The sequence below is a fragment of the Rattus norvegicus genome, chromosome 19 (genome assembly GCF_021556685.1).
Source record: "Rattus norvegicus strain SHRSP/BbbUtx chromosome 19, alternate assembly SHRSP_T2T, whole genome shotgun sequence".
NCBI lineage: Eukaryota > Metazoa > Chordata > Mammalia > Rodentia > Muridae > Rattus > Rattus norvegicus.
The window spans coordinates 39,514,299-39,652,236 of NC_141552.1; the positions used below are offsets into that span (position 1 = coordinate 39,514,299).

The 137,938-nt window shown below is 49.6% G+C and overlaps 7 protein-coding genes, 1 long non-coding RNA gene, 1 other non-coding gene and 3 pseudogenes across 26 annotated transcripts in view; 4 read left to right on the top strand and 8 right to left on the bottom strand.

Moving 5' to 3' along the window:
• Positions 1–4,977: 4,977 nt before the first annotated feature.
• Positions 4,978–7,965, bottom strand: LOC134483332 (uncharacterized). The gene is made up of 3 exons (XR_015644046.1): positions 7,879–7,965; positions 7,153–7,221; positions 4,978–6,710 (listed from the first exon to the last, which is right to left on the bottom strand). It is a non-coding gene; the product is annotated as an uncharacterized LOC134483332 (long non-coding RNA).
• Adgre5 (adhesion G protein-coupled receptor E5) lies at positions 6,997–32,433 on the top strand. 5 transcript variants are annotated; one of them, XM_087594811.1, is made up of 20 exons: positions 6,997–7,067; positions 14,740–14,790; positions 14,982–15,104; positions 15,507–15,659; positions 17,406–19,074; positions 19,191–19,337; positions 19,965–20,105; positions 20,184–20,230; positions 20,327–20,404; positions 21,151–21,316; positions 21,387–21,503; positions 21,618–21,841; positions 23,789–23,956; positions 24,692–24,883; positions 25,067–25,293; positions 25,374–25,443; positions 25,532–25,623; positions 25,732–25,900; positions 26,008–26,106; positions 26,184–32,433. In XM_087594811.1, the coding sequence occupies exons 5-20, from the start codon at positions 19,059–19,061 to the stop codon at positions 26,211–26,213; spliced, it is 1,983 nt and encodes a 660-aa protein (XP_087450937.1). In that variant the 5' UTR covers positions 6,997–7,067; positions 14,740–14,790; positions 14,982–15,104; positions 15,507–15,659; positions 17,406–19,058; the 3' UTR covers positions 26,214–32,433. The 5 variants fall into 5 exon arrangements, with proteins under 5 accessions (XP_087450937.1, XP_087450934.1, XP_087450935.1 ...); XM_087594808.1 differs by having other exon boundaries at positions 17,406–17,540; NM_001012164.1 differs by having other exon boundaries at positions 7,011–7,067; positions 17,388–17,540; positions 26,184–26,728.
• Ddx39a (DExD-box helicase 39A) lies at positions 26,825–35,113 on the bottom strand. Of its 10 annotated transcripts, none has more exons than XM_087595322.1 (13): positions 34,978–35,113; positions 32,111–32,177; positions 30,515–30,726; positions 30,155–30,282; positions 29,420–29,512; positions 28,968–29,151; positions 28,561–28,621; positions 28,233–28,351; positions 27,725–27,856; positions 27,531–27,640; positions 27,303–27,447; positions 27,061–27,208; positions 26,825–26,971 (listed from the first exon to the last, which is right to left on the bottom strand). In XM_087595322.1, the coding sequence occupies exons 6-13, from the start codon at positions 28,995–28,997 to the stop codon at positions 26,955–26,957; spliced, it is 762 nt and encodes a 253-aa protein (XP_087451448.1). In that variant the 5' UTR covers positions 28,998–29,151; positions 29,420–29,512; positions 30,155–30,282; positions 30,515–30,726; positions 32,111–32,177; positions 34,978–35,113; the 3' UTR covers positions 26,825–26,954. The 10 variants fall into 10 exon arrangements, with proteins under 10 accessions (XP_087451448.1, XP_087451446.1, XP_087451449.1 ...); XM_087595320.1 differs by having other exon boundaries at positions 32,111–32,357; XM_087595323.1 differs by lacking the exons at positions 32,111–32,177; positions 34,978–35,113 and adding exons at positions 34,475–34,608; positions 34,735–34,795.
• A 1,454-nt stretch (positions 35,114–36,567) lies between these two features.
• LOC120098747 (U6 spliceosomal RNA) lies at positions 36,568–36,674 on the bottom strand. The gene has a single exon (XR_015644498.1). It is a non-coding gene; the product is annotated as a U6 spliceosomal RNA (small nuclear RNA).
• A 13,549-nt stretch (positions 36,675–50,223) lies between these two features.
• Pkn1 (protein kinase N1) lies at positions 50,224–78,222 on the top strand. Of its 2 annotated transcripts, none has more exons than NM_017175.2 (22): positions 50,224–50,418; positions 56,846–57,146; positions 59,150–59,301; positions 60,240–60,384; positions 62,863–63,008; positions 63,390–63,603; positions 64,644–64,838; positions 67,322–67,431; positions 67,517–67,660; positions 70,566–70,641; positions 70,725–70,866; positions 70,956–71,049; positions 74,710–74,789; positions 74,862–74,937; positions 75,027–75,118; positions 76,074–76,250; positions 76,370–76,432; positions 76,546–76,622; positions 76,899–77,041; positions 77,299–77,406; positions 77,504–77,584; positions 77,947–78,222. In NM_017175.2, the coding sequence occupies exons 1-22, from the start codon at positions 50,398–50,400 to the stop codon at positions 78,148–78,150; spliced, it is 2,841 nt and encodes a 946-aa protein (NP_058871.2). In that variant the 5' UTR covers positions 50,224–50,397; the 3' UTR covers positions 78,151–78,222. The 2 variants fall into 2 exon arrangements, with proteins under 2 accessions (NP_058871.2, XP_087450457.1); XM_087594331.1 differs by lacking the exon at positions 50,224–50,418 and adding an exon at positions 55,642–55,706 and having other exon boundaries at positions 77,947–78,221.
• Positions 78,223–78,372: 150 nt separating this feature from the next.
• Ptger1 (prostaglandin E receptor 1) lies at positions 78,373–81,674 on the bottom strand. The gene is made up of 3 exons (NM_001278475.1): positions 81,400–81,674; positions 79,479–80,446; positions 78,373–79,053 (listed from the first exon to the last, which is right to left on the bottom strand). Exons 2-3 carry the CDS (start codon positions 80,427–80,429, stop codon positions 78,787–78,789), a joined length of 1,218 nt encoding a protein of 405 aa, NP_001265404.1. The 5' UTR covers positions 80,430–80,446; positions 81,400–81,674; the 3' UTR covers positions 78,373–78,786.
• Positions 81,675–83,514: 1,840 nt separating this feature from the next.
• Gipc1 (GIPC PDZ domain containing family, member 1) lies at positions 83,515–95,117 on the bottom strand. 3 transcript variants are annotated; one of them, XM_087595274.1, is made up of 8 exons: positions 95,066–95,117; positions 88,332–88,449; positions 87,005–87,325; positions 86,128–86,313; positions 85,853–86,033; positions 85,105–85,217; positions 84,291–84,372; positions 83,521–84,189 (listed from the first exon to the last, which is right to left on the bottom strand). In XM_087595274.1, the coding sequence occupies exons 3-8, from the start codon at positions 87,290–87,292 to the stop codon at positions 84,038–84,040; spliced, it is 1,002 nt and encodes a 333-aa protein (XP_087451400.1). In that variant the 5' UTR covers positions 87,293–87,325; positions 88,332–88,449; positions 95,066–95,117; the 3' UTR covers positions 83,521–84,037. The 3 variants fall into 3 exon arrangements, with proteins under 3 accessions (NP_445793.1, XP_087451400.1, XP_087451399.1); XM_087595273.1 differs by lacking the exon at positions 88,332–88,449; NM_053341.3 differs by lacking the exons at positions 88,332–88,449; positions 95,066–95,117 and having other exon boundaries at positions 83,515–84,189; positions 87,005–87,330.
• On the bottom strand, positions 91,497–91,641 carry LOC147999400 (U2 spliceosomal RNA; annotated as a pseudogene).
• Positions 95,118–107,398: 12,281 nt separating the features above from the next.
• On the bottom strand, positions 107,399–107,831 carry LOC134483331 (cytochrome c-like; annotated as a pseudogene).
• A 1,703-nt stretch (positions 107,832–109,534) lies between these two features.
• LOC147999401 (small ribosomal subunit protein eS10 pseudogene) lies at positions 109,535–110,004 on the top strand (annotated as a pseudogene).
• Positions 110,005–131,038: 21,034 nt separating this feature from the next.
• On the bottom strand, positions 131,039–134,727 carry Dnajb1 (DnaJ heat shock protein family (Hsp40) member B1). 2 transcript variants are annotated; one of them, NM_001395149.1, is made up of 3 exons: positions 134,417–134,727; positions 132,561–133,141; positions 131,039–132,337 (listed from the first exon to the last, which is right to left on the bottom strand). In NM_001395149.1, exons 1-3 carry the CDS (start codon positions 134,625–134,627, stop codon positions 132,107–132,109), a joined length of 1,023 nt encoding a protein of 340 aa, NP_001382078.1. In that variant the 5' UTR covers positions 134,628–134,727; the 3' UTR covers positions 131,039–132,106. The 2 variants fall into 2 exon arrangements, with proteins under 2 accessions (NP_001382078.1, XP_087450938.1); XM_087594812.1 differs by having other exon boundaries at positions 134,245–134,686.
• A 280-nt stretch (positions 134,728–135,007) lies between these two features.
• The window catches only part of Tecr (trans-2,3-enoyl-CoA reductase), a 41,466-nt gene continuing 38,535 nt past the window's right edge, over positions 135,008–137,938 (top strand). Inside the window, exon 1 of the mRNA NM_001398682.1 lies at positions 135,008–135,171. The gene's annotated coding sequence lies outside the window, so the exon portion shown is untranslated. The remainder of the gene's footprint in view (positions 135,172–137,938) is intronic.

Consider the following 137,938-nt stretch of genomic DNA (forward strand, 5'->3'; position numbering starts at 1 on the left):
TTTGTGCCGGGCACAAATTTTAGTCCCAGCAACACATGGGAGGCAGAGAAAAATGGAGCTCTGTGAATTCAAGAGCCAGTCTGGTCTACAGAGAGAGTTCCAGGACAGTCAGGACTACACAATAAGGACTATCTCAAGAAAAAAAAGTGTGTGTGTATCTATTCACCTGTATGCACAAATGTGTGGGTGCTAGAGCTCTACGTCTACTCCAGAGTCACGTGTGTGCATGAATGTATGCAAGTGTCAGTCATTTGCTACTCTGATTATCTTGTTGGAGCTGAAGACCAACCCCAAACTCAGTAACCTGAGTTTTTGAGACAGTCACTCTCTGAGAACCTGGAGCCTGTCCGAGGGCCCCCTGTCTCCCCCGAGCTGGGATTACGGGCATGCGTCACTACACAAGTGTTCTGGGGGATCGAACCTGGGTCCTCAGGATTGTGTGATTGGCAGAGCCATGTCCCCACCCCTTTGCTTCTTCTGCTTCTTCCTAAAGCTTTCATTTATTTATAGTTCTTGTTTCTGTAATTTTGAGGCGAGTTTTCACCACGTAGCCCAGGCTGACCTCAAGTTCTTAATCCTTCTGCCCTAAGATTCCCCCACATTGGGGATTTTCGGTGCACTTCCTCCTGGCTCCTTATGTGTCTGTGGTGCTGTGGATACAACCACAACCTCTTGAATTCGCCCCTCAGCTTCTAAAGTAAATAAAAGGAATGCATCATGGAGACCCAGCCATCTTGCTGGCTCCCCTTTTTCACAACTGTATAACATTCCAAAGTACTTTACACAGTACTGCTGAGGAAGGGTTAAAGTCGCAATCACAACCCCGCTCACGATGATCAACAGTCGCTCACAGTCCAAGGCTGTGGCTCTGGGTGCTACCTACACTTAGCCACTTAGCCCAAGGGAGACTCTGGGTTCCATGGGGGGGGGGGGCAGAACAGAAGGAAGAGGAGGAGGTGGGGAAATTCCACAATTTTCCTGTTAAGAACCTCAGGCTTGAGTTCTCCCACTCTGCCCCAAGTCTTGGTGATGGATGCTTTCTGGATGGGGTGCAGCTGGCTGTGAAGAGCCTTGCGTGCAGGGCTTCCTGTGGAACTGTGTGGCAGCAGCTCTTTTTATCTGATCTATTTATAACCCCAACCCCCACTGCTGCCCGGCCCCCAGCTGTTGCCACCAGTGAGCTAAGAGGCCATGGGAAAGGGGAAGTGTGTTGCTAGGTGCTAGGCTTGTTGGGGTTCGGGGTTGCCCCTGCAGTTTCCTGAAACCTTCATTTCTTAGAAGCTGAGAACATTCAGCGTCATGCCCCTTTCCCATGTTGACAGGGAGAAGGGGAGGTGGGTATGAGACCTAAAGCCCTAAAGGGGTGCACTGCCCTCCAAACTAGTTTGTCTCTCCCAGGGGCCATCACCCCTAGGGCCTTTCCACACATGTGGAAGTGACTTTGACTGCTGCTTGCCCCTCTCCTGCCCCTCCCCTTCTTTCCTCCCTCCTCTGCCCCCACCCCCCAGACTTTCCCTACATAGCCTGGCTATCCTCGAACTCAGGATCTTCCTGCCTCAGTCTCGCAAGTTCTGAGTAGGAGACAGGCTGCTGTTGCACTTCTCCCACCAACCTTTCCCAGTTTTCCAGGGTTGAGAATCCCCACAGCTCCAGCCCCAGGGGACTGTCAGGCTGGGTGATCTTAGGGGCAGTGACAACTCAGGTGGCAGGTGCGCTTCCCTTCACTCTACTTGAGGCCCGGGGCTCCAAATAGCCTAACTTCTATATTTAGGCGCTGTCGCAGCACTGTCAATGACTATAAATACAGACACTGCGTTGAGTGCCGACTCCAGGCAGACTGGGATTCATTAGACAGGGTGAGGAGGAGACCGCTGCGGCCAGGAGGAGTCTACAGCTGTGAGGCGCCAGACTTGGGGGAACCCGGGTGCTGGGGACTGTAGGAGGAAGAGCACGCTTCCCTCCCTTTTCCCTCTCCCGTGGGGCTTCCTGGCTCGGTGACAGCTGTCCCGGCTCACAATTGTGCGCCCGCCCTGCTGGAGCCCAGGGCTCGCTCATCCGCGCAGAGCTGCCCGGCCCCTTCCTCTGCCATTGTCTCCAGTCGGTGGCATCCTGTTATGGCCCCTCCGCCCGGGATCCTATTCGACCCCTGCCCTGCCTAGGTTTGTGCATGTGCTGTTGGACCTGTGCTGGTGGGGCATCGAGGTCCCCGCCTGCTCGCCACACCCCAAAGGCAGCTGCTGGTCTTTGCGTCGCTGTGATGCTCCGATGCTCTGTGCAACTGGGCTGGGTCACTCCCTCGGGATCCTAATGAGCTCTTGATGTCCCTAATGGGGACACTAAGGCCCAAAGAAATATCACTTCCCCAAAAAGGGCAGAACTTTGCCTAGACCCTCAGATATCGGGTAGATTGGAGTGCTTTGTGCCACCAAGCGAGTCATTATGCTCTTGGGTGCCTCCGTTAGTGGAAACCATACTGCCTGCTTCCAGGAGCTATTGGTAGGATGAATGTGTTCCGGGGTTGAATCGCTGGAAAGGCTACAAAGAAATCGCAATGGCTGTCGGTCTAGTCAGTAAAGACGCTGGATTCTAGGCTCCATCTCAACACTTCAGGAAAAAGCAGGATGCACAGTAGCGCGGGGTAACTATTGCAGCTGTAATAAGGATGATTATGATATGGAAAGGAGACCATACGGCTCAGGGCTGGCTGCTCCTAGGCTGCTAGGGTACGTGGTGACTTGAATCCTAGCACTCAGGAGGCAGAAGTGGCACATCTCTGAATCTGAGGCCAGTAAGGTCTACAGAGCAGGTTCTAGGACAGCCAGTGTTACCCAGAACCCTGTTTCCAAAAACAAAACAAACTATAGTTCTGGTTGCTCTTGCAGAGGACGTGAGTTCAAACCGTAGTACCCACCAGGGATTCAGTACTCTTCTCTGGTCCCCTTGGGCGCCTGCATAAACATGTACATGCTCACACAGAGACATACCAGTAAACAAAAAAATTAATTAATTAAAATAAAATTGTACTAAGAATAAAAAAAAAAAAAGATAGGAACCTGAAGCCTTTCTCCTGTTACTCTGTCCCCTCCGCACTCTGTCCCTCAAAATACTGGAGTTTGTAGCTCAACTTTGCTCTTTTGGGGGTTCCTCTTTTCCCACCCTTTATTCCCTCCAACCCTGTCTCACCTCCGATCACTAGATAGGAGAGAAAGAATAGAGGGAGGGAAGGAGGGGGGAAGGGAAGGGGAGAGAGAGGGGGGCGAGAATCCTTCAGTCTACTTTCTTGTTTCAGCTTTGAGCGTGGCTACTAACAAACCTCAACCAACCCCCACCCCCACCCCCACCCCCACCAAACGTCAACATCTATCTGGTTGTGAGCATTTATATACCCTCTGACAAGTTCCCAGAATTCCGAATGTCACACAATCACAGAAGCTATCTGTAGCTGGAAAAACCTCCTTCTAGCTAGAGCACCAGGCAAATCCTGGTCAGCAGCTGCCAGCAGCTGTGGACAGTCGGAAGCAGTCCCACATCCCATACCTGGAATCAGAACGAAAGCATATGCTTATAATATTCCTGTGTTTTTAAAGAAGCCCAAATTCCAGAATTCTCACTACGGGAATCAGATTTTTATTCCTGTTGATTTGTTTTTATTTCATGTATATGCATGTTGGCCTGCATGTGTGTTTGTGTACCACATGCATGTCTGATACCTAGGGAGAGCAGAAGGAGTTACAGATGGTTGTGAGCCACTATGTGGCCTGGGAAGCAAACCCAGGTCCTCTGGAAGAACAGCCAGTGCTCTCAACCACAGAGCCATCTCTCCAGCTTTTTTTGTTTGAGACCCACTCCATCCATGCCCTGGTTGGTCTGGAATTCCCAGCAATCCTCTTTCCTTTGCTCCTGAGTGCTGGGATGACTCTGGTGGGCCACCACACTGGGCTTTTTTTTTTTTTTAATCTAGTTTTTGTTTTTGAGACAGTATCTCTTGTAGCCCTGGCTAGCCTTGATATGTGAAATGGTCAGGGTTCTCTAGCACAGCAAAGCAGATAGCATGGGTATTTTGGGGGCTTTATTAGAGTGACTTGCAGCTGGTGGTTCAGGTAATCCAACAATGGCTGTCTTCCTGACAGTCCAAGAATCTAATAGTTGTTCAGTCCATGAAGCCAGAGGCCTCAGCTGGTCTTCAGTATACATCAAAATCCCAAAGAAGTAGGTGCTAATGTCAATGAAGGCACAAACTTGCCAGTGGCTTTGAGGTTACTACGAGGAGGTGTGGCAGATTGAAGGTGGGTCTTCCCAGTTCAGATGATCTAATCAACTATAAATATCTCTCACAGGTATGTCATAGTCTTAAGCTTTTCATTTATTTCAGAGGTAGTCAAGGTGACAGCCAAGGACACCCACCACATCATGTGAACTAGTTAGTCCTCTCTTGTCTTGAGCTCATAATCAATCCCCCTGTCTCTACCCTCCTAGCACTGGGATGACAGACATGAACCACCATACTTGGTTTAATCTCCATTCAAAAGACAGAAAAATCAAGTCCCAGGGAGGCTCTGCCTGCCAGTCTGCGGGACATTGTGCCCCAAGGTTACTCCATTTTTGGAGAAAATAAGACCCAAATTCCACTTAAGCCTCGGAATGGCCCTTTCCCCTCCTACCTTCCTCTCTGCTGGCTCTTGTGCAAACCCCACGGGATTAAACCCTGAACTGAGGCTCTGCTCTCTCATAGCAACTCACTCCTAATGTGGCCACTGGTCATTTTTTAATGTCGCCTATGAATTACTATGTACCACACATGTTCTTTTCCTTTTTTAAGATCCACACACCAAGGTTTAAAGAGAAACTTCTATCATGCTTAGAGTTCTTGGCCCTAGTCTTCACTCCACAAACCTAAGGTTCATGGACTTTTCACTACTTGAAATATGGGTGGGGAAGTGGTTTAGTGTAAGGATGGGAAGGAAGATACACCAGAATGGAATTGTCAATATTTTTTAACCCTTCGAAATAGATGAAGAAAGATACTTATATATGACAGTCAATGAATCGTACCTAACACATTTAAATTACCATTATAATTCACAAGGTAAAAATAAAGATTTAAACTTATTTAAAATGTAAGACCTATGTAAGAAGCTGACTTTTTCCAAATAAAACATTTATCTTATTTTTATGAAATGTTTCCTCTTCTATGTGTTTATTTGACAGGAATTCTGTCTTTTATTATTCTTTTAAAGATTTATTTACTTAGGTAGGTATATGAGTAAGTTGTCCTCAGACACACCAGAAGAGGGTATTGGACCCCACTACAGATGGTTGTGAGCCACCATGGTGGTTGCTGGGAATTGAACTCAGGACCTCTGGAAGAGCAGCCAGTGCTCTTAACCACTGTGCCGTCTCTCCAGCCCAGAACTTGGATTTTAAAAAGTTCTTATTCTTTGGTTATTTTTTTTCGAGACAGGGTTTCTCTGTGTGACAGCCCTGGCTGCCCCAACTCACTCTATAGACCAGGCTGGCTTCCAACTCACAGATCCACCTGCCTCTGCCTCCCAAGTGCTGGGAGGTGTGCACCACTGTCACCCGACTTGAATCCAGAATTTATTAAGGTGAAAAGGAGGCCTGACACTCCTGGTGGTTTATGCCGGTGATTCCAATATACTCAAGCTTCAGAGGCAGGAAATCAGGAGTTCAATGTCATCCTAGGCTACATAGAGCTGAAATCCAGTCTGGGCTATTTGAGACCAGGCTTCAGGGAAAAAAGAAAAAGAAAATTCATAATATTTTGAAAAATCAGTAGATGTGCCTGGAAGTGTAGTTCACTTGGTGGAGTGCTTGCCTAGTATGCACAAAGCCACGGGTTTGGCATCCTTCCCACCCCCAACACACACACATAAAAAGAAACCATGGTTATACAAGTAACTCAAACAGGAAGCCAGTGTACATCACATGATTCTCCATAGATTGTGGCCAGGCCAACGCGTGTAACCAAAGCCCTGCAGTGGTTAGCGGTGTCCAATGGTCAAAGCTCTCTCTTCCTCTATTTTAAGTTTGCATTACATTTTATTTATTGACTTGTTTCTTTAGTGTTTGGGTATGTGTACCTGTGAAGGTCAGAGGGCAACTTTCAGGAGTTGGTTCTCTCCTTCCATCCAGGAGGTCCTGGATATCAGAAATCAGGTCGCTAGGTTCTGGGGTAAGTGCCTTTACCCACTGACCCATCTTGGTAGTACTCCCCCACCCCCTTTATTATTTATTATTTTTTATTTTTGAGATAGGCTCTTGCTTCCTACGCCTGGCTGGCCTGGAACTCCTAAGTAGCCAAGAATGGTCTCGGGTTTAGCCTCTGCTTTCCAGATTGCAGACTGCAGGTATTAGTAAAGGCCAGCGCAACCATGACATTCTCACTTTTTCTTTGTGGGACAAGGTCTCTTGTAGCACCGGCAGGCTTCAAAAGCGACAAAAGGGAGGATGAGTTGAACCTCGGATTAGTGCTGGGACTACAGGACAGCGGTCCTCCTCAGGTTTACGTGGCTTTAAGGCCTGGAGCATGTTAAGCAAACACTGCACGCACTGAGCCACATCTTCAGACCTTGACATTTCTTGTTCCGGGACTGTCATCCCGGCAGGATCCTCAGTCCTCCCCTGGTTCTTATTTGGCCTCTGGCTTCTCTGAGCTTCAGTTTCCCTCCTGGAAAAGAAGCCAGCGAGTCCTGCTGGTGGGAATAGGGGTTCGCTTAGGAGTCCGGGACATCGCTCCGAGGGGAGCTCCACTCAGCTCTCTCCCATGTGCTTTGGTCCCTGTCCCAGCTCCCGGGGGGACCGGGTGTCGGGGCCGCGCGCCCAGTCGGGAGTAGCGTTTGTTCCAGGCGCGGGCGCGCGCCGCGCCCTGGGTCTGTTTCCCCGGCACTTTCCTGTTACTTTCCAGCGGGGAGGACAGTTCCGGGGAGGGCCCTGCCCACGCCCGCTGCATAAAGGCCCAGCCCAGCCGCCCGCCACAGCTCTCTGTCAACCCAGACGCTGTCCGTTCCGCGCCACCATGAGGGGCGTCAGCTGTCACCTCCTGCTCGGTGAGACCTCGGGGCTACGCGGGGCGGGGAGGGAGCTCGCGGAACGTGGCCAGGAGGGGCAGGGACAGGCAAAGCCCGCGCGCACCTGTGAGCTCCAGAAGGCTGTCAGGGGGATGCCAGGTCCTAATGGGCTTGAATGTTGCCAACTTGGAGGCTAAGAGGAGGAAAGTGAGGCATGGGAGACACTTAAAGGGGGTGGCAAAGCGGGCATGGTGTCACAGGGCATTAGGGAGGCTGAGGCAGGAGGGTCACCAATTTCAGGTCAGCCTGAGTTACACAGCAAGACCCTGCCTCAAAAGACCAAAAGAAAAAGAAATGCAGGCTAGGGCTGGGGTGGTGCCGAGGTTAAGAGCATTAAGAGAGGACCTGGTTGGGTCCCAGCACCTATGTGGTGGCTCACAAGCGTCTGTAACTCCAGTTCCAGGGGATCCACACTTTGTTCTGCTTTCTCAGGCACCAGGCATGTAGTGTACAGACACACATGCAGTACATAAACATACATGCAGTGTACAAAGGCACATGCAGACAAAACACATAACAGTAGTAAAGTAGTAAAACACAAAAATAAGTGCAGGTTAAAGTACGCTTTGCAAACTGTTTGCCATACAGACGCTCTTAATGTGAGGTAAAACCCTTGTGAGGGTTTCCATTTTTTTTTTTTTTGAGGGTAGGAACTCTCCCCCACCCACCATGACACACACACACACACACACACACACACACACACACACACACACACACACACACCGTCCCCTGCTGTCGCTGTCTCAGGACCTGCCTGGGACTGAGCTGTTTGCTGAAGGGATCTTACCAGGCTGTGTTTTGAACTTGGCTTTCATTGTGATTCTCCTGGTCTCCTTTCCCACCCCACCCTGGGTGCCTCAACCGTTGTCTGACTGCTGAGTTACCTAAGTAACGTGACAACAAACAGAAAAAAACTGGAACTTGGGGCACAAGCTGGAGTTACCCCAGGATATGGAACTTGGGTCACACACCGGGGTTGCCCTAACCACAATGACTGGCCTGTGTGGTAGTGGCTGGTGGCAGGTGGCAGGCAGCTCAGTGGTTTGGCTCTGGAGCCAGGAAATAAGAGTCCCAGCGTGTCACAGTTGGTGGCAAACAGCTGCAGAGGCCTGCCTGGCTGTCACTAGGCTGGGTCACAGTGACCTTGGGTTGCACTTTCCTCCTCTGGGAAATGGAACAAGAGCAGCTGCATTTTACCGTAGTGTTTCAAGGGCCAGGAGTTTGTATACAAACGTTCTGGTTTACAGTTTGAATTAACTGAACGTGTGGGTGTGTGGTGTCTATGTCTGCTATCGTGGTACCCAGGTAGTTTGGCAGGAGGCTCAGAAGTTCAAGGTCATCGTTCTCTGCTGCATGCTGAGTTTCAAGCCACATGGCACCTTGTCTTGCAAACCAACCAACCAGCCTAGCTAGCTGGTGTCTAAGGTTTGAATCCCAGCACCAAAGAGGCTGAGGCAGGAGGCTTCTGTAACCCTGGGAGTTGGAGGTCAACCTGGTCTACATAGTAAGTTCCAGGCCAGCCAGAACTACACAATGAGATACTGTCTCAAAACACGCCACACACACACACACACACACACACACACGCCTAAGTAGACACTTTTATCACTGTGATTATTCTTTCTGGGTGAGATGCAGGGATGTCCCTGGCAGGCAGCACAAAGGCTGCCTACCCCCCACTTCTGGATTCCCTAAGAAGGAGTCCCTTGGCTCCAATCTGAGCTTGGGAATTTGAACCAGATGTGTCTGGGAGCAGAATGGAACGGCTCTGCTCCCGTTTGATTACTTTCCAAGTCTCCACATGTAGGCGGTCTGGCCAATGGCTTTAGGATGGTGGGGCAGAGCCCAGCCCAGCCCAAGGGATGAAGAACCCATCCAGGCTTGGGTAGCTCTGTTACTCCAGTCTATTGTCCCTGCTCTGGCCTGGTTGGACCATTCATCTTTTTTCTCGCTTCAAGCCTCAGTTTCTCCTTGTGTATATCGGACATAACCCCGGCTACCTCCTGACCCTCCTGACCCTCCTGACTCTCCTGATGGATGTTGCTCTGAGTCCTGTTTGTTTGGTTATTTGTTTCTTGTTTTGTTCTTGTAAACAAGGTTTCAGGGTGGCTAAGAGGACCTCTGGTCCTCTGGCCTCCACCTCCGACTGCTGAAATTACAGATTTGTGCAATAAGGTCTGGCTTCATTTTGAGTCTGTTTCGGTTTTTGTTTTGAGACAGGGTTTGGCGCTGTAGCTATGTAGCCGTGACTGATTTTGTACTATCCCCCTACTTCTGTCATGTTGCTAAGATAGGGTCTTCCTGTAAAACTTTGGCTCCCTATGTAGACCCGGCTGGCCTCCAGCAGAGTTCTCCCACAGTGCTTCTCCAGTGTTGGCACTGAGAATGTGCATCACCACACCTGGCCATGGTTCTGAGACTTAAATCCCTTAAAGGGCTGGAGAGATGGCTCAGTGGTTAGGAGCACTTGCTGCCCCTGAAGAGGTCAGAGAGTTCCCAGGAACCACACAGTAGCTCACAACCATTTGTAACTCCAGTCCTAGGGCATCTAATGCCCTCTTCCTACCTGCCTATGCCCCAGGCAATATACATGCAGACAGAACATCCAGGCACCTAAAAATAAATCAATATTATTTTTTCAAAAGTGACTTGAGGGGGTTGGGGATTTAGCTCAGTGGTAGAGCGCTTACCTAGGAAGCGCAAGGCCCTGGGTTCGGTCGCCAGCTCCGAAAAAAAGAACCAAAAAAAAAAAAAAAAAAAAAGTGACTTGAGGGCTGGAGGGAGGGCTCGGTCAGTAAATGATTTGTGTGAAGGCAGCTGGATGTGATGACACACTTGTGATCACAGTGCTTTATCCCTGGGGCTTGCTGGCTACCTAGCCAAGCCTGCTTGATGAGCCGAGGTTCAAGGTAGAAGGCACCAGGGCCGTTCACACACAGACACACATACTGGTACTGGACTTTAAGAACTGAATTGCCCTTGGGGCCCAGCATGAAGGGAAGGACATTTTGTGGTCTGTCCCCCAAAGAGGAACTGGGTTCTGATGGATGTGGGAGAAGAAATTCAGCTCAATGGCCCGAGAGGAGGAAGAGGAATTGAATTCTGAGTTGAGGGGAAACTGACTGGCTAGAGTGCCCCTCCTCAGGACACCAGCTTTGAGGGGGTGAGTTTCACTCAAAGCCTCTCTATGGCCTGAGGGAACCCAGTCAGACAAACACGGAGCTTTCAAGGGACCCTCTGAGTTCACTGGCCCTGCTCTACCAATCCTATTCATAATGTATGACCCCAGGAGTCCCCTGGGAACCTGGCATGCAGCCAGCCCAGTGGTGGGTGAATCATCAAGGAAGTGACTCACCCATCCCCCACACCAGCCCTTCTCCCAAGGGCTCCCTCTGGGATTCCTGTTCCTGGGATTATTTTCTTGCTGCTGTCTTCCCCACATTGGGATCAACCTGTCCCCTAACTGCTCCCCAGGTCTCCTGCTCCTAGGACACTTTTCCTCCCAGCTTTCTGTCTGTACCCCTGCCCCGATGCCCACTCTTTTCTTCTGTACTGAGAGGGAAACCAGGGATTCACGGCTGCCAGGGTCGCACCTTCACACAGCCGCCACTCCAGTTTTTTCTTGGCTTTTATTCAGAGACAAGCTCTTGCAACTACACCTGTAGCCCAGGTTGGGGACTTCCAGTCCTCTTTTGTCAGCACATCAAGTAGTTGGCATTGCATGGCAGCCCTGCTGCCTGCTGGCTTCCCATTTCTCTCTCTCTCTCTCTCCCTCCCTCCTTCCCCCTCCCTCCCTCCCTCTCTCCCTCCTTCCCTCTCCCTCCCTCCCCCGCAATGTATTTGGTTTGTGTTTTTGAGAGCTTTGCTTACATACATGTGTATGCACCACATGCATGCCTGTGCCCTTGGAGTCCAGAGGACAGCACCTAAGTCCCTGGAACTGGAGTTACAGGCTCTTAGGAACCACAGTGTGGGTGCTGGAAATCAAACCCTGAGTCCACCAGAAGAGCAGCCAGGGCTCTTTTTTTTTTTTTAAAGATTTATTTATTTTATGTATATGAGTACACTGTTGCTGTCTTCCTACACACCGGGTAGTTGTGAGCCACCATGTGGTTGCTGGGATTTGAACTCAGGACCTCTGGAAGGGCAGTCAGCAATCTTAACCACTGAGCCATCTCTCCAGCCCCACAGCCAGGGCTCTTAACCTAGGAGCCATCTCTCCAGCTGCCAGTTTTTGTTTTGTGTGTGTGTGTGTGTGTGTGTGTGTGTGTGTGTGTGTGTGTATGTGTGTGTGTGTACACTCACATGCAATGACACCATGTTGAGGTCGGTGCTCTTTTTCCGTCATGTGGACCCCCACTCCATTTCATGGTTTGATCCTGGGGATGGAACCCAGGGCCTTGTTTCAGTCAGGTTCCTGCTAAGCTACCCAGGCTGCCCTTGGGTTTTGTGTTGCTTTTAACTGAGGAGCCTCCTGCCTCAGCCCCAAGCCACCGGTTGCCTTCATGACCTGCTTCTCATCTCCCTCCGAGCCATTTCCTTTCTTCCCACCTCTGCTTTCCCGGGTGCTGTTTCCCAGGCTTGCCTGGGTGGGATGCCTGCCAACAACAGGGAGGCATGGGGTGTGTTCAGCAGTCACCCACCCTCCACCGAAGCCACTTCCTGTGTGTGAGGACATGTGGCCACCAGGTCATGGGGTTGACAGTGGGTACACATGTGGTATTGCAGTGTCAGAGCTTGGATGGGACCTAGAAGACCAAGCTTTCATTCTTCCCTTTAGATGGCAGGGGACAATCCTGGTGGCATAGACCTGCACCAGCATCTCAGAACACGGAAGCAGGAGGATTTCAGGTCAAAGCCCAGCCTGAACCTGGGAATGAAGTAAAAAGAGGGCTTGGGAGTGAGGCTCAATGGTGGAGCACTTGCCTAACATGTGAGTGCTGGGTTCTTTCCCAGCATTTCGGGACAAAAAAACGATAGAAAACAAACTAAAGCAGGGAGGAAGTATAAACAAAGTATTCCACTGGGGCATGGTGACGCACACCTTTAATCCCAGCACTGGGGAGGCAGAGGCATCCGGATCTCTGGGGGTTCCAGGGCAGCCAGAGTTATATATCGAAACTCTGTTTCAAAGCAGATGGGGATGCGGGAAGACAATTTTTTTTAAAAGATTTACTTATTTCATGTATATATGAGTACACTGTCGCTCACTTCGGACACACCAGGAGAGGGCATCAGATCCCATTTCAGATGGTTGTGAGCCACCATGTGGTTGCTGGGAATTGAACTCAGGACCTCGGGAAAAGCAGTCAGGGCTCTTAACCACTGAGCTATCTCTCCAGCCTGGGTATGTGTATGGGTGGAGACAATGTTAATTGTAGGGGATTGGTCTGGTGCTGCTGTATATTAAAATGCTGCATACTGGCCCCAGAGATCCTCATGTACACCAGGCTTGTTGTGTACCCCTTGATCACCCTTCCTAAGTTAGCCCTCATTGGTTAATACAGATGCCCACAGCCTGGGCTGGGCAGAAGAGACAGGGGAGAGCTTCTCAGGCAGGGAGCACCAGGAGAATGAGGGAGAAGAAAGAAATGACCATGGGATGAGTAGATGGATCGTGAACACATGGCCATGAAGGTTGACCTCATGGAGTAGGAGTGGCCTAGGCAGAACATGTGAGGAGACATCTCGGGGTTATGACAGGGACATAGACAAAAGAGCACAGAAGGTTGATATCTGCCCAACCTTGGCGCTTTTAAGCTTATTATAAATCTAAAGGCTTTTGTGTCTTTGATTTGGGAACTGTCTGGTCTAGATAGATAATACATAGATAAAATCAAAAAGGGGTGTAGCAAACCCCCATAATAATGACTACAACAAACTGGCCCCTGAAATAATATTTATTAAACTTATCCCTGTCCAGTTTTAAATGACTGATACTCAAGCTATGATATTTACTTATGTATTAGGCTCTGCATAGTTACTGGAGGATTACCCTAATCTAAATATCAACTATAGTCTGGCTACTACCTCAACTGTGCTCCACAAATAATTGTTTGAAATTCTCCGGGTTATTTCTGCTCCAGCAGCCTGGTGTCCTGGGGAGGTACCCACTCTGGTCCATCACGACTTACAGAGACCACCTTCTCCTCCTCTGAGATCCTTCTCTTTCTCTCTTCTCTCCTCTGTGCTCCCTGCCTGTGATCTCCAGGCCTGAAACTCAAACCTCACCTCCGCAGTAGTTGGGGAGCAAGGTTTACATAAGAAATGCTGGTATCTGTGAGGATCTTGGAGCAACCGGGTGTTGGGGTTCAGAATTTAGCATTGAGTGCAAGCGGCACCAGACCAACCCCTTCGGTTAGTTGCTTAGCCACATACGGTTTGTCCCCACAAAGCCAGGCCATCCATCGTCTTCTCCATCCCCACAGAGAGGGAAACTGAGGGAGAGACTGAGGAAGCTATATCCAATATCCAACTGTAACAAGGGGGTTCCTCTGTCCACCCCATAGGCCTGGAGAGCCAAGCCTAGCTTCCTGTATCCGGACCCCTCCGGTCTCCAGGTCCTGGGCTGCCCCACAGGTCACCATGTGTACTGATCCTCTGGTTGTGGGTGTCAACACCTGAGTTGTGTATCTTTTCCCTCTGTTTTATTTTTGAGACAGAACCTCACTGTATAACTTAGGCTAGTCTCAAACTCATATCTAGCTTTTTGTTTGTATTATTGATTGATTGATTGATTGATTGATTGATAGGATTCATGTAGCCTAGTTTGGACTTAACCTCAATGTGTAGCCAAGGATGATTTTAAACTTCTGATCTTCCTGAACCCCCTCCCATATATTGGGGTTTCAATCATAAACCCCATTCTTAACTGTGCAGTTTGTCATCACCACCACCACCACCACCACCACCACCACCATCATCATCATCATTTGCTTGTTGAGTTTTTTAAAAAGATCTATTTATGCATAAATATGGGTGTTTTTCTGCATGTTTGTCTGTTCACCGGGAGAAGGCATCAGATCCCATTACAGATGGTTGTGAGCTGCCATGCTGGTACTGGGAATTGAACTCATGACCTCTGGAAGAGCAGCCAGTGCTCTTTTTTTTCTTTTCTTTTTTTTTCTTTCTTTTCTTTTTTTCGGAGCTGGGGACCGAACCCAGGGCCTTGCGCTTCCTAGGCAAGCGCTCTACCACCGAGCTAAATCCCCAACCCCCCTTTTTTTTCTTTTCATCTTTTTTTTCTTTTCTTTATTTTTTTTCCAGAGTTGGGGACCAAACCCAGGGCCTTGCGCTTGCTAGGTAAGCGCTCTACCACTGAGCTAAATCCCCAACCCTGCAGCCAGTGTTCTTAACTACTGAATTATCTCTCCAGCACTAGCTGGTTGTTTGTTTATTTGTTTGTTTTGTTTTTGTTTTTGTTTTTGAGACAGGGTCTCAGTATGTAGCCCAGGGTCAGCTTTGAACTCCTAATCCTCCTGCCTCAGCACCCCGAGTGATTGAATTATAAGCAAGTGTCATTAGGTACATCCCCTGGTTCTGTCTTCTTGTTTGAGCTGGGCAGGGTCATCGCCTGATGCCCACAGATGCACAACTTGGGCCTCCTGTCCCTGCTCTGGCTTCCAGCTGACCTTTTACTTTCTTACAGTGTTATGCTTTGTACCGAATCTCTCAGGAGTTGGAACCCAAAAGGCATCGGGTAAGTCACAGGACTGCACAGCCAGAGCTGGGGAGGGAATCCTGCCGCCAACCACAGAGCCCTGGGAAGACATGAAACACTGCTGGGGACCGTTAGGGCCCTCCTCACACCTTTGTAATATTCTGTTCTTGGTGGCACTTGCCCTCTACTGGGCCTCCTTCACTTTCTTACCAGAGTGTCTGTCCCCACAGGCTGTGCCAGGTGGTGCCCTCCCAACTCAGAATGTGAGAGTAACAGAAGCTGTAAGTGCAAGCCAGGCTTCAACTCCTCCTCGCCCGACGGTTTGATCACTAACCCTGCACAGAGCTGTGAAGGTACAAAGGCTGGGGGATGGGCACAGGAAGAGATGACAAGGTGCGGTCTGGGGCCAGGGGGGTTTATCCTTCATCAAAGACAGAGAAAGAAAGCAAGGTGGGAGGCAAGAGGTGAAAAGAGGGGCTTCCTGAGAGGTGTTCCAGGAGTCTGTGCCTGAACTTGGCTTTAGGAACTGGAAAGAGAAGGCTGACTTTCCATTCCATCCCCACACTGGTATTGCTCAAACCCTGGGTTCCATCCAGACGATGGAGAGGAGCAGAACAGACCAATGAGCTTCAGGAGTAGCTTGCTGGACCTAGAGCTCAGCCTTATGAGTACTAACACATCAGCAGGTCCCAGGTAGTCAGGTAGGGGTGGGAGTCTCATCCTTGGGAGAGCTTTCAACTCCAACTTTGTCGTAGACATCAACGAGTGTATACAAACCGATAATCTCTGTGGACCGTATGCCATGTGTATGAACTCAGAGGGGAGCTACTACTGCGTCTGCAACCTGGGATACAAGCTCCTTTCTGGGGCGGAATCTTTTACTAATAAGAGTGAGAACACGTGTCAAGGTAAGAGTCCCCCTGTGCCTCACCTCATCAATGTCAGCTTCAAGGTCACCAGCATGTGTCCTGTAGCAGCCACAGGCTTAGAACTGCAGGGAGGAGAGGAGATTCAGGACACCCTCCCAAGGCCTCATCCTGTACCCATGCGTGTGTGACTCAGAAAGCCCTGGTTAGTCGGCACATGTCTGTGAGCCAACACTTTGGGGTTTTGAGAGTAGAACGTGAGCCAAGTAATGCATGGGTAGCAAGTTCCAGGACAGCCAGAGCTGTGGAGAAAGACTCAAAAAACCAAAAATAGCCTGGTGGAGACAGCACACACCTTTCATCACAGGGCCTGGGGCTAGAGGCAGGAGGATGGCTGTGAGTTTGAGGCCAGCTTGCTCTATAGTGTGAGTTCCAGGACAGCCAGGGCTACACAGAGAAACCCAGTCTTGAAAAACAAAATCAATCAATCCAACAAACAAAGACTTCTCCACACTCCTCTCCCAGGCTCTTCTGTCTGTCTCTAACAAAGAGGTTTGTTCTGTATTTATTAAACAGCACAGAAGCACACAGCATGGTAAAGGAACTAGGGGTCCTCTACAGAAGTCTAACGGATTTTTACAGGGGAAAAAATAACTTACTCAGAACAGCAAACGACGGCAGACAGACATCGCCCTATATCCACATGCTATTTCTAGCATCTGTGGGGGAGATTTGTTGTATAACATTGTTCTCAACCTATTGTTGTTTTCAGGAAATGATTACCACAACACACACCCGCACACACAGAGTCACACATACATCGGGTCGGGAGCATGGAAAAATACACAACTTAATGCATTTAGCTTAGGTTGTAAAAGTTGATTAAATGGGAAATCTAAGGCACAGTAAGGTTGGTCACATTGTCCTCTTTTTTTTTTTTTGGTTCTTTTTTTCGGAGCTGGGGACCGAACCCAGGGCCTTGCGCTTCCTAGGTAAGCGCTCTACCACTGAGCTAAATCCCCAGCCCCCACATTGTCCTCTTAAAGGCTGGTTAAACTTTAACAGGCCGAGCACACAGTAGGGCAGTATTTTAACAGGCTGGGCACACAATAGGGCAATAGGTTAAGTACGTAGTCTTAAGTGATCTCAAGGCAGATAATTAACTTGATGGCAAGATCTAAGAAAAAGTTTGTTCTCTTTCAATGCAAAAGACATTTCAAAGCCAGGCATGAGGCACACTCCTTTAAACTCAACACAGTAGAGGCTGGCAGATCTCTGTGGGTTCGAAGCCAACCTGGTCTATATAGTGAGTTTCAGGACCTGACCGAGCTTCATAGTGAGACTCTGTCCCAAAGAGAGATAGAGAGAAAGGTTGATTTTCAGAAAAATGTTATCACTACATGAGGTGACACGGGAGTCTCCACGGACCCCAAGGAAGGTGGCAGAAAGCATCTGGCTTAGAGCAGAACGCATTCAATGCCTAAGGCGCTCCATCCTGCATCGCTTGGAAGACATGGCCATCTGGATCATACTCAAAAGATGTCAGGATTCCTTGGGCCATAGCCTCTTCTTCATCTCTACTACCTTGTTATGGAAGTTCAGAACTCCTTGTGTCCATCTGCATCTCATTTGCATAAGCCACCATCCTTCTGTCATCTCATCTCATTTGCATAAGCCACCATCCCTCTGCCCATCTGCATCTCATTTGCATAAGCCAAAGGAATGGCTTTCAGAATGCTCTGCATCTACCACAAGCACGTCCCACTGCAGTCTCTGTCCTCTTCCCAGCATCCGTGGACACTGGGATGATACCTGTGCCCTCCAGCATCCACACAGTTCCTACTGCCAGAAAGCTCCCGGAGCAGCCAACTACAGTGCACCCACGGACACAGCTGGGAGACTCAGGGGAAAGGACCCCCAAGGGTAGGCCACATTCTCTGCCATTACTTCTACTGGAAGACAATACTTGGTACCCCGACTCCCTTTTTGATCGGCTGTGTCCATTGCTCTGCCCAATCAGCGTTCTAACTATTCCCGGCAATTCTGGTTCCCTGAATTCAGCATTGAATGGTATGGCCAGATTGGGCAGGGTGCCATCAACCTCCATCCCCCAACACATACCCAAGAGAGTTGAAGGCTAGCGCAATGCAAGGTGTCATGGAGGATTGTTGCTTCACAACCTACCCTTACCTGACAATGTCAGCCACCCACGACTGCCAGGCCAGACAATTCAGCACATCCCCAGGTCTGTGGCCATGACAGGAAAAGAGAGGACAGAAGTATCCCTCACTCCCGCCCCCGTCAGTACATCTCCACCTCCGGGCACTGTGGTCTTGAAGGGCTAGCCTCGGTGGAAGAGATATTCTTTCCCTCTATAACTTCAGGAAGTGGTGGCTGTCTGCCCAGCAGCTCGCCAGCCCTCAGCCAGCTCCCACTGTGTGGCACCACGGTCTGTCTAGTCTTATCCCTCTTGCCCTGCCTCTCCTCTTGAGTTTCTTTCTAGAGGGAGTATGGCTTGTGGGGGGACACTCAGTCCTTCTCCATTGACAGAACAGAGGTCTGGGGACCTAGTGTGACTGAGGCTAGCATAGTCTTGAAGGTTCCTGGAAGTCTATGTAGGACTCTGCAAGGAAACAGTACCCTGTAAGAGTGGAGACAGAGACTCCCATGGGGAATACAGAGTCCCCCCCATCCCTGCACTGGCTCCTAGGGTCATATGTGGTCTTCACTCCAGATCTTCAGACTGGGACACTCATAGCAGCCCCACTCCTATTGCTGGCAGTCAAGGAACTCTTGACTGCTTCCCTGTATCCAGACAATAGAGTCCGAGCTACCATGGACCCTATTTGATGCCTTTATATGAATTAGAAAGAGGTCTTCCCACAAGGAGGAGATTGAAATGTTCCAGATGCTTCTGTGTCACGAAACGTGTTCAACCTTGAGCCTGAGGTTTTAACTTGAAGCACATGATCACCTCTGCTGCTTCTCGTGAGCAGAAGAAGGTCTGAACCCTAGACTCTGTAGGAGCCCAGCATTTGCACCAACCCAGGGCAGCTCACTCACAGGCGTGTACCCTGAAGGGATACACAGGTGGAAGTCCACCCAGAAGAAGCCTAAAACTGGACAGGAGCTGCGAGGAGACAAGGTCTGTTAGCCTGAAGAGGGAGGTCTGCAGGGTGGCAGGAGCTCCAAGAATTATGAAGACTTCCCTGAGGACTCAGCTCCCAGCAACATGTCACTCCAGGGTAGGAGGCCCAAGGAACTCCATGGAGCTCCCAGACCTCAGCTCTTCCTCATCTCTGAGAGCAGCATTACGTCCTGTGTTGACCATGGACTTACTTGGTCAAGAAGTCCAGTGCTGTACCTCAGTCTCCGTCCTAGCTTTACGGCCTCTAAATTGTGACCCCTGATTTTGGCTGAGCCTGTCTTGCAGAAACCACCATGAGGTGCTCTGCAGGTAAAATGGAAGTTCTCCAGGTGGTAACTAAATTTGCAGCGGTGAGAAGATGGGAAAGTGTTACGGTGCATGGAGGAGTGAGGGGGGCAGGGATGACCCTTTGGTTTTGTTCCCAGATGTGAATGAATGCACCTCTGGGCAAAACCAGTGCCACCAGTCCACGCACTGCATCAACAAGATGGGCGGCTATTCCTGCATCTGTCGCCGAGGCTGGAAACCTGCTCCTGGATCCCCCAATGGCCCAGTCAACACAGTGTGTGAAGGTCCGAGTGCAACCTTTCTAAGGACTCCCAATCACCATAACTAATCTCACGTTCAAGATTTGTTTATTTTAGCCAAGAGTGCTGACAAGCGCCTTTAATCCCACCACTTGGAGGGCAGCGGAGGCAGGCAGATAGATCTCTGTGGGTTTCATTTCATATGTATGCACCGTGTGGCACACATGCCCAAGGAAGCCAGAGGAGGCTGTCAGATCCTCTAGGACTGAATCCACAGGTTACCAGTGATTGTGAGCCATTCGATGGGTGTGCTGGGAACTGAACCGACAGGTTCAGCCATCCCTTCAGTTCCTCTGTTTTATCAAAAGAGTGAAAGAAGGCTCTGTTAGGCCAGGGCTTAATCTCCTGAGGCTAAATTTGAAACGCTGTGGGGTCCAGGAAAGGAGCTAGAATACCAAGGGGAAACCCCAGGGGACCCCAGATGCCTTCAATTACTGAAAGTCCATAGTTCGTATTTTCTCATGCACATCTCCACGAGTTCGGCCTGTGCACATTCCCTCCCCGATGTGTGCTACTGAGTGAGGCCACCAGGGGTCAGTACCTCAGCTAGAGACTGGAGCAGCACTACTGGGAACGACAGAAAAGGCTGTAACCCCTTCCTTGTGTCCCCAGATGTGGATGAGTGCAGTTCTGGCCAACATCAATGCCACAGTTCCGCCATCTGCAAAAATATCCCTGGCTCCTACAAGTGCCGCTGCCCTCCAGGTTGGATAGCAATTCCTCGTGATAAGCCAAATAACACCGTATGCCAAGGTACCTTACCCAGCCACCCAGACTCCATGCCCTGCAAGTGCACTCTGAGGTTACTGAACTATAGTCCTGTCTCCACAGAACCACATTTCCCTACCTGGACGCTGCTGCCCACAGCCCACAGCCAGGTGAGTTGAGACCAGGAGATTGGATCTTTCACACAGCCTGTCCATCCCCATCAGCCGTGCTGTTGCCCACCCATGACCCACCATTTCCCTTCCCAGGCTCTGTTGAGTTTCTCTGTTGAAGTCCAGAATCTGCTCAGAGACTTCAATCCAGCCACGGTCAACTACACCATCCAGGTAAGGGGGACTCTGGGGATTCCGGTGCATCGGGGAGCAAGCCACAGGATTCAAGGGCAGACTGACAGCATTCCATCCGTTCGAGCAGTACTTTTGGTTTGGGACACATGGGTCTGACATGTGCAGCTGTGCGTGTGACTATTACACTAGGGTTATAATGGCAATGACTGGGTCAGTTAAGACTGGAGTTAAGCAGAGCATGGTGGCCCATACTGCTTGGAGCCTAAAGAAGGACTCAAGGTCAGCATTGAGACCCTGAAAACAAACAAACAAACAAACAAACAAACAACAGGGCTGGGATGACACAGTTGGTAGAATGCTTGCCCAACATGCAAAACACCCTAGGATTGCCCCCCAGCAGTGAGTAAACAAGCTATGGTTGATATAACTTGCCTGTAACTACAGCAGGTAGAGACAGGAAGATCAGAAGCCCAAGCCAATTTCAAAATTTTAGGGCTGGGGGTACGGCTCAATGGTGGAGCACCAGCCTAGAATCCCCAGTTAGGGGCTGGGGGAGTGGCTCAGCAGAACCTCGGCATTCACTGTGCCTTCTGTGACACACAGGTGCACAGGGCCATAAATTTCATCTCCTTGTTTTCTGGCTACTGTGTAAGTCTTAATGTATCCCACCAGCTGGTTCCCCAGGGAACCCACGTGGCTTTCCAGCTGGTGGGAAGAGTGATCAGGGTCCTTCATTTACTTCCTGTTGTTCCATACCTCAACATCTCTGTCACTCATCATCCCAGAAACTCATCGAGGCTGTGGACAAACTGCTGGAAATGCCCATGGATATAGGGACTCAAACCCAACAAGTTGCCACCCAGTTGCTCTCGAACCTGGAGCAAAGCCTTCGGACCTTGGCCCAGTTCTTACCCAAAGGCCCTTTCACCTACAAGTCCCCTTCAAACACTGGTAAGCCTTCTTCCTGCCCCACCTCCAGGCACCATCCTTGGTTTCCCCAATCATGTCCCTGTCTTTTCAGAACTGGCCCTGATGGTCAAGGAGCAAGACAACAAAGATGTTACCACAGTGCACCACAGCCAAGCTTGGATGCAGCTGGACTGGGCTGTGACAGCTGGAGCCAAAAGCTCAGAAAATGGTAGGGGCCAGGGAGGGCACCTGCCAGGGAAACCAGGGTGAGGTCTGGAGTGTAGGACAGGTAGACACCAGCCCATTGGGAGGACAGGAATCAAGCCTGCATGTCTGCCCCCAGGCTACTCAGTGGCGGGCATCCTGTCCAGTCCAAACATACAAAAGCTGCTGGCCAACACCTCCTTGAACCTGGAGCAGAAGAGGGACACCTTGGAAGACCTCTATGGAAGCCCGGTTCAGAGCGTCACACTTACGTTCCTCTCGAACATCAACGCCATCTTTCTGACCAACACAGACACTGAGAAGCTCGCCTCAGATGTCACGTTCAAGTTCAACCTAACTTCTGTGAGTCCTCGAACGGGGGGGGGGGGGGGAGGGAAAGGGAGAGGATGCTCTGTGGCTCACCCCCTAGCCAAAGTCAGTGTCTCTGTGAGTTTGAGGCCAGTATGGTCTACAGAGAATTTCAGGATAGAGCTCTATAGAGACCCTATCCCAAAAAATAGCAAAAAACAAAACTAAAATAGATAAATAAATAAATAAAATGGGAGCTGGGTCTTGTGGCGTAGGCAACCGCTGGAAGGCAGGAGACACAGTGTTAAAATCTCGCCTGAACTAGAGTGAAGGGAAGGCAACCTGGGCAACTTGGCCAGACCCTATCATCAGAATCAGTGCTGTAGTTGATTGGCATCCAGAAAGTCCCTGGGTTCAGCCCTTAGCAGTGCTGAATTCAATGAACGAATGGATGAATGAACGAACGAACGGACGAATGAATGAATGAATGAATGGATGGATGAACGAACGGACGAACAAACGAACGAACGAACGAACGAACGAACGAATGAATGAATGAATGAATGAATGAATGGATGAACGAACAGATAAGTTACTGGCATGCAAGGCCAGTAGATGATTCAATGATAGAATGCTTACCTGTTAGGGTAAGGTTACAGGGTTTGGTCCTCAGTATCATAAAACGTTTAAAAACATCTGGAGAGATGGCTCACAGTTAAGAGCGCTGACTGCTCTTCCAGAGGTCCTGAGTTCAAATCCCAGCAACAACATGGTGGCTCACAACCATCTGTAATGGGATCCAATGCCCTCCTCTGGTTGTTCTGAAGACAACTAGAGTGTATTCACATAAATAAAACAAGTAAATCTTTTTTAAAAATGTATTCCTGGTCTGACAAGATGACTCAGTGGACAAAGGTGTTTTTCACCAAACCTCAGTTTAATTCCCAGCCTGAGTTGGAACTTACAAGGTAGACGAAAACCAGTTCTCATGAATTTCCCTTTGCCCTCCTTATTCATTAGTCCAAGGGCAGCCCCCACCAATGTAGGTTTTTAAAATGACGTGTTCTGGTGTTTACCTGCATTTATGTCTGTGCACTACATGTATGCCTAGTTCCGTGGGGGCCAGAAGACATCCTATTCCCTGGAACTGGAATTAGACAGTCGTGGGTAGGGTGAGCCACCATGTGGCTGCTGGGAATTGAACCTGGGTCCTTTGGACCAGCCAGTGCTCTCAACCGCTGAGACATTTCTCCAGCTCTTGGACCTCCGTCTACGTCTGTATATGAGACAATGTCTCACTGTGTGTTTCTGGCTGACCTGGAACTCAGAGATCCGCGTATGTCTGCTGTAAGTGCTTGGATTAAAAGTATATGCCACATCTAGCTATATTCATGTTAATTTTCAGTTAGAAATTAATCTAGGCTGGTGATATAGCTCTGGTGATATTGGTGCAATATTTGTCTAACATGCATGAAGGCCTGGATTCAACGTCTAAAATATCTAACTGTAGTCCCAACTCAGGAAGTAGGAGGAGAAAAAAGTTGGCCTCGGGGTTGGAGATTTAGCTCAGTGGTAGAGCACTTGCCTAGCAAGCACAAGGCCCTGGGTTCGATCCCCAGCTCCAAAAAAAAAGAAAAGAAAAGAAAAGAAAAAGTTGGCTTCATCCTCAGCCACAGAGAGTTTGAGGGCAACCTGGAGTACTATATACATCTAGTCCGAGGACATCTAACAAACCTTGTTTTTGTTTTTAAATTACAATCTGTAGGTAACCATTCCCACTGGCTCTTTTAATTTCCTTGGCATTTATACTGCTTGTGATTTGTTTCAACTCAAGGCAGGGACTGCTGTCCTGTTCTTCCATTGCTGGCTCCCCACGCTCTCTGAGCACAAAGTAGATGATATATTTATGTAGCTAAAAACAAGATTCTCTGTTCACCCCAGACCCTGACCCTGAGTGTGCTGGAGTGCGCTGGACACCCTAACCACCTGTCTGTCCCGTAGGTGAAGTCACTTAAGGCACGTGAAGAACTGATGTGTGCCTACTGGAAAAGCCATGACAATGGGAGTGGGTCCTGGGCCACTGACGGCTGCTCAATGAATGACACTGGCTTCTGCCACTGCAACCACCTGACCAGCTTTGCTGTCCTAATGGCTCAGTACCACGTGCAGGTAAGAGTAAGCGCTGGACCCACAGGTAGCCACTCAAGGGTTTTTTTTTTTTTTTTTTTTTTTTTTTTTTTGTTCTTTTTTTTCAGAGCTGGGGACCGAACCCAGGGCCTTGCGCTTCCTAGGTAAGCGCTCTACCACTGAGCTAAATCCCCAGCCCCTTCAAGGGGGTTTTTTAAGCAGTCCCCTTTGGATGGCCCCACGCCCTGCTTCTTACTTCCTCCCCTGGGATCCTCTTATGACCCAGCAGATGATGGATTCAGGCCTCCTAGAAACACCAGTCCGGGCAGATAAGTTGGGTCAGTGAGTAAGGCAGGCAGCCTAATAATCTGAGCCCCGTCTCCAGAAAACACAGTGGGAACAGATACTGCCCCCCCCCAAACCCCACAAATATGTAAGTGTAACTTTTTTTTTTTCCGGAGCTGGGGACCGAACCCAGGGCCTTGCACTCGCTAGGCAAGCGCTCTACCGCTGAGCTAAATCCCCAACCCCATGTAAGTGTAACTTTAAAAAAATGTGTAGAATGTCCCAGGCAGTGTAGCTTTCTGAACATGGCCATAACCTGGGCCACACGGTCAGCTTGAATTAGTCAGTTGGCCCTGTGGTCCAAGGCAGGATGTAGGATCTTTGACTTTTCACATAGGAGAGGCCCATCTGGGGTTCTGAGTGTAGGGAAAAAGGAGCACCCCGCTTGGAGGGGTGTGAGGGACATCACCCGTCCTGGTTGCCTGCCCCTAGGACCCAAGGCTGGAACTGATCACCAAGGTGGGGTTGCTGCTGTCCCTGGTCTGCCTGCTGCTCTGTATCCTGACCTTCCTGCTGGTGAAGCCCATCCAGAGTTCTCGAACCATGGTGCACCTGCACCTGTGCATCTGCCTTTTCCTGGGCTCAGTCATCTTCCTGGTTGGTGTTGAGAATGAAGGGGGCGAGGTAGGTTCCTGTCCTGACCTCACCAGAGCATGGGGTCAAGTCCTAGGGGTAAGGTAGCCTGGTGTCAGGCCTGGGGCTCAGTGTGGAACCGGAACCTGATGGAGCCCAGCTGCTGGGATATGAGGCGGTGGAGCCCAGTGGTCCTGCCTGGCTCTGCCTCTCCCTAACTTTCGGTACCCACAGGTGGGTCTGCGCTGCCGCCTGGTGGCTATGCTGCTGCATTTCTGCTTCCTGGCCGCCTTCTGCTGGATGGCCCTGGAGGGTGTGGAGCTCTACTTCCTGGTGGTGCGTGTGTTCCAGGGCCAAGGCCTGAGCACGTGGCACCGCTGTCTGGTTGGCTATGGGGTGCCCCTCCTCATCGTGGCCATCTCGGCAGCTGCCAGAATGGACGGCTATGGGCATGCGACCTAGTGAGTATACTGATGTAAGGCCCAGGCTGGGCTGGGGCTGACGCTGAGCTAGGGCACTGAGACACTCTCTACTCTGGCAGCTGCTGGTTGGACTTCAGGAAGCAGGGCTTTCTCTGGAGCTTTTCGGGCCCTGTGGCCTTCATCATTTTCGTAAGTATTCTCTGGGTACTGGAGGCCTGAGCAGGAAGATTGCTAACTACTTGCAGCCCTATAACCTGAAAGCCATGTTCCCCACCAGTGCAATGCTGCCATTTTTGTGATCACTGTCTGGAAGCTCACCAAGAAGTTTTCTGAAATCAACCCAAACATGAAGAAATTAAGGAAGGCGAGGTGAGAAGGGTAGGGAGGGGGCTTTGAGCAGAGCCAAAGGCTAGGGCTGAGCAGGTCGTTTGGTGGGCTGGGGACCAGGATGTTAGCTGCAACTGTCCACCCCTACAGAGTGCTGACCATCACAGCCATTGCCCAGCTCCTCGTGCTGGGCTGCACCTGGGGCTTCGGCCTGTTCCTCTTCAACCCTCATAGCACATGGCTGTCCTACATCTTTACCCTGCTCAACTGCCTGCAGGGCCTTTTCCTCTATGTGACGCTCTGCCTGCTCAACAAAAAGGTAGGCTGACCAGAGCTGGCTCCAGGAAGAGCCCGGGGTGGGAGGAGGCAGGGCCAGGCCCGAGTCCCAAGCCCAGCTCCCCATAACCTGGTGCCTTGGGCTCACAGGTGAGGGAAGAGTACTGGAAATGGGCCTGCATGGTCACCGGGAACAAGTACACAGAGTTCACCTCTTCCACAACAGGCACTGGCACCAGTCAAACACGGGTAAGGGGCTGGCCTGCAGTAGGACTGGGAGGGTGTGCCTGGCTGAGCTCAACCTCAAGGGCCTCCTTCCTCTGCAGACCCTCAGGCCCTCAGAATCGGGGATGTGAAGGCAAGTTCCATGTAGGACAGCAGCACATATTCAAGGCCGCCATTTTGCCTTCTGTTCCCGCCACCCTCCCGCCTTTGGCCCCACTTCAGATAAAGGAAGGGATGTAAACCCAGCAGTGAGCCCTGCAAGAGGGCAAGGGGCCACAGCTCCTGCTTCTGGTTGCCTCTCTGCCTCACCGTGACAGCTATTGCCTACCAGAGAAACAAAGCCAGACAGCCCAGACCTGCAGCCCACTGCCTGGTACATGGGGCAGGCAGTCCTGCGACAAAAGCGAAGATCCCTTGAAACCTGGGCTCTTGGCCAGGGTGCTGGGTTCAGTTTCTTTAAGCTAAGACTGACAAGGCCATGTTGGCCACTGAGGACCTGCCTGCTACTGAGGCTCACGGTACAGAGGCCTGGCTGCCCCACATCCAGGGCAGAGGGTCTCCCAGTTAAAAGACTAGGTTTTGTAAATTTTTTTAACATGTAAACCTTTCAATGTTGATACACAAAATTAAATCTCCTGATAAAAAAGATGGCATGCTTGCTGGTGGAGAGGTTGGCCGACTTGAGATGTTGTCTCACTCCATGAGATATTGGCGAAAAGAAAGATGGGGCTGGAGCCAGGTATTCACAATAAAAGTTTATTCTTAACATAGCTAAAGCTTTGGAACAATAAAAAGAGAGGCCGCCGATTGCCACCTAGGAGGAGGATCTGAAGCAGCAGGAGAGAAAGCCATGTGCCTGGCTACACACATGGTTACCGGCTCTGCTCAACTGTAAAGACAAGAAAGTCGCAGTTAGGACAGCTAGAGGTTTGCTCCTGAAACCCAGCAACTCTTCCCAGAGTGGCCCCAGGCACTCACTGTATGTGGAGATATCTATTTCTTCTGGAAGCTCAGCCACATTCACTTCAAACCGGTCCTGAACGTCATTAAGGATTTTGGCATCATTCTCATCTGACACAAAAGTGACTGCCAGACCCTTGGTACCAAAGCGACCAGCACGAGCCACCTGCAGAGATGGTGTCAGAAGACAGGTACTCCTTAGGATCTGAGGAGGAGTGAGGGAGACCCTGAGCCCACACATGCTGGGAGGAAGCACTCACTCGGTGCAGGTAGGTATCCGAGTCCTCTGGCATGTCATAGTTGAAGACGATGTTGACTCTCTCAATGTCCATGCCTCTGCCAAACAGATTAGTAGCCACTAGGATGCGACGCTGGAAGTCCTTGAACTGCTGGTATCGGGACAGGCTAGAGTGGGAGACAAGCAGAGGTATTAAACCTGAGTCCTAGGTGTGAGTACCCGTGACCCCGAGTGGACATCAAGCACTCACCGCTCCTCCTGGGCCATGCCTCTGTGAATAGCGATAGCCGGAAAATTCTGTTCCACTAGGAGCTGGGCCAGGGCCATGCAGCGCTGCACAGACTTGACAAAGATCACCACCTGAAGAAGAATGGTAATGTTGTTTAGGCCAATGGATAATCACCCCCACAGGCCCGAATCGTGGGTGTAGTCAAGAAGCATCACCTGGTTAAACTCTAGCACGTCAAGGAGGTCGAAGAGTTTACGATTCTTCTCACTGTCCTTGAGTTTGACGTAATACTGCTGCAGCCCATGCAGTGTGAGCTTGGTCTCGTCGTCCACAAACACCTCCATAGGCTGTGTGGGAAGGGAAGCAGGAAGGGGCGAGTAGGGCTCACTTCTGGACGTCTCATGTGCCCGGCACCGTCCGGGGAGCAGCTCCTCTGTATTGATGATTCCCAGAGGGCCTGTTGCACCCAACCTCAGTAAACAATTCTCTCCCAAAAGCCGGATGTAAGCTCTGCCTCTGGCTCAGGTGTGGACCACTCAGCTCCCAGTTTGACAAACCAGGGGAAGGAAGGAGGCCAGCGAAGCCTCCTAGCATCCTCCAGGCCATGAGAGCAGTGTGCTTGTCGCAGAGTGGCCCAGCCCTCAGGGAAGGCCAAAGCTGCTGCGCTGAGGTGTTGGCCACGGTGGGCAGGCAGGCAGCCAGCTGGGGCGTCACCCTACTCACATCCTGCATGAACTTCCTGCAGACTGGCCGGATCTCCTTGCTCAGGGTGGCGCTGAACATCATACATTGCTTCTCATGGGGTGTCAGACGAAAGATCTCCTGTACATCCCGGCGCATGTCTGGAGGGGACGCCAACAAATAGCAAGCCTGAATGTCTTGTTTGACTGAGCAGACCCACACCAGAGAGGAACCAGCCCTTCCCAACCTGGGCCAGACAACATTGGCACCATAGCCGCGGTGGAGTGGGCCCAAGGGTGTCCCCACTGCCTGAGGGGCTGGGCTCGGATGGGCGGGAGCGCAGGCATGGGAGGAGCTGCGGTCCACTTACTCGCTGCCAGCATGGAGCGGCCCTGCCAGTGCGCCTTGAGCCACGCTTCAGGAAAGGGAGCCTGAGGCAGAGACAGCCACTGGCGTGAGAGCTGCAGCTTCTTCCCAGGACACATGCCCATCTCTCCCAGCCCCTAGTGGGTGGCAGAGGCCACTCTACTCCTCTAGATTCCCTGGATGTGCCTACATGTCCTAAAGGGATGGCAGCTCATGGGGCCTATGGTCCCAACCAACTTGGGTTCAGAAGCAGCACATACTCTGTTCCCTTAGGGTTCTCCTAGGAGCCTTGAGTTCTGGCCACCCATGTGACCCACTATGAGAGCCACTGCCTGCCCCATCAGGCCCCCTAGAAAATGGCTGTGACTCTGTGAGTGGGAAAGCAGCTGGTCAGGCCAGTAGGATGCTCACCCAGCTGTTCCAGCATCTTGTCACATTCATCTAGCACAAAGTGCTTCACATTCCTCAGGTTGAGGCTCCTGCTCCGCACGAGGGCCAGGATCCGGCCTGGTGTCCCCACCACAACATGGGGACAGTTCTTCTTTAACACATCTTCATCTTTCTTAATGGAGAGGCCTCCAAAGAACACAGATACCTATGGGGATAGAAAGAAAGCTGTTTCTACCCATCCTGAGGGAACCTGACACTCCAGCCCTACTCCCTCAGAACCCAGGGGAGACTGAAGAGCAGGTGCAAGGCTGAGGTATGTGGGACCAGCACAAGCCTGTGGGGGCTGGGCATAACTCATCAGGCTTATAAGGAACGTAAGTTACCACAAACCTCAAGATTGATGAATGCTGCTTGAGGCCAGTATGGCTCCAGAAGGCCACATGGTACCCAACACAGAACCTGAGGAGGCTTACCTTGACACTGGGCATGTACTTCGAGAAGCGCTCATACTCCTTGCTGATCTGGAAGGCCAGCTCCCTTGTGTGGCACATGACCAGTACTGATACCTGCAAAGTGGGCAACAAACACAGGTCTTCTTTCCCAGAATCCACATCACCCTACCAAACCTACAGCAACCTATTACAATAGTTCCTTTCCCACAAGTCATTTGAAGCCCAAACATCTCCACTTCTCTTACCCTAACCTATTCTCCTCATGGCTACTGAGGCCTGTCTCCCCCAGTAGGCCAGGAACAGAAAATGGCAGCACTGACCCTAGATAAAAGGGTTACCTCAGGCTGCCATGTCTTCTTGACCACCCACAGCATAGCCCTTCCCTAAATCCTCATGCTCTTGTCAGACCCTGAAAAAACAAGCAGACACCCACCCAAGAACACAAACCAAAGCCTCACTCAGGCCACCCAAGAACTCTACCATAGAGCCACACTCCAGCCCACCACAACATGACTTATGACCGCCCACCCCCACCCCGGGTTCCCTATCCTGGAGTCCAGCATGAGACCCTACCATTTATCTATAATGGTGGTATTAGAACACCTGCAAGACCAGCCAACAACAACTGCAGCAGGCATAATTTCACTTCCCAGGCTAACTTCAAAAGCCCACAAAGAGAAAATGGAAACCGTTTCATGAGACCCAAGGCTACACTGTCACATGGTAACTCTAACCCAGAAAAGAGCCCACATTTACCTGGCCATTGATGGGTTCAATCTGCTGCAGGGTGGCCAGCACAAACACAGCTGTCTTGCCCATCCCAGACTTGGCTTGGCACAGGACATCCATACCCAGAATGGCCTGGGGAATACATTCATGCTGGACTAAGGAAGAAAAAAGTATATGAGTTAAGAAACTGGCTGCTGCCTCTCTGCACACTCCTCAGCCAGAGAAGGTCAGAAGAGCCAGGCCCCAACCATTTGCTTGCACAGAGGCTGCTGATATAACTGACTCATGGGGAGGGCATACCCCCTATTTAAGGCACAGGAGAAGCACAGGATGGACAGGATTAACTCTGGGAAGAGGGCATAAAGGGGTGGCACCAGGGTAGCATACCCTCTGAAGGATGTTCAAAGCCACAGTCAACTATAGCTCTCAGGAGCTCCGGCTTCAGCAGAAAGTCCCGGAAGCCAGAACTGTGGATGGAGACATAAGATCCTTTGACATCTTTCTTCGGGGGAGCTGGAGTGCTCTCCTGGGGTACCTGGGGCTCTTCATCTTCATCATAATCCAAAAGCTCATTTTCCACATCCTGTTCTGCCATGTCACTGAGAACAGAAGAGATGGGGAAAGCAGAAATGCATCTGAGAAGCACGCAGAAAAACACACTTGGTAGAGAAGGCAGAAATGCATCTGAGAAGCACGCAGAAAAACACACTTGGTAGAGAAGGCAGGTAAGGTAAGGGGTTTGCAGGGTCAAGCCCTGGAAACAGGCAGCTCAATGGTGTACAGGACTTCCCACTTAAGCCTACTGTCCTTTGTCACCATTCTCTCAGCAGCAAAGCCCCATTCTGCCTCCCACCTCAAGCATCCTAAGGTCTACAGTGAAATACCAATTTCATATTACAAATGGGGATGTGGCTCAGTGATAGAGCATTTATCTACCAGGTTCTATCCCAACTCAAATAAGTGATCATATGATACCAGATTCTTCACTATAGTCTTCATGGCCCGGATCCTGCTCACTTCCCCACACTTCATCTGATCAGAACCTCCACTGGAAGGATGCCCTGTTCTCAAGTCTGCACACACAAGAACTTTTTAGATAGCCCCAATAGTCCTGGCTGGTCCAGAAATGGCAGTTACAGGTTGACATTACTTCTCCTGGCTAATGTGTCCTCCCTGGCACTGATAAGGTTTCTCAGACCACCCTCCCAAGGAGCTCCTGGAACCCACAGAATGGACCCGAAGTTGTATCTGCCTCGCTGCTGAGAAAGGAGTGGTGGTCAAGAAGCAAGCAGCAATTTCTTTACCATGCCCAGTCAGCCTCCCCTGCTATTTGTGGTCTACACAGGGGAATCATTAAGAGCTTTTAAGGAGAGGATTCCCACTGGGCCAGGCCAACAAGAAAGCCAGCCAGTTGAGATGCTAAGTGGAATTTGCAGGAGTCAGCCCTCGCTTTATTAATCTCTTACACACCAAGTACAAGGCATACACCAGCCAGGCTTGCCCCTTCCTTGTCTCCCCTAGCCTACAGAAATAGTTCCATCTCCTTGAGGCCAAAATGCTAACACAGTAGGACCCACTCCTTATACATCCCTCCACAACTTTACCCAATGATACTCAACCATTTCTATGTTCAGTTTCCCCAACTGTCTACAGTCATATGCCTTTTCCACTGCAGAACTGTGAGCAGCTGCTTGCCCATGGCCTTACAAGCTAAATTCAAGCGGCCTATATACAGCAAAGCTTTTTGTTTTCACCCCAAGGGGCTACATTCCCCCATCTCAGAAACAATGATTCCATTCTCGGGCAGACTTGACTGACCAACAAATCTTACCCAGTAAATTGCACTTACCAAATCCAGTCAGGCCTACCTAGCCACTTCTCACAGAGAAGTGACCACGCTGGCCCCAAGTTGAAGTGACCTTTTGTTTTTTTCTTTAAAATCAGAACAGCTTTACTAAAACAGTCATAAGCTATACAACTCACCAGTCAAAGTACACAATTCAGGAGTCACAAACACGCTCGCACAATCAACTCTAACATAGTTCACCACCTTTAAAAAAAGAAAACCTTCTGGATAGCCTGAAGAGATGGCTGATTAAGAGCACATTTTCATTCAGAGCACCGAGGTTCAATTATTCCCAGCATCCACATGATGGTTCACAACTGTCCATAACTCCAGTTCCAATGAGACCCAAAGTCCTCTTCTGACCTTCTGACCATGAAGCATGCCCTTTGAATATAAATGCATTCAGACAAAACACATAAGCAAAATAAATAAATCTAAAAAAAAAAAAAAAAAAAAAAAAGGCCCCTGGCCTGGGGTGTGGCTCAGCCACAAATGCCTAGCATGTGAAAAACCCTGAACTCCACACCCAAACCCACAAAGCCTGCAGCCATTGCCTAACTCCCAGAAACAATCTGTTTCTGGTCTCTGCAGACTAGCCTTTTCTGAGCATTTTCTATAAATAGGTTCAGACAGCATTACCTGGCCTTTTCCTTTCTGATTCCTTCAATCTACCATTCTCAACACTCACCCACAATGCAATGGAAATAAATGCTGCATTCCCTTTATAGCCAAACAATATGAGATCATGTGAATTGAACCCTGGTGCTCTGAAAGATCATGTGCTCTTAATCGGTCTCTCTCTAGCCCACCAGAAGGTTTTCTTTCTTTCTCTTTTTTTCGGAGCTGGGGACCAAAAGGTTTTCTTTTTTTTTTTTCTTGGCTCTTTTTTTCGGAGCTGGGGACCGAACCCAGGGCCTTGCGCTTCCTAGGTAAGCGCTCTACCACTGAGCTAAATCCCCAGCCCCAAGGTTTTCTTTTTTAAAGGGCTTATGTTTCAGTTGATTGTACTGATGCCACAGGATGTAAAAATGCATATACTATCACATGATGTCATTTGGATTAACACTGTTTTGTCTGTATTACACCAACAGCCTACTCCATGTCCACTGACCCTATGCACTACACAACTCTCACAGCAGACAGAGGGGGCATACTCCAGCTAAATCATATCTGGCTTGTCACTGTGTTGTGAGTCCCCCAAATCCACATAGCGAAGAAAACTGACAAATTGTCCTCTGATCAACATGCACACACCCCTACACAGACACAAAGTAAAAAAATGCTTTAACTAGGTATTAAAGCTCTACACCCCAGCAAAGGTTTAAAGCAGAGACAGCTAGGACAGCTAGGAGAGGACAGGAGAGCTGGACAGGCCCAGGGCCTGTGTAGCTAAATTGCTAAGTCGTGGAGAACTGCTAAGTAGGTTTGGAATTGAGTGATTCATTAAGAATTTGCTCAAGTGGAGATAAGAACGGCAGCAGGGAGAAACCAGTCCTCTGAAAGGTGATCAGCTGTGGGGGGAGCTGAAGTAGAGAGGAGATGCCGAAGAGCTCAAAGCCATTCCTGAGGAGAAAAGAATCACACTTGAATGGCCTAGATGTACTACCTATTTTTATTTGAAATTGGGTCTCCTGCAGCCCCTCAAACTTGCTATGTAGCTGAGGCTAGTCTTGAATTCCAGATCCTGTCTCTAGTTCCCAAATGCTAGAATATATTAAAAAAATTTTTTTAAATGCCTGAGACAGGGACAGGCAGAACTCTGAGTTCCAGGCCAGCCAGGGCTACATAGTGAGAGATCTTGTCTCAATAACAACAACAAAAACCTTAGAAGTTAAGTTCTAAGACTGGCCAGGCAAGGGGGTGCTTTAAAAGTGCTTAATGATGGGGTTGGGGATTTAGCTCAGCGGTAGAACGCTTGCCTAGCGAGCGCAAGGCCCTGGGTTCGGTCCCCAGCTCCGAAAAAAAGAAAAAAGAAAAAAAAAAAAGAGTGCTTAATGCTCTTTCAGAAGACCTGAGTTAGGTTTCTCAGTTCACAACAACCCTCTAACTCCAGGGACAGTACTTCCGGTATCCAAGAGCACCTGCACACCACAGGTGTTCATTCACATAAATATGCCTAAATAAAAAACGACAAGGACAGCCTCGATTTCAGGAGAACTTATCTTAGGGCCTCTCAGATGTGTACTCTGTTTTTAGGCAGTATTGTTTAAAAAACACTTCTTATTGTGCTGGTTAAAAGATAAATGTGAAGCCCGGCATAGTGGCACCCGCCTTTAATACCAGCGTTCCGGGAACCGAGGCTTGTGGATCTCGGTAAGTTCGAGCCCGACCTGGTCTTCAGAGAAAGTTCAAGAACGGCCAGAATTATGTAAAGAGATCCTGTCTCAAGAAACGAGATACACAAAAGGTTCCGAGGTGCACCTCGGAATGTATGCCTCCAAATACGTCAGGCCTTCGTTCAATCAGGAAAATGAAATAACTGAACCCAGGCTGTCACAGACCTAAAGTTTCAAACAGGCCCAGGAAGACGAGATGCAACTGGCTGAACCGGCCTCACACCGGGAAAACGACACCCGGTGAATGGCCTAAGGGCCGCCACACCGGCTTTCCGCTTCGGAGTCTGGAGGTGAATCTCCTGGGAGAGCGGCGGAGCAAGACGGGAAGCAGGTGAGTGCAGACTCGGGGCATCTGCCCAGAAAGCCTGGGTCCTCTCCCCGCGACCGAAAACGCAGCCTGGAGCCGCCCCGTGCCTCAAACCCACCACAGTACACATGCGGGCCTCCGAGAGCCGCCATGACACCGATCCCGGAAGCCAACGCACTAACGGCCGGCCCGCCCCTGGCGCATGCTTACTGGAACCCAACGGCCGCCGTCTCCAGTGGGGTGCCTAACCGTCCCGCCGCCGCGCGCGCCCACTTTTCCCACTGCACCGCGCTCCGCGGCGTCCCTTTCGGCGAACCCACAGCCCCGCACCGCAGCCCGGGCCTCGGGACCCGCCACTTACCTGTTGCCCGGTTCGCCTCCGCGAGCTGCGAAGAGAGCCACCCGTACACGCCGCGCCCCTGGACGCGAGCTACAACGCTTCCTTCCTTGAGCCCAACTCTGGTCTTGCTCACTGGACAGCTGGTTTATCACTCAACAGAGGAGGAAATGATGGTTGGATTATAAGGACGCTGTCGGCCGGCTATTGGTGAAAAGGGTGAAAGAGGGCGTACCTAGAGCTTCGTGTTCATTGGGCAGTCGTAGAGTGGGCGTGTCCGAGGGGGGAGTGGACCAATCAGCGATCCCGCTCAGTCACGTGCGATGAATTGAGGGCCTGAGTGGACGCTGCCACATTTAGTACTGGCAACCGCACCTTAGTCGCTCTTGTATGTGCCCCACCCTTTTAAAGTGTCCCTTTCCTGCTGGTGTAGAACCCCTGACTCTTTTGTTTGGTTGTACCTTTTCGAGATAGAGTTTCTCTGAGTACCTCTGCTGTCCGGGAATTCCTCCATCTGTGACCAGGCTGGCCTCAAACTCAGAGATCTGCCTGCCTCTTCCTCCGTGTGATTAAAGGTGTGAGCGCTGTGATTAAAGGTGTGCTGTGCCTGTGTGCTATGTGCTACTGCACCTACGGAAGCCCTGGCTCCCACATTTCAATCCACTGACTCACCTGCAGAAGCTCAGAAAGGGCTTTGAGGATGGAGAGATTGAAACTAAAAGAGTAATTTGGTTTGTTCACATAAACAAAAGCTGCTACTTTGGTAAAAGTCTTAATCTTACGTTTCTTTTTACTTATTGGGGGAAGTATGCCAGCCTCACAGTTGAAATACTCCAGAATCAATACTTTGATTTTTGAGACGGTTTCTCTGGGTAGCCCTGGCTGTCCTGGAACTTGCTCTGTGAACCAGGCTGGACTTGACCTCAGAGATCACCTGCCTCTGTCTGCCGTCTGTGTGTTGTGATTTAAAGGCAGACTTGTGGCATCACGGCCTAGCCCAATTTTTTAAACGTTTTTGTTTGTTTTTAGTCGTTTTTTTTTAAATATTTATTTATTATATATGAGTACACTGTAGCTGTCTTCAGACACACCAGAAGAGGGCATCGAATCTCATTACAGATGGTTGTGAGCCACCATGTGATTGCTGGGATTTGAACTCAGGACCTTTGGAAGAGCAGTCGGTGCTCTTAACCACTGAGCCATCTCTCCAGCCCCGTTTTTTTTTTTTTTTTAACCCCTACGTTGTAACACCACCAAAACAAACACAAGCCCAGGTCACAAACTGAGCTCAGAGCTCCAGAAAGTCTGCTATGAGGAGTGCAGAAGAGAAGCACCCAGATATCTGGTGATACAAAAAGACTGTGTCTAAGGAAAACAGTTAATCCCCATTCTGCCCCTATGAAACCCTCCTCTCCTTTCCCATCCTTAGCTACAAACACCCCAGCCTGAAACACAATCTACCTACATTGTCTTGATCACCGTACCGAGAGGCCACCTGCCAGATAAAACTTACTCTAGCTGTTAATGCTAACTAGTCAACCTTCCTTCCTTCCTTCCTTCCTTCCTTCCTTCCTTCCTTCCTTCCTTCCCTCCTTCCTTCCTTCCTTTTTCTTTTTTTATATGGAACGATTCACGAATTTGCGTGTCGTCCTTGCACAGGGACCATGCTAATCTTCTCTGTATTGTTCCAATTTTAGTATATGTGCTGCCGAAGCGAGCACTCTTTTTTTTTTTCTACAAACATAATTCTTACAACTAGTAGCTGGGAGCACAGGAGAGCACTACCCGGCCTGGCTCGACAGTTGGTTTGTTTTGTTGGTTTGTTTTTTCCTAACAGGGTTTCTCTGTGTGGTCCTGTCACCCTGTAACTTACTCTGTAGACCAGACTGGCCTCAAACTCATGGAGATCTGCCTGCCGCTGCCTCTTGAGTGCTGGGATTAAAGCCATGCAACACCACCTCACTTGCCTGTAATTAACAAAAAGGTTAACAAGAGCTAGGGTGTAACTCAGTGGCAAGGCACTCACATAGGATGCACAAGACCTATGTTCCAATCTCAGTTTCTTTTTTATTCTTATGCATATGAGTATACTGTAGCTGTCTTCAGACACCAGAAGAGGGCATCAGATCTCATTACAGATGGTTGTGAGCCACCATGTAGTTGCTGGGACTTGAACTCAGGACCTCTGGAAGAGCAGCCAGTGCTCTTAACCACTGAGCCATTTCTCCAGCCCCGTTATGTTCCAATCTAAGATTGAAAAAAAGTGTTGGGTTTTTGGTTTTGTTTTGTTTGTTCTTGTTTTGTTTTGACTTTTGAATTCTAGCACTTCGTAGGCAGAGGGAGGCTGGTCTTTGAATATAATTCCAGCTTGGTCTGTAGAGTGAGTTCTAAAACAGCCAGGGTTACATAGTGAGACTCTGTCTCAAAAAACAAAATAAAACAAAAAAAAAAATAGTCAAGGTAGCCACACCTTTAATCCCAGTTCTCCAGAAGCAGAAAACCCTATGCATCCAACCAGCCTAGTCTACAAAGTATAGTCAGAGACAGGCAGAATGCTTTGAGTCTGAGGCTAGCCTGGTCTATACAGTAAAGTCCAGGATAGCCAGGGCTACAAAGAGAGACTGTGTCTCAAAACACACACACACACACACACACACACACACACACACACACACACACACACAAAAGAACCAACAAACTAACTGCCCAAATGGGTCTGGATTCCAACCCTACAGAGCTGAAATCACTCTTAGTTATGACCATGGCAACTCATAAAAGAAAGCATTTCGTTGGGGGCTTGCTACCATTTCCAGAGGCTTAATCTGTTATCATCATGTGGGGAGAATGGCGGTACACACACAGGAACGTCTTACTTTTCACACTTCTTTGCTGCAATGGAGGCCAGCGAGCCCTGAAGAGCACACTCAGGTCCTTCAGGCTTGGCAGCAGCAGCGTCTCACTGGCCCTTTATTTTCATTTTTTGTTTGTTTATTGAGACAGGATCTCACCAAGTAGCTCTGGCTGGCTTGGAAATCATTATGTAAATCTGGCTCACCTTGAACTCAGAGATCCGCCTGCCCCTGCCTTCCAAGTGCTGGAGTTAAAGGTGAGTGCCACTGTACTCAGCATACTTTGTTCTATATCACTCAGCTGCCCAGGCTACCCTGAAGTCACCATCTTCCTGCCTCAGCCCTTCAAGTTCTGGGATGGCAAGTGTGCCTTGCCCGGGTAGCTTGGTCTGGTGCTTTGTAATTAGCAGGGTTTTGGTGTTTCTTATTTGGTGTACTGAGATGGACTCAGGGCTGTATGTGTGCCAGACAAGCCCTCTACCACTGACTACAACCCCAGTCATTGTTTTGGTATGATTTGTTTGGGGGGTTTGTTCTTTAGATTTAAAAAAAATATTCTGTCTCTGAGCCTTTTGCCTGCATGTATGCATGTGCGGTAGCCCCAGAGGTCAGAAGATGGCACCGGATCCCCTGGAACTGGGGTTACAGACAATTGTGAGCTGCCATGTGGGTGCAAAACACAACAAAGCCTCTAACCATTGAGCCAACTCTCCAGTCCTGGTTTTGCTTCCCTCCACCCCATCCCACCCCCGCCCCAGGACAGGGTTTCTCTGTGTAGCCCTAGCTGTCCTGGAACTCAGAAATTGGCTTGACTGGCTCTACCTACCCAGTGACAAATGGTGTTGAGCTACCCCCACCGGCTATGGTTTTGATTTTTTGAGATAAGGTTTCATATACCCCAGTCTAGTCTGAAACCTTTAATTCTCTGAAAAACTACATAGATGTAGGGTTATGGGTCCCATGTCCACTCTGACACACTGCTCGACCACTCAAGGAGGCAGGACATGGGAGGTGACTGAGCTTACCTCTCGCTGTCACTGGGAAGGTGTTGGGCCTTAGGGAAGTCCCGGGGCACTGCTCCAGGGGTGGGGAAGCACAGTCTGAGGCCAATAACCATAAAAATAAAAATAAAAAAGCAATAAAATAGCTTAAAGAATACCCCAACCTGCACGGATGCCCCCAAACAGGAAATGGAACAATGACACTGTGTTATTCTCAAGGACGTGTGCATGAGAGCTGTCAGTGCCTAACTCAGGGCTGTGATAGCAGCACTTGGCAAGCTGAGGCAAGAGAAGTTTAAATTCCAGATTAACCTGGGCTATCCAGTGAGCTCCTATCTCCAAAAGTGCATTTGGTTTGATTGAATTAATAATTAACTCAGAGTCGGCAATAATGCATCTGTGTCGCATTAAGGAAAGAAATGAAAGCCCTTCCTCTTGGTGTCATTAAATCAAGAGCAAGCCCTGATTTAGATTCTCTCCCCCACTCGCCTTGTCCTCTGTCATCCCCATCTGTTGACTGTAGCCTTCTTCCTACATGAAGGCTGTCCTGTGAGTCTGCCCCTGTGTGTGTCATAACAAACAGCTTCCCTCTCTGGTCGAGCAGCCCAGAGAGCATCACATGGGGAAGGAGGGACACCTCCCAGAAATGTTAACAGTTTTACAAGGGATTAAGTCAGTAAATCCAACTAGCATAGGTTAGTGAAAAGCTTTACAAGTATCACTGTTTATCAGGTAATGTCCGTACACTGATTTCAACATTCATGGTGCGTATTCTGATATTGTTTTCAGCAATTGATGATCATGACCAGTGTATAAACGCACATGTATTAGTTATTCTTCGGTCAGGGGTGTTGACCAGCACATAATTTAAGATTACAGCTGTGGGGGTTGGGGATTTAGCTCAGTGGTAGAGAGCTTGCCTAGCAAGTGCAAGGCCCTGGGTTCGGTCCCCAGCTCCGGAAAAAAAAAAGATTACAGCTGTGCGTTAGCTTAGGTTGTAAAAATTGTCATGGAAATGGGAGTCAAGAAAGGCTGATGTATTTCTTTTTTAAAGGCGGTTTAAACAAGCCAGGCAGTATCGTACACGCCTTTAATTGTGAGTGTGAGGCCAGCCTGGTCTACAGAGCTAGTTTCTAGGACAGCCAGGGTTGTTTCGCAGAAAAAAATCTTGTCTCAAAAAAACAAAACAAAACAAAACAAAACAAGCCATGTGGAATGGGAGAATATAGTTCTGAAGAATGGTGTGCCGATTGTAGACTTATGCCCTTGGAAAGTTGGAGAACGGGATCATTGATACCTTGGTGGATAAAGATGATTGCTTCCAAACTGGACAACCTGAGTTCAGTTCCCAGCAACCACATGGTGACTTGCAACCGTCTATAATGGGATCTGATGCTCTCTTCTGGTATGTCTGGAGACAGTTATGGTGTACTGTACAGTGTATCAAACATAAATCTTTTAAATAAATAAGTACTGAACTAGTGAATTCTAGTTAAAAGTCTCCTGGTCTGGGATAACCATCCCCGCCACAGACCCTGCTAAGCGCAGCAATAGCTGCTAGGGTGCCAGAGGCCATGTCACCAAAACCCACCAGGACCCTAAGACAGAGCTGCCGTTCTCAGACATTTGGGTCTTTTGTGTGCTTGCTCAGTTTGGCTTGATTTGGTCTCAAGAAGGTTTCTATGTGTAGCCCTGGTTATCCTGGAACTTGCTCTGTAGACCAGATAAGCATCAAGCCCAGAGATCTACCTGCCTCTGCTGAGATTAAAGGTGTAAGCCATCATGCACCCTTTGGTTTGGTTTGTTTCCTTTTAGGCTGCGACAGTTTCTGCATGTAGCCCAGGCAGGAATGCTGGAATTAGGTGTGAATTACTGCATGACAGTGGCAGGCGTCGACCCTAAGCACAGCTCTCACTTTAGAGGAAGTGGCAGTTTGTTCTAGAGCCAAACCTGAGTGGCCATGATCCAGGGAGCACAGAGTTAGGTTACGCCACAGTCTGGTGTTCCAACATGGAAGCAGCTTCACGGGGTTGTTACAGGAATAGGACCAAGAAGGTCATAAATCAAGGCACTTTTACTTACTTTGTTTCTTGAGTTTTGTTTTGTTCTTGAGACAAAGTCTGTGTAGTCCTGGGTATCCTAGAACTCACTATGTAGACTAGGCTGTCCTGGAACTCACAGAGAGATCTAAACCTGTTCCTCCCCAGGGCTAGGATCAAAGCCTGCACCCTCCCAGTAGAGGAACAAGGACACCAACCCACCCATGAAACTTTTGACCCAAAATCTGTCCTGTCTAAAAAAACTGGAGGAACAAAAACCGGAACAGAGACGGAAGGAATGGCCAACCAATAACCGGCCCAACCTGAGGCCCATCCCATGGGCGGGCACCAATCTCTGACACAGTTAGACTCGAACTAACTGTCCTCTGAGAGACTCCACCCAGCAGCTGACTGGAACACACGCAGTAACCAAGCCAAATAGTGTCTGGAGGTCAGGGACTCTTATGGAAGAGTTGGGGAAGGATTGAAGGCCCTGAAGGGAGATAGGAACTCCACAGGAAGACCAACAGAGTCAACTAACCTGAACCCCAGGGGGCTTTCAGAGACTGAGCCACCAACCAAACTCAGGCTGGATGGGGGCCCTCAGCACACAGGGAGCAGGATGCGCAGCCCCATGCCGGTCCCCCAACGACTAGAGAGGGCGCTATCCCTGACTCTTGCTTGCCTTCTTCCCCTACCTGGGTTGCCTCAGGGGAAGAGGATGTGCCTGGTCCTGCAGTGATTGGATGGGTTGGTACCCACCCCGGGGTGGACGGGGCTCCCCCTTCTTGGAGGAGAAGAGAGGAGGGTGGGGGAGGGACCGTGCAGAGGACAGAGGTGGCTGGGATCGGGATGTAAAGTGAATAAATTAATTAACGGAGAGGGAAAGGAAAAAGCCTAAGCCTGAGCCTGAGCCGTGGCACCCAGATAAATGAAGGCATTTTTCTTTTCTTTTCTTTTTTTAGGAGCTGGGGACCGAACCCAGGGCCTTGCCTAGCAAGCGCTCTACCACTGAGCTAAATCCCCAACCCCCAAATGAAGGCATTTTAAAACCGCCTCCAAAGAAACATCAGAGAAGTGGTTCACCACCACCAGGCAGACCGGCCTCAATAGCTGTCTGTCAGCATTCTTAGCCTCCCTTCCCCTGAGAGAAGAGGGGTTTCTTTCTTTTTTCTTTTTTAAGATTTTATTTATTTACTTCATGTATGTGAGTACACTGTCGCTGTCTTCAGACACACCAGAAGAGGGCATTGGATCCCTTGACAGATGGTTGTGAGCCACTAAGTGGTTGCTGGGAATTGAACTCAGGACCTCTGGAAGAGCAGTCAGTGCTCTTAACCGCTGAGCCCCAGAAGAGGGGTTTCTAAGTTAACACATTCCACTGTTTTGTTTTTACCAGTTTATCAGGATGTTAGGTCTGACATAAAAGACTGGGTTGGCTCTTTAAGATTGAAAGCTAGCCTGTGAGAGGCTGTAATTAGGTTCCGGACCTCCAAGTTCCGAACTCTGCACAGTCATGGACATTTTAACCAAGCAGCCTTCCTCTCAGGAACCCTTGCTCACACAGTGTTTACTCCCAAGCTTTCAGTCTGAACTCAAATGAGCCACTCCTTGCACATGGGTCTGTTGCTTAGGCAGAATCTCCCTCAGCCTAAGCTGGTCTTTAGCCCCTGGTCACCCTACTTCAGCCTCCCTAGGCATGCAACATCCCAGTGGGTTCTGTACCAGGTTTCCCTCAGCATAGCACATCATTTCATTTTGTTTGGAAGGGGTGGTGATAGAGCCCAGAGCCTTAGAAAAGCTAGGCAAGCCCTCTGCCCCTGAGTCCACCCAGCCCTGCCAAATTGGTTCTTGTTGAGTAGGCTAGGCAGCCCAGGCTGACCTGCAGGTCTTAATCCTGCCTGAGCCTCTGGAGTGACACATTTAGTATTGATGGTAGGTAAACCTGTCCTATAGAGTGTGTGTGTGTGTGTGTGTGTGTGTGTGTGTGTGTGTGTGTGTGTATATATTATGTATATATATGTATGTATGTATATGTAAGTATATATATTCCCTCCCTCTCTATGCGAAAGCCAACAAGATGTCAGATGTCTTCCATTGCTTTCCATCTATTTCAACAAGAGAGTTCTCTTGATGACGGAAGCTTGCCGCTCTGCTCGGCCTGTGCCTGTCTCACAATGCAGAGGCTGCAGGTGCCCACACTATGCTCAGCGTTGCACGAACGTGCTGGGGACTTGAGGCACTACTGCTCATCTTATACATCAAACCATTTCTTTTGTTTTCCTTTTGGCAAAAAGGGTAAGGGTTAATTTCTCTTCCAGTTCATTTTATTTCTGTGTCTATATGAAGATCTCCTTGGAGCAGGGGTTATAGCCACTGGGAATCAAACTACGGTCCTTTGGAGGAACAGTAAATACTCTTTTTTTTTAAAAGATTTATTTATTTAATGTATTTGAGTACACTGTAGCTGTCTTCAGACACACCAGAAGAGGGCATCAGATCTCATTATAGATGGTTGTGAGCCACCATGTGGTTGCTGGGATTTGAACTCAGGACCTCTGGAAGAACAGTCAGTGCTCCTAACCACTGAGCCATCTCTCCAGCCCCAGTAAATACTCTTAATCACTGAGCCATCTCTCCAGTCCCCAGTGTTTGAGGGGTTTGTTTTGCTTTAGTTTTATTTTTAAGATTTATTATTTATTTTATGGATATGAGTACATGATTGCTGTCTTCAGACACACCAGAAGAGAGCATCGAATCCCATTACAGATGGTTGTGAGCCACCATATGATTGCTGGGATTTGAACTTGAGGTCTCTGGAAGAACAGTCAGCACTCCTAACCGCTGAGGTATCTCTCCAGTCCCTGGCATTTTGGGGATTTTGTTTTGTTTTAGTTTAGTTTTGATTTTTGAGACAAGGCTTCTCTGCATAGCCTAGGTTGGCTTTGAACTCGCACCAGTCCTCCAGCCTCAGCTTCCGGGTTGTTGGGATGACGTCCTCACACCACTGTGCTCAGCTTTAGATTTGGTCGGCAAAGAACTTTTACCTCTTGAGAAAACTCGACATCATTTAGCTCCACCCTGATAAAGATTTTCTGATTGTCACTGACTCAGAGCCCAGGAGGTGTGGCCCTGGATCTCTGGTGTGAAGCTGTCTGTGGTTTCCTTCCAGCTCCTTAAAACAAAATGTCATAACACATGCAGTGGGGCTGCCATCTCAGGAGCTATGGCCTGTCCCTCATGAGCTTCTCTACAGGGTCATTTTCTCAGGCCAGCTTGTACCCATAGCCGCACCTGTCTATCAAACACTCAGACCAGATTCCAGCTGTGCCCAGTTTACTCCTCTTTCCAGTCACTCGGTAGCTATGTTGCTGTCATTGTTGTTTAGCCTTTGGTGTTTGGGGACATGGATCCAGCCTCCCATATGCTGGGCAAGTGTTTCACCATGTGAGACAAATGCCTGGCTCCTCACTGGAGGATTCTAGGTCAGGGCTCTCTGCCGCGGGCAGTTGGTAACAAAGTTTCCAGTACATTCTAGACTTCATCGTAGAAGCTTGGAACTCAGTTATGAACAAGATAAATCCCTAATCTCAGAGAGACAAGGAACAACAGAAAATGTATTAACCTTTGGTGGGACCTAGTTGCACAGGCTTGTAATCCCCAGTTACTCCCGATGCTGAGTCAGAAGATAGAGTTTTGAAAGCTTCCTAGTCTACAGGGTGAGTTCAAGGACAGCCTAGGCTATGAAGCAAGACTCTGTCTCAAAAGAAAAGTTGGGGCTGGAGAAATGTCTCAGCAGTCAGTAGTTCTACTCTTGCAGAGGACATGAGTTTGGTTCATAGCTCTCATGTCAGAACCACGTGTAACTTTAGCTCCTGGAGCGTCGATGTCCCCTGTCTGGCTTTGGTAGACACCTGCACGAGTTTTTATATAATATACATGCATACATTCATAAATTCTAAAAATGACCTTTTTCTAAGTCCTTATCATCCTTTTTTTTTTCTTTTCTTTTTTTCGGAGCTGGGGACCGAACCTAGGGCCTTGCACTTGCTAGGCAAGCACTCTACCACTGAGCTAAATCCCCAACCCAGTCCTTATCATCTTTATCTGAATGCTGGGAGAATAAAGAGTGGTTTTCATTATTTTTTCTTCTTTCTTTCTTTCTTTCTTTCTTTTTTTTTTTTTTTTTTTTTTGGAGACAAGGTTTCTCTATGTAGCCCTGGAACTCACTCTGAAGCCCAGGCTGATCTCATCAGAGATCCACCTGCCTCTGCCTCTGCCTCCTGTGTGCCTGGATTAAAGGCCTGCGTCATCACCGCCTAGCTCATCAATTTCTATAATTAAAAAAACCAAAGAGTCCCAGTCTAGACTTCCTGGGGTCATCTTTTTCCAAGACCTAAAAATCCTGTTTTTAAAATGAAAGTTATTAAAGAAAAAGAAGAGGGCTGGGGATTCAGCTCATTGCTAGAGAGCATGCATAGCATGAAACTGTTCAGCCTTACACTACCAAAAGATTACAATCTGCAGGGAAGAGAGATGGCTCAGTGGTTAGAACATGGGCTGCTTTTCCAGAAGACCTTGATTCTTTTCCTAGTACCCGCACTGTGGATCACAGTCATCTGTGACTGCAATTCCAGGGGATGTGACTGCCTCTTCTGGTTTCTGAGGGCACTGGGCACACACATACTATATAGATGTACATGCAGGCCAAATACCTACACATGCAAACTAAGTGAAATAAAAAAGATTATTTTCAGGAAAGCAGAGGATGTACCTGAGTAGTTGAACCTCTGTCCAGATGTACAAGGCCCTAAGTTCAATTCTAAGTACCATAGAAAAACACTGTTTGTGGGTGCTGGCAAGATGGCGCAGTGATTAAGAGGATTTGTCGCATTTGCAGAGGACCCACATTTGGTTCCCAGCACTCACTTTTGGCTTACAACCCGTATAACCCCAGTTCCAGGCGATCTGATGACTTCTTTTGACTTCTGCAGGACCAGGTATGCATATGGTACACAGACATACATACAGGCAAGACACTCATACAAACAAAAAATTACATATACATATACACATACACACATATCACATATATGTACATATACATATTGTGATGGTTTGTATATGCTTGGCCCAGGGAGAGGCACTATTCAGAGATGTGGCCTTGTTGGAATAAGTGTGTCACTGCGGGTGTGGTCTTAAGACCCTCACCCTAGCTTCCTGGAAGTGAGTCTTCCACTAGAAGCCTTCAGATGAAGATGTAGAACTCTCAGCTCCTCTTGCACCATGCCTGCCTGGATGCTGCCATGCTCCCGCCTCTATGGTAATGGACTGAACCTCTGAACCTGTAAGCCAGCCCCAATTAAATGTTGTCCTTATAAGAGTTGCCTTGGTCACAGTGTCTGTTCACAGCAGTAAAACCCTAACTAAGGCACATATATAGTAGATGGGACTTGTTTTAGGTGAAGGTGCCAGAAAAAATCTGGCTTAGGAGGTAACATTTGAACAAAAGTAGAATGAAGAGAGAGAGAAACTTAAGATAAAAAGGAACACCATTATAGATAGAGAGAATAGCCAGTTCAAAGATCCTGAGGTCAGGCAGGCTTGTTTTGTCTGAGGACCAGTGAGGAGGCCTCTATGACCACAGTGGATTAGTGGAGGAGAGAGAAGATGGGGGACAGAGAAGCCAGTAGTGCCCCAGAGCTTAACTGTTTTCCTTAAGGATATCTGGACATCTCCCACCGCTCTTCTTTCCTTCCTTCCTTCCCTCCTTCCTTCCTTCCTTTTATTTTATTGAGACAAGGTTTCACTATGTGGCCTCAAATTCACAGAGATCTATCTGCTTCTACCTCCTGGGTTCTGGAATTTTCTAAGCGTTGAGCATGTTTTTACTCATTCTTTAACACTCAGTGCCAAGGCCAGCTCCTCAGGGAAACCTGCCTGCTCACCACCATGGTAGAGTTGTCAATAGGCTTCCATAGAAATAGTGTTCCGCTCACGGTGTCCACTCTACAGATGGAGACAGCAGGACCTGTATCTAGTTATTGTTCTATTGTTGTGAATAAACATGACAATGGCAATTTTTGGTAGAAAGTATTTAAGTGAGGTGTGGTGTACAGTTTCAGGGGATTAATCCATTATCATAACCATGGTGGTGAATGGTGGCAGTCAGGCAGGCAGGCGGGTGGGTGGGCAGGCGGGCATGGCGCTGGAGCAGCAGCTGAGAGCTTACATCCTGATAACAGGACAATGCAGAGAGAACGGTGCAAAGTCTAGGCCTAGCATGGGCTTTGGAAACCTCAAACCCACTGCCAGTAACACACCTCCTCCAACAAGGCCACACCTTCTCGTCCTTCCCAGACAGTTCACCAACAAGGGACCGAACATTCAAATGTCTGAGTCTATGGGAGCTGTCCTCATTCAAACAACCACATGTGGAGCCGAGTGCCTTTGATATTAAGTCAAACCATGCCAAGGTCTGGAGATGCCATTAGGGGCGGGCCGTGAGAGTCGCAGGACAGCGACATTTCCTCAGATAATTAAAACAAATAAAAATCATTTAAACATTGGCCAGTGAAATTCCTCAGAGGGTAACGGCATCATCATTGATAACCAGAGTTCGAGCCCAGGACCATGGTGAACGATGAGAATGAGTCCTGAAAATTATCCTCTGTCCTCCATATATGCCATTGACAACACACGTGTTCTCTTGTACACACACACACACACACACACAGAGAGAGAGAGAGAGAGAGAGAGAGAGAGAGAGAGAGAGAGAGAGGGGCTAAATATATTGGGCCAGAGAAATGGCAACAACTAGGAGGACTTTTTGCTTTCCTAGAAGACCCAAGTTTGGTTCCCAGCACCCCCATGGTGGCTCACGATCATCTGTAACTCTAGTTCCAGGGGATCTGATACCCTTTTCTGGCCTCCATGGGTACCTGGACTCATGGCCACATATCTACACACACACACATATATATACACATAAAAATACATTTAAATAAAAATGTTAAACATAATTAATTTAAACAAAATAAATGAGCAAAGAGGACCAGCCTCGGGGAGATGTGACAGGAAGACATTTTAGACCAGATAGCAACCTGTGCAAAGACCCTGTGGCTGGCAGCAATATGAAGAGACCAGAGTGGCTGGACAGACTACCTTGAAGGCCAAATGAGGCTGAGAAACCTCTTCTCAGACTCTCTGGCATGGAGAAGCAGAGCCCGGTGACACGGAACATGTCTGGGGTCCAGAGTAGACTGGAAAGAGGCCAAGGATGCCTCAGGGATCTGGTCGGACTTTTATCATCGCTGTGTGGAGATTTTACAATGAGTTCTTTGTCTGTGCCTTTTTTTTTTTTTTTTTTTTTTTTTTTTTTTGGTTCTTTTTTTCGGAGCTGGGGACCGAACCCAGGGCCTTGCGCTTCCTAGGTAAGTGCTCTACCACTGAGCTAAATCCCCAGCCCCTGTCTGTGCCTTTTAAAGCCCAGACTACAGCTGCTTCCAGTCCACCCAATTCCCTAGCAGACCGAGATAAAGACTTACTGAGTAAATGAATGCTAGAAGGTTGAAGGAGAATCTGGCTGGATTCCCAAGCCTCCTCCCCAGAGGCGGCCCAGAACCTGGCAGGCAGGGCCCCAGGCAAGGCTTTCTCCCTGCCAAGTCCGTGCCCTCCTCATCTGTAAGATGGGTGGGTTCCTTGCCTATTATGCAAGGGACTATGAACATCATGGCTTGATTATGAAAGCAAGGGGCGTCTCTCTTTTATCAATCGGCAAAAAGGAAGTTGGATGTCTGGTGTGGCAAGTTATTTTATTCCCTCCACAAACCTTTGAGGTAGAATGCGGATGTCAACTTGTTGAAGCCGTGAATGAACACAGATGTGGAGAGAGCAGGGGCAGCAGATGACAGAGGGGCTCCTCCTGGAAATGTCTAGACTTAGGCCCTGTTGGTCTGTGGTTTGGGGAAGAGAATGTAAGGAGGAGGAGGAGGCTGAGGGACAAGGAAGAGGCTTCTACTGTAATCCTGATAGTTCAGGGATGGTGTGCTGGCCCTGTTCAGGGCTTAGGGAAGGTGAACCACCCCACCCCCTAATGATAGAGTGCAGAAGAAAAGTGGTCTTGTAAGTTACTCACTGACCACCACACATTTGCCTTGGATGTGCGTGTATATGCACGTGAACACACACAATAAATAGTGTAAAGATTAAAACAGGAATGGAAGAGATGGCTGGGTATTTAGAGTATACTGCTCTTGTAGAAAACCAAGTCTGGCTTTATAACTTCATTTTAGGGGATCCCATGTCCTTTTCTGACGTCCAGAGGATCCCCACACATGTTTCATAACTCCCACAAAGAAACACATATATACACATGTGAGAAATCAAATATGAGTCTTTCCTAGCAAATAGTATACAACTTGTGTTTTGGACAGTTGTTAAAAAAATCGTTCTGGGGGCTGGGGATTTAGCTCAGTGGTAGAGCGCTTACCTAGGAAGCGCAAGGCCCTGGGTTCGGTCCCCAGCTCCAAAAAAAAGAACAAAAAAAAAAAAAAAAAATCGTTCTCTCCCCTACCTTGTAGGACTTTTAAGGAGATGTTTTAATTCTCCCCGCATCACAAAGGCCACCCTACTCCATTCTAGAAAATTGATTGCTTAGAGCAGTGACCCCTTTCCTCCTCAATTTCCTCTGCGCCAAATTTTTTTCAGACTAGCCAATTGAATAAGAGTGCGAGGTCACCTGAGTTAGAATAGAAACCAAATGCACTTCCTGTCTTCTCTTAGCTTTTCCGCAGCACACTGTTTTGATGAAGAGTAAAGTTTGCCTTGTTCGGACATTTCATTTTGAAGGGTGGCTTCTTCCTTTGCCATCCCGGAACTTATTTCTAACACACATGAATCAAAATAGAGTCTTTAAAACAATAAGCTAAAAGTGACAGCCACTAGCGTTTATTGCTCACTTGGGGGTCTGTACACTTGCCCTACTCTTCCTCATTAAGTTTTACAGCCATCCTTGTCCTAAGAGGTACGGTGGTCCCCCAAGGCCCAGGACACAGGCATTTGAGTTGAAGTCAGGCTCTCCCTGTGCTTGCCTACGGGTAAATGGGAGGATGGATGCCTCTATGCAGCTAGGCGGTGTGTGTAGGGAGGTGGATCGTGACTTTTGCTTTCAGAGGGGTCCGAGGTGGGGGACAAGGTTCGTGAGACTCGCGGCCGCTCAGGCCTGTTCAGAGTCCCCCTACGCTATGAGGAGCGCTTGCCACGCAGCACAGCGAACAGAGATCCCACTCCCCGCTGCAAGCCCCGGGGGCCGCCGGGAGCCCCGCCCCCGCCCCCGCCCCGCCTCCTCCCCAGGCGCGGACCTCGGCGCTCACGTGACCCATCCTGCAGCCGCTGGGGCCCGAGGGCGCAGCTCGGCGGAGGCCTGGCCAGGCCGGGCCGAGCGCAGCAGGCCGGATCGCGCAGCGCGCCAGGGAAGGTCTGGGCTCCGCGCTTCCCGCCCCACACGCCGACGCGCTCGCAAGCCCTCCCTCGGCGCTGGGACCCCTGGCGGACATGGCCGGCGACGCCGTGCAGGTAGGCTACCCGCGGAGCGGCCGGACGGCGCGGAGGACCCCAGGCACGGGTAGAATCCGAGACGAGGTCCCCATCCGGAGCCCGCGCAGGCCCTTGTAGCAGGTGGAGGCGCCGACCTGGTTGGAGGAAGGGGTGCTGTTCGGGATTCTACCACTGCATCCCCTCTTCCGGCCCTCCCCGAGAGTCAGCGGGTGCAGCGGGGTCCCCACTTCGGTGTCCGAGGCCAGCTGCGGGTCCCGGTGCCTCTCGTCCCCACGCCCTACTCTGGGTCCTCAGCGTTCGGTTTCTGGCAGGTGCCGCTTCACCTGGAGCAGGTGCCTGGCACCCTGCCGCGGACCGGAGGAGTGCCCGGCCCGATCCCCTCCCCCGCACAACAAAGCCCGGGCCACCTCCGCCTGCAGACGTCTTTACGATGGTCTTGACGCCACCCAGATGGGCACCTGTTGGAGGAAGTATCTTAAGTCACTTCATTAGGCCTGAGGCCGGGTTCCTCCTTCCGCCCTGTTCCCCGTAACCACCCTTCAGGCTGACAGATGGAGCTGTAACCCAGGTGGGGCGTGTCCTGTCACACAGACAGGAAGGATTTTATGTCTGGAAGGTGACAGGGCTACTCCCCCCCCCCCCCCCCGCAACAGACACCTGTGACTGGCATCTGCCAGCCACATAGCCTTCCCTGTGTGACCTGTTGGGTGTTACTGAACTCACCTTCCCAAGAGGAAGCAAGGTCGGGGTGACTGACTTCTCACCCTCTAATTCAGTGGCCCAAATCTGAGGTCTTTGTATCTTCGTGGCTCCATTAGTTCTTCACCATGCAGTCCATTGTCCTGTGTAACCAGTTCTCATCTCCTTCTACACCTGCCTCCATGTCTCCCCTGTACCCTCCTGTACCCCTCTTCCCCAGTCCTGCTGATGGCCTGCCGGCCTTGCCGAGGAGCTGGGCGTATCTGGTGCTGCCGATCTCACAAGGTCAGACCTCCAGGCTGATGCACCGGTGCCAGCTCCCCTTCAGACCCACTGAGGGCTGTGTAGGGCTCTCCCAGTACATGCATGTGCTTGGTGTGTCCCACATAGGACACATATGGAGGCTGCGATTCCCAGAATGAGGCAGGACCTACATCTTGTTCCTGTTCTGGTCTTCTCCCATATGTTCATTCCCGCTTGGACTTGCTGCCCTGTTCCACCAGCTCCATGTCTGTGTGTTCTGTGTCTGGCAAACGGATGTCCTGTCTAGATTCTGGAAACGCCCCAGGCATTGAAATCTCAGGAAATGGGGTTTTGGGTTCCTAGCCACTTTGCCAAGAGGGTTTCCCCCATGGTGACAGTTCTTGGTCTGGTGTCTCCAGATCTGTAATGGCAGGTGGAGAAGCTGACACTCTTAATTCCTCAAGACCAGGTCAGGCGTTTGCCCTGCTGCCCTCAAGTGACTCCTTGTCCCTGGGCAGAAGTGACTCACCCAGGGGAGGAGGACAAGGAGGCCCTGCCTCCCTCCCTGCATGCTTTTCATATTCTCAGGCCTTCTCTGCTGGAGGTGGGGCCTTCACCTTTCCTCTGCTCGAATGCTTGAGCTGGCCCTGCTCTTGGCTGTGTACCTGCTTTGCCTGCTGGGTTTGGGGCACTGGTGGGTGACAGTGGGTGGGGCCTGGTTATGTCAGAGTGTTGCTCAGTGAGGCCGGGTTTAAATACCAATGCTGCCTTCCCTGATGAGTTCTTGGGTCAACTGCCTTCGCCTTACTGAGTCTTGTATCTGTTTCGGAGGAGGCAATGGGTTAAGAATAGTGACGAGGGTCTGGCGGTGGTGGTGGCACACACCTTCGTGTGGGAGGCAGAGGCAGGCAGGTCTCTGAGTTTGAGGTCAGCCTGGTCTATAGAGTTCCAGGACATCCAGGGCAACTCAGAGAAACCCTTAGGGTGGGGGTGAGGGTGGAGATGATGGTTATGGGGAGAGAGGTGGGGCTGCAGCCAGTCCTGTGCTTCTGTGACATCTTTACTTTGAACATGGAGCTTGGCAGTCTAAGCTGGGAGCCCATGTCCCTCTCCAAGGCCCCAGCAATGGCCTTTGTGCCTGGATCATTTGGTGGTGGGGGGCTATCCTGTGCCCCTCAGGATGGTGACATTTGACAGGTGCCCCCTCTATACTTTGGTTGTAATGACAACAAGAATGACCTCAGACATTGACATGTGTTTCTAGAGGGGAGGAGAAGGCAACCCCAGCTTCACTGAGAGCACAGCTATGGCCTCTTTGAGCCTCAGTTTTTCCCTGTGGTGACTACTGCTCAGGTACACAGTGAGGAGATGACAGGGTCACAGGATCTGTGTTCTTGGCCTGCACCCTCATCTTCCCTCCAGAAGGGCTTACGAGCCTAGGAGAACATCACTTACTGTGATGGTGGCTCACTGCTGCGAGGTGTGGTGGACGTGGGCTTCTTCCCGGCTAGTGTCAATCTTGGACTTCTCTCTTGCTGCCTGTGGACCTGTGTCATGCCCCCTTCTCTAATTTTTTTTCTCTATTCTATACCCTGCTATTCTCTCCTCTGTCACAGATAGCTTGACCATGTTCAGTCTACTAATTTTTTTTTTAATTTCTTGTATATAAGTACACTGTAGCTATCTTCAGACACACCAGAGGAGAGCTTTGGATCCCAATACAGATGGTTGTGAGCCACCATGTGGTTGCTGGGAATTGAACTCAGGACCTCTGAAAGAGCAGTCAGTGCTCTTAACCGCTGAGCCATCTCTCCAGCCCTCTAATTTTTTTTTAATTGAGACAGGGACTCGCTGTGTAGCTCTGGCTGCTCTGGAATGCTAAGAGATCTCTAACCCCTGCCTCCTGAGTGCTCGGATTAAAGGCAGCGACAAGCTTTGCTGGACCTCAGTTTCTTCGTTTTGAAGATGGTATCATATCTCTCTGTCTCATGTATCCATCTCTAGCATCTGCATCTTGCTGTGCCAAATGCTAAGGTGCTGTTACAATCCTAGCACTGGCAAGGTGGATGCGGGAAGATCAGGAGTTCAAGGCCAGCCTTAGCCATGTGTTAGATTCAAAGCCATCTTGTGTTCTATGAGACCCAGTCACAAAACCATATGAAGCAAAACAAAACAAATAGCGCCCGAAACATGGAATGACGTTAGCTGAGACCTGGAATGAGGCTGTGGTAGCTGCTGTCTTTTTAGTTTTGAGGTAGAGCTTGTCTAGGCTACCAAGTTTCACCTTCTGCCCGTAGCCGCTGTTATCACCACCACTACTATTACTTTTATTTATTTGTTATTTTTAATTATATATGTTGGGGGGTATGTACATTTGCCCACAGAAGCCAGAGACATGAGATCCACCCAGGTTACAGGCATTTGTGAGCATCTGTTATGGGTACTTGGGTCTGAACTCAGGTCCTCTGGAAGAACAGTGCGAGCCTTTAACTGCTGAACCATCCGTCCAGCACCACTACTAATGTTTTAAAATATGATAGATTATTTTTTAGAGCAGTTTTAGGATCACAGCAAAAACCGGTAGGAAATAGAATGTTTTCACATGTATCTTGATCCTGATATGAGCAGCCTTGTAACAGCTATCTCTGACAGCTGAGATTTAGTATATACTCGGCAAACAGTTGTGGGCTGCTGTTTGGGGCCCCTCGGGGTTGTTTCTTCCTGGTGTTAGCTTCAGGGAGCTGCTACTAAGCCAGGTGGGCTCCCTAGGCCTCCAAGCTGTGAGCAGCCAGGGTGGACATCTGGGTAGGAGGAAGCAGGAAGTTGATGCTGCCTGTGTACCGGAAGCATGCTCACAGTACCACCCCCAACACACACACCCTACAGAACTCACTGTTCTGATCCTTAAGAGGAAGTTGGGGACAAGGGACAAGTGGGAGGGTCTCTCAATAGTGACATGAATAGGCAGTAGCAGGGTTGAGGGCCTGAGAGACCTCGAGGCTGCTGTTCGTGCATGAGTAGTGGATCTGAAAAGAAGTGTGAGCATGTACAAGTCCTGAACCTCACACACACACACACACACACGCATGCACACACACACACACGCACACACGCACACACACACGCACACACACACGCACACACACACGCACGCACGCACGCACGTACGTACGTGCGCATGAGGGTGTGTGAGTAGCTTCCAGAGGGACTTAAACTAGCACCAATAGCTGTTTGTTCATTAGGGTCTGTGCAGGCAGGTGTGGGAAGTGTGCAGATTTATGATGCTGTGTCCCACTTCCATGCTGACCCCTGTGGGAGTGCAATATAAGCGAGACTACTCTGTGCACTCCCGAGCCCGTGTCCCAGACATACACCTGCAGGTGTCTGTGTGCAAATTAGTATCCCGTGTACACCCTGAGCCAGGCACAGACCTGCACAGCTAGATGCACACACCTTTGGGAAGCTGTGTTCTACCCACACACTCCTGCAGGTGGGGACTGGTCTAGTCTGCCTTCCGTCGCTGTGATAAAAGACTGACCAAAAGCAACTTGGGGAAGAAAGGGTTTATTTGGTTTTATAAATTATAGTTCATCACGGAGTGAAGTCAGGGCTGGGGCTGAAGACAGAAGCGTAAGGCAAAACCGCAGAGGAGCACTGCTCACTGTTCCCTCCCTCTGGCTGGCTCAGCTCCTTTTGTACACCCCAGGCCCACCTGCCCAGGATGGCACTGCCCACAGAGAGCTGAGCCCTCCTACATCACTTAGCAGTCAAGAAAATATCCCTTAGACAGGCCCACCGGCCAGTCCCACAAGCCAGGCCCACACAGGCCTCCTCAACTGAGGGGTGCAGATCTCACAGCTGCAAAGCTGGAACTGTGTCTGCACCGTTGAGCCCATGGCCCCACACATAAGATCCTGCCTGCTATGTAATATCCTGTGCATGTGTCTGCCAGTGTGTCAGGCACTAAAAACTTTCTCCCTGGCTCACCTCCAGAGAAACAAGCATGGCCATTTAGGGGGTGATGGGGGAAGAACCTCTTACATGGCCCACACCTACCTGGGATATAGAAGCAGGTAGATATCTGAGTTCGAAGTCACCCTGTTCTCCATAGTGAATTACAGGTCAACCAGAACTACATAGAGAGACCTGTCTCAAAAACAAAACAAAATAACTCCTACCCCTAACAACAACAAAAAACTTGCCCTAGAGCTGGCCTGGCGCAGAGGATGCTGGGAACTGGAAGGAAAGAGGAAGTGGCAGTCCAGAGGCCCTGTCAGGGCTGAGGTTCAGGAAGAGGGCGTGGCCCTCAGGCCAGACCTAGGACCCAGATGGCAGCTGATCCCCCTTTGGATTTGGAGCTGGAGGTAGGGGTTGGGGTCTCCACAGGGTGGCAGAAGGAGGACTGCATGAGGCAGAAACTGCGACTAAGAGCAGGAAGGAGGAGGGGAACTGGTGACTTCTCCAGGTGGAGGGTGAAACTTGGGTGCTGTGTCAGTGCTCAGGTTTGGGAGATGTGGGAGGAGATGAGCTCTGCTCTTTGGAGCACCAGATACAGGAGGCTCTCGGGAAAGCCCAGGGACCGTCTAGCTTGAGAACGCAGATGAGAAGCCAGGATTTGTCTCTCAGGTCCTCCTGGGTTTGGAGGACAGCAAAAGAAACAGTAGCCTGCCCTTGGGACTTCCTGGTTAGGAATGCAGGAGACCAGAAGAGAAAAGGGGTCATCTGAGAGAACCCCATTGCATAAGTAGTACATTGAGGGAGATGGGGCATACCTGTGGGGACCCCGGTGAGCACCTGGGGAAGGAAGGGCCTTAGTCTTGGCCTAGTCTTTGACCTCCTATTTACTTACTGATATTATTTCCTTATTATGCATCTGTGACTGTGGGGTTGTGCACATAAGCACACTAGTGCCTGCAGAGGCATCAGGGCCCCCTGGATCTGGAATTAGAGATGGAAACTGAATTCAGTTCTTCTGCAAGAATACTATATGTTTTTAGCTGCTAAGCCATTTCTTCAGACCCAGATTTGTTTGTTTATTCGTGCATCTACGTGTGTGTGTGTGTGTGTTTGTGTGTGTGTGTGTGTGTGTGTGTGTGTGTGTGTGTGTGTGTGTTGTGGGGGTTTGTCAGAGGACAGTCTTTTTTTTTTTTTTTTTGGTTCTTTTTTTTCGGAGCTGGGGACCGAACCCAGGGCCTTGCGCTTCCTAGGCAAGCGCTCTACCACTGAGCTAAATCCCCAACTCCGAGGACAATCTTTTGAACTTGATCATCTCCTTCCACTATGTAGATTTCTAGGGGTGAACTCAGGCAGGCTTGGCAGCAAGAGCCTTTACCCCCGAACCATCTCTCTGGCCAAGAAATCCCATTTATGAGGGTCAGGTCTCTCTGTCCTTGGGATTCTAGGGTGGAGTAGGGTAGGGTGGTGGCTGGTCAGGTGAACTGTGTCCTGGTGAGGCCAACTGCCCTTTAGCTTTTGACATTCTGTGTCTGGTCCCTTCCCCTAGAGTGAACCTCGCAGCTGGTCACTGCTGGAGCAGCTGGGTCTGGCTGGGGCAGACCTGGCAGCCCCTGGGGTGCAGCAGCAGCTGGAGTTAGAGCGAGAGCGGCTGAAGCGGGAAATCCGAAAAGAGCTGAAGCTGAAGGAGGGCGCTGAGAACCTGAGGCGGGCCACCACTGACCTGGGCCGCAGCTTGGCCCCTGTGGAACTGCTGCTGAGGGGCTCCGCTAGACGGCTTGACTTGCTGCACCAGCAGCTGCAGGAGCTGCATGCACATGTGGTGCTGCCCGACCCTACAGCGGGGAGTGGTGAGCAGAAAGCCTGAGAGTGCATTCCACCAGGACACTGTCCTGAATCCATAGACGCCATGGGAGAGGCCAGACTCACAGGGCCACTATCACCCGGATAAACATAGTCACACCTGTTCCCAGACCCCACTCAAAACTGTCCTTGGCATTAGGAGTACCTAGATACACACACCAGCATCCAGATAATACCAGATACCTAAGGACACCATTACAGCTATTCCCAGGACATTTGAGTGACATGCTGCCACGTGAGAACCCCGAAGCTCACAGTCACACTAACAAACACCCAAATATTGCACATCCGTCACCCTCATGGCTCCCTAAATCATTCTAGTACAACAGAAGTTGTGGACTATTTTTCTGTTGTTTTTGCTTTGTTTTATATTTTTTGTGTTTTATATATTTATGCTCTTCTCGGTTTTTTTTTCTTTTTATTGTTTTTTTGAGACAAAATTTTTCTAGGCTGCTAGGGAAGGGCTTTTGTTCCTGAGTGGCAGAGATTACAGACCTGGACCTGGTTTTTAATTTGATGGTGGTGGCACATGCCTTTAATCCGGGCACTCCAGAGGCAGAGGCAGGCAGGTTTCTGAGTTCAAGGCCAGCCACTATGGAGTGAATTCTAGGACAGCCAGGACTACACAGAGAAACCCTGTTTTTAAAAACACAAAATTTTGTTTTTGATTGTGGTTAAAGTAAAACCCCACAGGTTGAGGAGTTCTGCTAGTAGATACTTTAGTATTAAGTATTAAGGCTCAAATTTGGATTCCAAGCACCCAAGTAAAAAGTCTTGTACACGTGTTGGTAATCCTTGCATTTGGGAGGTAGAGACACGGCGATCTCTGGGCTCACTGCTCAGTTACACAAGTCAATCAGAGAGCTCCAAGCTCAGCAAGAGACCTTATCCAAAAAGGAAGGAAAGAAGAAAGGAAGGAGGGAGGAAGGAAAGAAGGGATGGAGGAAAGAATGAAAGAGAGAAGGAAAGAAGGAAGGAGGGAGGAAGAAGAAAGGAAGGAAAGAAGAAAAGGAAGGAAGGAAAGAGGGAAGGAGGGTAGAGAACAGCTGAGGAACTCACCTGCTGTTCTTTTAGCTTCCATGTGCACACATGCATGCACACATGTGTATACATCCACAAAAAGAAAACACAGCACGATTTATCATTGCCACAGTTCAGTAGTTTTATGCAGTAGCAAAGCAAGGCCACAGGGCCTTCATCTTGTAGCTAAGATGTTCATGGTCACAGGAGCAGGAGAAGATACCCAGAGTCTGTCACACATATGCCACCCGGCAACACAGCACACATGATCCCATGTTTCGAGAGAGAGTAGCACAGTCCCAACAGCATCCAAGGTTTGCATCCTGTCACTTATACCTAGAGACACACTAACCCACAATGACATTAGAGCTCTCCCATTGGGTCATACCACCCTCAGAGGTGTCCCACCATTGTCCCATCCACAGCTGACTTCACATACAGCCAACAGGCTCAGCCCCTCTGCGTTTTGCTGTGTCCCCTATTGGGGTCCAAGGTGGAGTTCAGTCAAGAGTCTGAGCTCCCTTCTGCAGTGAGTTCCCCACCACTGCATCTCTCCTGAGGTACAGACCTCACCTCTGACAACAGCCAAGTCTCAAAACAGAATCCCAGAAGCCCCTAGAGATCAGAACTGAGCTATACCAACAAGAAGCCATGTAAGTGCCATACACCCACATCTAGGGTACTCCCACCTGTGGCCTACAGACATAATCACACTCACACCGTGGGCCTATACACCCTGAGGTAGATGGGGGCATTTATTCCAGCTAACCCTGAAGACCTGCATACCTGGTCACTAACTCACTCTCCTTCGTGCAAAGCCCATTTTGTCACTGAGAGCCATGTGTCTCCTGCCTGTGTACTTGCCCCCAGGCTCCTTTTCTGGACGAAGGCTTCCTATTGGCTGGGACAAAATCTCCTGGGTCTCCTGGAGTGACCACTGTATGAGCCTTTTCTCTTCTTGTTTCCTCAGATGCTCCCCAATCCCTTGCAGAGGGCAGCCCTGTCTGCTCATCCACCAACCTGAGCCGAGTGGCTGGCCTGGAGAAGCAGCTGGCCATTGAGCTCAAGGTCAAACAGGGGGCAGAAAACATGATCCAGACCTACAGCAATGGCAGCACCAAGGTAAGACAGTCCCGAACATTTCACCAATCACTGTGTGGAAGCTGTGTCCCGACTGCACCTACTAGTCCACTCCTGCCTCTGGGTCGGTCTGCTCTAGGCATCTCATGTCACTGCAGCCATTTGTCTGTGATTCTGTAGACACTTGCACAGAGATGTTCAGACAGGTGAGGAGGATGTAGCTCCAGCTGGTCCAAACTAGATCATGAGTCCTCAGTCCAGTGGAGGTCCAGACTTTGCAAATGAGGGTGCTGAGGCCCAGAGAAGAAAGCCAGCCTGAGGTCACAAAGCTAAACTGTAGTGACAATTTTGGAATTTTTGCTTCCTTACAAAGTCAGAATAAGAATATATTTTCATTTTAATCCCAGGTGTGGGATGTGCGGCTGTTTCAGACTGCCCACAGCAGCTGACTGTGATTTGCCTCGTGCTCTAGCAGAGGCGAGCTTTTGCCAGCTGCAGTAGTTATTGCAATTGTGTGACGTTTGGAACTCTGGGGACTTTTCAAAGGGTGTACAATTGTAGAGCCCCAGTTGGCAGGGTGGGTGGCTGTCGGTCACTCAGGGAGGTTGGTTACAGTTTGTTAGTAGTCATGCTCAAAGAAGAAAGATACAGAAATTAGACCCAAGGATCTTTCTCCCCCTCCATCCCCTCTATCCCTCTTCCTCTCCTATCTAGTGATGGGGGGGGGGACCGAGGGGGATAAAGGGTGGGAAAAAGAAGAACCCACAAAGTAGCAAAGACCAGTTACACTCAGTTGTCAGGTAGCAAGCAGAGCTAGAACTGAAGCCCATGGACTTCCTATCACTGCACTGGCCCAGGACAATGGGAATGTGTCCTTGTATGCACGTGCGAATGCTCTTACCTTTTAGGATGTGGACAGCAGGGTCAGTGCTCAGACTTGAGTTCCCTCTCTGCCTGTCACCTTGCATGTCTGTCTCCAGGACCGGAAGCTGCTGTTGACGGCCCAACAGATGCTGCAGGATAGTAAGACCAAGATTGACATCATCCGCATGCAGCTTCGCCGGGCGCTACAAGCACTCCAGGCTGGCCAGCTGGAGAGTCAGGCAGCTCCTGATGAGGCCCACGGTAAGACCTTCCCTGGACATTGTCTGCCTGCATTTTGCCTTCCAGGGGTCACCCTTCAACCCATAATGTCCTGTTGTGGAGGGCAAGGAGGCAGGAATTAACCTCATGGTGAATGGAGCCTATTCCTGTCTGTTTCTGTTTCCTTCAAGGTTTGGGACAGAATAGTTCCTTCCTTCCTTCCTTCCTTCCTTCCTTCCTTCCTTCCTTCCTTCCTTCCTTCCTTCCTTTTGTTGTGTTTAGGATGGAATACAGGGGCTCCTATAAACTAGGCCTGTGTTTTTATTGAACCATGTCCCCAACTGTTCAATGATAAAAATCTATGTAGGCACTGTAGTACTTAATATGCCCTATTCTTGTTTTTAAGGTTGTTTTAAAAATATTTGTGTGTGTGTGTGTGTGTGTGTGTGTGTGCGTGCGCGCGCGTGCACACAAGTGCCTCAGAGGCCAGAAGAAGGCAACAGATCTCAGGGACTAGAGTCATAGGTGGTTGTGAGTCATCCATTGTGGGTCTGGGTAAACAGATTTGAGTCCTCTGGAAGAGCAGAAAGCTTTTTCAAACAATCAAGCCATCTCTCTAGCTCCACCCGCTGGTTGCTTTTAGTTTAGTTTAGAGACAGAATCTTTCTATTATAGCCCTGCCTGTTCTGGAACTTACTATGTCAACCAGGCTGGCTGGCCTCTAACTCACACAGAACTCTTCCTGCCTCTGCCTCCTGAGTGCTGGAATTAAATGTGTGTGTTACCATATCCAGCCTGTTTTTGTGTTTGGAGACAGGACATCATTATGTAGCCCTGGCTAGCCTTGATCTATGTAGCCCAGGCTACAGAGATCACCTCCATTCCCCTCTCTATCTTTTTTTTTTTCCTTTTGCTTTTTTTCTTTTGAGGAAAGATTTCACTCTGTGGCCCAAGCTAGACTTGAACTCTCAGTCCTCCTGCCCTCACCTGTGAGTGTGTGGAATCTCAGGCTTGCACTACCAGACCCACGTGCCTCTGTAAAGAAAGTTTTATTGGCACGCAAGTATAACCATTTTTTTCACGTTTGCTTTTTACCACATGCGCAGAGCTGAGAAGTGGTGACTGAGCCTTGGTGAGCCAGGTGTAGTGACACAGACCTATCATTCCATACCCTTTAATCACAGCATGCAGAAGGCAGAACAGGCACATCTTTGGGAGTTCCTGGCCAGCTAGGGCTACATGGTGAGACAAAATAGAATAGAACAGAAACAACCATCACAGATGCCAAGAGCTGAACATCTGTCCTGCTGCTCACTCACTGGCCCTGGACTTGTGGTAATTCTCCTGCCTCAGTCTCCCAGATACTGTGGTTGATCATAGGCATATGCTACTATGACCAACATTTTTTTTTCTTGTTTCATTTTGTGTGTGTGTGGTGTGTGTGTGTGTGTGTGTGTGTGTGTGTGTGTGTTGGCACAAGAAAGTGAGTCACCTTTGGGAGTCAGTTCTCTCTCTACCATGCGGGTTCTGGGAGTCGTCTTGATGGCAGGTTCCTTTATCTTCCCTGCCCCTTTGCTTTTTGGGGTGTGTGTGGGGGGTAGGGTCTCAGGTACCTCAGGCTGGCCCGGAACTCACGCTCTACTCCAGCTTCTGTGTCCCAGGTGCTGGGATCACGGGTCTCCACTCCACTCAGCTCCTTGTTTGCCTTTTGGGTTTCTTTTTTTTTTTTTTTTTTGGTTTTTTTTTTTTTTTTTTTTTTTTTTTTTTTTCGGAGCTGGGGACCGAACCCAGGGCCTTGCGCTTCCTAGGTAAGCGCTCTACCACTGAGCTAAATCCCCAGCCCCGCCTTTTGGGTTTCTTGTGTTATTTGTTGATGCTGCTTCAGGTGCTGAGGATAGAGTCAGGCCCTCCTGCACTGCAGTCAGGATTTACTAGTGCACCACACAGCTAGCTCTGTTACTCCTCTAAGGGCGATGCTCCCTCATGCCCTCATCCGACCCAGAGGCCCTGACTCCAGTGCCACCTCACTGGGGACGAGTCCCACATGTAAACCGGCCCAGGTTATACACACTCAGTGTCTTACTGTGTCCCTATTGGTGGGAGTTCAGTAGGACACGGAGGACCAGTGTCACATAAGAGTCTGAGTTTCGTCTTTGATAGTCCTTTGGTAAAAAATGTAATGTGTGGGTGAGGGCTGCTGGGTGTAGATGCTCTCTGCCCTTGTAGATTTTAGTGTTCCTTTTGTCCTATGCCAGTCTCTGGGAATGACAAGGGACTGCTACAATATATGTCCCTAAGCCTAGGTTGTCAGTGTGCCTGTGTGTCATCTCATGAAGGTAATTGGGTAACCATGTCCCTAGACATTATGGTGTTTGAGTAAGAGTGACTGAATTTGAGTGGAAGGTGACAGTCTCTTCCAGGGCAAGAATCACGATGTGCTTTGGTGGCTGTGTAGGCGAGCTGTGTCTGGGATCAGGCTAGTCTGAAGGTTGTCTCACTGTCCTGGGCCCATGTCCGTAGGAGATCCAGACCTGGGAGCCGTAGAGCTACGCATTGAGGAGCTACGACACCATTTTCGAGTAGAGCATGCAGTGGCAGAAGGCGCCAAGAATGTCCTGCGTCTGCTCAGTGCTGCAAAGGCCCCAGACCGCAAAGCAGTCAGCGAGGTGACATTGAGGGCTTCTGCTGGAGGCGTGGCATTCAAGGGATGTAAAAGAGAGAGGTCCTGGTGAGGGTGGCACAATAACTCAGGTGGACTGCCACTGGGTGTGAGCCTCAGTAGAGAGGAGGACAGCATTAGTCCTGTCTATGCTAGAGCTTCAGGGGGAGGTGAGGCCTGCGAGAGGTCCTCACAACAAGAAGCTTTAATGTGGGTGGTACCTCAGGGGGTCCTGGCACCAGCGAGGGGCAAAGCCTAGTTTTCAAGGTTCCACCTGATGGGTCTAAGTAGGTTTGAGGTTTAACCTTGAGGAAGAAGTTGCTAGAAGTGGGTGGGTTCTTGGGGAAGGGCCTATGCCTGTTCTCAGCTCTCTGCCTTCCTACCTCAGGCTCAGGAGAAATTGACTGAGTCCAACCAGAAGCTGGGCTTGCTGCGGGAGTCACTGGAGAGGCGCTTGGGGGAACTGCCTGCTGATCACCCCAAGGGACGCCTGCTTCGGGAGGAGCTCACTGCGGCCTCATCGGCAGCCTTCAGTGCAATACTGCCTGGGCCCTTCCCTGCCACTCACTACAGCACCTTGAGCAAGCCTGCACCACTCACAGGTGGGCTTCTGACTGACTGCACTCTCGGGACCTGGCCCTGAGACCACTTGCCTGGATCTCCAGGCTCCCAGCCATGACTGTGCTGACCCCATCACCTCCTTCCCCTCCATCACTTCCTTCCCCTCCATCACCTCCTCCATCACCTCCTTCCCCTCCATCACCTCCTTCCCTTATCACCTCCTTCCCTCGTCACCTCCTTCCCCACCATCACCTCCTTCCCCTCATCACCTCCTTCTCTGTCACCTCCTTCTCTGTCACCTCCTTCTCTGTCACCTCCTTCCCCTCATCACTTCCTCCCCTCATCACCTCCTTCCCTCATCACCTCCTCCCCTCATCACCTCCTTCTCTGTCACCTCCTTCCCCTCATCACCTCCTCCCCTCATCACCTCCTCTGTCACCTCCTTCTCTGTCACCTCCTTCCCCTCATCACCTCCTCCCCTCATCACCTCCTTCTCTGTCACCTCCTTCTCTGTCACCTCCTTCCCCTCATCACCTCCTCCCCTCATCACCTCCTCCCCTCATCACCTCCTCCCCTCATCACCTCCTCCCCTCATCACCTCCTCCCCTCACCACCTCCTCCCCTCACCACCTCCTCCCCTCACCACCTCCTCCCCTCATCACCTCCTCCCCTCATCACTTCCTCCCCTCATCACCTCCTCCCCTCATCACCTCCTTCCCCTCATCACCTCCTCCCCTCACCACCTCCTCCCCTCACCACCTCCTCCCCTCATCACCTCCTTCCCTTTAATCCTGGTCCCCACTTTCATCTCTGCCGGCCAAGCAACCCCATCTTCTTGCTCTGTTCTGACATTAGACTATTGTCCTCACCCTCCTCCTCCGCCCTGTCAGCAGTCCATGGCAAATCATCACATCTCAGCCTAGTCCTGCTGTCTCCCCTTGGCTGCCCTGAGTGTCACCTCCTTAGACCCCTGCCTCCCTGGCTGACCGTTCTTTCTCGACTGCCACTTGTTCAAGGCGAGGTCCCTTCCCTGTTGTGCTCTCTCCTCTGCCTGCTTCCCATGCGTCTGCCCTTCCTGCAGGGACCCTGGAAGTACGAGTGGTGGGCTGCAAAAACCTTCCCGAGACCATCCCTTGGAGCCCTCCCCCCTCAGTCGGGGCATCTGGGACCCCCGACAGCCGCACTCCTTTCCTGAGTCGTCCAGCTCGGGGCCTTTACAACCGAAGTGGAAGCCTTAGTGGACGGAGCAGCCTCAAGGGGGAGGCAGAGAATTCCAGTGAGTGGTCACGGGAGGCTGAGTGGGTGTGCGGGTGGGTGAAGTGGCCGCGTTTGTGGCGGTTTTTTTTTTTTTTCTTTTTTCTTTTTTTCGGAGCTGGGGACCGAACCCAGGGCCTTGTGCTTGCTAGGCAAGCACTCTACCACTGAGCTAAATCTCCAATCCCTGTGGCGTTTTTTTTTATTGGTTTGTCTATTTGCTTACTTATGTAAAGCCAGGGTTTCACTGTCACCCAGGCTGCCATCCAGCTCTGGGCTCAAGAGATTCGTGGTTCAGCCAACTGAGTTGGCTGTGCCATGGCTGCCATGGCTCTGTACTAGTTACACAGTATAGGGCACTAGACAGGGACTCGAGGGGAAGGAGTGTGTACTGAGTTTGCAGAGGACCCCGACCCACATCAGGTGTCCTTTAGCTGCCGTCACCACAGTTTCAGAGGATCTGATTCTCTTCTGATTTTTTTGCTTACTACATCCATGTGAACAGACTTCCATACTTTCTCTCACACACATAATTAAAAAATAAACATTAGGTACCAGAGAGAAGGCTCAGCAGTTGAGAGCACTGGCTACTCTTGCAGAGGACCTCGGGTTAGTTCCCAGCACCCACATGGCAGCTCACAACCATCCATGACTCCAGTTCTAGAGGCTCTGTCACCTTCTGACCTCTTCAGGTACCAGGTACATACCTAGTGCATATACATACATGCATGCAAAACACACGTACACATAAAAGTAAAAGTAAATAAAAATTAAAATGAATACATTAAATAAAAAAGTATGTGACATCCATTGGGATGACTTACCAAATGATGACAAGACAAACAGAACAAAATAAAACCCCACAAATGTAGAGAAGACGTAGAGAAATCGGAACCTGTGTTGGGTGTGGGAATGCAAAGCGAAAGCCATCTTGGGGAGTCAAACATGCTGGGGATGCTGGGGACACAGGTCAGCAGTGGAGCTGCCTAGAATGCCCCGGTGAGTAGCCAGAGTGTGGCTGGGATAGAACTCCTGCCTAGAGCCCCCTCCCCAGTGGGAAGGTGGGGCGGGACTCAGTGAGAGAGCACCTGCCGAGAGCCTCCCCTGAGGCACTGGAGCCACTGATTAAAGGTAGACTACTTGCCTGCTATACTTGAGGTCTTGGTTCCTTTCATCTAAACCCAACAAAAGTAAAGGTGAAATTAGCAGTACATGCTCTAGCAGTTCAGCTTCTACACCCTCAGAGAACTGAGCAGGGCCTGAGTTGTTAGATGCCCAGCTTGAGGCATTATTCACAACAACAAGAAGGGAGAAGCCAGGCCACAGGTGGACAGGCACACAGTGGGCTAGGATTCAGTCTTAGAAGCAAGGATAGCATGAACCACACCGTAGCACAGAGAGACACTGAGGATGGCGCAGGAAGCAAAAGAAGCCAGTTGTAAGAAGACAAAGATGGCCTGATTCCGCTCATAGCATGTCCCAGAGCCACAGATGCACCGAGACAGGAAGTAGAACGAATGGCAGATGCTAGAGGCTAGAGAGTGTTCAATAGGGAAGGGTGTCCTCATCCTCTGGAATTAAAGCTCAGAAGCCGTCCCGAGTGCAGGGGGTGACTGGTAGTAAGAATGCAGAACTCCAGGCTGGAGAGATGGCTCAGTGGTTAAGAGCACCCGACTACTCTTCCAGAGGTCCTGAGTTCAATTCCCAGCAACCACATGGTGGCTCACAACCATCTGTAAAGAGATCTGACGCCCTCTTCTGGTGTATCTGAAGACAGTTACAATGTACTTATATATAATAAATGAATAAATCTTAAAAAAAAAAAAAAAAAGAATGCAGAACTCCATGGATTTGCACTTACACAAGCCCACAGAGGTTAGGTGGGATTTGCCTAGCATGCGTAAGACCCTTAGTTTGATTCCCAGCCCTGGATAAACCAAATAGGGTAGCACACGTCTGTACTACCAGCAGGCTTGGAAGTCGAGACAGGACAATCAGAAGTTCACAATACATAGTGTCCAGGGCCAGCCTGAGTTACACAAGACTGTCTCAAAAACAAACCAAACTCATATCTTGTGTGGTCCTACAAGCCTCCCAGAATTTAGAAGGTAGAAGCAGGAAGATCACAAGTTAAGGGCCAGCTTGGGATACATGAAACATCATCTCAAAAACAAAACAAAAATGAGGGCTGACCTGTGGTGCATGCCTATAACCCTAATACCCAGGAGGCTAAGGTAGGAGGATTCAAAGCCAATCTGGGTTAAGTAGTAAGTTCTAGGCTAGCTTGGTCTTTAGAGTAAGATTGTATCTCAAAACCCAAAAAAAAAAAAACAAAAAAACAAAAAAACAACAACACACAAACAAGCAACCTCCTTCCCTAAACCCACAGTCGAATTAAAGGCTTTAGTGTGAAAGGCAAGTTAGCAGAGCGTCCAGGAGGGCCTCTGACAGGATTAGGAGCAAGCCCTCCCCTCCCTCTTTCCTGCTGCCCTCTCCTGGTTTCAGCTGAGGTCAGCACCGTGCTCAAGCTGGACAACACTGTGGTGGGGCAAACAGCCTGGAAGCCATGCGGCCCCAATGCCTGGGACCAGAGCTTCACCCTGGAGCTGGAGAGGGTGAGCTGTGCATGGGGGCACCGGGCAGTAGAAGAAGGGGAGTTGAGGCATCAGACACAGGAAGTGATGACCGTTTTTCCTCAAGGCTCGGGAGCTGGAGTTGGCTGTGTTCTGGCGTGACCAGAGGGGTCTGTGTGCTCTCAAATTTCTGAAGTTGGAAGACTTCTTGGACAATGAGAGGCATGAGGTGCAGCTGGACATGGAACCCCAGGGCTGCCTGGTGGCTGAGGTATGGCCTGGTTTCTGACTTCTGACCCTAAGATGTTTCCTGCCTCCTTGCCTCTGATTGTCTAGTATGGGGGAGATTAATTTCAGATGCTTCTGAGCCTTAATGGGAAGTAAGTTTCATGAAAGCTGGGATTGGTGCCAGGAGCCACACATCACACAGGAGGAAGAACCAGCAGTGACAGACCACATACGTGACAGTGCTCCCAGAAGGCTGTGCCTGTCAGTTGTGTGTTGGTCTGGTGATAGGTAGGGCCCAATGGGTAAAGTGCTAGCCTAGCATGCACAAAGCCATGGGCCAAATTGTTACTTCAGATAAAACTAGGCGTGGGTACTGGAGAGATGGCTCAGCAATTAAGAGCACTGTCTGCTCTTCCCAGAGGACCCATATTTGATTCTCAGCTCCTACATGGCCACTTAGAGCTGTCTGTAACTCCAGTTCTGGGGGATCTGACACCCTCTTTTGGCCTCAGTCACTAGGTTCACATGTATTACACAGATATACATGAAGGCAAAACACCCACATACATTAAGCAAGCAAACATGAAAGCTAGATGTCATACAGCCTTAAGCCACATGATGAGCAAGAGACAGGAATATAAAGACTTACCAAAAAACACAGCCAAAGCTGAGTGAGCTTTAATCCCACAGTGTGGGAGCAGAGGCAAGCAGACTTCTGAGTTTGTGTCCCAGGCCAGTCAGGTCTATAGAGAGCCCCTGTCTGAAAAATAGAAGAACAAGCCAGGAACATTTTCTGCCACTGCAGTCTAGTGAGGCCTGCCTCAGAAAAGCAAGCACTGGGTGAGCCTTGTGTGGTGTGCTGGGCTCACGCCCTCAAAGTTTCATCCCCAGCATCGCACGGCAGCAACAACCAACCCAACTGGAGGTGGGTGCTGGTGGGAACCTCACAGCAAGGGGTGGCTGCAGCTGACAGACTCTCCCAGAGTGCTGTTGTCACTGAGCCCACCATGTCGAGTTCTACCATGGATAGAATGTTCTGTCTGAACTGTAGCTGGTGTAGCTGGAAAGCAGAGTTTTTCCCACTGACGTTTTGAGTGATTTAAATTTGATCTGCACACATGGCACCTGCACAGGAACATCTGGGTCTAGAGACCAGCGCCTGCTGAGTTGGACTTGGAGGACTAGGCTAAGTTATCCTGGGATTCGCACATGGGCAGCCCCATCACCCCCAAAGGGCCAGGTTCCATCCCTCTTGGCGCTGATGCAGTCTGAGATAGGGGTCTGAGAGTGTATCTCTCAGGTCCCAGGTAAGCAAAGCATCTTTCTGTCACTGTGACAAATGCCTGAAATAATCAGAAAGAGAAAGGGTTATTTTGGCCCAGGGGCTCTGCCCATGGCCCCTTAGTTCAAGTGGAGGAGGCATGTGTACCCAACGGAATACAGAAGCAAAGAGAGACACAGGAAGGGGCTAGGCTCCCAATATCCTGTATGTGGACGTACTCCAGTGACCTCACTTCCTCCCACTAGGACCTGCCTCTAATGGTCACACCACCTCCTAAATAGAGCCATAGGTTTGTGACAAAGTCTTCCATACACAGGGCCAATTTAACAGCCATGCCAGATGATGCCATTGTGGCCAACCTGCCACTATACTTGGGAATCAAGTCAGGTGATGGCAGACTTGTTTTCCAGACTTCCATGTCAGTCTTGTGGGCATAGATGACTCCTTTCCCTTCAGAGAAGGGTCTGATTGCCTGCGTCCTCCCTTTTCAAGATGGAAGCCTGTCTCGGTTTGAATATGAAGGTTCCTGTCTTAGGTGTTTTTCCTGCGACTGTAGTAAAGTTCCCTAGCAAAAGTTTTAAGGAAAAGAGGGTTTCTTTTGGCTCAGAGTCCACCGTGAAGGGCAAGTCAAGCAGTCACACTGCATAGGAAGTGAGGTCAGGAAGCAGAGTGGTGAATGCCTGGTGCTCAACTTGCTTTCTCCTGTCCATACTGTCCAGGACCCCCGCCTAGGGAAAGGTGCCTCTCATAGCTTTGGTGGGTCTTCCCCAACAGACATGACTACCATAGGTAATCCCTCACAAGTGTGCCGAGAGGCTGGTCTAGGTTATTCTAGTCAACTTGACAACCAACTTTAACTATTTCAGTCCCCATGAAGACGCCTGTGTTTGAACACTTGTCCCCAGCTGGTGCTCTTTTGAGAGGTAATAGAACTCCGAGGAGGTGGAGCCTCACTGAGAGAAATGTCACTAGGGTTATCGTTAGGCCCTAGTCCTGCTGCTTTCTGTTCTTTGGCCATCTGAGATGTACCTGGGCTTCAGTCGTCTGCCACTGTGGACCCCACTGCCGGTGCTGCCGTGTCCTCCTTCTGTGACGGACTATATCCCCTCAGCTATGCCCAGCTTAGAGCTCCCCCTGCAGTTGTTTCTGTCAGGTCCTCTGTCACAGTGAGGAGAACACAGACAGCACTGAGGGCAGACAGTGAGCGCGCTGACCACCTCTCCCTGCTCACCAGCACTCTGTTACGTGACAAAATACTTGGGAGAGATAAAGGAAGCAGGGTTCTCTGGGTTCATGGTTTCCAGGCAGCAGCCGTTCATCCTGTTGCTTCTGGGCTTGTGATGAAGCACTCTGTGGAGTCGAGCTGCTCATGTGCTGACAGGAGACAGAAGGAGGATGAGGGAGTAGGTCTGGCAGCTAGAGACCTGCTTCTTTTAATGACACCCCTCCTTGTGAAGTCCCCTGCTCCCCAACGGTCTATCAAGCTCTGAAGCCATCACTGGGTGAATCCATGAGTGAAGTCCTTGACCCTTCTGTGCATAGCCACTGTCAAAGGCTTAGCTTTGCACGGCTGCTAGGCCAAGCCACGCGTCCTCAGGGACGCTTGGTGTCATAGGTTGTGGTGCATCTGTTCCTGCCACCACTGCAGCTGAGCATGTCCCCACAGGTCACCTTCCGTAACCCCATCATCGAGCGGATCCCTAGGCTCCAAAGGCAGAAAAAAATTTTCTCCAAGCAGCAAGGTAAGGAGGCCCTGAGTGAGCTGGGCTGGACAGCCAAGGACCCCAGGATGTCATGGGTGGTGACCCTACCCTTGCAACTTCAGGGCAGACATTTCAGCGTGCCAGACAGATGAACATCGATGTGGCCACCTGGGTGCGGCTGCTCCGGAGACTCATCCCGAACGCCGTGGCCACTGGCTCCTTCAGCCCCAATGCATCTCCAGGCTCTGAGATCCGGAGCACTGGGTAAGGAAGGAGTGTGGGCCCAATGCCACTTGTTGCTCCTGCTTCCCAGGGTCCTGGGTTCTCAACTCCTTCTCCTCCCTCTCCTGCAGAGACATATCCATGGAGAAATTGAATCTCGGTGCTGACTCAGACAGCTCGTCCCAGAAGAGCCCCGCAGGGCTGCCCTCCACCTCATGTAGCCTGGTGAGTGTTCACAGGGGAGCCTAGGGGATCTGATGCTAACCCAGGATCATCCAGGAGAACAAGACCAGTTGTTTTTGTTGAGTATAGTTTCGGGCTTTGAACTCTTGAACTCCTGCCTCAGTCCGCTGCATCCTGGGATTACCATGTTTGTAGGGTACTGGTGATGAAATCCAAGGCTTTCTGCACGCTAGGCAACGGCATCCCCAGCTCCTCCCCTGTTTCCTATACCTGCTTAAAATATCAGTGTGGAAGCTGGGCAAGGTGGCGCCAGCCTATCTTCCGGCAGTGGCGTGACTGAGCCAGAGTGGTCGCCACAAGTTTGAGTGTGAGTGAGACTACATAGTGGTCCTAGGCCAGTTTAGGCTACATATCCAGCCGCGTCTCAGAAGCCAAAGTGGGGCTGGTCATGGGGACAAAAGTCTGCTCAGTAGCAGAACTCCTGAGCACTGTGCTTGCAGCTCTGGCTTCCATCTGGGCTGAAGAAGGAAAGACCAAACGTAAAGTGTGAGCTGTGACGGGGCAGCAGAGGTGCCTGCGTGACTCCTGTGCTGGGAACGAAAGGTCACCGCAGCTGTGGAGCAGATTTTCTAGGGGGGACGGGATGCTTTTCTCTTGTTTTTGAGATTGTAATATAGCTTTTCTCTTTCCAAATCCTCCTGTAAACCCCTTCTTCCTCTCCGTCAAATTCATAGCCTCCCCTTTTTTCATTAATTGCTAATTGCATGCATCTATGTATGTATAAATATTTATATATTCCTACAGACGTTTTGTGCAATGTGCATAATGTCACATTTCTGTATGTTTTCAAGTCTGGCCATTTAATACTGGGTAACTTTTTCTTTGGGAAGTCAGCCTCTCTCTCTCTCTCTCTCTCTCTCTCTTACTCGAAGCACACTTTAATCGGCTGTAGTACTTTCAGAAGGGTTGGGCCTTGTGGGCTTTTCCGTATCCACTGTGGCGTTCCTATTGTCATCGTCCTTGTCCAGCTCACACAGGGTGGTTATGCTGTTGAGTGACAGGTGCAGCTTCTGACACCGCCTCCCCAGTCCTCTGGCTCTTATAGCTCCCCCCTCTTCCTCTCTCAGTGCTCTCTGAGCCTTAGGCATGGACGTGTTTTGTAGCTGTATCCCTGGGACTGGGCCACACACCTCTGCATTTTGACTGGCTGTGGTTCTCAGTCGTGGTCTCCATCTGTTGTAGAGAAGCTTCCTTGATGAGGGTGAGGACCACTTGACCTGCGGGTGTCAGGCAGTGGTGTTCAACCTTGCCCATGCTGACCCTTTAATACGGGTACCACCACTTCCTTATGGTGTGAAAAATAAGACTCTTTTCATTGCTACTTCACAACTGGGATTTTGCTACTGTTATGAATCATAATGTAAACATCTGTGATAGTCTTTTTTTTTTTTTTTTTTTTTTTGGTTCTTTTTTTTTCGGAGCTGGGGACCGAACCCAGGGCCTTGCGCTTCCTAGGTAAGCGCTCTACCACTGAGCTAAATCCCCAGCCCCTATCTGTGATAGTCTTATGTGGCCTGTTCAAGAGTCAATCGACCTGCCCCCAGGAAGTCACGACCTGCAGGTTGAGAACCACTGGTCACCATAATATTTAGAGTGTAGGTAGGGGTTATGCTGGTTTAGTATAGTGGTGGTTGTCGGGTCTCCTCCAAGGTCTATGACTTCACCAACCCTGGAGAGTTGGCTAGGTTTCCAGTACCTGGCATGTTTCTCTCTTATTAAGGAGTGGGCCTTAAGGTCAGTTAGGGAGCTGTTGATCTAAAGCACAAAGGAAAAAAATTTATATTAAGGACAAACTGTGTTGCTCTATTGATAGGGGTTACCAAAAGAAGTGGGGGTGCAGCTGTCATGAGCTTCCTCTAGTTCTGTAGCCATAGATGTTTTATTTTTTGGTAAAGAAATAAGGAACTGACTCTGTGAACATGATGAGAGCTGCGTGGGTGCTGGGGTCGCAGCCATGCCATGGAGAGACTGCGTGTGGTTACCAGACATGCCTTTCCTTTCTACCCCTTCAAGCACTTCTAGCTCTGGTAGGCTAGCTAACCATAGGCTGGCCCATTGGTGGTCAGCATCGCTGGGCTCAGGCTGGTACATGGTGCCTGTGCTTTTATCAGCCTTGCCTATCTCTATCTATCTATCTATCTATCTATCTATCTATCTATCTATCTATCTATCTACCTATCCATCCATCCATCCATCCATCCATCCATCTATCCATCTGTCTGAGACAGGGCCTCTCCATAGCTCTGGCTATCCTAGAGCTCACTTTATAGACCAGGCACGCCTTGAAATCACAGAGATTGCCTTCTCTCTCCTAAATGCTAGGATTAAAGACATGTGCCACCATGCCTGGCTTCTTTTTACAATTTTTATTACCATTCACTTTATCTTATGTGAGTGTGAGCGCTCATGGAGAGGTCAGAGAACAACTTGCAGGAGTCAGTTCTCTCCTTCCACCCTGTGGGTCCCAGGGCTCAAACTCCAGTTGTCAGTCATGGCAGCAGGTGCCTTCACCCTGGTGTTGGCCTCGTTTTCCTTCCATTTTGATCATTCTGCCCCAGCTTCTCGAGTGCTAAGAGTGTGCCTGGCCGCTGTCTACCTGCTGCCTCTTCTCCATTTGGAAAAGGAAAGAAGCTGGAAGCCAGGGTCTCACACTCGAGGCCAGCACTATACTACGAAGCTGCACCCTCAGAGCCTGAGTCTTTTGTTGGTTTAACTTTTGTGTTTGTATGTTGTTTTCTTTGGAGGGGGACTCATGTGCTACACCTTCAGGTGTGGAGATCAGAGGACAACTACAGAAGTTGATTCTCTCCTCCCACCTCTGGATCCAGAGGTCTCCCTCAGGCCAGCAGGCTTGGTGTAGTAAGCACCTTCCTTCTCTTGAGCCAAGGATGCCCCAGGCCCTGATTCTTTTCAGTCATATGCTCATGTGGTATGCCTAGGCTAGGTTGAAGCTCTGTACCAGAATGCTCACCTAGTAGGAACACGGTCCTGGGTTCCATGCCCAGCATTATAAATCAGTCAAGCCATTAATCTGTAAGTCACCATGTGGTTGCCAGGAATTGAACTCAGAACCTGTGGAAGAGCAGCCACTGCTCTAACTACTGAGCCCTCTCTCCAGGCCTAATCTGTGCAGGTTAAACCCAGTAAATTAAATAAGCCCACAAAGGGTATTTAAATATGCAGAATTCTGGGAGGAAAATGGCAGATGGACAGGGTGTGCTAAGGGTCTCTGTTCTTTAACACAGGAGTCAGCTGATCCTCATATAGACAATATCTCAGGAAGGGTTACAGAGGAGAAAGAGCTGGGCCATGCAAGCCTGGGGTCCAAGTTACCCAACAGGCTGAGGCAGAAGGAGCACAGGTTCAGGGTACCTCGGGCAGGTGGTGAGAATAAAGCACAGGGCTGGGGAAGCAAGCACAATGCTCAGGTCTATCCTGTGCTGCCCATGTGAAGGGAAGCAAGCACAATGCTCAGGTCTATCCTGTGCTACCCACGTGAAGGGAAGCAAGCTAAAAGAAGGTGGTCCTGGGGAGGAGGGTGTATAGCAGTCACAAGCTGGAGAGGATGTGTGGCTCGGGGCTCTTGAGGCTCTTGAGGCTCATGAGCTTTGACTTATGACTACTGTGACCTCTGCACCACAGAGTTCTCCAACCCACGAATCCACCACCTCTCCAGAGCTGCCTTCAGAGACCCAGGAGACCCCAGGCCCTGGCCTGTGCAGGTGATACCCCTCCCTAGTCCCTACCTGTGCCCTGCACCCCCTCCAAGTCCCCACAGCTCTCTTTCTCCACAGTCCCCTGAGGAAGTCGCCCCTGACGCTTGAGGACTTCAAGTTCCTGGCAGTGCTTGGTCGGGGTCACTTTGGAAAGGTGATGCAGTGGGAGAACTTAGGGGCTCAGGGTTTTCACCCCAAGGGCCTAGGCTGTCCACTGAGGCCCCTGTGTCCTCTGTGTGCCAGGTGCTGCTGTCTGAATTCCACTCCAGTGGGGAGCTCTTTGCCATTAAAGCCTTGAAGAAAGGTGACATTGTAGCCCGGGATGAGGTTGAGAGGTGAGGTCCTGCCCTGACCCTTGGGAATTTTTGGAAAACAGACCAAGAGTGTCTTCTACTGAGCATTTCAGTGAGAGGGAATCCATGGACTAGAACTTACATCCCTCTTACCTGTGAGTACTGACAGGAAACAGTTCCTCATTTGTGACCCCTTCCCTTTCCTGGGTGAATACTGACTGATATTGTCCCCGTTCCTGCTCAGGATTTAACAGTGCACTCGAGGTCACACAGTCACAGGCAGGAGGTTCAGGACTCAAACGCTGGGTCTTGGGGTTGCCTTAGTTCGGGGTCAGGGTCATGGTCATGCCTCTAACAGATGTGCTTCCAGATGCTGGGAAGGGCAGTCCTCCCTTAGAACTTAGCCTCCTGGTCTACCCATCAGATGCCGGTGGATCTCACCCTTACGACTATCTGGTACATTAAAGAGAAGGTCTAGGCAAAGCATCTTCACAGTTCTCGATCTCTGTGGAGGCTTTGTGCTGTCCCTAGACTTTCCAGCCACCTTTTTAATGACCAGGAACTTTAATAACCAGGAACGAAAGCTCAAATAAGTAAGAGTTTATTCATTGATCCGGGCAGCAGAAGTCCAGTTGTGTCCACCTGAAGGCGCCTCTGTCCTGATGCTTGGTGCCTCTGTTGGTCGTGTGCTCCTCCGTGGCTGCGCTTGCAGCCCTCTCACAGGCAGGGTAGCCTCTCCACCCCCATCAGACCCTGTTCCTCCTGCTGCCTGAGTCCTCACACCTGCACTGTTGAGTGGGCCTACAGGTTCCCAAGCCAGTCTCCAGCATGGGCTTGGACTGTGCTGTTGGCGTGATCCTTGTACACTTACCCATTTCCCAAAATGAGAAATGAATTCAATCGCTCAAAGTTGCACAGCTGTGCAACTCAACAGATATCTGAGTGATCCCTGGAGGGCAGGGGCAGCTGGGCTCTCTGACTTCTGCCTCCTGCCCAGCCTGATGTGTGAGAAGCGGATTTTGGCGACCGTGACCAGGGCAGGACATCCCTTCCTGGTGAACCTTTTCGGCTGTTTCCAGACCCCAGAGCATGTGTGCTTTGTGATGGAGTACTCAGCCGGTGGGGACTTGATGCTGCATATCCACAGCGACGTGTTCTCAGAGCCTCGGGCTGTGTGAGTCTAACGTCCGGCACCGCCCTGAGACAGCCTCCTGCACAGCCCTGGGAGCCCAGGCCTCAGGGGTCTCTGGTGCCTGTGGGGCCAGGCTTGTGTGACCTCGTGCGTCTTTGCAGCTTCTATTCGGCCTGTGTGGTGCTGGGACTGCAGTTCCTCCATGAACACAAGATTGTCTACAGGTGTGTATGTGAGAACATGTTCTGCCCACAGACTGGACATGGTCAAGCTCTGCACAAAGCCCCGATCCCTACCCAGTCACCCTCTTTACATCCCCTGACACCCCATTCCCCAGGGACCTGAAGTTGGACAATTTGCTCCTGGATACTGAGGGCTACGTCAAGATCGCAGACTTTGGCCTCTGCAAGGAGGGTGAGGGGCTGCAATCCTGGGATGAGAGGAATAGGGGGTGGGCTACCGTCTGGTGCAGCTGTACCTGGGTGGTCAGATGACATTTTCTTCTCTATGGGCTTTGCTATCAGCCACCTGCTCACCCTAGCAGCTTCAGGATAGTTCGCCAGCTCTAGCCCCATCTGGGTCACCCCATACTGACTCGGGGTAGGGCTGGCTGGATGTTTGGAGTATCTCATGCTCCTGCTTCCCTTAGCTACTATAGGCTCACATGGCCTTGCTCTCCATCCCACCCAGGGATGGGCTATGGGGACCGGACCAGCACATTCTGCGGAACTCCGGAGTTCCTGGCGCCGGAAGTGCTCACAGACACATCCTACACTCGAGCCGTGGACTGGTGGGGACTGGGTGTATTGCTCTATGAGATGCTGGTTGGAGAGGTGAGTCTGGGCTGCCTTTCTTCTGTAGAGAACATACATGTGCCTCAGAGTGAAATGGGAGTCTGCTCCTACCATGAAATATGATCTGGAGCCACCAGCTCTACCTCTCTGATCTGTTTCCATAATTGTAAAGTGGGATACTCACCCCCTGTAAGCTAGCAGTGGTACCAGAGTGCCCCAGAGGGGTGGGGTCCTTCGGTAATGCTGGACTGGCTAAAGGTGGGATCTTACAAAACCCGGCTTTTTCTGCCCCACAGTCTCCGTTCCCTGGGGACGACGAGGAGGAAGTATTTGACAGCATCGTCAATGATGAGGTTCGTTATCCCCGCTTCCTGTCTGCGGAGGCCATCGGCATCATGAGAAGGGTAGGCACACCTCCCACCTCTCGACCACCTAGTCAAGGTAGGCTGGGAAGGGGTGTCGGGACTGGAATCCAATAGACTGACTCAGGCGTCCTCACAGCTACTGCGGAGGAACCCAGAGCGGAGGTTGGGATCCACTGAGCGTGATGCAGAAGATGTGAAAAAACAGCCTTTCTTCAGGGTGAGCAGACCCCTCTACATTCTCTCAGCCACCCCAAGGACCTGAATATTCTTCCCAGTTCATTCCCACCCCAAATCTAGTAGCTGTATCTTAAAGAGTTTTGTTGCCCTGCCCCAACCCTCCAGCCGTCATGATCCCTCTCAAATGTTATCTCGGTTTGTCTGCACCCTTCCTTACCCTTAATCATCACTACCACTGCTTCTCCAGGCCCATGTTGTCATTACAGGACTTACCCTGGACCACCCCAGACGCCCTTTCTCTGAGTTCCCAGCCCCTCTGCATCTTCAGCTTCCTGATGATCTCCAGACTTCCGTTCATACTGCTCAACCTCCATCTTGACTCTCTTTGTCCTCTCTCCACAGACTCTGGACTGGGATGCCCTGCTGGCCCGTCGCCTGCCTCCACCCTTCGTGCCTACACTTTCGGGGCGCACAGACGTCAGCAACTTCGATGAGGAGTTCACTGGGGAGGCCCCCACACTGAGCCCTCCCCGGGATGCACGGCCCCTGACAGCTGCGGAGCAGGCGGCCTTCCGGGATTTCGACTTTGTGGCAGGAGGCTATTAGCCCTAAGCCCCTGCCTTGCCCAAGAGTTCTTGGTTTTTAAAAAAGCCTTTGGGGTTTACTCCATACATGCATTTTCAGCCTCTGTGTGCAATCTGGGATGGGAGTGTGCTTGGAGCAGGTGACAGAGGCAAGGCAGACTCTTGAGGGTAGGACTGATGGGGCTCATTTGAAAGGTCAAGATGGGCATGCAATGGGGCTCAGGGGTGCGTTGGGGCGCATTTGGGGTTTTAAAGCTGTGTGGGTACAAGGTGTTGAGATTCTTGGGAGAGTCAGAGACCAAAATGAACAGAACAGTTGCAAGAGTCTACTGTGGCGACAGAGGTGGGACGTGAATCCAGAACTTTGCTCTACTTGCGGAGATCCCCAATCTTAGAACTAAGGTTGCAGCATTGTGCGCATGCTCTTCAAGCTTCCGGCCTGGGGAATCCCACCTCTGGTGTTTGGAGCATCCCCTGTATCTGTGCCATCTCGTGACCAACGTTCGAACTGTACTCGTCCCCGGTGGTGCCTCTTTCCCCCCAGTGCTGTGACAGTGTTGCGGACCCACAGGATGCAGCACCCTAGGCACACTGAGTTTGAGACTCTATGCCCTTGAACCCTTGAGCCCAGAATGGTTTGGCCTAGCTTTGGGCACATTCACAAGTGGCTGAAGCCACTGTGCCGGGAGCTACGCAGTGAACTGGCCTCCCAGGCACTCTTGGTTAGGCTCAGCTCCGTTGGACCACCCTTGGCACTAACCCTCAGGGGTAGGAGGCGAAGAAGTTGGCGCAGCATAGCCTGGCGCAGCAGGATGTACACCCATGGGTCCAGGATCTGGTTCCACGACGCGAGGCGTACAGCCAGAAAGAGCGGCCGCTGCAGGGAGTTAGAGTTCCAGCCCCCGATGGCCAACACCACCAATACCTGCGAGAGAAGCAGGTGTGAGCCGTGGAGCAGTGGGAGACAAGGGGTGGGGTGGAAGGTCAGGACGGGTGAGCCATGCAGGGCAGAGAATCTGTGAGGGAAGGAGAGTGACTAAGCAAAGGTCCTCAGTGACTGCGGAGAGTGGCTAGAGAAGACCCAGTATCCCAACACACACTGGACTCAAGAAAAGTTAAAAAGCTGGGGAGGAGGAAGGCTATGAATGGATGGAGCAGGAGGGGCGTAGAAAGTGTACTGAAAGGCTTGAGTGGGTGAAACTATTTACAGAGATTCCCAAAGAGAGTGAAAAAGGTAAGGGTTCTGGATAGCAGAGGGGCAGGCTTTTGTCTGCAGGCAGGGTCTTTAGCGGGCAGAGGCCAAGAGGGGGCAGAAAAGAGTTTGGCTTGAGGAGCGACTGCGCCCCTCACCAGCAGGGGGCTCCAGCAGATGCACGAAACCACCATGATGCCCACGAGCTGGCCCACCATTTCCACGTCGTGTGCGTGAACCCTGCGCGCGGAGCCGCCTCCCCGAGAGCTGCGGAGGGCAGCTGTGGTTGAAGTGATGGATGACGCAGACGAGGCGGAGGCCAAGCGGAGTCCACGGGACCCCCAGCGCCGGCGATCATCGGGACCTGCGTTCTCTCGGAAACGTCGAGAGCGACGCCGCCTCCAGCGGGCACGAAGGAGCGCCAGGCCGCTGAGCGTATTACACACTAGTGCGGCAAGGAGCGCAGCCAGGCCAAGGCCGGCGAAGAGGCCCGCAAGCAACGCCTGGCGCCAACCTCCAGGAGGCCCAAGGCTAATGAAACACCAAGTGCCAGGGTACTGTAGCTCGTAGTGACCCACGTGCACTAGTGGCAGCAGCGCCACTGCCAAAGCCATGGCGGCCAGCAGGGCTAGTGCCAGGCGTGCGCGGGCTACGGACACGCGCGCCGCGTGGATCAGCGGCTGCGTGACACCCACGCAGCGCTCCACGGCCATGCCACAGCCAAGCAAAAGTGGGCACAGGCCAAAGAAGACCATGCAGCCGCCCAGGAAATGACAGGCCCCGCCAGCGGGCGCACGTCCTGCAGTATACAGGCGAAGCACCAAGGCGCCCGGGATCACATGGCCTGCTAGGTCGATGGCAAGCAGGCTGGCGACGAACAACAGGAAGGTGGCAGTCGAGCGGCGGCGCCGCAGTCTGCCTGCAACCTGGGCCAGCAGCGCCAGCGCCAGCACGTTGGACACAGCACCCAGCGTCATGGAGAAGATAGGCAGCGCTGGTGATGTGCCGTTACCGCCTGTTGGCAGCACCACAGATGTATTGGGGACCCTGGGTGTTACACACGTTGTTGCCTCATCCACTAGGCTCAGGTTAAGCCCGTAGGGGCTCATATCAGTGGCCAAGAGGGCTGCGTAGATAAAAAGAGGGCACAGTGAGGTAGTGTCCCAACTTTCTGTGCCCAGGGCACCTCCACATGACCTTGGCTGCTCCCTTTCAGATCCCACTTCACCTGTCACTGCCTTCATCTCTTACGCCGGGCTTCACTCTGCCCTCACATCTGCTGGGGGGGCTTGATTGACTTGGCACAGGTCACTGGTATCTGTCCTGATCTCCACCCCACCCCCACCTCCTGGTTTCCACCCATCAGTTTCCTGGTCTGTGGCCCGGTGGACTAGACACTTACTGGCTTCTAATCCCAATCTCAACCCTCATGTCCGCCTGCCCACTGCTCCTTTTCAGAAGTCTCCTTGGCTTGCCCTGGAACCAGCCAGGCTAACCTTAAACTCAAAGACCCGCCTGCCTATGCCTGCTGTGTCTTGGGATTAAAGGCTCACACCACCGTGACCAGCTTTTGTCACCTTTTAACTCTGTCCTTGATGTCCATGTCCCGACACCTCCACCACTATAGTTCATCTCTTCCAATGGCCGTGTGGTACTAACTCAATCTGCAGTTTCATTTCTCCCCAAACAACACACCTCTACACCTTTAGACCCATTCCTGTGCCCCGAGGCCTCTCTGCCTGATCTCTTGTCTCCGAGGTCCTCTCTGTTCCCACAGCCCCCGGCTGCCACGAACCCATCTCTGATCTCTATGGTGCTCTCAGACCCCATGGGTCCACCTCTTTTTCCATAATCCCATCTCTGTTGCCTCCCTGTCTTCATGGCAATCTCTCACCAGTCTGGCATTGCCTCATTCAGATGCCCATCCCACGTCCCTATTTGAACCAGCCTCTGGCTTGTCCTTTCTCTCGTTGAGAGGAGATGGACAGCTTAGGGCTGAGAGCCATAAAACAGCAAGAGAGCAGGATGGCTAGAGTTCTCCTCCTCTGGCTTGCCATCCATCACGTCCCAGCTTCTTACCCAGTGCGCTCAGGATGCAGGGTCCCCATGGCCTGGAACTTGGCTCCTGCTGCCCACTCCAGCTACTCCCTGGCTCCCGGCAGGCCGCTCCCTCTTCCTGGGGCGGCTCCTCGGCTCCGTGCCGCCTCCACCCGCACTCCACTGGCCTCCAGGGGCTGCTCCACCCCATGCATGTCTGCCCTCTGGGGCTGGGAGCCTTGAGTGGGCAAAACCTCTACAGCTGGCAATGGTCAGGGCAACTGGGCCCAGCTCCTTCTCTTCAAGGACTGAAGTTTTCTGAATTGGTTTGGTTTCTGTGACCCCCTCCTCTGAGCGGGACAGGAGCAAACCCCCACACCCTCACCCGGGCCTCTTGCCCGCCTCATTAATAAAGTGGATAAAAATCTAAACACTGGAAAATGTGAGCATCGCCTGGGGCGAGCTGGGAGGGCTATGAACTCCCGTGAGGGGGGCGGGGGTGAGTGTGTGTGTGGTGGGGGGAAGGTGGGGGTTGTCCTCCTTGGGCTTGAGGGTTTGGGAGTTGCCTGTGTGATGGGTGCTAGCAAAGCCTCCTACCCTTGCCTTTATTGTTGTCACAGCTGGGCAGAGGGCAGCCTAGGCCAGGGCAAACAGGGAGTCCTCCTAGGAGAAAGGGAGCTGGTTAAATGGCTCAGGGGAGCCAGGCTATCATCTGCCTTAAGATGTGGAGGGCAATTCGCAGGGTACCTGAGTCTTTCTAACCCTGAACCCATAGCTATGCCTCACCTTTTATCTTGAAAAGGGGCCCATGCAGCCACTGTCAGATCCATCGTAATGGGAAGTAAACACTGGAGAGCACTCACCATTGCGGACTGTAACATCTATTCCCAATACGGACCCTTGAAATTGATGCTTGCCCACACCTCGGCACTGGAGGTAAATCTCACTGGCACTGTAAATCTGTTCCCAGCCCCAGAGCACACCTCCTGATGTAGTCCCCCTCAGACCAATGCCCATGGACCCCAAGAACTTGTCCTGAGACACATAATCACATCTCTAAGGCCTGGCTGGCTGTTTATCCTGAACCCCCACTGAACACACTGAACACAGCTCCCTGAAACTCAGAGGACCCAAGGCTCACCCACAATACTCACAGCTCTGGCTCGCCCTGGCCACCAACCATCCACTACACATGGCTCCACCCAACAAAGCCACACAATCCCAGCTGCGCCCAGCAGACATGCAAGACCCCAGCACGGGGCTTGGGGTACAGTTCAGTGACGGAGTGCATCCTGAGCATGTGTGAAGCCATGGGTTCCACAATCAGCAATGAAAACGGGCCTGAGATCAGGTGTGGCAAATGACCGCTGGCAAGTAGCCACCTGCAGGGCTCTGTCCCATATCCAGGATACTCATCTCTGCCTGGTACCAGCGAGCCAGCCCCACTCAGCCTTCCTGCAGCACCGCTGCTAGGCTCACCCCCAAACATTCCTACCGGGTGCTAGAGAGATCTCTGGCCTGGCTCCCCTTTTTCCAATTGCCTTCCTTCTCCCAAAGTCTGGCCAGGGTCCCACCCCACCCTTTCCTTGATCTCCCTAAATCCTAGGATAAAAATGGTCTGTCAAAACAAGCTTGGCAGGTTTATGTCTCTGTGAAGCACTGTGCCCCAAGTACAACCGGGCACAACCTGGGTGCTGTAACAGCGCAACAGGCTTTGCTGCCACAGAGGGGTTAGGTGTAGCCTTCTCACACAATAGGAGCATATGTGAGGCCTTGGTGAGTGGGGACCAGGTCTGAACCCCAAGCTAGCCAGAAACTTCAGCACTGCCTGGAAGCTTGATGGCCTCCAGCCAGGGGGAGGGGGCGGTGGGGCAGCCAACTCCTAATTCAATTTGGAATCCAGGATAGATTTCAGCTGCTGCATTCTTCCCCTGGCCACCCCTCCTGCCCCAGAGTCAAACAGCTCCCACAGTAAAATCTCTATATCCAAGGGCGTGTGTGTTGATACAAAAGCCACTGCCTCCTTCACCCCCACCCCCCACCACTGACTAAGGGAGAAGGAACCAGGGTTAACAACCTCCACTCAAATGGGAGGTAACAGAACCCAACTGAGGAGCTCCTGTCAGGTGGGAGAAGCTGAAGGGAGGCAGGAAGAACTGGGAGTGGTGATGCACACCTTTATTCCCAGCACTGTGAATGCAGATGCAGGTGGATCTCTGTGAGTTCAAGGCCAGCCTGGTTTACAGAAGGAGTTCCAGGACAGCCAGAGCTACATAGTGACTTTGTCTTGAAAAAAACAAAGCAAAAAAAGTAAAGTAGGGAGGTCATGACCCCGAAGAGAGCTGAGGCCAGGGGGACAGAAGGGGCAGTTGCCAGCTGATAGTGGGAAGTGTTGGGGATAGAGGTGGCTGGCTGCCTAGTGTGTTGGTCCCTCCCCATGCGCTTACTCTATTGAGGTAGGTGGGGAACCCGGCAGGGGTTGGCCGGGGACCCCAACCAGGCTGGGCACCGTGGCGGTACTGATTGGAGCGGGGCCTGGACCACAGGGCACTTGCAGCCTGTGCCATCCCCAGGCTGCGGAGTTACAGCCTAAGCTGTCAGCCCAGGTCTTGGCTGTGGTTTCTGGAAACCCCAGCTGGGCAAAGCCAGGTTATCTCAAGGTCCAGGTTCAGTCCCAGTCTTAGTAGCGGCCAACCTTGGCATCCCCGATGGCTCCCCAGACATCAAAGACGAATTCATCTGGGAATGCGAAGTCACCGAGCCGTTCATCCAGAGCTTCTGCCAGTTCGTCTGGGTTCCTTTTGTCTTTCCCCAGCTCCACCATCGTGGCAGCTGTCAGGGAGGAGAAAGACGGAGGCACGATGTAGCTCAACTCCGCCTGGGTGGGACCTGGAAGCCTGCTCCCACCTTCCAGGCACGGGTGCCCCACTCACCCAGCTCTGTGTCTCTGATCCCCATGTAGCTCTCTAGCAAGTCATCCACCTTTTCAATGGCCTTTTCCTCAAAAGCTGACGGCTGTAGAGGGTGGGGACAAGACAGTACAGTAATGTCAACAGATGTCAGTGCTGGGGACAGCATGCAGGCATCAGCTCCAGTGGTGAGCTGCATGCACCCACTGGTGTGGCTGCCGCTGTTACTTATTTAATGTAGAGGATCCTTTTGTCTGCACATATCTGTGTGTCCTATGTGTCTGCCTGGTGTCTGTGGAGGTCAGAAGAGAACACTGGACCTCTGGACTGGAGTTAAGAGATGGCCACCCGTCATGGGCACTTGGAACTGACCTGTGTGGTCTGCAAGAGCCACACCTCCTATAAACTGCTAAGCCCATCTCTTCAGTCCCAACATCCAGAAATTACCATTCTCATACCCAGACATATTCTAAGTTGCCCAAACTGGCTTTGAACACTTAACTCCTATCCAGTAGCCTGGAGAGGATTATGGGTACGTATCTACACTGGGCTGCCTTTCATCTATTTTCATATAAGAACCTGGTGACAAGGTCTTACGGTTTGAGCGAATGTGAAATCCTCCTGCCAGAAATTCCGTGCTGGCAGCCCTTTTTGTTTACATCGCTAATGTCTGCTCTGACAAGAAGTCACTGAACCTACTGGACAGGGAGGAGACCCCAGGCTGCCCGATGGACCACCGTAGGTCCCAGAGCTGGTAAGAGTAGGCTTAGGCAGAGAGAGGTGTCCTGAGCCTTTCACATAATTAGAATGGTGTCACCGGCCCGGGGGGCTCACTCACCAGATCCTCCACTGTGGCAGGGCCCCGGGATCGGAGCCGGAGGGTCCCTCGGCCAGTGCCCAGTTGTGGGCCTGAGCCAGGGTGACCACCTGATGAACGCTGGCTGATCATATCTGTAGAAGGCAAAGGTAGTGGGGAAAATCAGCCCACGGTAACACAGTACGCAGGCTTCACACAACCACCTCCCACCACCTTCAAAGTTCTGCAGGCTCCTTGGGTAGGGACTGGGTTCCAGCAAGGCAGGACTTTGCATGGATGGTGAGGGGCAGCTAGGGGCCAGACATAAAAGCAGCTGGAGAGAGAATGGAAGGTAGCTTCTATTTGAAGGAGTGAGGGTTGAGAAGGGTGAGTGTAACTGCTGAGTCTCAGATAAGCCCTTTCTACCCACATCAGGGGTGCCTCAGGCCCATTCCTGAGAGTTAGTGAAGCCAGGTAGAAACGGGGGGGGGGGGGGCGCCGGGCACAGGAGCCATACAAGGCAGCCAAGCCTCACTTCTCCAGGCTGAGGGGGCTGGCCAGGGTTGGGGGCACTCGGCTGGGCTAATGGCTCCTGGAAGTCGGGTGTGGGGGCGACTTCCTTCTGGCTGGGCTGTCAGCCAGCACTCAGTTCTAGGGTAGGGTGGGGCTGCCCCCACTCTGCACTGCAGGCTTGAGTGCCACCTGCTGGTGGTTCCCAGGACTACAATCTGTATTTCTTAAGAGCTCAAGGTCAGCCCGGTGGGTGGTCCAGGTTGCAAGAATGGCTCACCAAACGCCTTCCGAGGTTCGGTGAGTTTGAGGGTGAAGGTGCGGCCTCGGGGCAGCTCTTTGAGGAGCCTGGCAACCTCATAATGCCGACAGCCCAGCAGGCTCTGCCCGTTGATGGCTTCAATCATGTCACCCACGCTGATGAGCTGGATGTGGTCAATCACACTGCCTTCCTTGATGCGCTGTGGAGGGGCAGGCATCAACCCTGGAAGCTCCACTCTAGGTCCCATTAAAGACCCTGGCCACTGACTAAGGGTGTGCCACCCACCCGGGCACCTTAATGAAGGCATAGCCGGCCCCGTTGTCGGTGATGGTGAGCCCCAGAGCATCCTCAGACTTGAATACTTCCACCTCTTTGCGCTGCCCCTTGACATGGGCAAAGATGAAGTCCTCCAGCCCGATCTGGCCCCCCAGCAGCTTGTCCATATCCACTTTATGGGTGTTGAGGGTACAGAACATCACCTGCAGAGGTGGGGCAAGATGCTCATCCTTCCTCCCTGGGTCCCCTATCCCAGGGACTGGTAACACCCAAAGCCAAGGAGAGGTCCACTGGCACATCAAATGCTATGAGCAGGATTTCTGTCCTGGTAAAAGCTCAAGAGCTAGCTTGACATACAGAGATCACTCGATACTTACTGAGGGGTGAAGGGGGTCTAGACTCCCACCCAGCCTTCCTACCCATCTCCACTTGAATCTCAGTCCCACTGTTGCCCTCCCAGTGGCTTCTCAGCTTCTAGCTTGGAGTCATGCCTCCAGGGCACCCTGGAGAAATAGAAGCTGCTCCTAACACCCTCCCTCCCCCTCTTGAGGTCCCACAGTATTTGGGGCACAAGCTTCCCAATGCCTTGGAAACCCAGCTGCCACCTGTGGCTGTCATCCTCCAGGACACAGGCTACTTCAGACCTGATGGGAAATCAGTATCTGCAGACCCACAATTTACTAGATTACGAGCCTCGTAAGGCCCGTTGGGAAACCCCCCCCATACCTACTAGGGTACAAGTCTCTCAAGGCCTCATAGGAACTCAGTATCCTCCTGTAGCCACGCCTCCTAGGTTCAGGGGCTGCTGGCCAGCAAGGAACACGAGCCCCAGCTCACAGGAATACATGCCCAGGCCTGTGGCTTGCTCTTAAGGGACCGTGGTCCCACTGGTACCTCAGCAGCCGGTAGTCGGAAGGCCTCAGCGATCTTGCCGTACAGCTCCTTGACATTAGTGAAGCCCTCGATGCGGCCCGTGGGGCTGCCGTGGGCCAGCTGGGTATGGAACACGAGGCGAGGCCGGAGGGAAGCAGGAGGTGGGGGCAAACCCATCTGGGATTCCCCTGCTCCACTTCCACCCAGGGGCCCGGGCTCCCCGACGCCCAGCCCACTCCGGCTTGGCTCCGCCTCCTCATTTTCCACCAGAGGTGGTGCTTTTTTCCTTCGCCCCAGTCCCAGTGGCATGAGCAGCCAGAAGTGGGGACTTGGCCGGGAGACCTGCGAAAGGGAATCGGGCTTCACTCTCTGAGTACCAGCCTTGGGTGCCATCCATCACCACCACATGGTATCGACATCAACCAACATGGTTCTATTTTGCGAAGCAATGTTTCTTAACCCAGGGGCCTGGTGCTAGTCAAGTGCTCCACCACCGAACCCCACCGTGTCTGATCACGTGACTCAGGCTCCCAAGCACAGGGAGCCAGGACACCTCCAGCACATTGCGGCCTATATAACGTTGTGTTGCGTTTGCGTTCTGCTGAGGCTTTCATCGCCCCTGCTTGGCTGGCGCTTGTCCACAGAGCTGCAGCTCCTCCCGTACAGTGGAATCTGCTGTACACATTTAAAGCTATGCAAACTCTTCTTCCGCTGTATTGTCTGAAGAGTAACAACACAAGATTCTGTCCATGGTCAGCATAGGTACAAGGCTCTCTCCGAATCGGCCATTTTGGCCTTGTGCATGTGGACCCAAGCTACAAGTCTAGACTGCCTCTTACTTTTTAGTGTGAGGCAGTTATCTCTCAGTTGCTCAGCTGTCCTTGAACTTGCAATCCTCCTGCTTCAGACTGCAGAGTGGATGGGATTACAGGGAAATAGCAGGACATCTGCCTCACCCAAGTATTTTCTGTATACAGTGGATTCAATCTGGGCACCCAGAGCTGATGTGAACGAAGAGAGGTGACTCCAGATAGCTCCGATGCTGGGGTGCAGCTCAGTGGTGGAGCACGTGCTAATGAGGACCCGGTCTCATCCCAGCATCAGAATGAAGCCTCGCACTGCACAGTAATAATCCCCACAGAGATACCCATTACAACCCCACACCCGCTGCTCTGTGACCTCGTTCAATTCTCCTTCTGGATGAGGCATGAGGCCGTTGGTGCATCCTGCCCTGACCACACCCACTGGAGCAGACAACTGAAGGGAAGATAAAATGCTGGATGGCCCTTTACTTTCCATTTCTCTGAGAAGGCTCTCACTCTGTCGTCCAGGCTGGCCTAGAACTCACCAACTCTACCTCTGTTCATCTTGCAGTGTTGGAGCAGATGGAAACCACCAGACACAGTGTCTTTTCATTTTCTATCAGTTGCAGTCATTAATGCTCTGTGCAAAACCCAAGTTTGGGTCTGGTTTATGTAAAAGAAAAAAACAAACAAACAAACAAACAAAAAACCATGAGGAAAGATGCCCTTGTAAGAGCATCTTACAGAGCTGGAGAGAGAAGGACCCCCAAGGCTCAAAGCCCACCTAGCCTACCTAGTGAGCTCAGGCCAGTGAGAAATCCTGTCTCAAAACGCAAGGTGGAGGGCTGGCAAGATGGCCATCACCCCTGCAGGCCTGAGTTTAATCACCTGGGCCCAATGAAGGGAGAGTGCGCACTCTTGCAAGCTGTCGTCTGACCTTTACATGTGCACTGGGCTATGTGTACTTACACACAAACAAACACGTATGTACACAAGCAAATGCAGTAGTAAACAGCACCCCAAAGTGGACAGCTCCCGAGGCATGAGACCTGAGGCTATCCTCCAGCCAGCTTCCACACACATCTGACGCGCACATATACCACACACACAGGAAACAAAACTCTTCTGAGTCTCTCCCTCACAGCACAGAGTGCATGGTCCCTGCCACGCCCCTTGGGACAGGGCTGGCAGATGACTGGTTCTGCCAATGAGTTGTGGCAGGAAGAGGCGGGCGATGCATCCTCATGGAAACTTAGTTACCGGGGTGAAATCCTCAGAGCAGTACTGCCCCTAGACAAGCAATGGCTGGCCTGTGGCAATGTTGGGCTGCATGGGTCTTTAGGAACTGAAGTTGTGGTGGTCTGAAAGAGAGTGCCTCAAGCCTCATATTTGAATGCCTGGTTCCTGCCATTAGACAGTGGGTCTTGAGGTGTCAAACACTCACTCCAGGCCCGGTCAGTCAATCAGTCAGTCTGTCTGTCTCTGCTTGATGCCTCTGACTAAAGTGTAAGCTCTCAGCTGCTGCTTGCCACAGCAAATCTCAGTACTTGGAAGGTAGAGGAGGCAGAGCTGTACTGTCAAGGCCCACCTGGCCTTCTCTAGTTCCAAGCCAGCCAGCGCTACAGAGAGAAATCCTGTCCCCAGCCTCCAGCACCCACCAAGAGTGTGGACCACTTTGTTTATTCGCATTTAGTGTGCGTGTGGTACACGCCCACTGTGTGTGAGTGTGTGCTCCTGTGCTCACAGATGCCAAAGGAAGGGAATGTCGTCCCCAATCGCTCTCCACCTCGGTCCTTAGAGAAGGGCCTCTGGATGGATGACCCCGCCCCCCCCGCCCCCGCCTTTGGCTAGTCTGGCAGCGCCCCCCCCCCCCCCCCCCCCGCCCCTGGCAATGCAGGTGCCTGGATCAGCCTGGTCCTCGCCCTGAAGCAGCAGCGCCTGTCTGAGCCACTTCTCCGCTCCTTTTATTTCTTTTCTCTCTCCCCCTCTCTAGCAAAGAACATTTTTAGGGGGCGATACTTACTATTTATATCCATGCGCTGATTTATAATTAATTAGTTTTTAAGGACAGGGTTTCTCTGTGCAGCCCTGGCTGTCCTGGAACTTACTCGGTAGACCAGGCTGGCCTCGGACTCACAGAGATCCTCCTACCTCTGCCTCCCGAGCACTGGGGTTGAAGGTGTGTTTAATCCCCCTCCCTGGCTTCACTACATACGAAGCACATAGCACATCTTTGAAAGGTGTGGTTGGAGTAGAGGGAAGGAGGGAGAGAGGCAGGGAAGAGAAAGGGCGTTGAGAGAAGGTGGCACTTTTCTTCTCTTGTAGTGCAGGGATGGGACCGGGGCTCCTGTACTTCATGGACCACACCCATACCCTGATTTCATTTTCGAGTCCCTTGTCCAAAGCAAAAAACCAACCGACCAACCAACCAACCAAAAAGTCACAAGTCACAAGGGTGCCTCATTTGCAATTCCCTGAGGAAGTTCCTTGGCCTTGACTCCTATCTTCAGAGACGTTTCACCTTCTCCTCACCCCACCCCCCATACAGCCCAGGCTGGCTTGCTGTATAGCCAAGGTTGACCTTGAACTTGTAATCCCCCTGCCTCATCCTCCTGAGTGCTGGGAACACAGGTGTACCCCACACCTGGTTAGAGTCATCTCTTCATTATTTTGAGGCAGTCACACTAAGTAGCACAGGCTTGCCCTGACTTCCGGATCCTCCTCCTCAGCTTCCATATAAAGCTCAACATCCTGGTACTAGGAACGACCAGTGCTTTGCGGAGCCTGAGGGGCCGTCCCAGGTAGAAGGGCACCCCGTTGGCTGGATCACTTCCTCCACGAGGGTTCCTTACTCAAGCCATGCATTCTTCTGACTCTGGCGCTCGCTCTACTCCCATCCACTCGCCTACACTACAAGTGGCCTCTGTGTCTTCAGGCTTCCTTTTACCCCCCAGTTTCCTGTCAAGTCAGCTAGTCAGAATGACCCTATAAACACTCTGGTCACTTCCTTCTCTGCTCTGATCGCCCCAGGCATCCCACTGTCCTTTATGCCCCTTCAGCCTGCTCTTCCTTAGCTCCCTCCCTGCAGCCACTGGGGCCTCTAACATGCTTCTCAGTTGGTCAGGCCAGAGCGAGCTGCCCAAGTCTAGGTAGTGGCTGCTCGCTCTGCTGCCCGGCTCTCTCCCCCACCCTACGGCTGGGATGGGTATTTCATGTCTTTGCCTGCTGCTGAGGGAGACCTGTGTCACTCGTGCCTACCCCTCATTATGTGGAACACTGGCTGGCAGCCACAGACACAGCACTGGTGGACGAATGAGTGCCCTGTGTAGCCATTTCCCCAGATCACACGCCCCGCTTGTGACCTTCATCCTGCTCCCAGCACAGTAGCCAGCAGGGGGCGCTGTTTGACAGTGCCTGACAGGGAGGCACTGCTGAATTCTCCAGGCTTTTGGGATAACCAATGGTACCCAACACCTTTTTGTACATTTTTAATGCTCTTGATTGGCTTTTTAGTGAATTGCCTGTTAATTCCTTTTGTTTGGTTTTTGAGACAGGGTTTCTCTGTGTACGCTGTTCTGGGACTCACTCATGTAGGTCAGGCATGCACGACCATCCGTCTTCTTTTTCATCAACCTAAGTCTTTTGTTTACATTATTCTGCTGGATGTGTGTGTGTGTGTGTGTGTGTGTGTGTGTGTGTGTGTGTGTGTGTGTGTGTCTGACTGTAGGTGCTGCAAAGGCCAGACAGCTCCATAGCTAGATCCCTAAATATAGAGTTAGAAGTAGCTGAGGCCGCCCACCATGGGTGCTGGGAAGGAAACTACACTTGATCTTAGCCAAAAGGCCGAGAAGCGATGGGAAACTCAGGTCCTCTAGAAGAGCAGCAAGCATTGTCAACTGCTGGGCCATGTCTCCAGCCCCTACAGGGCTCATTCATGGATGTGTGGGCACATTCGGAGGTTATTAGGTCAACCTTGGGTATCGGTCTCCAAGAGTCACTACTTTGCTTAAAATTTTTACTGAAGCTGGCCAGATGGTTCAATGGTTAATGCCTACTCTTCCAAAGGACCTGGGTTCAAACCTCGGCATCTACGTGGCCTCATCATAACTGCTTCTAACTCCAGCTTCAGGGAGGATCTGATGCCCTCTTGAGTGCGCAGACATGCATGCAGGTGACACATCCACACACATAAGAAAATGGTGACTTTGACACTAGGCTGGTTAACACAGCAAGTTCTCGGACAACCAGAACTATGTAGTGAGACCCTGTCTCAAAACCAATCAAAAATAAAAACCACACCGTGTGCACGTGTTGCCACAGTGGGTGTGCAGAGACTGTAGGAATCAGTTCTTTCCTTCTACCATGTGGGTCCCAAGGATCGAACTCAGGTCCCAGGCTAGGCAGCAGGAGCCTTTACTGTGCTGAGCCATCTCTCCAGTGTGCCCACTCTATTTATACTGCGAGCTTAACTCAGGGTCTCCCATATGCCAGGCAAGGGCTCTACCACTAATTTACAGCCCCTATCCCCAGCCCTACTTTGTCTTTTTGAAGCAGGGTCTCTCCTGGGACGGAGTTCTCCAGTTGGCCAATGAGCCCCACGGGTTGTCCTCTTTATGTCCCCAGAGCTGGGTACCAACAGCAAGCCACCATGCCTGGCACTTCCACATGGGTCTGTCAAATTCGGCTGGCCCAGTAAGTAATGTACCATGTCAGCTACCTCCTGGGTCTCCATGGCCCCTGCATGGCTTTGTTCTGAGGAAAATGAGTGACTCGTAAGTTAGAACTGAAGACCCTGAGGTGTGGTATGGTGGCCTGGATTCAAGTCCCTCCTTTGTCACTTAACAGCGGCACAGACAAGGCCAAGCTGCTTTACTTCATGAGGCCCCAGTCTCTGCATCTGAAAAATTGGCAGAATTCACATTTCTCGGGGTCCCTGTGGGACCCAAAGACTATGCTGCATGCAGGCTGTCCAGTGCTTTAGCTCATCGCTTCTGGAAACATTATTTGCAAGTGATGGAAACAGAAGCTAGCGCGTTTTATCTGCCCGTCCACCTGCACGTGCATGCGCGCGCGCACACACACACACACACACACACACACACACACACACACACACACACACACAGAGCACTCTACCGCTGAGCCACACTCCCTCCTCTACCCTGCACTGATTCTGGGTGTGGGGGCAGGGGAGCTGTGTACTGTTGAGCCACGCACCCCTCTACTCCTCACTGACCAATTCTGGGCAGGGGCTGTACAGCTGAGCCACGGTCCCAGAACCTTACATCCTCCCTTCCCTGGCCCAGGACCACCCCAGTTCCTATGTCTGGCAAGGCCTTTTCCAGAATTCTCCAGGCAGCCTCCTTGCCGGAGCCCACTGGAGCAGCTCCCATGGTCTACAGGACATAGGCCTATGAACTTATTTATAAGCTACCCTGATGACAGCTCTCATCTTCCAACCTCCCGGCTGTTATTTATCGGTGTCTGTGCACCGCTTGTGTGCTTGAACCATGTGGGTGCTGGGTATCAAAAGTCCCAGCAAGTGTCTACCTTAGAATCCGACCTGACAAAGGGATCCCACAGTATAGAGGGAAAACTCAAAAAAAAAAAAAAAAAAAAAGAAAGAAAGAAGAAAGAAAGAAAGAAGAAAGAAAGTGTCCTGTATACTAGGCACAGCAAACTCCTGTGAATCACACCTCTAGCTTTGTTCCTTGTGTCAGCTATAGGACACTGCTCTGCCCGGGGTGGGTGGGTGGGTGTGTGTGTGTGTGTGTGTGTGTGTGTCCTCCGCACTGCAAAAGCTATACTGTTCCAGGACCCTTATGCCCAGTGATGCTGAGGCCACTACAGCACTTATGAGGATCTGCAATGGCTGCCCGTTAACTGGTTGCCTATTCCCCACTAGAATACAGGAAATTCTGTCCTGCATTTGGAGTCCTCTAAGCGAAATATGCTGCCAGGCACAATAGCTGTTCAGTATTGGTAGGTGATGGGTGTGTAGTTCAGATGCAAGGCACCTGCCTGCCTAACCTGTGAAACCTTGAGTTCCACGAGGGCTGAATTGTAGAATGTAATGTCATACATTCCCGACTGCCTGTGGCCCAAACAAACCCCCACAACATGACCGCTTGAGAGCTAAGTGTGAGCACCTCTCCAGTCTGTCTGCAAGTTGCTGAAGGGAAGTGGGTTGGATGGATTTCCGGAGTCCAGCACTCTCATCCCAAAAAGGGCCTGAAACTCAGCAACCCTACAGTCACAGTAAAGCCAAGTGGGGGGAGCAGGAAGCAGGGAAAGGGGTTGTTCCTGGGGCTCAGATAACGCCTAGCTTAGGGGACATCACACCTGCTCCCTGGTCGGTAGTCCCTCCCTGCTAACCCCCAGCACAGTATTGCTTCGGAGAGGAGGGCAGGAGGCCTCTGATTCATTCTTGAAAAACCGGATCCTGAAGGTTTCATCTCTCCAGTGTTTCCGGGGCGGGGGCAGAGGGGCAGGAATGCACAGCTTGACTGGTCTTGGCCTCGGTAGCCTGTCTCCCCAGACACCAAGCCTCTATACTTCCAGTCACTCCTCTTCACAGAGAAGAGTGGACAGGGTGGGTGGAAAGGAAACGGGGTTAAGCGACCCGTGGTGTTTGGGCCTTCCCTCTTCAGTTCAGAGAAGGACCGCGAGGGCTACTTGGAAGCTGTCCAGTGACCCGTGGGCGACAGGAGAAAAGCAAAACCCAGCAAGCAGGTGCGGCTCCTTAGTGAATATAGGGACAGCAGTGGGCGATGAGTCCAGGGGCTGGCTAGGGACACCTGATCTCTGGAACTAGTTTCTGGACTCAAAGGATAAGGGTCCCTAAGCCCCATGAGCTACTTACGAGCTGTGTGACCTTGGGTAAATTACTCCACCTCTCTGGCACTGGTGCCTCACTTCTAAAACAAGTTAACAACCCCTCCCAGGAGGGTGTTTTGATTCAACGCTGTGCACCGTAAGTGCCGGACGAGGAAACGCTGGTCCGGGTTAGGGAAGGGGAGGCATCAAACTAGTACAGCTGTTGTTACTGTTATCCGGACCTGGGTGGTCTCCGTGTCCCCGCGGCTTTGGGAGAAGGCCTGGGAGCGGACGGGAACACGGACCCACCACCAACAGGGAGCGTCCAGGGAGCAGAGAGCAGGGGCAGACCGGAGGCCGGGCAGCGGGGAGGGGTCCGTGTTTGGGGTCCCGACGCGGCCAGCTCCACCCCACCGCACGGCTCCACGCCCCGGAGGCCGCCCCCCGGGCGGAGGACACTCACCTGCGCCGCCGCCACCCCGTGCGCCCTGCTCGGTCCTCTCGAAACTCCGCCCGGCTTCTCCCTGGGCCTCCGGCACTTGGGCGGGGCCGGCGTCCCGAGCGGACTAATCAGCGGCGGCCGTGCACACTCATGTCCAATGAGCGCCTCCGGTCGGAACGCTCTGGAGGGATCCCTCCGCCGTACCTCGGACTCCCCCCATCGTGCGAGCAGTGGTCCAACCTTACTCGCTCTAAATGACGGAGGGCTGAACCATTGTGGGGTTGCACGGGTGGGCGGGCGGGTGGACTGGGCGGGGAGCTGGCAGTGAGAGTCAGATGACGGGGTTTGGAGGACCGAGCTCTGTACCCAGGAAAGCGCGCTTTTTGAGAGGTCAGGGAGAGGCCGGAGGGCAACCTCAAGCCTCGCTTCCCTCTCAGAAAGATGCTTTGATTCCAGGGGGTGGACCACAGTGAATAGGGAGGGTCCCGCGTGTCTCTGCCTCTTCCACTCTATACAATAGACAAAGGCGATCGCGCATTCATTCAGTCTTTCAATATTTAAGTGCCTCTGCCTGGTACCAGGCTCGGTCCTGTCTCTACAGACACAAGGACTGAGTATACACAGTGTCAAATACAGGGTGCGCAAAGGCTACGAAGATGGACAGGGAGCTCCAGAGCACTTCCGCAAGCAAAATCGTGTAAGAAGACCCCATGGAACATATCAGAACAGTAGAACACTCGACTTGTCAGTGTACTGTGCGGAATCAAAGCTGACCAACCAGTCCAGGTTTCTACCCTCAGGGAGGATGGACTCTTTTTCGCCACCTTCTTTTTCGTTCTTCTAGGTGCTCTAAGGTTGAATCAAGGCCCACTTTCTCCTCCTCTTGGAGGATCAGCTATTGGGTATTGTGCATGCTGGTCAAGTGCTCAAGGTTGAGCCACTGTCACTGGTGGATGCTGACAATCTACCTCCAAGCCACGTCTCCTGCTTCCCTTTAATGGTTTATCTCCAACTAACTCTGAGTTTACTGTGCACACACTTTGTCATCCACGTTCCTACCTTTTAACACGCAGATACACATACAGAGAAAGAGGGAGGGAGAGGAAGGGAGGGAGGAAGAGAGGGAGGGAAGAAGAGACAGAAAGAAAGAAGAGAAGAGAGAAGACAACGTGTGTGTGTGTGTGTGTGTGTGTGTGTGTGTGTGTGTGTGTGTGTGTGGAAATGACTTGAATCTTTGAAACCTCAAAGCCCTTCCCCAGTGACATACCTTCTCCAGTAAGGGCAGGGCACACCTCCTTAAGCCTTCCCAAACAGTTCCACCAACTGAAGACTGAAATCACTTTTTAATCTCTCTCTCTCTCTCTCTCTCTCTCTCTCTCTCTCTCTCTCTCTCTCTGTGTGTGTGTGTGTGTGTCTCTCTCTCTCTCTCTCTCTCTCTCTCTCTCTCTCTCTCTCTCTCTTCTTTGTTTCTTTCTTTCCTTTCTTCCCCCCTCCCTCCCTACCTTCTTTTCTTTTTTGGGATAGGGTTTCTCTGGCTGTCCTAGAACTCACTCTCTAGACCAGGCTGGCCTCCAAATCATAGTGATCCACCTGCCTCTGCCTTCCGAGTTCTAGGACTAAAGGTATGTATCATCACACCCAGCAGTGAAGTAACCAAATATTCAAATATATGAAACTATAGGGGTCATCCTTATTCTAAGCACCACATTCCATTCTCTGGATCCTTTAGGCTTGTGGCCATATCATAATGAAAATGCATTTAGTCCAAATTCAAAAGTCCTTACAGCCTATCACAGTCTTGGCACAATTTAAAAGTCTGAAGCCTTTTTTTGAGACTCAAAACAATCTCTTAACTGTAACCCTCTAAAAATCAGATAGCGAATTTCGTACTTCCAACATACAATGGCATGGAATATGCATTACCATTTCAAAGGGGAGGAAAGGGGCATTATGGGAAATACTGGACCACAGCAAGACCCAAACCCAACAGAACAAGCTCCAAATCTTGTAGCTTCATGTCTGAAGTCAGGGGGCTTCGATGGTTCTGTCCTTTCAGCTTTGCTACATGTAACCGTGATTCCTTTTTCTTTTAACTTTTATTCTTCTCGCATACATTACACCCTGACCATAGTTTCCTCTCCCTCCGCTCCTCCCAATACCTCCCCACCGCCTCCCATCTCCCCTAGATCAACTCCTCCTCTGTTTCCCTTTAAAAAAGGGGGTGGGGTGGGCTGGCCTCCCAGGGACATCCACTGAACATGGCCTAATAAGATACAACAAGAGTGGCATATACCCTTATATCACGGCTGAACATGGCAACCCTGTGGGATAGGTTCTCAAGTGCAGGCAAAAGAGTCAGAGACAACCCCACGCCTACTGTTGAAAGTCCTACAAGAGCACCAAGCTACACAACCGTAGGCATAAGCAGAAGACCTAGCTCAGCCCCGCACAGGGTCTGTTTGTCATTTCAGTTTCCATGAAGCTTTATAGGTCGTGCATAGTTGATTCTGTGGGCTGTATTCTCGTGATATCTTTGACCTCTCTGACTCCTACAATCCTCCCTTCCCCTCTTCTTTGGGGGAAGAGAATCACAGGCACACCTGCCTCAGAACTATCTTTGATTCTGCAAATGAAACATACACACACTAGTTTATTTTTTAAAATGCTACCTTTGGCCACCTCAAAGCTGGACATTCCTAAACCTTCCCCTGCTACCCCAGACCCAACTGGGGAAGTGGCCACCGGAAATCTCACATGGCTGCTTGGGTTTCTCTCCTGCCATTCCTGCATCCCATACTTCTACCCCGAGTCATGGTGATCCTGTCCCGTTCCTCTCTGCATCCTCATCTGCACAACTCTAAGGGTCCTGCCCTGTGCCCAGCCATTGGACATCGGCATCTTTAACCATGAATCAAAAACCAATTGGGGACAAGGACCTTCAGTGTCTGGACACACAAAATTCCCAAGTGAATGAAAGCCTTAGGACAAGTCTCCAACAGAATGTGAAATGTTCCCCCTCAGCTCCTGTGTTTGAATATTTGGTCCCAGGTTGGCAGTGCTGTGTGGGTAGGTTGTAGAGCCTTTAGGAGGTGTGGCTTTGCTGGAAGAAGTGTGTCAGTGAGAGCAGGTTTAAGAATTTGTAGCCGGGGTTGGGGATTTAGCTCAGTGGTAGGGCGTTTGCCTAGCAACTGCAAGGCCCTGGGTTCGGTCCCCAGCTCCAAAAAAAAAAAAAAAAAAAAAAAAGAAAGAAAGAAAAAAAAAAGAAAACAGAGAGAGAATTTGTAGCCTTCTTCCACTTGTATGTAACTGTCTGTGCATACAAGATGGTGACTGCCCTGCACCGCTTACACTCCTGCTAAGTCTTCCTCACCATGACAGAGTGGAACTGTGAACCAAAATAAACCTGTCCTCTCTTAACTTGTTTTTGTTAGGGTATTTTATCGCAGACACAGAAACTAAGATGGAGCTCCTGAAAAATCAAGTAAAAACTTACCATGTATGATGGCGCAGAATAAATTTTGCCATTGCAAAAGGGGGTGGGAGCGGGAATGGGAAGGAGACTAGGAAAAATTGGCTCAAAGCATATCAAGCCAGGGAGAACACCAAATCCTGCTGCATCTGCCTTCCAAAGGGCTGGGGTAACCCTGCTTCTGCAGCTCTGCTATCACACACCCTCTCCCCTGGCCCAGCACCACCCCACATTAGAGCGTTCCTTGACAGATAGCCCAGAGCCCCACCATTTCCAACACTCTGGAGTCTCCACTGCAGCTTAAGCTTCGTATTTCCAGCTTTACTCAGTGGCTTCCCAGCGTTTCCTTGCAGGGAACCAGATTCTGCCACACATTTCCTGGCCTCGGTAGGTTTCTGTGACCTTTGTCAAGCCTCTTTGACCCACTTGACAGCTGTATTTTTCACAAATGTTAAACCAGTGCCATGTAGATAATGCTTCCAGGTTCCAATGCCGGCTTTCTATGTAGCCTGTCCCTGCGTTTTGTCTAAACCATGACGCACACAGTTGCATTGGCCTTTATGTGCTTTCCAGGCTGACCCTAAGGGAACACTTTCTTCTGTGGCCGTTTGGGGGCAGGGAACTCATGTGTCTCAGTTACTGTCCTACAGCTGTGAAGAGACGCCATGACCATGACAACTCTTATAAAAAAGAGCATTTAACTGGGGGCTGGTTCACAGTTTGAGAGGTTTAATCCATTATCATCATGGCAGAGAGCACGGCAGCGTGTAGGCAGACATGGTGTAGAAGTACTTGAGAGCTACATCCTGATCTCTAGGCAGAGAGACATTGGGCCTGGCATGGATTTTTGAAACCTCAGAGCCCACATCCAGTGACAAACTTCTGCTAACCAGGGCACCCCTCCTAATCCTTTTAATCCTTTTTATCCTGTTTAGCGGAGCTCCCTGGGGACCAAGCATTCAAAGCTATGAACCTGTGGATCCATTCTTATTCAAACCACCTCACTAGGTGACAGTATACTCAGGGTGGGCTCTCTCTTTTCAAAAAAATTGAGTGTTCAGATGCTGAAGCCTTGGTAAAGTCTTTCCCTGAAGGTCATATGCTCCAGTACAGAGCAGAAGGTGTCCTTTAATGGTGCTAGACTCTTTCCATAAGCAGTCACAGCATTTTCTTTATGCTTACCTTGTGCGTGCGACTTTAAAACCACTCAAATTCCTTTCCCCATCAAAACTGTGATTTCCATATCTTTCTGCTCTAGTTCCTGCTTTCTCACTGTAGTTCTGGATAAGACCAGAGACCTGTAGCTAGGCCACAGTGTGAGGGACTAGGGGTCACACCACAGTGTGACTGCTAGCCACATCATGAACACTGTCCTGGCTTGATGGCTTTTCTGCTAGACGCATTAGATGATTGCATTTTAATTCTGCCTCACTCAGGGTTTTAGATACAATACAGTTGTATTCTTTGCCAGAATGTAACCAAATGCCCGTGGCCCAATTCCCAGTAGATTTCTCATTCCTCTCTGAAACTTCATGAGCACTGAAGTGGAAACTTAAGAATTCTTCAGGAAGTCAGTTGTGTCAGATGGTGTTTTGTTGGGGCAAACCCATAGAAGAGTGTTGTCCTGAAGCGGTCACAGGTGAAAGGGTGTTTCATTAAGGCAGACTCATAAAGGAATTTTTCACAGAAGCAGACATAGGTGAAAGAATTGTGAGGGTCCATGATTTGTCAAAGAATGATATCCTGGACTCAAATAGTATGTAAACGCAAAGAGTGTTTTATTCTGCAGAAGTCCAGCACGCTGGGGTCTACCATTACAAAGATACAGAGATCACCAAGTGAGCTCTCAGGTCTGATAATATATTAGGGGTTTCTGGGGTAGGTGAACTCCATCTCTAGGGACATTCCATTACCAGGGCGTGGGGGGGGGGTGGAAACTGTTGCTAGGGAGGTCAAATTGTTGAACCTCTGGTGGTGTACTGGTGGCTTCTTGCCACTTCCTTGGACTCAAGCCAATTGGCAGAGTGAAGTCAGCTGATACATGAAGTTTTGCTATGACAGACTCATGTGCTGAGGCAAAACACATGGTAAGGCAAGAGCCATGGAGGACACATGATGTTTGAGGGAGTATAAATAGGACTCAACTGACTGTGAGGGGGCATGGTTTGTAGAGCTAGTTTTGCAACAATTCTTAGTCTCCAGTCTTTGCTGATCTTCACTTCATTGAGAGAGACACAGCCGAGAAATTCTCCTGGTGTCCCTGGTGGTCCTGGTGCCTCCTGCTGACTTGTGTAGATTCAGCTGAGGCCTGGATGTCTCTGGTAGGTCATGCCACCACTGCTACTATCCCAACACTACTGAACTATACTGCTAGTGTATGTGTGAAGTGTTTGAGAGTGGATTGAGCTGCTGCTGCTGACCTATGAACTGAACTGAAGATTTTCTGACAATTCAGGTGGGATTTGCTCTAAAGAACCTTTCTAAAGAGCTCCACTTCCCTCATATCCTTTCTTTTCCACTATCTCTGGTGGGTGGTGGGCTAGAAGGGAGGTTAAAGCCTTTAAGAACTGTTATTAAAAATAGGATGTGAAAGGGGCTGGGGATTTAGCTCAGTGGTAGAGCGCTTACCTAGGAAGCACAAGGCCCTGGGTTCGGTCCCCAGCTCCGAAAAAAAAGAACCAAAAAAAAAAAAAAAAAAAAAAAAAAAAAGGATGTGAAGAATCCAATCCTACAGAGCAGTCTATACTAAAAATTCATACAATAAACTTAGATCATGATTTCTCCTCCCACATTTCCTCCCAGATCCACCCCACCTCCTTACCCATTCGACCTTTATATCTTCCTTTGCTTTCTCTTTAGAGAACAAACAAATAGAACAAACAAAACAGATTTTTACAAAAAAATGAAAAAGCACAAGAAACACACACAGACGCACATAAAAAAAATAACCCAGAAAACTACAAAAAACAAAAACCATAACATAAAAGCAAAAAGGTCGGAAAGAAAAAAAACTCTCAGGGGGTTGGGGATTTAGCTCAGCGGTAGAGCACTTGCCTAGCAAGCGCAAGGCCCGGGGTTCGGTCCCCAGCTCCGAAAAAAAGAAAAAAAACTCTCAAACAAAACAATATGAGACAAAAAAATCCACAAAAATACCATTGAGTTTGTTTTGTGTTGGCCATATACTGCTAAGCATAGTATATGGCCTTACCTTTAAGTCTGGGTCCATTGGAGGAAGCTAAGTTTTCCTTTGCAAGCAGTTAATTGTCAGTAGCTTCCTGGTTAAGAATGGGACCCCATCTAGCCTGAATCTCTCTGCAGCCTCTGTGTAGGCTGCCACAGTCTCTGTGAGTCCCTTCCCATCCCACTGAGCCTTCCAAAGTCTCCTACTCTTTGCAAATTGTTCAGTTGTGAATCTCGGTGTTAGCTCCCTTCTACTGCAAGACGCTTCTTTGATGACGTCTAAGCAAGACACAAATCTACATGGATAGCAGTAAGAATCATTCTATTGTTGTTTTCCCCTATGCCCCTGGCTTGTCTAATCTTGAGCTCTTGGCCACCAGAGCAGTGTCAGGCAAGGCTGCCATTCCATGGAGTGTCTTAAATCCAATCAGAGCGTGGTTGGTCACTCCCATGGCTTTAGTGCCACCACTGCACTAGCATGTAATGCAGACAGATCACCACTGAGGATCAAAGGGTTTGTAGTTGGGTTAGTCAGTAGGAATGAAGGATCTAGTTGGTACCAGCTCAATTTCTCCATATTCAATGAGATCTATAGGTGTTGTCTTCAGCAATGGGGCCTTGCCATCAGTTTGTAGAGTGCAAACAATAACCTTGGTGATAGCCTGAATTGTTTGAGGCTTCACAGGGCTCCTTTGGCCAATGACTCAATTAGATTGAACCCATTTCTGGCATTAGTCATTGTATTTGGTGGCGAAATATGTCTGGTTGGGGCATTGTCTTCCCAGTATAGCAACTCCATTTAGGTTTTGTTCATATATGTATATATTTTAATAAGCTTCTACTGTAGTAGGTTTCCCCCTTGTGATGGTTTATATATGCTCAGCCCAGGGAGTGGCAGGATTAGAAGGTGTGGCCTTGTTGGAGTAGGTGTGTTATTGTGGGTGTGGGCTGAAGACCTTCACCCTAGCTACCTGGAAGCCAGTCTTCCACTAGCAGCTTTCAGATGAAGATGTAGAACTCTCAGCTTCTCCTGCACCATGCCTTCCTGGATGCTGCCCTGCTTCTACCATGAAGATACTAGACTGAATTTCTGAACCTGTAAGCTAGCCCCAACTAAATGTTGTTTTCATAAGAGTTGCTTTGGTCATGGTGTCTGTTCAGAGCAGTAAAACCCTAAGATAGAAGTTGGTACCAGGAATGGGGTATTGCTGTGATAGGCTTGACCATGCTTTTGTTTAGAAGAATATGGATTTGGAGACTTTGGATTTGGAAAGCAGTAGAATGCTTTAAATGGGGCTTAATAAGATATCCTAGTAGGACTATAGAAGACTTTGTTACTGAGAGTGATTTGAATTGTGCAGACCTTGCCCAAGAGGTTTCAGTGGAGAATCTTAATATGTGGCTTAGAGACTGTTTTTGTGATATTTTGGTGAAGAATGTGGCTACTTTTTGCCCTTGTCTGAAGAATCTGCCTGAGGCTAAGATGAAGAGACTCAGATTAATTGCATTGACAAAGGAAGTCTCAGAAATGCCTATCATAGACTTGTTCTCTGGTTAAGTCTTATAAAGAACATTTTAAACAAGCATAGCAAGCTAAAGAAGGAAAAATATAAAATATATGGTTCAAGTATTAAAGGATCACCAGGAAGTAAAATGGAATCCAATCCTATGTTCTAGAGGATAGCAGATTAAGGGAGTAGAACTTTGGGGCAAGATCCTACCCAGCTACATTTAGATCCAGGCATGGTGATATACACCTTTAATCCCAGGCCGATCTCTGAGTTCAAGGCCAGTTTGGGACAGATCCAGTGCTAGGTGAAGAAAGGTTTAAGTCCAGGTGTGGTGGACAGGGAAGGAGTTTGAAAACAGAAAGCAGGTGGTAATGTAATATAACAAGGGGGCCAAGTTCCGGCCCCAGGAAGCAACAGAACTCAGCAGCTTCAGCCATGTGTCTCTGGCTTTATATTCAAGAGGAGAAGGAGAGTAGTGGGACAATTGATGCTGGTTAGCTGGAGCAAAGAAATTAGTGGTGATTAAACAAAGACCAGCATCACTGAGGTGAAATCTGAGAAGTGTTTTCTGAGAGCACAAAGAAGCTGTGTTCCAGAGATAGCCAAGGTTGTACCTTGTGCTACAGCTGTACTTGGTAATGTGTAAGAATCACCCAGGTGGTACTGTATTTTTTTTAAAGATTTATTTATTATATATAAGTACACTGTAGCTGTCTTCAGATACACTAGAAGAGAGCACCAGATCTCCCATTACAGATGGTTGTGAACCACCATGTGGTTGCTGGGAATTGAACTCAGGACCTTTGGAAGAGCAGTTAATGCTCTTAACCACTGAGCCATCTCTCCAAGGCATGAAGGGGTCATGAAGAGCAACTGAGGCTTGGCATTGTGAGAGGCCTTGGTGAAGATGCAGCCTTAGTTGTAGGTGATGACCCAGGACTGAAGGGATTATGCAAAGGAGTTGAGGCTTGGCACCATGAAGAGAGCCTATGAGAGGCTATTGGTAAAGCTTAGTTGCAGCAGAAGACCCCAGTGTATTGGATATGCCAATACCAGGGATGATCACCAAGAACAGCTGGAGCAGTGGAGTGGACCAACCTGAACTCAGAGTGCTGCAGAGGGCAGAGCTGTAAAGTGATGCCAACGCTTTGGAGGAGCCCAGAGGATCATGTGTGGATCCCAGACATTGGATCAAGAAATTGTAACATTGAAGTTGCCTTGGAGACTCCAAGATGTTTGAGATGCCAGAGCCGTGGGCTATCTGCTTAGGAAAGCTGCTAGCATGGAATCGAACCAGCCTGGAAGAAAGAAGTTTGTTGCAGTCAACTAAATGAAAAAGGAGTTGGAGATCTGAAGACTGCTTTGAGATCAACCTTGGAGATGCAGAGTGTGGAGTTTGCCCAGCTGGTTTCCTGTCTTGCTTTGGGGATTACAGTTTAGTGGATGGATACATCCCAGAAGAGACTTTGAACTTTGGATTTTTAACATTGTTGAGACTGCTATAGACTATAGGGACTTTGGAAGTGGGACTAAATGTATTTTATATTATGCTATGTTTAGGTATGGCCCTATAGACTTACGATTGAACAAGCCTATGGGGGCCAGGGAGAGGAATGTGATGGTTTGTATATGTTCAACCCAGGGAGTGGCAGGATTAGAAAGTGTGGCCTTGTTGGAGTAGGTGTGTCACTGTGGGCTTGGGCTTAAGACCCTCATCCTAGCTACCAGTGCAGCCTTCAGATGAAGATGTAGAACTCTCAGCTTCTCCTGCGTCATGCCTGCCTGGATGCTGCCCTGCCTCTACCTTGATGATACTGGACTGAACCTGTAAGCCAGTCCCAACTAAATGTTGTTTTTATAAGAGTTGTCTTGGTCATGGTGTCTGTTCACAGCAGTGAAACCCTAAGACACCCCTCAAATGGCTCTTAATGTTAGGCTTTTTTTCTTTCTCTGTTCTCTTCTTTAGCCTCTCTTCCCTCTGCTCTCAGTATAATCCTGTTCCAGTCTCTCTCCTGTCTCTCTATAACTTCATATTCTATTTCCCCTTCCTTGGGAGATCCCCCTCCCCTAGTCCTTTACTCTCTATGCAACCTCTGTGAGTATATGGGTTGTAGCATGCCTATCAAAGGCTTAACACCTAGCATGCACATATTAGCGAATATATACAATATTTGCTGTTCTGGGTCTGTGTTACCTCACTTAAGATGATGTTTTCTTTTTTTCTTTTTTTCTTTTTTCTTTTTTTTTTTTTTTGTTCTTTTTTTCGGAGCTGGGGACCGAACCCAGGGCCTTGCGCTTCCTAGGCAAGTGCTCTACCACTGAGCTAAATCCCCAACCCCAAGATGATGTTTTCTAACTCCGTCTATTTACCTGAAAATTTTTTATTTTGTTTTTCTTTTTTAACATCTGAGTAATAGCATTGCATATGGGTGGAGAGATGGCTCAGCAGTTAAGAGCACTGGATGTTGTTCCAGAGGCCCTGACCCAGCAACCACATAGTGGCTCACAGCCATCTATAATGGGATCTTATGCCCTTTTCTGCCATGCACCATATATGCTTGCAGAACACTCAGATTCAAATAATGTAAAATAAAATGTTTATATATATATGTATATATATAATTACATAATCACACAACATTTTTTTATCCATTAATCTTTTAATGAATGTGTATGCTGTTCCCAATTTCTGGCTATTGCAAATGGACCGGCAATGACTATGAATGAGTCTCTGTATTAGGCTGGAGCATCTTTTGGGTATATATATGCCCAAGGGTAGCATAGCTGGATCTTGAGGTAGATTCATTCCCAGCTTCCTGAGCAACTGCTTCCCTGATTTCCACAGTGGCCTTACCGTTTTCCAGTCTCATCAGCAATGGACAAGTGCTCTCCCTTACCGCACATCCTCACCAGTATGAGTTGTGATTTATTTTATTGATCTTTTATTGATCTGGCCATTCTGACTGGTAGAAGATGAAATAGTAATTTGAAGGAGTTCTAAATCACATTTCCCTGACAACTAAAGATGTTGAACATTTAAGTGTTTCTCAGCCATTTGTGTTCCGTCCTTTGAGAACTCCATGTTTAGATCTGTTCACCATTTTAAAACTGGGTTATGGGGTTGGGGATTTAGTTCAGTGGTAGAGCGCTTGCCTAGCAAGTGCAAGGCCCTGGGTTTGGTCCCCAGCTCCGAAAAAAAAAAAAACCCAAAAAACAAAAAACTGGGTTATTGGTTTTCTTGCCATCCAGTTTGTTTTGCTTTTCAGTTCTTCATATGTATTAGAAATTAGCCCTCTTTCACACATGTAATTAGTAATGCTCTTTTCCCATTCTTTAGGCTGCAACTTTGTCTGAATGATAGTGTCCTTTGACACATAGAAGGTTTTGGTACCATGAGGTCCCATTTATTATGTATCATTCTCAGTGCCTGTGTTAACAGTGTCCTCTTCAGAAAGTGTTTTCCTATGAGTTCAAGCTTATTTCTGACTTTCTCTTCTATCATATTTAGGGAACCTGGCCTCATATTAAGGTCCTTAATCTATCTGGACTTGGGTTGTTCTTGCAGGGCATAGATAACAGGGACCCAGCTGTCGACGCTGCCTTTTCCCTAGCCTGTAATTTTTGGATTCTTTGTCAAAAACCAGATGTCCATAGGTGTGTGGACTTCTGTTTGGGCCTCTGTTTGATTCCATTGATCAATGTATCTGTTTTTATGCTGTTTTTTTTTAAGTGTAAAATACTCTTTATTTGATATCATACATAAACCACAGTAAATGCCTTTCAGTGGTGAAAGGCAGCATTATTGATGTAGGGAATTCTAATTAAAACAGCGTTGTCAAGAATAGTTCCGTCCTGGTGTTTAGCATTGACTGTCAGAGGCCAGTGAACACACACTGAAGCACGGGTGAGTCTTCTTGTTTTTGAGACAGTGATAGAATTTTCCCAGTGATAGAACATATAAAAATTTATATATTTTTAAACATATTCATATACCCAGTTATATAAATCTAAGTATAAAACCAATCAATTGGTTTGAGGTGACACCCCCATATTTATGGAAAGTAAAATATTACTAATTAAGTCCAATCTTATCTTGAGAAAGGGAGAGCAGTGATAGCATGTATAAAACTGGAAGTGTTACTTTAAAAAAGATCATATCCACTTTAGGACAAGTCAGTTTTACTTAAATCGGGGCTGTCCAACAAAAACATTGTTAGCCATTCATGATCTGAATTTGGTGTATGAATTAAATTATGGTATACATTAAAAGCCATGAAACATTTGTTTTGTAATAAATAAGTCAGTGGAATTACTCATTAGTAGCCTTTTTAAGATAAGCTATTAGGTCTGCCCTTTCTCCCTTCTTCTTAATTCCAGAGAAGATCATTTTTGTTCCAGGGATGTACTTTTTGGGATTTTCCAAATACTCCATCAGGGTATCCTCTCCCCAGGTGATGCCTTTGTTCTTGTTGGCATCTGTGTAAGAAAAATCCAGCAGCCTGGCCTGTCTTCCGCCCAAACAGACCATGGAGGTTTGATCCAGTCTTAGCTTGCCTCCTTTTTCCTCAGTGTGGCACTGGGCACACTTCTGAACAAAAATCTTCTAGCCTTTTTCAACATCACCCATTTTAAATTCAGTCCGGGCTGGTCAACACCACAAATGACCAGGCTCTTGGGCAGACGTCCCGCTCTCTAGCCCAAGGACACACCGGCTTGCGCCTATGTACCGGTGTCAGTGCAACCACACTTGTTCTCTTTTATGCTGTTTTTATTACTATAGCTCTGAGGTACAGTTTGAAATCAGGAGTAGTGAATACTAATTTTATTATCATTCAAAGTTGTTTTTATTATCTTGGTTTTTAACGTGTGTGTTTCCATACGAAGCTGAAAATCGTTTTCCAATTTCTGTCAAAACTTGTGCTGGAGTTCTGAAGGGGATCCCACTGATTCTGGACGTTGCCTGGTTTGGGTAGGATGGCCATTTTTATATCTTTATATCTTCATCCATTTCTTCCTTCAACTTCTTAAAGTTTTTGTTATGCAAACCCTTCTCTTGCTTGGATAGAACTGTCCCGAAATGTTTTTTGAGGCTCCTATGGAAGGTGTTGCTTCCCTGATTTCCTTTCTGTCCCCTTTGTCATTTATATATAGGAAGGCTGCTGAGGTCTGTGAGTTAACTTTGTATCCAGCTACTTTGCTGGAAGTGTTTGTCAGCTGCAGGGGTTTCCTGGTGGAGTTTTTTGGATCATTTATGTATATAATCATATCACCTGCTAATTAAGACACTTTTACTTATTCCTCTTCCACCGGTATCCCCTTGATCTCCTTCAGCTGTCTTACTGGTCTGGCTAAGACTTTAAGTACTATATTGACTAGGCAAGGAGTGGACATCCTTGTCTTGTTCCTGATTTTAGTGGAAATACCTTGAGTTTCTTTCTGTTTAGGTTGACGTTGGCTGTGGGCTTGATGTAAATTTCCTTCATTGTGTTGAGGCATATCCCTTGTATACTTAACCTCTCCAGGGCCTTTACCATGAAGGGCTGCTGAGTTTTGTCAACAGCCTTGTCTGTATCTAATTAGATGATCACGTGGTTTTTGTCTTTACGTTTGTTTATATGGTGGGTTGCATTTATAGATTTATGTATGTCGAACCGTCTTGTATCTGTGGCATGAAGCCTACTCATGGTGAATACTCTTTTACATATGTTCTTTCTTTTCTTTTTTAAAAATGTTTTATTTTTTTATTTTTTTTATTTTTTGGTTCTTTTTTTCGGAGCTGGGGACCGAACCCAGGGCCCTGCGCTTCCTAGGCAAGCGCTCTACCACTGAGCTAAATCCCCAACCCCAAATGTTTTATTTTTTAAAACTTTTTTTTTTTTTTGAGCTGAGACCGAACCCAGGGCCTTGTGCTTGCTAGGCAAGCGCTCTACCACTGAGCTAAATCCCCAACCCCGTGTTTTATTTTTTAATTGGTTATTTTATTTATTTACATTTCAAATATTAATTCCCTTCCCAATTTCTCCTCCAAAAACCCGCTATCCCCTCTCCCTCCCCACTGCTTCTATGAGGGTACTCCCCCACCTGCCCACCCACCCACTCCCACCTCACCGCCCTAACATTCCCCGGTGCTTCAGCTTTTGATGTGTTCTTGGATTTGGTTTGCAAGTCTTTTATTGAGAGTGTTTGCATCTATGTTCATAAGAGGAACTGGTTTGTAATTTTTTTGGGGGGGGGGTTGGGTCTTTGTGTAGCTTAGATACTAGTTTAATTGTAGATGATAAAAAGAACTAGTCTCCTTTTCCAGCCTCTGCCTCGGACCCTGCAGCCGCTGCGATGTCGATGCCTAAGAAGGGTCAGATTGCCATCTATGAACTCCTTTATAAGGAAGGAGTGATGGTTGCCAAAAAAGACGTCCACATGCCCAAGAACCCCGAGTTGGCAGATAAGAACGTGCCCAACCCTCACGTCATGAGGGCCATGCTGTCTCTCAAGTCTCGAGGCTACGTGAAGGAGCAGTTTGCTTGGAGACATTTCTACTGGTACCTCACGAATGAGAGCATCCAATATCTCCGGGATTACCTACGCCTACCTCTGGAGATCATGCCCGCCACCCTGCGCCGCAGCCGTCCCGACAGAGGGTGAGCAGCCTGCAAGATTCACAAGAGGGGAGGCAGACAGAGACACCTGCAGGAGTGCCGTGGCCCCTGGAGCTGATGAAAGCCAAGGCTGGGGCTGGCTTAGCAACGGAATTCCAGTTTAGAGGGGGCTTCAGTCATGGACATGGTCAGCCACCTCAGTGAAGTTGGAGATTATGTTGTATTGAAAAAACCTTAAAGAAAAACAAAAAGAAAACCCAAACAAACAAATAAGAATTGGTCTTCCTTTGGTGTTTCTACTTTGGAGAACAATTTAAAGAGTATTGTTAACTCTTCTTTGAAAGTCAGGTAGAATTCTGCACTGACTGCATCTGGCCCTAGGTTTGTGGAGTAGGAGACTTTTATTTTATTTTATTTTATTTTATTTTATTTTATTTTTTCGGAGCTGGGGACAGAACCCAGGGCCTTGCACTTTCTAGGCAAGTGCTCTACCACTGAGCTAAATCCCCAACTCCTACTTTTAAATACTGTTTCTGTGTTTCACTCGGGGTTATGAGTCTGTTTAAATTGCTTTTCTGGTCTTGATTTGACTTTGGCTATATATAATAACCATCCGCCCATCCTCTTTTGTCTTCCGGCTTACAGGAGTGTAGATTTTTAAATATGTGCTCACGATGGATTTCCTGGATGTCTGTTGTGATGTCCCTCTTTTTCCCTCTAATTTTATTAATTTAGATCTTCTCTGTCCATCTTTTAGTCCATTTAGCTAAAGGTTTGTCAACCTTATTAATTTTCTCAGAGAACCGACTCTTCATTAATTCTTTGTATTGCTTTCGTCTATTTGGTTCTATTTTACTGATTTTAGCACTGGAGTTTGTGAAGTGGAAGCTTCTGCTCGAGTCATGTGATGCACTCACGTGGTGAGTTTTGTTTGAATTTCTACATACTGATAGGAATTTAAGGTTGCTTTGTTTTTATGGTATATTAATAGAAATTTAATGTTGTTTCATTTGAATAATTGTATACTGATAGGATTTTTAAGGTTATTTTGTTTGAATTAGTGTATATTAATAGAAATTTAAGGTTGTTTTATTAGACTATATTTTACATAAGCTGTTTATTTAAAATATGTAATGTTCTAGTTTCACGGTTCTTACTATTTTTATTGTATGTGCATTGTTAATATCAGAGAAAAAGACAATCTTTTAAACGAAAGCAGGGATATGAAGCAGAAGTTTCTGGTTGGGTCATGTGATACAGACTCAGGTGGTGAGGCCAACTGGTGTTTTGCTGAGGCAAGACCTGTGGGAGGGCATGCAATGTTTGGAGATAGCATAAGAGGACTCAAGGGACAGAGACAGCGAGCTTGCACAGTTAGCAGTTAGTTTTGCACACTTCATTGCTCTTGAGTCCTCATCTCATTGATCTTCACTGAGAAAGGCATGGCAGGGAACCTCTCCTAGCATCCCCGCTGGTCCTGGGGGTGGAGGCCTGGCTGTTTCTGCTGGATTGTACCACTGCTGCTGATTTGTGTTTGGTACTGACACTACTGAACTGGACTGCTGCTATCCTGACAAACGGATATTGGAATCGCCCCCGAAGAACGACTCCTAAGCAGGACCACATCCCCTTGTCCTAGTTACCATCTTTTCTCCCCTGCCTTTGGACGGTGGCTGGGGGCAGGGGCAGTCAGCGCATCTGTGAGCCCTTATTAAAAGTAGGGTTTTCTTTTAAAAGAAATCAAAGCCTACAAGTTTGATTATTTACTGCCATCTACTTTTATGGAGCGAGTGTTATTTCTTCTTTTTGTTCTAGAGTTTCCAGTTGTTCCATTAAGTTACTAAGGTGACCAACTCTAAGTTACTAAGTTACCAACTCTCTGTCGTAGACACTTAGTGCTAGACTCTTCCCTCCTACAGCTACTGTCCCTGTGGCCCGTAGGTGTGGGCATGCTGTGGTTTCATTTTCATTCAATTCTAGAAAGTTGTAGATTTCCTTCATTTTTTTTTTTCCTTCGGAGCTGGGGACCGAACCCAAGGCCTTGGGCTTGCTAGGCAAGCGCTCTACCACTGAGCTAAATCCCCAACCCCTCCTTCATTTTTTTAAAAAGATTTATTTATCGTATATAAGTACACCGTCCATAGCTGTCTTCAGACACACCAGAAGAGGGCATCAGATTACAGATAGTTGTGAGCTACCATGTGGTTGCTGGGATTTGAACGCAGGACCTCTGGCAGAGCAATCAGTGCTCTTAACCACTGAGCCATCTCTTCAGCCCGTAGATTTTCTTCTTGATTTCTGTCTCAACCCAATTTTTTATTCAGTAGTGAGTTGCTTGGTTTCCACGAATCTGTATATTTCTATTGTTTCTGCTGTTGTTGACATCCAACTTTAACCCATGGTGGCTGAATAGGATGCAGATGTTGTTTCAATTTTCTTGTGTCTGATGAGACTTGCTTTGTGTCCAGGTATGTGGTAGATTTTGGAGGAAGTTCTATGAGGTGATGAGAAGAAGGTGTATTCTTTCGTGTTTGGGTGAAATGTTCTATAAATAACTGCTAACTAACTCCATTTGATTTATAACGCTATTCGATCCCATCATTTCTCTGTTCAGTTTTTATCTAGATTACCTGTCTGTTGTCCAGGGAGAGACATTAAATCACCCACTAGCATGGTGTGAGGGTCAATATATGATTTTGGCTGTAGTAATGTTTCTTTTATAAACTTGGGTGCCCTTGAGTTTGGTGTATAGATGTTAAGAATTGCAATGTCCTCTTTGTATTTTTTTCTTTGATGAGTATGGAGTGTCTGTCTTAGTTAGGGTTTTACTGCTGTAAACAGACACCGTGACCAAGACAACTCTTGAAAGGACAACATTTAATTGGGGCTGGTTTACAGGGTCAGAAGTTCAATACATTATCATCAAGGTGGAAACATGGCAGCATCCAGGCAGGCATGGTGCAGGAGGAGGGGAGAATTCTACATCTTCATCTGAAGGCTGCTAGCAGAATACTGGCTTCCAGGCAGCTAGGATGAGGGTCTTAAAGCCCACACCCACAGTGACACACCCACTCCAAGAGGACCACACCTTCTAATAGTGCCACTCCCTGGGCTGAGCACATACAAACCATCACAGTGTCCTTCCCTATCTCTTTGATTAGTTTTGGTTTGAAATTATTTTGTCAGATATTATAATGGCACCATCTGCTTGCTTCTCCTTCCTCTATTTCTATTATTTGCTTGAAATATTTTTAAAGATTTATTTAATGTCTGTGAATACATTGTCGCTGTCTTTAAACACACCAAAAAAAGGGCATCTGATCCCATTACAGGTGGTTGTGAGCCACCATGTGGTTGCTGGGAATTGAACTCAGGACCTCTGGAAGAGCAGTCAGTGCTCTTAACCCCTGAGCCATCTCTCCAGCCCCCTGAAATATATTTTTTCCATCCTTTTCTTGGTGTGATGTGTATCCTTGGTGGTAAGGTGTGTTTCTTGGATGTAGCAAAAAAGGAAAATGGATTCTGTTTTCCAACCCACACTATTCGTCTGTGTCTTTTCTTGGAGGATTGAGATGGTTAATATTGAGAGTTACCAATGAGGAATGCTTATTAAAGTCTGTTGTTTTGCTGTTGTGGTGTAGTCTTCCCCCTCTTTTGATTTACCAGTCTGAGATTATCTATTCCTTGTGTTTTCTTTGCTGTGGACAATTTCTTCATGTTAAACTTTTCCTTTAGTGCCTTCTAGCAGTATCTGTAGACTGTGCTTAGATTTGTTTCTGTTGTGGGATGTTTTACTTTCTCTGTCTAATGTGATTGACATAGTAGTCTGACCTGGCATTTGTAGTCTCTTAGAGTTTGCAGCACACCCATGTAGAGCCTGCTGACTTTCAGTATCCTCACTGAGAAGTGGATGTTGCTCAATTCTAATGGGTCTGCCTTTATGTGTTACTTGGTCCTTGTTCCTTGAAACTTTAATATTCTTTCTTCGTTCTGTAAGTTTGCTGTTTTGATTACTCTGTGTCATGGGAATTTTTTTCCTGGTCCAGTATATTTGGTGTTCTTAGTGTTTCTTGTCCCTTGTCTCCTTCTTTAGGTTAGGAACATTTTCTTCTATGAGTTTGTTAAAAATATTTTCTGAGCTGAGTGTGGTGGCACATGCCATTAGTCCCAGCACTAGAGGCAGGTGGATCTCTGAATCTGAGGCCAACTTGATCTACAGACTGAGTTCCAGAACAGCTAGGGTTATTACTTGGAGGGCAGAAGCAGGCAGATCTTTGTGAGTTCAAAGCCAGCCTGACCTACAGAGTAATTTCCAAGATAGCCAGAGCTATACAGAGAAACCATGTCTCAAGAAACCATTATATATATATAAAGAGAGCTGGGTGAGGCCAGTGGACACAGGTGGCTCGGGGAAATGGGCCCCTCAGGAATGGCTGAGGGCAGCTGTTCCGGGCACCAAGTTCCAAGTTATTAAGAGCACTCTCCTAGAGAGGCAGCCACCAGGGACTTGTCCAAGGCTCTTAAGTACCAGGAGCTGGAGGTTGCCTGGTTTCTCTCCCCAGGCACAAAGAAGTAAGGTGAGGCTGAAGTGTCTCATGCAACACCAGAAGCGACTGGAAGGAAGCTGTTCCAGTGTGGTATATACACAACACATCTGTGTATAAGGAATTAAAAAGACCCTGTTTCAAAATAATTCAAAAGAGAGCGGGGGCTAAAGCCCAGTGGTAGAGCACTTGCCTATCATGCTCAATCCTAGTACCACATAAGAAAGAGACAACCAGTAATAGGCAATTATTAATATTTAGCCATATTTGTCCCGCTGTGCTCTCTCTGTGTGACTCTGTGTATGTGTGTGTGCGCGCGCGCTTGGTGGTTTAAATAAGAATGTTTTGGGCTGGAGGGATAGCTCAGCAGTTAAGCGCACCCGACTGCTCTTCCAGAGGTCATGAGTTCAATTCCCAGCAACCACATGGTGGCTCACAACCATCTGTAAAGAGATCCAGTGCCCTTTTCTGGTGTGTCTGAAGACAGCTGCGGTGTCCTTATATATAATAAATGAATTAAAAAAAATGTTTCGTTCCAGTACTGACTTCCTTTGGTGATGAACAGCAATGTGGAAGTGTGAGCTGAATAAACCCTTTCCTCCCCCTCCACAAAAAATGTTTCTCATAGGGGTTGGGGATTTAGCTCAGTGGTAGAGCGCTTGCCTAGCAAGCGCAAGGCCCTGGGTTCAGTCCCCAGCTCTGAAAAAAAAAAAAAAGGAAAAAAGAAAAAAGAAAAAAGAATGTTTCTCATAGACTCGGATGTTGGATTGGTTGGTCTCCAGTTGGTAGTGCTGTTTGCGTAGACTTAGGAAGCGCGGTCTTGCTGGGGAGACTATGTCACTGGGCTCAGGGTTTGCGACTTCCAAGCCTCATGCCGTCTCCAGTTCACACTATTTGTTTTGTGCTTGTAGTTCATGATGTGAACCTTCTGCTTCCTACTCCAGGTACTGCCTGCTGCCTCAGCTCTGCCATCAGAGAGTCTAATCCTCTGAAACCAAAGCCAAAATCAGCCTTCTTCTATGTATTCCCTTGGTCATTGTGTTTTATAGACGCAACAGAAAGATAACCAATACAGTATTTGTGTACTAGTGCGTGCCCTATTATATACTATATGCAAAAACTCTACCCAAATATAATTTTGGTGAGTTTTCTTTTTGCAACAGTCTCTTATGTAGCCCAGGCTGGCCTCTAACTCTCTATGTAGCCTAGGTTGGTCTGCCACTCTTTATGTAGCCCAGGCTGGACTCCAACTCCCTATGTAGCCCAGGTTGGACCTTGAACTGCTGATCTTCCAGCCATCACCTTCTGTTCTGGGATTACAGGTATCTATCATCACACCTGATTTTTGTCATTCTGGGGATGGAGCCCAGGACCATGTGCAGGATAGACAAGGACTCTACAAACTTGTCTATTTCCCATCCTGTCCTACAACGCCTTCTTTCTGACAGAGCTTCATTGTTGCTCTAGAGCTCAGCTTTGATCTGTTTGAAGAGCCCAAGCCAGTAGATTGGCAGAGTATTCCGTATCTGTATGCGGCTGTTTCCTGATGATTATATTAGGGTTCAACACTACAGGAAACAACGCACACATAGGGGCTGCATCGGGCTCACTGGGATGAAGGGTGATGGAATGCTGGCAGTTGCCTCAGGTCCCTGTGTCCGTCACTCTTGTTACTGACAAAGACAATCTATGGAAGGGTGGCCATATTCTAGCCCACAGTCTAAGTGTGTCCATCATGGTTGCAGCTGGTCACATGGTGTTCCCTGTCAGGAAGCAGAGAGATGAATGCCCCACCCAGCTCACTCCTTCCTTTTCTGTCTCTGACCACAGCCTATGGAATGAAGCCATTCACAGTCAATGGGTCTTTCCACCTCACTAAACCTAATCTAGAAATTTCCTCACAGGCCTGCCTGAGGACTCGTCTCCTAGGCTGCTGTAGATTCCATTGCGTTTGCAAAAGAATCCAATCGTCGCAGTACCAACATCACCTTTGATGCCTGGCTGGGGCAAGGCTGCTATCTCCCCGACGCCCTGCACAGAGTCTCTCCTGACTGACAGTGCACCAGTCACAGTATCTCTGATAGCCAGTCTTTATTTTCACTCAGCTGCCTTTAGAAGCACGTAGGAACACAGTGGCTATACCCAGTCAGCAGAGGCCTCACCCAGCATGCACCAGGCACTGACTTTGATCCCAGCACTGCAGAAGCCAGGTGCAGTGTTGCACACCCATGATTCCAGATTCTGGAAAGTAGAGGCAGGAGAGTCAGAAGTTCCAGGTAATACTCAGCTGTACTGTGAGTTCAAGGATACCCTAAACTAACGACCCTATATAAAAAAATATGTCTAGGAGCAATACCTCTGGATCTGTGAGTGAGGGTGTTTTCAGGAAGGTTTAACTTGAGCAGAAGGCTCATTCTGAAGATGGACAGAACCATTACTATTCCAAGGGCTATAACCCTGGAGTAAAAAATGTGGGGCCAGACCCATGCCTAGCAGCTCACAATTGTCTGTAACTCTAGCTCCAGAGGATCTAACAACCTGTGGCTGCCAGGAGCAGTGGCAAACACACAAACACAACTAAAAAATGGCATTTTTGTTTACTTTAAAGAACACAATTTTTAAAAAAATATTTATTTATTATATATAAGGACACCGCAGGGGTTGGGGATTTGGCTCAGTGGTAGAGCGCTTACCTAGGAAGCGCAAGGTCCTGGGTTCGGTCCCCAGCCCCGAAAAAAAAAAAAAAAAAAAAAAAAAAAAAAAAAAAAAAAGGACACCGCAGCTGTCTTCAGACACACCAGAAGAGGACATCAGACCTCATTACAGATGGCTGTGAGCCACCATGTGGTTGCTGGAATTTGAACTCAAGACCTCTGGAAGAGTAGTCTTAACCACTGAGCCATCTCTCCAGCCCTAAGAACACAATTTAAAAAAAAAAAAATGTTTGGGGCTGGGGATTTAGCTCAGTGGTAGAGCGCTTACCTAGGAAGCGCAAGGCCCTGGGTTCGGTCCCCAGCTCCAAAAAAAAAAAACCAAAAAAAAAAAAAAAAGTTTACTCATTTAATTTATGTGCGTTTTGCTTGCATGCATGTTTTGCCTGCATGCATGTTTTGCACCAAGTACCTGAGGAGGCCAGAAAAGCACGTCAGATTTCCTGGAACTGGAGCTACCAATGGTGGTGAGCCTTTCTGTGGGTGCTGAGAACTGAATCTGGGTCCTCTGTCAGAACAGCCAGTGCTGTTAACCGCCAAGCCGCCTCTCCAGCCTCAATAACAACGTTTTTTGTTTTGCTTTGGTTTTGGTTTGTTTCTTTCTTTCTTTCTTCCTTCCTTTCTTTCTTTCTTTCTTTCTTTCTTTCTTTCTTTCTTTCTTTCTTTCTTTCTTTCTTTCTTTCTTTCTTTCTTTCTTTCTTTCTTTCTTTGTTTTTCGGCTGGGGATAAGGTCTCGCTGTAGCTCTGGCTGTCCTAGAAGTCACTCTGTAGACCAGGCTGGCCTCAAATTCACAGAGATCGGCCTGCCTTTGCCAGCCACACCCGAACTCCCACTGGGTGTGAGCCACTGTGCTCACCGCAGTCTCAGCCCCCTAGTGGTGAGCATCAATTCAGTGTCACCCTTGGCTACACACGTGGTTGAATCTGAGACCAGCCTGGGCTGCTACATCAGACCCTGCCTTGGAAACAAAGTCAAAACAACTTTCCCTTCATTTTCTCCTTTTATGGTTTATTTTACTTATCTTTTATTTTTATTTACTTATTTATTTTCAGACAGTTTCTTTTTGTACACCAATTCGGCCTTGAACTCACAGGGATCCACCTGTCTCTGCTTCCAAGGTTAGGGGTTAAGATGTGCAGCACCATAATTGCCCACCTACTTTTTCCACGATTCATTTTTCTGTGTGTTTTTCCAATAGGAGTCTACCTCGGGGTGGAGTGGAACCCAGCCTTTCTTTTTTTTCTTTTCTTTTCTTTCTTTCTTTCTCTTTTTTTTTTTTGGTTCTTTTTTTTTTTTTTCCGGAGCTGGGGACCGAACCCAGGGCCTTGTGCTTCCTAGGCAAGTGCTCTACCACTGAGCTAAATCCCCAACCCCGGAACCCAGCCTTTCTTTTTTTTTTTTTTTTTTTTTTTTGGTTCTTTTTTTCGGAGCTGGGGACCGAACCCAGGGCCTTGCGCTTCCTAGGTAAGCACTCTACCACTGAGCTAAATCCCCAGCCCCAGAACCCAGCCTTTCTTTAGTCATAGTCTGCATCGTTCACTGACTGGATCCTGGGTGGGTTTCTGCCCTCCTGTGCCCCCCTCCTCGTCTGCAGAATGGGAGTAATAAGAATAGCCCTGCCCTAAAGTTGCTAAAATGTTGGGGTTAAGTGACAGTTTCGTGTCACATACCTCTAACCATGACAGACGTTAATAGATGTTTAATGAGTCCCAGCTGCTAAGCTGGGTTGAGGGCACTGCGATGAGCAAAGACTGTCTGTCATGCTAGAAACACGATAGACAGCATCCTGCATTGGACCTCAGCTGTGTGCCGGGCCCCACGCTGGCTGCTCTTCGTGACTCTCCACAAAATAATCCCAAACTCCTTAGTTTATGACTGACCTCACTTGAATTCTACAGAGCAGGAGACTGAGGCTTGGAGGGAAGCCAACTCTCTTAGAAAGTTGCACAGCAGCTCACGGGCATAGCCTTCACCTCAACCCCTGCACAAAGGAACATTCCTCAGTCTGGGGCCTGACCCAAACCAAGGCATGAGGACAGGATGGCCCAAGAAGGAACAATGCCAAGGGACAATGCAATGCTGGGATGAGCCGCCCCTGGTCCCCGCCTGTGCTGACCACAGAGGCATGCTCAGCACATTCTCTGAGCTCCATTCCTACCCCGAATGACCTTATCAGTTACTGTCATAGGCAGTTAGCATCTGTTGTGACTGCTGGCTTTAGGAAGCCATGGATAGACCTGACAATGGCGGAGGCCCATACTGTCTTCTGTTGAGCCTCGAGCAGGGCAGAATCAAATGCTAGCAGAGTGGCAGGCATGGCTCAGTGGTACAACTCTTGCCTAATGTTCATCCCTGGCAACACACACACACACACACACACACACACGTGAACACACATGTGCACACAGACTCAACAAAATACGCAAAACCAAACCCACAAACAAACAAAATACACGTGCAGTAGCTAAAAAACAAAAAACAAAAAACCAAATCTCACCTACTCAAGAGGTTGAAGCAGGAGGTCAACTCGGACTACGAAGTGAGTTCAAGGCCAGCTTTGGCAGTTTAGTCAGAACCTGTCTTAAATTAAGAGGTAGTGCTGGAGTGGAGATTCAGTGGTCACAAGTATTTTCCACAGCCGGGTGGTGGTGGTGGCGTCGGCGGCAGCGGCGGCGGCAGCGGCGCATGGCTTTGATCCCAGCGCTTGGGAAGCAGAGGCGTCAGATCTCTGTGAGTTCAAGTCCAGCCTGGTCTACAGAGCAAGTTCCAGGACAGCCAGGGCTGGAAACCCTGTCTTTGAAACGAAACAAAACAAAACAAAACATAAAAACAATTCCTCTAGCACCACCTGCAGCCACAGAAACTAATGTAGAGATGGCTCAAAGCTTAAAGGCTGCGATCAGAACTACACATATAGACAGCATCCGCTCCTCACCCCCTCCTCCACTTATACACATTCTCCCCTCAACTTCATGTCTCTTCCTCTCCTCCCCTCTCCTGCCTCACTTCCTTCTGCTTCTTATCAACACACTGTGCACAATTACTGCTTTCAGTATGTGCGTGGATATGGGGTCATGAGTATTCTGCCATGGGCCACACCCTTTGAGGAAAACTTGACTTTCCTTTCAGCAAGGTTGTGGGCCCAAGCTAGAAAGGTCTCATTTCCTCACCAAAGGAAAGATATGCCCACATCCCAGGGCCCAGGATAAGACCTGGAATTTACACCTCGCCAAAAATCTCTTCAGCCGGGACTGGGGCCTCGGAAGTCCCTCGTCTATTCATTCCTAATTATTCAACATCCTTTTCTTCCAGCCCTCCCGTACCACTTGGTCCTGAGAGACCATTGTAGTCACGGCCTCAGTTTTCCCTGATGGCCACGAGAGGGCGCAAGGAGCACCTGCATCTCTCCGGTATCCTACCTAGGGCCACCCGTGCTCGCGCCCACCCAGAACTGGTCTCTGCTCGCCCGCGCTCGCGTGCCCCCCGACGTGGTCCCGGTCTTCCTGACATCAGAGCACCCAGCCTACCGCTGGCCTGCGGCAGCCGCAAACTGAACCGGTAGTTGTGAGTCCCGTCCTTTAACCAGGTCTGTCCCCTACCCAGCAGTCAGTGATGCGAGGCAGCGTAGGTCTGTAGGTCTCTGTGCCTCTGTGCCTTGTATGTCCAGAAGCCCAGGGCTTGAACGACAGCGGCCATTCCTGCATCCTGGGGAATCTGTCTGTCTGCCTGAATGTCTAGGCTTTTTCTCTGAGACATCCTTTTCTGGGGAGGGCTTCAGAGCCAGGCTCTCGAAGGAACTGGCTCTCCGCTAAAGTAAAGGTATGTGAGGAGGGTCTGTGGTTAAGGATCTTGTCAGATGAAGTTTATCCACTCATTATGTGTGAGTTGGGTGTGTGGGCACAAGTATGTGTGTGCAGGTCAGAGGACATCCCCCAGTGTGAGTCCTCACACACCATTTATAATGTATTTTGAGACCAGGTCTCTGAGGGAATTTGCCTGGTTAGGGTGCCCATGGAACCCCAGCAAGACTCCTGTCTGGGCCTCCCCAGGGCTGGGATTACAAGTTCAGGACAGCACGCGTGGGTTCTCAGGCCTCATGTTTGCAAGGGAAGCACTTTACTGGCGACATTTATCTACTGATCCATATCTTTTATTTTTGCTGGGCTGCAGCTAGAGAGAGGGCCTCACTACCTGCTAGTGCTCAACCACAGCCCAGTCCAGAAGTGAAAGGCACACAGACTAGTGAGGGCGGTTTGACAGCGGCAGCAGAGAAAAGGGGTGCTTTCCAAAAGAGCAGAACTTCAAGGATTGATGAAAGTCCCCAGAATCCAGCAGGGGGGTGGGGGATGGATGGGAGGAGCCACTGTGACGTCATACTTCTAGACTGGGAAGCACAAGACAAGAAATTCAGTTGGCACTGCAAGGTTTTGTTTCCATTTTTTGGGGGGGGTTGTTTGTTTGTTTGTTTTAAATAAGGTTTATGTATGTGTTTATGTGAACATGTTCATGTGTGTGCATGCAAGTGTAGGCCAGAGGATGTGTGACTTACATGGGCTCTGGGGATTCAATTCAGCCCTCAGTTTTTTTTTTATTTTTGGAGACAGAATTTTAACAAGAAAATTTTCTTTGAGGCAGGGTTTCTCTGTGTGACAGTTCTGGCTGTCCTAGCACTCTCTTTGTAGACCAAGCTGGCCTCAAACTCACAGAGATCCACCTGCCTCTGCGTCCCCACTGCAGGGATTTTTTTTTTTTAACAAGACATCCCCCCTCCCCCCCCGGAGCTGGGGACCGAACCCAGGGCAAGCGCTCTACTGCTGAGCTAAATCCCCAACCCCACTGCAGGGATTTAAAAGCACATGCCACCACCATCCGGTTGAATCCTAACTTTTCCATGGGCTCGTCTTAAACTCTCCATCCTCCCATCTCAGCCTTTGGAGTGCTGGGGTCACATTGGGTTCCACTGAACCAGGTCCCAATTTCTGCTTTTAAAAATTACTTGTTTTTTAAATCCTGTGCATGTTTAAGTGTGCGTTTGCAGGCCCTCCTAGAGGCCAGAGGTACTAGTCGTGAGCCCACTAACATGGGTGCTGGAAGTTGAACTCCTGTGCAGAAATGTGTGCTCTTAACCAAGCCATCTCTCAGCCCCCACATCTCTGCTTTTCTTTTCTTTTCTCTTTTTTTTTTTTTTTTTTTTTTTTTTTGGAGCTGGGGACCAAACCCAGGGCCTTGCGCTCGCTAGGCAAGCGCTCTACCACTGAGCTAAATCCCCAACCCCTTCTTTCTTTCTTTCTTTCTTTCTTTCTTTCTTTCTTTCCTTCTTCCTTTTTTTTTCCATTAATATGCACTGGTGTTCTGCCTCCATGTGTAAGGGTGTCAGATCCCCTGGAACTGGAGCTACAAATAGTTGTAAGCTGCCATGTAGGTGCTGGGAATCTAACCTGGGTCCTCTAGGAGGAGCAGTCAGTGCTCTTAACCAATAAGTCATCTCTTCAGCCCCCAAATTTCTGCTTTTTTTTTTTCCCCCCGGAGCTGGGGACCGAACCCAGGGCCTTGCGCTCACTGGGCAAGCGCTCTACCCCTGAGCTAAATCCCCAACCCAAATTTCTGCTTTTTAAGCCATCTGTTTTTATGACTTCAGAAAACTGAAGCCTCAGACTGATCGGATGGTTCAGCGGGCAGAGCACCTGTGTCGTAAAACAAAGGACCTGAGTTTGATCCCTGGCACATGTGGAAGGAGAAAGCCCACTCAGTAGAGTTGTCCTCTGACCTCCACACTGTGGCCTGTATGCCTGCACACATATCACTCTTATAATAAAAAAACCAATATTTTAAAATGAGAAAAACTGAATCCTTTAAGTCAGCCTTCGTGAGGCACCCACATCCACTGTGTGTGCCTTCCTGGACCTAGCACTGAGCTGTCTGTCCATCATAGTTGTTCCCTAGATAAACTGTGACTCACAAAGTCCCTAAGATGAGGGGCTCTCTGGAACCAGAGCAATTGTCCACTTCATCCTGGGGACAAGGAGACTCCTCCCAGAGACAGCCACCAGCAGACTATTGGCTACTGTCCTTCTGCTGTACCCTCTGTGACATGGGTGAGCACAGGACAGATGTTGTATATACTCTGGTCTGAATCATTAGGTTAGTTGGTCACTCACCAAGCACTTGGGAGTCTAGGTCAAGCACCACTCAGCCTGTGGATGCCTGCGTTATGAGAAGTGTGGTTGGTGATGTCAATGGGGACCCAGTTTGCTCCAGAAGGGAGCTTTCTGGATTCCTTTCCTGAACCCGCTCTCTGCCCCTCATGTCAAAGAAGGAAGGTGTTTGGCTTCCTACACCAAGAGTGTAGAGAGTGTGACTAGAGTGTGAGAACTCCTAAATAGGACTCCAGTGCCCTGGGGCGAGCATGGGTTTGGCAAGCCGTGAGCACGGGTAGAGGCCTGTTTGAGATGAGTTCATGAGCTTGAAAGTCTGCATTTTTCCACTGGGTGTGTGCCCGTGTATGCTCACATAAGTGTGTGCATATGAAGGCCAACACCAACCTCAGCTGTCCTTCCTCAGCAACTGTTCACTTCAGTTTCTGAGCTGAGGTCTTTCACTGGGATCAGGGACTTGCCAATTTGGCTAACCTAGCTAGCTGGCAGTGAGCCTCGGGGACTTTCCTGTCTTCCCCTGGGTGCTGGGAGTCAAAGTGTGTGCTACAACCCAAAGGCATATTTTACTTATAATTTACATATTAAAATATATTTTAACATTTATTTTGTCTTTTATTTAGTTATGTATTATTTAGTATGAATTGATTGATTGGTTGGATTTTCAAGACAGGGTTTCTCTGTATAGCCCTGGCTGGACTGAAACTCACTTCAAAGACCAGACTGGCCTTAAACTTGAAAAGATCTGTCTGCTTCTGCCTTGAGAGCACTGAGATTAAGTGTGTTTAACAACACACCTGTTTTTTTTAATAAATTTTAAAAGTTATATTTTGGGGGGAAGAAAAGGTGTATCCCAGAACCTGTGATCATTGAGAGTCTATTCTTTTCTTTTTCTTCTACCATTTGGGTTCTGGGGATTAAACTCAAATTATATAGGTTCAGAAATAAGTAAGCACCTTTATGAACTGAGCTACTGTGATGATTTGAATAAGAACGGTCTCTATAGGCTGGGCATGGTGGGGCAGGCCTTTAATCCCAACACTCAGGAGACCCGAAGCAGGAGGATCTCTATGAGTTCTAGGTCAGTCTGGTCTATGAATTCCAGGATAGGTGTGGCTATGTAGAGAGACCCTCTCTCAAAGAATCAAACAGAATACCCTCCCCACAGGCTTACACATTTGGATATTTGGCCCCCAGTTGGTAGAACTGTTTGGGAAGGATTAGGGGGTGTGGCCTTGTTATAGGAGGAAGTGAATTACTGGTGGTGGGCTTTGAGGTCTCAAAACCCACACTAGGCCCGGTTTCTCTCTCTGCCTCCTGGTTATGTCTCAAGATGTGAGCTCTTAGCTACTGTTCCAACTTCATTCCTATCTGACTGTTTGCTGCCTTGCTCCCTGCCATGATGGTCACAGATTCTAACCCTTTGGAAACATAAGCCCCAAATAAACTTTTCTTATATAAGTTGTCTTGGTCAAGGTGTCGCCTCACAGCAGTAGAGAAAACCTCCCTAGCCCTAGTTTTTGTTGTATTTTTAGATTTATTTCCTTTATGTGTAAGAATGTCTTGTCTGCATGTGTGTTTGTGTACTATGTGTATGCCTGGTGACTGCAGAAGTCAAAGAGGGCAGTGGATCCCCTGTAGTTATAGATAATTTTGAACCACCATGTAAGTGCCGGAAGTCAAACTTGAGTCCTCCCGCAACAAATGCTCTTAACTGCTGAGCTGTCTCTCCATGAAGCAGTCTCAGGAGTGTGTGGCCTCAGGTCTGCTTACCACACCTGGAAGCCTGCACGTTAAGAGAACTCGTGGTACTTAATATTCTGTAATCTGCCGCCTTGAGATGGAAGTTCCCTGCATTGTGATCTCGAGGTTCTGATGACTGGTTTCAAGGATCTGAAATTGATGCTGCCATAAAAATGACACTCGTGCAGACAGATGCAATGGCTCCCGGGGTAAGGAAGGCGCTTTTGGCTAAGCCTCGAGACCCGAGCTCGATTCCTGCGACCTATATGGTGGGAAAGAGGGAACTGGTTCCTGAAAGCTGTCCTCTGATCATTTCATGTGCTTTGTGCCTCGTGCCCCTGTAGTCCCTGCCATAAGCAAAGGAAACCTGAAATACTTCCTCACCCCGAAGCCCTGGCAAGCTGTCTCACAGGAAGCCCTCCAGGCCTCTGTCATTTGCCTGCACCCTCGAGCATTCCTCCCCCCATCCTCCTGCCTCAGGGCCTTTGCACAGCTGGTCCCTCTGCCTGGGTGTTCTATTCTGTGTCTGCACAGCTCCTCTGAACTGCTCTGGTCTTTGCTTAAATGCCACCTTCTTGGCAAAACACTTGCTGTTATTTAAAAATGTACCCAACACTCTCCACCTACTGCTCCTCCAGCACCTTGCCTCTCGTTGATATCTGACGCGTCACTGCATGCTGTATTTATATGTTGCTACTCCCACTTGACCATCAGCTCACAGGGATAGGGATTACTAATTTATTTATTGTAATGTGGGGGTGGAGCATGGGGTCTCAAGCTTGCTAGGATGGAGTCTTTTCTCTCCCTTCCCTACCCCTTTCCCCTTCTTCCTTCTTTTCCTCGATGGGTATGGAACCCAGGATCTCCTATGTGCTAGGCTGAGTTACCACTGGGCCACGGCCCAGCAAAAACCAAGAAATTAAAAAATTCTTGGGCTGGAGAGATGGCTCGGTGGTTAAGAGGACTGTCTGCTCTTCCAGAGGTCCTGAGTTCAATTCCCAGCAACCACATGGTGGCTCACAACCATCTATAATGGGGTCTGATGCCCTCTTCTGGTGTGTCTGAAGACAGCTACAGTATACTCATATAAACAGAATAAATAGATCTTTAAAAAATTCTGTTTAAATATGTATTTACTTATTGCATGCACGTATGGCACATTAGTGGAGGTCAGTGGACAACCTGAGGAACTTTGTTCCCTTTTATCATGCGGGTTCTGGGTGTCAAGCTCATGTTGGCAGGCATGAACCAGTTCACCAGCCCAAAGACAAGAGCTCTTGACTGTTTGCTTCACCACTGTTCCCATCACTAAGCTCACAGTTGGAACTCGGTGGCTGTTCAATCAATACTTATTAAATGGATGAGTGCTTACCATATGACTGTTAAACGGTGACAGTCTTTAGAAATAGTGAGACTAGAAAGTAGTCTTCTGTTTAGCCTTAGGAATATCTCCTTTTTTCTCTTGCTGCCATGCTGGAAACCAAAGCCATAGCATCTTGTGTGCTAAGCACACAGCTCTCATTGACCGTCAATTTGTGTTGTGTTTGACATTCTAACACGTACTCAGACCTTAGCACAACTGACTCCATGACGGAGGTACCATTCAGGCCATGAAGCGTGTAGACAGCACCACATTTCCAAATGAGAACAAAGAGCTAATCATCAAAGTCCATAATTCTGAGAAAGTCCCTACATGTACTTTTTGGCTTCTGTAGTGACACTCTTGGGTAACTGTTCCTGTTAAGTGAGCTGTATCATCCTAGGATGTGGGTTTTGTGTTTAAAAGCTCACCCTCAGAAAAGTTGAGATTGCCTAAGGGTCCCAAACACCCAGTGTCAGCCAGCTAATAAAGACTTCCTGTTCACTTGAACCTGCGTCTGAGTGGTCTCTTCTGGTGGATCCCTTATAAGATGGCATCGTTATGTAGTTTAGGGGTGTCCTTGAACTCACATCCTTTGAGGCTCAGTCTCTAAACACTGGAAATTGTAATTCTGTGAGGTTTGTCTTTTGCATGTGTGTGGTGTGCGTGTTTGCATGTGCGGGTGTGTTACCTGTGTGTCTGTGTGGAGGCCCCAAGCTTGTTTTCTTTACCACTCCCCACTGGTATCTCTGGTTGAAGCCACAGCTCCCAATTTTTGCTAGTCTAGGCAGTCAGTTTACTATGGGTAGCCACTGGGATTACAGGCAGCTGGCCACACCCACCTAACTTTCACATGGGAACTGGGGCTCCAAACTCCAGTGCTTGGGAGCCCTTCACTAACTCCCCAGCACCAGAGTTCAGTTTATTATTGGAAAAATTTTTTATTATTTTATTTCATGTATAAGGTGTAAGAAATGTCTTCTCTATCAAAAGCTCAGGAATGAAGTGTTTTTTTTTTTATCTCCCCCAACTTCACAAACCTTTTATGCAAATGCACTAATCCCCCTCACCAAGGAAAAGGCCCCCTGCTGCATTCCAGGAATTTGATAGACTGGAGCAGAGACTGACCTCCTCTTCTCCCTTCATTCCAGCAAACTAAGTTTTTTCAGACAAGCCAATAGGATAAGACTGTGGGTTGGACCCCAGCCAATAGGGAAAATCTGCAGTCACCACCTGAGTTAGAGTAAAAATCAGAGCACTTCCTGTCTCTTCCGAGCTGACCTTGTTTGTCAAGGATTAAATCTTGTCTTGTCCAGTTCAGTTGGAGAGGTGGTGGTCTCTTTCTCTGGGACCATGAACTTATTGCTAACGTTGGGTGATTTGCTTTCCTGTCTGTCTGTCTGTGCACCTTGTGCAGACCTGGTGCCGACTGGGGCCAGAAGAGGTCATCATATGGATTAGATCTGTAACTAGAGTTACAGCTAGTTGGGAGCTCCCACGTGGGTGCTGAGAATCAAACCGGAGTCCTCTAGAAAAGCAGCTGGTGCTCTCTTAACCACCGAGCCTGTCTCCAGCATCTCCTGCCCATTTGCAAGTCTCACTATGTAGCACTGGGTGACCTGGAGCTGGGGATGCAGACCAGCTCCCAGAGTGCCGGGTTTCTGGGATTTGACATCATACTCAGTCATTTACTCCATTCTTCCAAGATTACTGAGAGGACCAGAGAGGTGGAATCACTTATCCAACAACACACAGAGTCAGAGCGCGAGAACAGAGATACAAAACTGGGAGTGCCCAGCCTTGGTTACTATTTTCTGGTGCTTGTCCAATGGTGGCCAGAGGTGACAAGGAGTAGGCCTACTTTAGCTCTGGCTTCTGCTTTAGCAGATTTCTACTGAGGTCAGCAATCCACCTGGGTTTGGTTCCTGGAACTTGGCATCAGCACTGATCCAGGATAGACTTGCCTGTCTTTGGGAAGGTAGGTGTGTGCGTAGAGCTGACATACAATACTGTTCTGTGTCAGTACCTGCATGGTGTGTGTGCCATTTACATATCTGGAAATCTATACAAACCTACAAGAGGTGTAGTTATACATTTTTGTAGTACAAGGACTGGAACTCGGGTCCTTGTGTAGTGCTAGGCAAGCACTCTATTACTAAGCTACACTTTACCCCTCCCCACCCTTTGTGGGAAATGCCTCACTATGTAGCTGACTGTCCTGGTGGCCTCAAAGTCAAGATATCCACCTGGCTCTGCCAAGTACTGAGGTCAAAGCTGTGTGCCACTAAGCCTGGCTCCTTTTTTTTTTTTTTTTTTTGGTTCTTTTTTTCGGAGCTGGGGACCGAACCCAGGACCTTGCGCTTCCTAGGCAAGCGCTCTACCACTGAGCTAAATCCCCAACACCGCCTGGCTCCTTTTAAAAAGAGTTTTGACTATGTTGGGCATGTGTGCCTATGTGCACGTTGAGTCTAGGTGTCCTCAGAGGCCAGAAAAAGGGCCTTGGGGCTGGAGAGATGGCTCAGGGGTTAAGAGCACTGGCTGCTCTTCCGGAGGTCCTGAGTTCAATTCACAGCAACCACATGGTGGCCCACAACCATCTGTAATGGGATCTGATGCCCTCTTCTGGTGTGTCTGAAGACAGCTACAGTGTACTTATATATAATAAATAAATCTTAAAAAAGAAAAAAGAAAAAGGACCTTGGATCCCTCCAAGCCATTGACATGGGTTCTGGGTACCAAACTTTGGTTTTCTACAAAAAATTCATGACTTTTTTTCTGAAAAGGATCTTGATATGTAGCCTTGGCTGTCCTGGAACTCCTAAGTACCAGGATTAAAGGCATGTACCACACGGGGTTTAGCTTCCTGACACAGTGTCTGTTTCCTAGGCTGGTTTTGACCTTGCAATTGCTTACGGTTAGGTGTAAGACCTCACATCCAGAATGGGGTCTGTACTGCACTCACTTCAGTCAGAGCACTGGCGTGTCCAAGTTCATACAGCTCAAAGGTGAAGCTAGGATTCAAACCTGGAAGCAGACATTCAAACTGGAGACAGAAGCTGTCGCTCATCAACTGGAGTTTTACAGCTCCACTATCCAGTTAGAGCCAGTAGCACAGAAACCCAGGAACTGGAATATGGAGTATGAGAAACGGAGAGGCTCTATTGCCCTGGGTGCGGGAAGGAATGCGTAGTCAGAACCATTCTGTACCGTGTCTCAGCAGAAGCCCTCAGAAAACATTTGGGGAGGGCACTGAGCTTCACTCTGAGCCTTTCTTCCTAGTTTCAAATTGTGCTAATTGAAGCCAAGAAGTGAAACTGAAAACTTAGAAGTTGGGCTTATATAAGCAGAGGCACACTCTTTCTAAGGTTTCTGATTTATTTATGAGTGTTTTATATGTATTTATACGAGTATTTTATATAAGCACAGGCACACTCTTCCTAAGGTTTCTGATGTATTTATGAGTGTTTTGCCCGCATCACATGCATGCTTGACTCCTCAGGTCAGGGGTCAGACCTCCTGGAACTGGGTGTAGATGGAGGCAAACTCCCCACGTGGGGATGAGAACTGAACCTGGTTCTTACACAAGATCAAGTGCAGTGGACTGAGCCCCACGGGCATTCTCTAGACTGCACAAAAAACAGACTTCTGTTTCTTCAGCACCACGCTGCAATAGGGAGGGAACCTCAGGCTTGGGGCAGGCCCTGCTTCCCATCTCAGGCCATGCTAAGGTTATCAGGTGCCCTGGGCCTCACACACCCAAACCAGTGTTTTGCACTGATTCATGTGCCCTGGCCCTGAAGAACAGTATGCTTCCCAAAGATCTACTCCTGAGGTTGCTGCCCATGCTACTTGTGGGTTTCTAGAACTAATTGTGGACATTGTTTTGTCCCTAGTCAAAGTTCACAAGGACATGCTGTGTCCTTGTGAAGCTAATCACATACCAAGTCATTTCTCTAGGAGTGCGTATCTTGGAGGTCAGTCTGCAGCCACAGCATGTGTGGTAGTTGAACACCTGGTGTGCTAGGGAGCCTGGAGGAGCTATTCTAACTTTATAAAACAACATTCCAGAGTTGTCTTTGGTGGTAAGGAAAAGCAGCTCAGGCAGACCTACATAGGCTGGACCAATACTCTCATAGCTTAGACACATTTCCAAGTCAAGCTGCCCTTCAACTATGTATGTCATATCTGGCTGTGGGATTAACTTTCTATTCTGTTATAATTTCTTAAAACAGGTTTTACGGTTGAGCAGACTCTAGCATGGATGTCAGCTAGAGGAAAAAACCCTGGGCTCCATGACCAGCACCACCAAAACACAGAAACAAAACCATTCTTTATAATCAACCTACCTCTTCAAAGAAGTTCCCAGACACCCCCATGAAGTTGGGACAGGAAGAGGGTTCTTTCTTCCCAGGGTGGCCAGCTCTAGGCAGGTGCATCCTGGCTCTAGTCTAGCCTGCCTTACCAAGTGGGAAGGGAGAATCCAGGCAGATGGCACTGTAATCCTCAGCCCTGGTAGTTACTAGGTCCCCAGAGTAGCCAGGAGCCTTGCAAGGTAGAAAAGGCACTCAGGGTAGGATCCTACCCCATCCTTCAGCACAGTGATGCTGGGGTTCAGAACTGGAAACCAGTGTCCCAGGGAGGGAAACAGCTTTTGAGAATGAGAACAGTAACCATGCCGCCCCTCCCCACCAGCAAAGCCCTCAAACAGAGTCGAAGGACTGCTCCCCTGAGGTTTAGCATCAGTCTTTAATGCTGTCACACTGCATAATGACAAGTCACACACTTTGGTCTTGTGTTGGTAGTGGCAACTTACAATGAGTCGAATGGTCAGAGCACCAGGCTAGCTCCAAAGAACAGATCCATTCCCTCCCCAGGTCTGACTCATCACAGCCCTGGACAGGCAGTAGTTGACAGGGACTGCTTTCATCCAAGTGCACACCAGCTTTGCATGGAATTATAAAAACATATTTACATACGTTCCACGGTGCTCCTTTCATCAGAAGCAAAGGCCCTTTTATCAAAAGGGATTATATCTAGGGCTGTGCAAAATTCAAAAGGACTGTATCCTTTTGAGAAAGTTGAGTCCATTACACACACACATACACACACACAAAAAAGTCACCTGCACCTCTGAGAAGTGCCAGGTGTGGCCAAGGGCTACCTCTGGACCAGCAAGTACTGTGACTGTAAGGCAGCCATCTGATTTCAAGAGAGCCAGAGGTCCAGGGGATCTCCTGGCTGTCCAGGCCCCAGAACCTGGAAGGAGGCTGGCCCTGTGGTCCTGCAACCAGGTATTGCTTGTGATGCTGGCCTGGCAGTTCTAAAGAATTGGTCTCAATTTGAGATGGCCAAGACAAGACAGGATTCTTCTGGGGAGGAGGACAAGGCAGGGGACAAATACAGAATAAAACAAGAACCTCTCACACAGTGGAGACTGATTAGTGCACAGGGTCTGGCAACCGAGATGGTGGGCCACTGTCACGTGACAGCCAGAACCTAAGGACAGCAGAGGGGAAGAGTCCAGTTGCAGGCCTGCCTCACACCCTCGGGCAGGAGCTGGGGTGCAAAGGGTGGGTCCATTCCAGGAGGGCTGCTGTTCCCACCGCCTGCCTATCGCTCGAAAAACCACTGTAGTCTAGTGCGCGACTTTGAAAGATTGTAATATATTCTGTGGAAAACATTCGGCAGAGCAAAAGCCCTCCCTGGGCCCTCCCGCAGTATGCAACCAGTGGAACGGTCTGGAAATCTGCAGCTCTGGAAAGGTCCCTGGCTCAGTCCTTGAGGAATGCAGGCAGCTATATGGGAAGAACCTGCTCCAGGATGGTTCTGGATGAGATGGGGATCCTATCAGGGAAGATGACTTCAAATTCGATAACAAGGTCTCCACGTTTCTCAGGTGTTTTGGGGAGGGGGAGGCCTTCTCCAGGAACTTTCCTCCGCATGCCAGGCCTGATGACATCTTTGAATACAACAGGAATGGTCCTGCCGTCCAGAGTAGGAACATTCACAGTGCAACCACAGAGAGCCTAGGGAAGCAAAAAGACAGTGTCAGGTAGCAGCTGGCTTAGGAAGCTTGACCCCTCCAGACCAGAACCATCCAGAGAAGGGTCAGGTCCACCAGACCAGGCCTTCCGAGACCCCACTACAAAGCTCCCCATGCTGTCAGAAACAGAGTGCCACCCCCACAGCCTGTTATCCTCAGTACCCATCTCTCTTCATGATTCCTCCTCCCCACACCCAGCACCTTACCTCCCGAAGGCTAATCCTGGCTGGATAAATGACATCAGAACCATCTCTCTTGAAGATATTGTGTGGCTTGTCCTTTAAAACAAAGACGATGTCAGCTGGAATGTTGTTCGAGGTCTGGTCCCCTTCCTTGGGAAAGGTGATTTTGGTCCCTTCTTTCCAGCCCCTCTTCACTTCGATGGTCAGGATCTTATCTTCATTTCGAATGCTCTTTCCATCAGGGTTCAGCCGCTTGTGGGAGATTTTCATCTTCTTGGTACAGCCGCTGTAGATCTCTTCAAGGGAGACCCGAAGGTCGTGGGTGACTGGGGGATCTTGCTTCTTCCGGGTGGGCTCTTGAGTAGGGCGGGAACGTCCAAAGTTCATATTGGTGAAGCCGCCCATACCCATCGGAAAGCTAGAGAACGGGTCATCGATGTCCATGCCTTCTTCCCCGTTGCGCTGCCCAAAAAAGGTATCAAAGGGATTCCTGCCACCGAAGAACTCAGCAAACATAGCATGAGGGTCTCCATGGAATGTGTAGCTGAAAGAGGTACCATTAGCACCACCACTGCTCCCGCCACTGGGGCCACCACCCTTCAGGCCTGGAAAACAAAACGGCAACTCAGGGTTACTGCAGGAGAGTCAGGACCCTTCATCCCAACACTTCTACACACAGATAAAACACAAAGCCCTTGAAACAAAGATCTTGGAACCCTAGCTCTCAAGACAGGAGCAGACTGATCTCTGCAAGTTCCAGAAAGCCAGAGCTCTAACATGAGATGCTGGAGAAATGGCTCAGAGCACTTGCAAAGGAACTATGTTCAATTTCCAACACCCACAAAGCAGCAGACCATGGTCTAACTCTAGTTCCGGGAACTTCAATGCCTTCTCTAGAAGCGTGTGATGATGCACGGAGGTACACACTCAAATAAATTAAAAAATAAAAGTTCCAGCAACAGTGAGGTCCTGTCTCAAGTAAATGGTAACATCTTGTTCCCTTGCATGTATTACTGTCAATTCTAAGTAGCACAAGAACTTGCTGTGTAGTCTAGATTAGCCTCAAGGCAATCTTTCTGACTCAGACACCCCCGGGGTGGGGGGGATTGTCACAACGTCTGCTTCCTTTGGAAACAGCTTACCCTGTAGCTCAGATTTGCAGCAAATTCACAACGTTCCTAATTCAGCCTCCCAAGTGGAGGTGTGAGCCCCAGTACACTGCTCTCAACAAGTTTTGGTCTTAGTAAAAAAGCAGCAGAAACTATAGTGTGTGTGTGGGAGGGGGTGAGGGGAAGGAGTTACGTGTATATTTTTAAAAGCTTTTCCACTTAAGTCAAGGACGAATCTCAAGTCTTTAACTCCCAATGGCAACAGGAGCAGGAAACAAACCACCCCGTTTAACTTCGTGACAACAATTCAGTAGAAAGGTCTCTAGATGTTGGTGCCACCAGGTTGACGTGACTGCTCCATCCTCCCAGCTATGCTGTAACACCTTACAAAGAAGTTCCTACGCACTAGTACCAGAAAGGTTCAACTTTGGGTAAGCACCGAGCTTGCGGCTGGGAAAGGGAATCGACACTTGGGCAATTTTCATTCCCATCGCGACCGCCGCCCCCCGCCCCCGTCTGCAGCATTCCGGCGCTGTGCAGGCGGCCGGCCGGGAGGGGCTGCGGCAGACGTGCTAGAAGCTTCTGTGCTAGCGGCGCACCCAGAGCTCCTCCTCCCGTCTGAGGCCGCCGATTAGAGAGAAGGTGGAGGAGGCAGCGCCGCCGCGGGATCCCCGGACCATCTGTCCCCCGCCGAAGCCTCAGAGAGGCCCCGAGTGCCTCGGTTTCCTCGCCTGTCAAACGGCGGGTCACCCGGGCCGCGCGCACGCGTACCTTCCTCTCCATAGCGGTCGAAAATCTCGCGCTTGCGCGGGTCGCTGAGCACGTCGTAGGCCTCGGCGATCTCCTTGAACTTCTCCTCGGCGCCGGGCTCCTTGTTCTTGTCCGGGTGGTAGCGCAGCGCCTGGCGGCGGTAGGCCCGCTTGATCTCGTCGTCGGACGCGCCGCGGGCCAGGCCCAGCGTCTGGTAGTAGTCCTTGCCCATGGCCACCGCCGCCCAGCTGTCGCCGCCTCCGGCTCCGCTGCTGCCCCGTCCCGGACTCTATATACCCGTCCGGCGGAAGCTTCCAGATCCCGCCAGCCCTCCAGAACCTTCCGCCCCTCCCGATGCGTCGCCCCACACCGGCCAATCGCTGCAGCCCGCTGCGTGACGCAGCTCATCTGGGGTGGGACCCGGCGGCCAACGGCTTTCCGCGCGGGGCCACGCCCCTTCTCTCTCTCCCCTGGTCAACGCCTTCCTCGGACGCGCGCGCCGGCTGCCGAGGTCCCGCCTTCGCGGCGGATCCAGCCAATCGCGACCCGCTCTCCCTGATGACGCGAGGGGGCGGGCTACAGAGGCGGCCCTCCCGGATGGCCGCACCCTTTCCCCAGGTGATCGCCGCTGGGCGGTTCTGATGCGTGACTTATGGTAGCTACCTGATGTGTAACTCCAAGTCTTCCTGCTTCAACCCAGGGATAAAAATACGCACCCCGCCCTCTTCTGCCCGTAACCCTTTGTCTTCCCGTACAGGCCGTTACTGTAAAGCGAGGTGAGGCTGGTCTGCCTTGGGATTGCCCCAGTCGGGCTGGGTTATTTTACTTCCTACTAATTCCTATTGGAATTAGCTGGTTTCTTGGCGTTCTTGGTGTCACTTCCTTTGCAGAGAGTGAAATCTTTTTAAGATCCACTAGGTGCTTCGTAAATATTTCCAAATACTTTGACATAGATGTTTTTTGCTTTGGCTTCGTAAGCCTGGGATGATACGGTCAAGGACACTGCTGAGTGAGGAAGAGGACAGAGCTTCTGATATTGGAAGCTGGAGGAGTCAGTGGTGGTTCTTGCAGGGAATTGCCTGGAAGACAGTGCATGAAAGGCTGACAGTAATCCTAGCACTTTCTGGCTGTGTGACTTTGTGCTGGTAAAGTAGCCATTCTGGTCTCAGTGTGCTCATCTGTATAATGGGAATGGTCGCTGTATTATGGTTAAGTTGACATTATCCAGCATTTGTGAAAGTGCCGTAGACAGACAAGGTACAAAGGAGGTGTTCTTGAAAGGGATGATTAATCATCTTGTTTAGTGGACAACTGTTGACACTCACTTTCTGGCAGCCCTGCAGCATGAGAGTCTGATAACCCTTGCCTTAGGCACCCCTGAGAAAAACAACCTTAGCCATCCCATGATGGTATAGCTGTGTGTGTTTTGATTTCCCTGACCGTACTGACCCTGTGAAAGCTGAACCAGTTGAGTCCTCCTTCCCCCAAGATGGATTTGGGGCTAGGAAACCCATTAGCTTATCAGAGAGGGTGTCCCGAACCAGTCACTTGGAGAGAACGTGTCTTTAAAGATACCGAGATATGAAGAGCCTATCCTGGCACAGTGACTTGTTCCTGTAATCCCCGTGCCAGGATGCTGCTATAGGAGGAACTCCCATGTGAGGCCAGCCTGACTTCAAAATGGGTGAATAGAAATCAAAAGTATATAATGAACAGAAGAGGGGCCCAAGGGAGAGCACAGGGCATGGGAGTTCTTTACAGTGTGTTTTTTTTTTTTTTTTCTTTTTTTCAGAGCTGGGGACAGAACGCAGGGCCTTGCGCTTGCTAGGCAAGAGCTCTACCACTGAGCTAAATCCCCAACCCCTACAGTGTGGTTTTAATGGAGAAGTGCAGGCATGCCTATGGGTGGGCCTATCTGGGTTTTACTAAGGTCTCTTACCATCTGGGGGTCTTGTTCCCCACATTGTGCAAGGGAAATCTTTGTTTGGGGACAGTCTCACAGCTGAGAACTCTAGCTCTTTAAGTAAGGCTGAAGTTTATGAGGCTTATTCATGATGGTGTTGTTATTATTATTATTATTACTATTATTATTATTATTAATGCACATTCTCACCCTCTAACCTACAGTGGTCTTGGATACATTATGTAGCCCAAGCTGGCCTTGAACTCCAGATTCTCCTGCCTCAGTGTCTTTAGTGTCCAGCTGACAAGCACTTGCCACCCTGCTTAACAGAAAGTATCAGTTGTTCAAAAGCAAACCTACGTAGTGGTGCTTGCCTTTAATCCCAGCACTTTGTAGACAGAGGCAGGTGGATCTATGAGTTCGAGGCTAGCGTGGTCTGTAGAGTTCCAGGGCACTTGGGAGTCTGAAGCAAGAGAGAGTTTCGAGGAGCTTGAGACCTGCCTGGGCTGCACATTCAAGGCCAGCCCATGTAAAATTTGAGACCCTGCCTCAAAATTTAGAAGTAGGGCCAATGTGAGGTCTCTGTATGGAAAGCACCCAAGTTTGATGACCAGAATCTACAAAAACAAAACAGAAAAACAAAACCAGGCATCTCAGCAGGCACCTGATATCCCAGCACTGGGTAGGCAGACCAGACAGCTGGCAGTTGGGGGATGGTTGTGTGTTCAGATGCTGATTTCCAAGCCGGGACAACTGGTTGCAGTCCCCACGATGCAAGGTCAGGCGTCTCCGGTCTCAAAGTTCTGTAAAGTTGTTTTCCCTTACCTCTGCTTGGTTAACAGAGCTGATGAGCCAGTAAGGTTATGGGTTGGCTGGTGAGGCAGAAGAGAATAGGGTAGGACTTCTGATCCGAGCCAGGGGTTCCCAGAGAGAGAAGTGGGGGGAGGTCTGAGAGACCATTTGTAGGGACCAGCAGAGGTCACCTTGAGAACACACTTGGAGCAGAGCTAGCCAGGGTAAGACTCAGACTGGAGGTAAAGGACCACGTGGTTGGGAAACAGGCAGCCTTAGAGGGTCAGAATAGCTCAGAACCTGCCCAGCTTAGTGCTTGCAACTTGTTAATAAAAATATCAGGTCTCCGTGTTATTTTTCAGGAGCTAAAATAGTAGAGTGGGTGACAAAACAGTTACTTGGGAGCAGAGGGGGTGACGAACCCTTCCCCAAATACTATTACATCCAGCCCAGTCTAATTAGTGTACCCAGTGGGAGACTGTCTCAAAAACTAAGCTGGAGCCAGCGGTGGTGGCACACGCCCTTTGGAGGCAGAGGTGGGTGGAGCTCTATGTTCCAGGACAGCTTTATATAGTGAGACACTGTCACAAAACAAGAAGGAACTAAACAAAGAACTTTGAAGCTGGGTGGTAGTGCACACCTATATCCCAGCCCTGGGGGCACAGGAGTGCGCAGAAGCAGATGGATCTGAGTTCAAGTCCTGCCGGTTCTACAGATGAGCTGCCTCAGATAAGGCAGAATCATAGTCCATGGCCAGCACCTGTTAGGCTGTACTGCTGAGCCACACCCCCAGGCTCCACTAACTTATCGAATCGTCACAACACAATTACTGTTGGACACTCCTATTT

Bases quoted from the DNA above. Each gene is read 5' to 3' on its own strand.
- Ddx39a (XM_087595315.1), bottom strand. From the start codon at position 30,722: ATGGCAGAACAGGATGTGGAAAATGAGCTTTTGGATTATGATGAAGAT. The intron at 29,513-30,154 runs GTAAATGTGGGC...CCCACTTTGCAG, and splicing joins TTGAACCCATCAATGGCCAG to GTATCAGTACTGGTCATGTG. The intron at 28,352-28,967 runs GTGAGCATCCTA...CGTCCCCTCCAG, and splicing joins CAAGATGCTGGAACAGCTGG to ACATGCGCCGGGATGTACAG.
- Adgre5 (NM_001012164.1), top strand. From the start codon at position 7,037: ATGAGGGGCGTCAGCTGTCACCTCCTGCTCG. The intron at 19,338-19,964 runs GTCCGAGTGCAA...TTGTGTCCCCAG, and splicing joins AGTCAACACAGTGTGTGAAG to ATGTGGATGAGTGCAGTTCT. The intron at 24,884-25,066 runs GTAGGTTCCTGT...CGGTACCCACAG, and splicing joins TTGAGAATGAAGGGGGCGAG to GTGGGTCTGCGCTGCCGCCT.
- Pkn1 (XM_087594331.1), top strand. From the start codon at position 55,671: ATGGCAGCTGATCCCCCTTTGGATTTGGAGCTGGAG. The intron at 57,147-59,149 runs GTGAGCAGAAAG...TTGTTTCCTCAG, and splicing joins CGACCCTACAGCGGGGAGTG to ATGCTCCCCAATCCCTTGCA. The intron at 76,623-76,898 runs GTGAGGGGCTGC...CATCCCACCCAG, and splicing joins CTTTGGCCTCTGCAAGGAGG to GGATGGGCTATGGGGACCGG.
- Ptger1 (NM_001278475.1), bottom strand. From the start codon at position 80,429: ATGAGCCCCTACGGGCTTAACCTGAGCCTAGTGGATGAGGCAACAACG. The intron at 79,054-79,478 runs GTGAGGGGCGCA...CTTCTCTCGCAG, and splicing joins TCTGCTGGAGCCCCCTGCTG to GTATTGGTGGTGTTGGCCAT.
- Gipc1 (NM_053341.3), bottom strand. From the start codon at position 87,292: ATGCCACTGGGACTGGGGCGAAGGAAAAAAGCACCACCTCTGGTGGAA. The intron at 86,314-87,004 runs GTACCAGTGGGA...CCACCTCTGCAG, and splicing joins TCCGACTACCGGCTGCTGAG to GTGATGTTCTGTACCCTCAA. The intron at 85,218-85,852 runs GTGAGCCATTCT...TGCCTTCTACAG, and splicing joins CGAACCTCGGAAGGCGTTTG to ATATGATCAGCCAGCGTTCA.
- Dnajb1 (NM_001395149.1), bottom strand. From the start codon at position 134,627: ATGGGCAAGGACTACTACCAGACGCTGGGCCTGGCCCGCGGCGCGTCC. The intron at 133,142-134,416 runs GTACGCGTGCGC...TTTGTTTTCCAG, and splicing joins CGACCGCTATGGAGAGGAAG to GCCTGAAGGGTGGTGGCCCC. The intron at 132,338-132,560 runs GTAAGGTGCTGG...TTGCTTCCCTAG, and splicing joins CCAGGATTAGCCTTCGGGAG to GCTCTCTGTGGTTGCACTGT.